At 42.0% G+C, this 110,805-nt stretch overlaps 4 protein-coding genes and 1 long non-coding RNA gene across 11 annotated transcripts; all 5 read left to right on the plus strand.

Moving 5' to 3' along the window:
• The first annotated feature begins 38,405 nt into the window (after positions 1-38,405).
• LOC115154095 (uncharacterized) lies at positions 38,406-45,636 on the plus strand. Of its 2 annotated transcripts, none has more exons than XM_029699970.1 (5): positions 38,406-38,911; positions 40,172-40,489; positions 40,643-40,918; positions 41,473-41,568; positions 45,338-45,636. In XM_029699970.1, the coding sequence occupies exons 1-5, from the start codon at positions 38,851-38,853 to the stop codon at positions 45,475-45,477; spliced, it is 891 nt and encodes a 296-aa protein (XP_029555830.1). In that variant the 5' UTR covers positions 38,406-38,850; the 3' UTR covers positions 45,478-45,636. The 2 variants fall into 2 exon arrangements, with proteins under 2 accessions (XP_029555830.1, XP_029555831.1); XM_029699971.1 differs by having other exon boundaries at positions 40,643-40,750.
• A 1,481-nt stretch (positions 45,637-47,117) lies between these two features.
• LOC115154096 (hereditary hemochromatosis protein) lies at positions 47,118-78,236 on the plus strand. 5 transcript variants are annotated; one of them, XM_029699974.1, is made up of 6 exons: positions 47,118-47,471; positions 73,253-73,310; positions 73,751-74,101; positions 74,282-74,581; positions 75,282-75,377; positions 77,885-78,236. In XM_029699974.1, exons 2-6 carry the CDS (start codon positions 73,253-73,255, stop codon positions 78,052-78,054), a joined length of 975 nt encoding a protein of 324 aa, XP_029555834.1. In that variant the 5' UTR covers positions 47,118-47,471; the 3' UTR covers positions 78,055-78,236. The 5 variants fall into 5 exon arrangements, with proteins under 5 accessions (XP_029555834.1, XP_029555832.1, XP_029555836.1 ...); XM_029699972.1 differs by lacking the exon at positions 47,118-47,471 and adding an exon at positions 71,575-71,888; XM_029699973.1 differs by lacking the exon at positions 47,118-47,471 and adding an exon at positions 71,895-72,712.
• A 399-nt stretch (positions 78,237-78,635) lies between these two features.
• On the plus strand, positions 78,636-84,308 carry LOC115154099 (TIP41-like protein). 2 transcript variants are annotated; one of them, XR_003867818.1, is made up of 8 exons: positions 78,636-78,846; positions 79,450-79,577; positions 79,808-79,987; positions 80,180-80,279; positions 82,353-82,484; positions 82,754-82,893; positions 83,024-83,086; positions 83,326-84,308. XR_003867818.1 is itself a non-coding variant. In XM_029699978.1 (8 exons), exons 2-8 carry the CDS (start codon positions 79,453-79,455, stop codon positions 83,455-83,457), a joined length of 828 nt encoding a protein of 275 aa, XP_029555838.1. In that variant the 5' UTR covers positions 78,638-78,846; positions 79,450-79,452; the 3' UTR covers positions 83,458-84,308. The 2 variants fall into 2 exon arrangements, 1 of the variants encoding a protein (XP_029555838.1); XM_029699978.1 differs by having other exon boundaries at positions 78,638-78,846; positions 82,754-82,849.
• Positions 84,309-84,407: 99 nt separating this feature from the next.
• Positions 84,408-96,950, plus strand: riox2 (ribosomal oxygenase 2). The gene is made up of 10 exons (XM_029699977.1): positions 84,408-84,527; positions 84,814-85,242; positions 85,764-85,883; positions 87,358-87,486; positions 91,514-91,617; positions 91,959-92,064; positions 92,408-92,579; positions 96,046-96,134; positions 96,215-96,370; positions 96,713-96,950. Exons 2-10 carry the CDS (start codon positions 84,820-84,822, stop codon positions 96,869-96,871), a joined length of 1,458 nt encoding a protein of 485 aa, XP_029555837.1. The 5' UTR covers positions 84,408-84,527; positions 84,814-84,819; the 3' UTR covers positions 96,872-96,950.
• An 11,152-nt stretch (positions 96,951-108,102) lies between these two features.
• On the plus strand, positions 108,103-108,735 carry LOC115153693 (uncharacterized). The gene is made up of 2 exons (XR_003867735.1): positions 108,103-108,137; positions 108,234-108,735. It is a non-coding gene; the product is annotated as an uncharacterized LOC115153693 (long non-coding RNA).
• Positions 108,736-110,805: the final 2,070 nt, after the last annotated feature.

The raw sequence follows: 110,805 nt of genomic DNA on the forward strand, positions 1-110,805 counted from the left end.
TAGGTAGAGTACATATGATAAGGGTTAGAACCCAGTATAGGTAGAGTACATATGATAAGGGTTAGAACACAGTATACAGTTGAAGTCGGAAGTTTACATACACTTAGGTTGGAGTCATTAAAACTCATTTTTCAACCACTCCACAAATTTCTTGTTAACAAACTATAATTTTGGCAAGTCGGTTAGGATAATTTTCCCAACAATTGCTTACAGACAGATTAATTCACTGTATCAATTCCAGCGGATCAGAAGTTAACATACACTAAATTGACTGTGCCTTTAAACAGCTTGGAAGTTCACAGAAAATTAGGTCATGGCTTTAGAAGCTTCTGATAAGCTAATTGACATCATTTGAGTCAATTGGAGGTGTACCTGTGGATGTATTTCAAGGCCTACCTTCAAACTCAGTTCCTCTTTGCTTGACATCATGGGAAAATCAAAATAAATCAGCCAAGACCTCAGAAACAAAATTATAGACCTCCACAAGTCTGGTTTATCCTTGGGAGCAATTTTCAAACGCCTGAAGGTTCCACGTTCATCTGTACAAACAATAGTATGCAAGTATAAACACCATGGGACCAAGCAGCTGTCATATTGCTCAGGAAGGAGATGCGTTCAGTCTCCTAGAGATGAGCATCCTTTGGTGCAAAAAGTGCAAATCAATCCCACAACAGCCAAGGACCTTGTGAAGATGCTGGAGGAAACAGGTACAAAAGTATCTATATTCACAGTAAAACGAGCCCTATATGTCGACATAACCTGAAAGGCCGCTCAGCAAGGAAGAATCCACTGCTCCAAAACCGGCGTAAAAAAAGCCAGAATACAGTTTGCAACTGCACATGGGGACAAAGATCGTACTTTTTGGAGAAATGTCCTCTGGTCTGATGAAACAAAAATAGAACTGTTTGGCCATAATGACCATCGTTTAGCACGGGAGTGACAGCATCATGTTGTGGGGGTGCTTTGCTGCAGAAGGGTCTGGTGCACTTCACAAAATAGATGGATTATTGAGGAAGGAAAATTGTGGATATATTGAAGCAACATCAAGACATCAGTTAGGAAGTTAAAGCTTGGTCGCAAATGGGTCTTCCAAATGGAAAATGACCCAAAGCATACTTCCAAAGTTGTGGCAAAATGGCTTAAGGACAACAAAGTCAAGGTATTGGAGTGACCATCACAAAGCCCTGACCTCAATCCTATAGAAAATTTGTGGGCAAAACTGAAAAAGCGTGTGCGAGCAAGGAGGCCTACAAACCTGACTCAGTTACACCAGCTGTCAGGAGGAAAGGGCCAAAATTCACCCAACTTATTGTGGGAAGCTTGTGGAAGGCTACCCGAAACGTTTGACCCAAGTTAAACAATTTAAAGACAATGCTTCCAAATACTAATTGAGTGTATGTAAATGTCTGACCCACTGGGAATGTGATGAAAGAAATAAAAGCTGAAATAATGTCACGGCTGTCAAAAGGATCGGTCCAAAATGCAGCATGGTTGTAATTCCACATATTTATTTATTCCGTGAAACGTTGCGATACACAACTAGAATAACAAAAACAACAAACTGTGACGCAGAGAGAAATAAACACTACTCAAAAGATAATCACCCACAAAAACAGGTGGGACAAACATCAGCTTAAATATGACCTCCAATTAGAGACAACGACAACCAGCTGCCTCTAATTGGAGATCATACCAAACAAAACCAACAGAAATACAAAACATAGACAAACACCCCCTGTCACACCCTGACCTACTCTACCATAGAAAATAACTTACTATGGTCAGGACGTGACAAATAAATCCTTCTCTCTACTATTATTCTGACATTTCACATTTATAAAATAAAGTGGTGATCCCAACTGACCTAAGACAGGGAATTTTTACTAGGATTAAATGTCAGGAATTGTAAAAAACTGAGTTTAAATGTATTTGGCTAAGGTGTATGTAAACTTCTGACTTCAACTGTAGGTATAGTACCAGTACATAGGCTACCACAGAGACCTGCTTATCCTTAAATGTTCAGTCTGCACATGTAAAATACGGGACAATCAACGTTAAACTATACCCTAATGAAAAAAATGTAAACATATAAGCAATTAATTTTTTCTAAGTCGATTTATCATTCTATACCAGTAACATTGGGCATTGTATTGTCATATCATTGCGGAGCAGATAAACAGACTCAGAGCGCATTGTTCACCTCTAAGGAATAGGCTAAGGAACAAAATCCCTTGTCAAAGAAAATAGCTTCCTGTGCTTTGTCTGTGCCTCTCCAGCCAGGTCCTATGGGGACTTGAGTTTCATCTGCACATCCATTTCTTCTTAGCTGTTAGGTGATGACTGTGTCCCAATTGCCATCCTATTTCGTGTACAGTGCACTACTTTGACCAGAGCCCCATTGGCCCTGGTCAAAAGTAATGCACTATATATGGAATAGGGTGACATTTTGGACACAGCTGATGTTTGTTATAGGTCAGAAGCCTTCCTTGTCTAATGAAGCTTGCTAGTATATGGTAGGTTAGTGAAATTAAAGCAAGATCCTCAGGTGAATTTCATGCCAAGGAATGTTATACAACAAGTGTGGCCTCGCAGTTATAAAATATTCCTGAGGCCTAAACTATCTGACTTTCACAGAGGTAAATCGATAGGCCACTTTAGTGGGTGATGTTTTTTTCCCATCTTTAGATAATGGCCTCCAACATTTTACCATTGTCTTACATCTGACAAGGTAAAAATCTGTCGTTCTACCCCTGAACAAGGCAGGTAACCCACTGTTCCTAGGCCGTCATTGAAATAAGAATTTGTTCTTAACTGACTTGCCTAGTTAAATAAAGAAAATGTTTTTTTTTAAAAACATTGGATTCTGCCTGCACGGATCGGTCTCGTATCTCACAAAGGGTAATGGGATAAATCAAAAGTAGTCTGGCTACAATGGGCTGCCATAACATTAGAAAGTATTACCATCAAATCTGAATAGGAGTTCCACAAGACAGATCAGTTTGACGGACGAGCATCACGGAGGAGTGACGCCATCTGACGTGAGACAATGAAACTTTACTTAAGGACAAAGGACAAAATTCATTATGATGCAGTAATGATGCATAATCATTATGCATTATTGACATAAGCACATATGACCCCGTATGATGTCTTACCATTATTCCTAATTCATCCTGAATAAATCAGCCCTAGGCATTAATGAGTGCATAATTAAACATGATAAGGGCTCATACCTACTTACAAGTTATAATGCATTATACCTGTTGACCTGAGTTATTTCAATGATGTGGTCACAAAACAAAAACGAGGAGTGGTTTGCGAGGTGGTTACCACTGAAATAACTTGGTGGCAGTTACATTTGCCAAGACCCATTGTTCAGCTACCAAACACATCTTAGGCAGTATACTATGAGCGGAAATTAGATTGAAGAGGGAATATTTAGGTCAAGTGGCACCCAATATCTTTTTAATATTCATATAGAATGCCATGTTGTTGGGCAGAAACATAACAGAAATGTACCCTAGCTCAAAATATCCAAGCTACATGTCAAGATATATACTTTATGTAATCATCAATCATTGACCAAGTCATCTCTGACATAACGGATCTTCAAATTAGGCAGGTCAAATGATTGATGAGAGTTAGTATACAAATTACCATCTGTCTACTCTATTCACAAGCACATGGTAGCAAGTCTTCAAATTATACACAGATAATGGAAGTTTCTTGAAAGTCTGGGGTCCTCCTTCAAACACAACTTTCAAGCCCACACAGTTCAGCAAGGATGAGTTGTGTAACGTACCAACTGCTTCTATCCCTACTGGGAAAAAATGAAAGCCAAACACTTTGCATGAAATCATCCACCCCAACTGAATACATCTCTCTTTGCTCAAATCCCAATAGAATAAGTTGTCAATGTCAGATTGCTTTTGAAGATCTCCTTTTCTAAAATGATTCACAGAGTGAAGTTCAGTGATTATGCTACACATTATACAGCTGCCATTGTAGCCCTTTCCTGCAGTCAAATGACCTAGTGACCTTATGGATGGAATGTTAATATTTTTCATAATTAATAAGAATTCTTTTGAGAAAAAACCCGACAAAAATATGGCGTTTCTATGTCAAACAGTATTGTTATATTTCAGTCTTCTATGATATAAAGTTTATAAAGTGTAATTATTGGGATGCAAACTCAATATGTAATACATTTCAACTCTATATCTGACAGGTTTCTTCTTTTTTTAAGCCCATAACCATATGTGTGAGGTGTATACTTTTGTTTCAAAGTAGATTTGTTTAAGACTACCAAGAAACCTGATGTGTGACCCTGATTTAGTCCACTGCAGTAAAAGGTTAAGATGTCATGTTACCATGCCATAGGAATCAAGAATCTACAACTGAACTGGTTACAGTACACAGGGCAGCCTTGCAGGTGAAGGCTTGTGCAGACACCAGGTTATGAACTTGGTAGTATTCAACTTAAATCCTGCAGGTATAGTGCTTTATAACTTTATAATGTCTTATAAACAAGGGATGTGTTAATTTGAACTGACTCAAAGTGGCTGGTATTTAGCCAGGGTCCTTGTGAGATAAGACATTATAAGGGGTTATACATGCTTATGATAAGTCTTACGATGCATTATACCTGTGTTACACACATACATACAAAAGTATGTGGACACCCCTTCAAATTATTGTCTTTGGCTATTTCAGCCACACCTGTTGCTGACAGGTATATAAAAAAAAAATCGAGCACACAGCAATGCAATCTACATTGGCAGTAGAATGGCCTTACTGAAGAGCTCAGTGACTTTCAACGTAGCACTGTCATAGGATGCCACCTTTCCAACAAGTCAGTTCATTAATTATTTTTTTTTGCATTGGATATATTTACCATATCATATGGAGACAGAAACAAACATTTTACCTTATCATAAGTAGATATAATTGCAAATTATTAAATCCTTCCAATAGAAATAAAAAAAACAATTTAGTTACAAATTGAAATTTAATTAAATGAGTTGACTCTTCACATGGGATGATTTCACTGAACAACAAAAGAACGGGAATATTGAATGATCTCCAATGATCCATCACATCTCCCAAAAACGTTTTGCTACATTCATCTGTAAAATTAAATTAAAGCTTTGGTTGTCTTCCTCTCAGGCTTCCATGTCTTCTCCCTGGACCTCCTCAATGTCCACCTCTTGAACATCAGACTCTGAGGCCTGATCTTCACTGTCACTTTCCAACGTTGTTGAGGATGGCTCATTGTCAGGCTCAAAAAGCTTCAAATTTGCCCAGATGGCCATCAATATTTCGACCCTTGTATTGGTCAGCCTGTTGTGTGCTTTTGTGTGTGTGTTCCCAAACAAGGACCAGTTGCGCTCTGAGGCGGCTGATGTTGGTGGGATTTGGAGGATGATGGAGGCAACAGGGGAAAGAGCCTCAGATCCACAAAGTCCCCTCGACCAGTTGGCTGATGAGATATGTTGGCACGACTGCCATATTGCATCTCCATCCCAAAGCCGTTGCTTGAAAGTGCACTTTGCCAGACTGCCAAGAACCTTGCCCTCATCCAGGCCAAGGTGGCGAGACACGGTAGTGATGACACCATAGGCCTTGTTGATCTCTGCACCAGACAGGATGCTCTTGCCAGCATACTTGGGGTCCAACATGTACGCTGCGGCGTGTATGGGCTTCAAGCAGAAGTCTTCACGCTTTTTGATGCATTTCAGAACTGCCGTTTCCTCTGCTTGGAGCAACAGTAAAGTGGGCATGGCAGTACGGATTTCTTCTCTTACATCTGCAAGCAGAGTCTGAAAATCAGACAGGATGGCATTGTCTCCCTCAATTCATGCAATGGCTACTGCTATAGGTTTCAGGAGTTTCAGGCTGCGTTCCACTCCCTCTCAAAATACATCATCCAGGAGGATCCTCTTGATGGGGCTGTCCATATCGGCAGACTGTGATATGGTCATTTCTTGGAGAGACTCCTTCCCCTCCAGGAGACTGTCAAACATGATGACAACACCACCCCAACAGTGTTGCTGTGCAGCTTCAATGTGGTGCTCTTATTCTTCTCACTTTGCTTGGTGAGGTAGATTGCTGCTATAACTTGATGACCCTTCACATACCTAACCATTTCCTTGGCTCTCTTGTAGAGTGTATCCTTTGTTTTCAGTGCCATGATGTCCTTGAGGAGCAGATTCAATGCATGATCAGCACATGCATTGAATCCACTTTAGACCAAGCAGCCTTCATGTTCGCAGCATTGTCTGTCACCAGTGCAAATACCTTCCGTGGTCCAAGGTCATTGATGACTGCCTTCAGCTCATCTGCAATGTAGAGACTGGTGTGTCTGTTGTCCCTTGTGTCTGTGCTCTTGTAGAATACTGGTTGAGGGGTGGAGATGTAGTTAATTATTCCTTGCCCACGAACATTCGACCACCCATCAGAGATGTTTTCAATACAGTCTGCTTTCTCTATGATTTGCTTGACCTTCACTTGAACTGTTGAACTCTGCATCCAGCAAATGAGAAGATAAAGCATGTCTGGTTGGAGGGGCGTATGCTGGGCGAAGAACATTCAGAAATCTCTTCCAATACACATTGCCTGTGAGCATCAGAGGTGAACCAGTTGCATACACAGCTTGAGCAAGACATTCATCAGCATTTCTCTGACTTACATTCCTCCATTGAGTAAAAAAAACTTCTGATTCCAGGAGGACCATGAGCTGGTGCTATCAATAAGGTGTCCAATTCATCATTTTCACCTCAAATAGAAGTAGAGGGACTTTTGTCAGAGGTTGCTTGTTGTGAGCTCTGAGGGAACTTTATGCACTTGGCCAGATGATTCTGCATCTTTGTTGCATTCTTCACATATTATTTGGCACAGTATTTGCAAATGTGCACAGATCTTTCTTCTACATTAGCGGCAATGAAATGTCTCCACACATCTGTGGCATTTTCCTGTAAAGATTAGGAAAAACATTTGTTAAAAAAAATTAAAATAAAATTCCATGTACAGATAAATAGTTAAGCAGTTAGATAAAACATCTGTTTTGTAAATGTTGTAAAATTAAACATGTATGGAAACAGGTGAATTAACACTCAGTTAGCAGCCTCAAGCAAGCTAAAACCCACATGGTAGCAAAAACAAACTAGCAGAAATTGTTAACAAGTTATAAATGATTTAAACACACTTTGCTGTAAGCTACTATTTACTAGTTAACAAAAAAAAGAATGTATGTCATAAAATATATTCACCCCACCCAGTATTGTAATAAAAACTTACCAGAAAGCATGTAGTCCTTGGCTCAGACAGTGTAGTAATGTGGGCTCAATATTATCTCATTAGTGTGTAAGATCTTGAGAATCAGCTGTACATGTGATGGAAGAGTGCACTGCACATATGATGGAAGCATGTACTGTGCAAGCAGAGGGTTGCAATAGTTTAACCAAAATATGCCACAAGACCTAGAATTGCCTTGTGTATCCCACAAAAAAGATTCACTGATATAAGCTAACTTTGATGAATTTAAGCAAAATTCCCCAAATTCCCGGGTTTAACTTCATGGAAAATATCCGGAAACATTCTGGAAATTTTGCAGAAAGTTGACACTTTGCAACCCTAGTGCCAACTGTAAAGTTTGGTGGAAGAGGAATAATGGTCTGGGGCTGTTTTTCATGGTTTGGGTTAGGGCCCTTAGTTCCAGTGAATGGGAAATCTTAAAGCTACAGCATTCAATGACATTCTAGACGATTTTGTGGCAGCAGTTTGGATAAGGCCCTATCCTGTTTCAGCATTACAACGCCCCCGTGCACAAAGCGAGGTCCATACAGAAATGCTTTGTCGAGATCAGTGTGGAAGAACTTGACTGGCCTGCACAGAGCCCTGACCTCAACCCCATCGAACACCTTTGGGATGAATTGGAACGCCGACTGCGAGCCAGGCCTAATCACCCAACATTAGTGCCCGACCTCACTATTGCGCTTGTGGCTGAATGGAAGCAAGTCCCCGCAGCAATGTTCCAACATCTAGTGGAAAGCCTTCCCAGAAGAGTGGAGGCTGTTACAGCAGCAAAGGGGGGGACCAACTCCATATTAATGCCCATGATTTTGGAATGAGATGTTCGACATGCAGGTGTCCACAGTTTTGGTCATGTGGTGTATAATGCATTATACCTGCATTACTGCACAAACCAGTCATTGGAGTACAGGTAATACAGTAGTTAACCAAATGTTTGTCCTCATTCTAGCCTGGATTTTCCTGAGTGATTTGCATGTGCTTATTATACCGAAGGTCAATAAGGTTAACGTTATCTGTTGGAACGAGTCAATCAACTGTTGGTACCATGGCAGTTTGGCAGTCTGGCAATGTTGGCAAATGCCAGAAGGGCCGGACCATCTTTTTTTGGGGTGGGCTGGTCGAAATATTAAATATTAAAAATATTAAATCATTATTAAAAAAAACAAAAAAAAAACATGACACTGCCGGCAGCCCATGGACCTGGTTTTTTATGACATTTGAGCAATTTGTCATGATAATCTACATTGAGCATTTGGCTGACCATTGGGGTACAGGCATTGGATTGCGAGTGGCACCAATCAGATGTGGGCTGGTGTAGCTGAATTTTTGTCCCAGTCTGCCCATGGTTGGCATTATCATCCTATGTTTTAGCATAGTTTTAAATCTTTCCAATAATTATTACGCAAATGAACATTGGACTGAAAATGACATACAGCCGAAAACACAGTTTACTAAAATTGAGCTAAATACACATTCTGTCAACAATTCTATGCACTACTGATTTGAAATCAATCAAATAATGCCAGTCTAAGCCTGCAGCTGCTGTCCCACCTCCATGATTAGAAGGCTAGCCGAACCAAATAATTACTTCATCTCATCTCTACATGGATCCAAATTCTTTGTGCAGTTTTGTGTTGAGTCTCTGGTCAGCTTTTGTTTCGGAGTAGTTTTCTTTTCATAAACGCACCAAAAACACATTGACTTTGGAACGTCAATTTTGTTGTACTAAAACGGTGCCTTCATGTCAATGTCTGAATGTCGTTTTATCAGATTGATTTAGCATATCCATTAGTTTAACCTGTCTCCCGTTATTTTCATTATGAAATACATCTAACAAAGTAGCCTAAAACGTAAGACTTCAAGTTCAACATTTCACTTTCACAAATGTAGCCTAGAGTTCGATTACTTACATTTCGACATTCCATTGCGAGAGAATGGAAAATAAAAATCCTATACTGAAACGTAACGTTCACTTCTCAGACTTTTTGTTTGATATTTTTTAACATTAACCTTCGTCCTCTTCGTCACGTCTTTCCCGTAACTATTTTACTCCTATATGGCAGTATGCATGCAAATCGGGATTCATTCTCCAATCAGCTGATAGCGCATGAACGAGCTCTGACGTTATTCCTTGCCCAGCTCTCCGAAATCACAAAACAAAACATTACAGAAGTGTACGAAAAGGTTGTGGCAATGACTCATGATAGCAATGACGGGTATATCTATTGTACAATGCATTTTCCCTCGTTATCTTCATAATATTACATACTGACAGCCTGTAAATTCCCCACTGGCCAAACCATGTCATTTCAACTTAGAAATGTGGTTAATATTTGGTTGAGATGTTGAACAATGAGATTTCAACCTTTATTCAACCACTGAAAAAGACCGCCAGTAGTTGAATTCCCGACTTGTTATCACTATACCATCTAGAAGCACAACCAAATTCCAATGGAAAACAATGTCAGATTATTGGTTTAGTTGTCATCAAAATGTCTTATCACTGCGCTTTCATCCATTTAAACAAAAATATCTTGTGGCGTTCTGCATTAGCATCGAACTGCCCCCGCGATATGCAACTTTTCAGAGAAGTTAGAAACCAATACACACAGGCAGTTAGAAACGCCAAGGCTAGCTTTTTCAAACAGAAATTTGCTTCCTGCAACTCAAACTCTAAAAAGTTCTGGGACACTGTAAAGTCCATGGAGAATAAGAACACCTCCTCCCAACTGCCCACTGCACTGAGGATAGGAAACTCTGTCACCACCGATAAGCCCACTATAATTGAGAATTTCAATAAGCATTTTTCTACGGCTGGCCATGCTTTCCACCTAACTACCCCTACTGCATTCAACAGCACTGCACCCCCCACAGCTACTCGCCCAAGCCTCCCCCATTTCTCCTTCTCCCAAATCCATTCAGCTGATGTTCTGAAAGAGCTGCAAAATCTGGACCCCTACAAATCAGCTGGGCTTGACAATCTGGACCCTTTCTTTCTAAAATTATCTGCCGAAATTATTGCAACCCCTATTACTAGCCTGTTCAACCTCTCTTTCGTGTCGTCTGAGATTCCCATAGATTGGAAAGCAGCTGCTATCATCCCCCTCTTCAAAGGAGGTGACACTCTTGACCCAAATTGCTACAGACCTATATCCATCCTACCCTGCCTTTCTAAGGTCTTCGAAAGCCAAGTCAACAAACAGATTACCGACCATTTTGAATCCCACCGCACCCTCTCCGCTATGCAATCTGGTTTCAGAGCTGGTCATGGGTGCACCTCAGCCACGCTCAAGGTCCTAAACAACATCGTAACCGCCATCGATAAGAAACAATACTGTGCTGCCGTATTCATTGACCTGGCCAAAGCTTTTGACTCTGTTAATCACCACATCCTCATCGGCAGACTCAGTAGCCTTGGTTTCTCAAACCTCTGGCAGTCTCTATGGGGGTACCACAGGGTTCAATTCTTGGGCCAACTCTTTTCTCTGTATACATCAATGATGTCGCTCTTGCTGCTGGTGAATCTCTGATCCACCTCTACGCAGACGACACCATTCTGTATACTTCTGGCCCTTCTTTGGACACTGTGTTAACAACCCTCCAGACGAGCTTCAATGCCATACAACTCTCCTTCCGTGGTCTCCAACTGCTCCTAAATACAAGTAAAACTAAATGCATGCTCTTCAACCGATCGCTGCCTGCACCTGCCCGCCTGTCCAGCATCACTTCTCTGGACGGTTCTGACTTAGAATTTGTGGACAATTACAAATACCTTGGTGTCTGGTTAGACTGTAAACTCTCCTTCCAGACTCACATCAATCATCTCCAATCCAAAGTTAAATCTAGAATTGGCTTCCTATTTCGCAACAAAGCATCCTTCACTCATGCTGCCAAACATACCCTCGTAAAACTGACCATCCTACCAATCCTCGACTTCGGCGATGTCATTTACAAAATAGCCTCCAATACCCTACTCAACAAGCTGGACGCAGTCTATCACAGTGCCATCCGTTTTGTCACCAAAGCCCCATATACTACCCACCGCTGCGACCTGTACGCTCTCGTTGGCTGGCCTTCGCTTCATAATCGTCGCCAAACACATTGGCTCCAGGTCATCTACAACCCTGCTAGGTAAAGTCCCCCCTTATCTCCGCTCACTGGTCACCATAGCAGCACCCACCTGTAGCACGCGCTCCAGCAGGTATATCTCTCTGGCCACCCCTAAAGCCAACTCCTCCTTTGGTCGTCTCTCCTTCCAGTTCTCTGCTGCCAATGACTGGAACAAACTACAAAAATCTCTGAAACTGGAAACACTTATCTCCCTCACTAGCTTTAAGCACCAGCTATCAGAGCAGCTCCCAGACCACTGCACCTGTACATAGCCCATCTATAATTTAGCCCAAACTACTACCTCTTCCCCTACTGTATTTATTTCTTTTATTTCTTATTTTGCTCCTTTGCACCATATTATTTATATTAACTTTGAACTTTCTTCAAATTATAATTCTACCATTCCAGTGTTTTACTTGCTATACTTTATTTACTTTGCCACCATGGCCTTTTTTTGCCTTTACCTCCCTTATCTCACATCATTTGCTCACATTGTATATAGTCTCATTTTTGTCTACTGTATCATTGATTGTATGTTGTTTTACTCCATGTGTAACTCTGTGTTTTTGTATGTTGTCGAACTGCTTTGCTTTATCTTGGCCAGGTCGCAATTGTAAATGAGAACTTGTTCTCAACTTGCCTACCTGGTTAAATAAAGGTGAAATAAATAAATAAATAAAAATGTAAATGCACAGCAAAGTTCAAATGGATATGCAATGTCAGATATTTTGTATTTTATTCCAACAACGTGTTTTCACTTACCTTCATTTAAAAGTGCAACCCATCTAGCACATTATGGTTCTTTGGAAGTTGTGTTTTTGGTTTGACATTGGTTGTGAGAACATTGCCATAAGTTTCCTGAATGGTGAAACTTAACGTGGTTTTTTTATGTTCTGAGGAGTAGAGGAGTAATGCAGGGAGTAGAGGTCTTCTCGAATCCAGAAATTGAGATCTGAACCGAATTGGATCCCCAATCGAGACCGACAAAAATCAATACCAGATCCGATTTGGATCCGAGGTGGACCAGATTCAGCCCAAAATATATCCCAGACGAGGGAGAATCGGATCCAAATTGGCAAATTGGGTCGAAAAAAAAATAAAAAAAATCTGCTTTATTGCCACGAAAACGAGTAAAATTGTTTTGACTTGTCTGGCAGTGACCGTCAACAACCACCAGACTGGAGCTAGCATGCCGTGTTTTTGTTACGCTTACAAAGCTGTTCATTTTAGGCTATTCAAACAGACCCCATTTAAAAGACAAGCACTCATTAAGATCAGGTGTGGCCAATTAGTGGGTGAGGCAAACACACATGAACACAATTAACAAGATAGAGGATAGAGAGTTTTTTTGATGCTATAAACAGAATGTATATGTTTTTAATTACACAACGGGTGGGTCTAATCCTGGATGCCGATTGGTTAAAACCGCATTCCAGCCGGTGTCTATTTCACAAGTTACCACCTGCTAAATCTATGAAGTTGAAATGCCTGTTTACTCTGTTCCATCTGACTGCACAATCTATTGTCTCATCAGCTCAGTCAGGCGATGTATATACTTGTCACGTCCTGACCAGTAAAGAGGTTATTTTGTTATTATAGTATGGTCAGGGCGTGGCAGGGGGGTGTTTGTTTTGTGTGTTTTGGGATTTTGGGTTTGATCTATGTTATCTATTTCTATGTTTTCCTTTCTAGTTTTTCTATTTCTATGTTGTGTATGTTTGGGTTGATCTCTAATTGGAGGCAGCTGATTCTCGTTGCCTCTGATTAGAGATCATATTTAAGTAGGGGTTTTTCTTCATGGGTTTTGTGGGTAGTTGTTTCTGTGTATAGTCTGAGCACCTTACAGGATTGTTTTCGTCGTTTGTTTTGTATGAGTATTTTTTTCCTTTCTTTAATAAATAAGAAGATGAGCAATTTAACCGCTGCATATTGGTCCGATGATTTCTCCTCCTCAGACGACGAAGTTTGTGACAGAACTACCCACCAACCAGGGGCCAAGCAGCGGAAGAGGGAGCAGCGAGAGAGGTATCTGGAGTCGTGGACATGGGAGGAAATATTGGACAGGAAAGGAACCTGGAAGCAGGCTGGGGAGTACCAGAGACCAAAGGTGGAACCGGAGGCAGCAAAAGCGGAGCGGTGCCATTACGAGGCGTTATACGAAGTGCAGGAGGCAGCCCCAAATCTTTTTTGGGGGGGCACACGGGGAGTGTGGCTAAGTCAGGTTGGAGTCCTGAGCCAACTTCCTGTGCTTATTATGGGGAGCGACGGATCAAGAAAGCACCGAGCTATGCGGAAATGCGCACTGTATTGCCCAGACGCATTCAAAGCCCGGTGCGATCGGTGAAAGCTCCTCAGCATTGCCAGGCTAGGTTGAGCACTCAGCCAGGAAGGGTTGTGCAGGCTGTACGCTCCAGACCTCCAGTGCGTCTCCAGGACCCAGTGTACCTTGTTCCTGCTTCCCGCACTAGCCCTGAGGTGCGTGTCACTAGTCTGGCGCCCCCAAAACCAGCCCCACGCATCAGGCCTCTAGTGCCTGTCCAGTACGTCCTGCTCCTCGCACTAGCCCTGAGGTGCATGTCACTAGTCTGGCGCCCCCAAAGCCAGCCCCACGCATCAGGCCTCTAGTGCACCTGCCCAGTCCAGTACGTCCTGTTCCTGCTCCTCGCACTAGCCCTGAGGTGCGTGTCACTAGTCTGGCGCCTCCAAAGCCAGCCCCACGCATCAGGCCTCTAGTGCACCTGCCCAGTCCAGTACGTCCTGTTCCTGCTCCTCGCACTAGCCCTGAGGTGCGTGTCACTAGTCTGGCGCCTCCAAAACCAGCCCCACGCATCAGGCCTCTAGTGCCTGTCCAGTACGTCCTGCTCCTCGCACTAGCCCTGAGGTGCATGTCACTAGTCTGGCGCCCCCAAAGCCAGCCCCACGCATCAGGCCTCTAGTGCACCTGCCCAGTCCAGTACGTCCTGTTCCTGCTCTGCGCACTCGCCCTCCAGTGCGCCTCCATAACCCGGTACAGCCAGTGCCTGCTGTGAGCACTCTGCCATTAGTACGTCCTGTTCGTGTTCCCCCGCACTCATCCTCCAGTGCACCTCCATAACCCGGTACAGCCAGTGCCTGCTGTGAGCACTCACCCTCCAGTCCGGCGCTGCCAGAGTCGCCCTCCAGTCCGGCGCTGCCAGAGTCACCTCTGATTAGAGATCATATTTAAGTAGGGGTTTTTCTTCATAGTTCTTTCCGTGTATAGTCTGAGCACCTTACAGGACTGTTTTCGTCGTTTGTTTTGTATGAGTATTTTGGCCAGGGCGTTACAGTTTGGCATTTCAAGAATCTGATTAAACAGAATGATCATTACACAGGTGCACCTTGTGCTGAGGAGAATAAGGCATCTCTAAAATGTGTAGTTTTGTTGCACAACACAATGCCACAGATGTCTCAAGTTTGAGGGAGTTTGCAGTTGGCATGCTGACTGCAGGAATGTCCACCAGAGCTGTTACCAGAGAATTGAATGTTAATTTCTCTACCACAAGTCGCTTCCAACATAATTTTTGACAATTTGACAGTACGTCCAACCGGCCTCACAACTACAGACCACATGTAACCACGCCAGCCCAAGATCTCCACGTCCGGCTTCTTCACCTGCGGGAAACCAGCCACCCGGACAGCTGATGTAACTGAGGAGCATTTCGGGCTGTAATAAACCCCTTATGTGGGGATTTTTTTTTCCTGATAGGCTGGGCCTGGCTAGCCAGTGGGTATGCCTGGCTCCCAAGTGGGTGGGCTTATACCCTCCCAGGCCCACCCATGGCTGTGCCCCTGCCCAGTCATGTGAAATCCATAGATTAGGGCCTAATTAATTAATTTAAATTGACTGATTCCTTATATGAACTGTAACTCAGTACATTTTTTGAAATTGTCACATGTAATATGTGATATTTGGCATTTCATTAGGATCCCCATTAGCTGTTGTGAAAGCAGCAGCTACTCATCCTGGGGTACACACAAAACATGAAACATGACATAATACAGAACATTAATAGAAAATAATAGCTCAAAGACAGAACTACATAAAGGTAAAAACGGCACACATAGTGTAACGGCTGTTGAAGGGAGTAGACCAAGGCGCAGCGTGGTTAATGCTCATCATAATATTTTAATGGAACACTTTAAACAAAACAAGAAACGAACGACAGCCAAAACAGTTCTGTTAGGCAACAACACTAAACAGAAATGAACCACCCACAAAACCCAAAGGAAACAGGCTACCTAAGTATGGCTCCCAATCAGCGACAACGAAGTACAGCTGTCCCTGATTGAGAGCCATACCAGGCCAAAACAAAGAAATACAAAACATAGAAAAAAGGACATAGAATATAACACCAAAACCCCAAAGCACACAGAAAAACACCCCCTGCCACGCCCTGACCAAACTACAATGACACATAGTCTACATATCAATACATACACACAAAATATCTAGGTCAAATAGGGGACAGGCATTGTGCCTGTTAGGTGCTGTTTTATCTGGGGGGTATTTAAAACCATCTTTGCTGTTCATTTGAGCAATATGAGATGGAAGGGAGTTCCATGCAATAATGGCTCTATATAACACTGTACACTTTCTTAAATTTGTTCTTGATTTGGGAACTATGAAAAGATCCTTGGTGGCATGTCTGGAGGGGTAAGTATGTGTGTCAGAGGTGTGTGTAAGTTGATTATGCAAACAATTTGGAATTTTAAAACATTAATGTTTCTTATAAAAAGAAGTGACGCAGTCAGTCTCTCCTCAACTCTTAGCCAAGGGAGACTGGCATGCATAGTATTTATATTAGCCCTCTTATTACAATGAAGAGAAAGGTGTGCCGTTCTGTTCTGGGCCAGCTGCAGCTTAACTAGGTCTTTCTTTGCAGTATTTGACCACATGACTGGAGAATAATCAAGGTATGACAAAACTAGAGCCTGCAGGACTTGCTTTTTGGAGTGTGGTGTCAAAAAAGCAGAGCATCTCTTTATTATGGACAGACCTCTCCCCATCTTTACAACCATTGAATCTATATGTTTTGACTATGACAGTTGACAATCTAAGGTAACTCCAAGTAATTTAGTTTCCTCAACTTGTTCAAGTCACACCATTCATTATCAGATTCAACTGAGGTCTAGAGTTAAGGGAACGATTTGTACCAAATACAATGCTCATGAAAAGAGGAATTTGTAGCGGTGTTGAAGTAGTACAATGTGATTGTTTCAAGCCCTCAGACAATCTGTTATCTGAACACTACTGCAGTATTGCAAACACACTGGCAAAAATGGATGTATGGCCACCTAGTGGTATTAAAATGCATATACTGTATTTAAATGTGCAAGAGAGGGCAAGACAATATCAGAGTAAAGTCCTTCTCAGCAGCGGCATATTTGTTCAAAATAAGTTAAATTTCATTATAATTAACCGGGAGAGAACAACACAAAACTATATTAGAAATTTGGTCCAAGGTAAACTACCGTTGAAAAGTTTGTGGTCACTTAGAAATGTCCTTGTTCTTGAAAGAAAAGCATTTTTTTGTCCATTAAAATAACATCAAATTGATAAAAAAAATACAGTGTAGACATTGTTAATGTTGAAATTGACTATTGAAGCTGGAAACGGCAGATTTTTAATAGAGTATCTACATAGGAGGCCCATTATCAGCAACCATCACTGCTGTGCTCCGATGGCACGTTGTGTTAACTAATCCAAGTTTATCATTTTAAAAGGCTTATTGATCATTAGAAAACCCTTTTGCAATTACGTTAGCACAGCTGAAAACTGTTGTTCTGATTAAAGGAGCAATAAAACTGGCCTTATTAGACGAGTTGAGGGTCTGGAGCATCAGCATTTGTGGGTTCGATTACAGGCTCAAAATGGCCAGAAACAAAGACTTTCTTCTGAAACTCGTCAGTCTATTCTTGTTCTGAGAAATTAAGGCTATTCCATGCGAGAAATTGCCAAGAAATTGAAGATCTCGTACAACGCTGTGTACTACTCCCTTCACAGAACAGCACAAACTGTCTTTAACCAGAATAGAAAGAGGAGTGGGATGCCCCGGTGCACTACTGAGCAAGAGGATAAGTACATTAGAGTGTCTAGTTTGAGAAACAGACACCTCACAAGTCCTCAACTGGCAGCTTCATTAAATAGTACCTGTAAAACCCCAGTCTCAATGTCAACAGTGAAGAGGCAACTCCGGGATGCTGGCCTGCCTGGCAGAGTTGCAAAGAAAAAGCCATATCTCAGACTGGCCAATAAAATGAAAGATTAGATGGGCAAAAGAACACAGCCACTGGACTGAGGAAGATTGGAAAAAGGTGTTATGGACAGACGAATCTAAGTTTGAGGTGTTCGAATCACAAAGAAAAACTATTGTGAGACGCAGAAAAAATGAAAAGATGCTAGAGGAGTGCTTGATGCCATCTGTCAAGCATGGTGGAGGCAATGTGATGGTCTGGGGGTGCTTTGGTGATGGTAAAGTGGGAGATTTGTACAGGGTAGAAGGGATCTTGAAGAAGGAAGGCTATCACTCCGTTTTGCATACCCTGTGGATGGCGATTAATTGGAGCCAATTTCCTCCTACAATAGGACAATGATCCAAAGCCCAGCTCCAAACTATGGCCAGCACAGTCACCGGATCTCAACCCTACTAAGCTGTTGTGGGAGCTGCTTGACCGTATGGTACGTAAGAAGTGCCCATCTGTCACAGTTTACGTCGGTGAAGGAGGACCAAAACGCAGCAGGTATGAGTAAGCTCATCTTGAGATTTATTAACTCCAAAATGAACTCAAAAATAACAAAAGAGAACGAACGATAAACTGACAGTCCTGTAATGTTGACACACACTAAACTAAACATAGAAATACATGAAAACCAAACAGTGCCCAAAAACTCCGGAATAGTTATTCAAACACCCTTTTAACAAACACACCACCCTGAACCACATAAAACAAATACCCTCTGCCACGTCCTGACCAAACTACAATACTAATTAACCCTTATACTGGCCAGGACGTGACAGTACCCCCCCCCCCCCCTTAAAGGTGCTAACCCCGAAAGCACCTTAAACAAAAACAAAAAAACAACAACCCCAAACAACAAAACAAATTTCCCCTCTACTAAAAGGGAGGGAAGGGAGGGTGGCTGCCGTCAATGACGGCACTGTGCTACACCCCCCCTCCCCAACCCACCTATATCAGTAGGTGGCTCCGGTTCTGGCCGTTCCGGGCAGTCGGGCCACTCTGGCAGTTCGGGGCAGTCTGGCCAGTCTGGCAGCTCGGGGCAGCCTGGCAGTCTGGCAGCTCGGGGCAGTCTGGCCAGTCTGGCAGCTCGGGGCAGTCTGGCAGCTCGGTGCAGTCTGGCAGCTCGGGGCAGTCTGGCAGCTCGGGACAGTCTGGGCAGTCTGGCAGTTCGGGACAGTCTGGGCAGTCTGGCAGCTCGGGGCAGCCTGGCAGCTCGGTGCAGTCTGGCAGCTCGGGGCAGTCTGGCAGCTCGGGACAGTCTGGGCAGTCTGGCAGTTCGGGACAGTCTGGGCAGTCTGGCAGTTCGGGACAGTCTGGGCAGTCTGGCAGTTCGGGACAGTCTGGGCAGTCCGGCAGTTCGGGACAGTCTGGGCAGTCCGGCAGTTCGGGACAGTCTGGGCAGTCCGGCAGTTCGGGACAGTCTGGGCAGTCCGGCAGTTCGGGACAGTCTGGGCAGTCCGGCAGTTCGGGACAGTCTGGGCAGTCCGGCAGTTCGGGACAGTCTGGGCAGTCCGGCAGTTCGGGGCAGTCTGGGCATTCCGGCAGTTCGGGGCAGTCTGGCCACTCCGGCAGTTCGGGGCAGTCTGGCCACTCCGGCAGTTCAGGGCAGTCTGGCCACTCCGGCAGTTCAGGGCAGTCTGGCCACTCCGGCAGTTCAGGGCAGTCTGGCCACTCCGGCAGTTCAGGGCAGTCTGGCCACTCCGGCAGTTCAGGTCAGTCTGGCCACTCCGGCAGTTCAGGGCAGTCTGGCCACTCCGGCAGTTCAGGGCAGTCTGGCCAATCCGGCAGTTCAGCGCAGTCTGGCCACTCCGGCAGTTCAGCGCAGTCTGGCCACTCCGGCAGTTCAGCGCAGTCTGGCCACTCCGGCAGTTCAGCGCAGTCTGGCCACTCCGGCAGTTCAGCGCAGTCTGGCAACTCCGGCAGTTCAGCGCAGTCTGGCCACTCCGACGACTATTGACTGGCGGGCAGCTCTGACGACTGTTGACTGGCGGGCAGCTCTGACGACTGTTGACTGGCGGGCAACTCCGACGACTGTTGACTGGCGGGCAGCTCTGACGACTTTTGACTGGCGGGCAGCTCTGACGACTGTTGACTGGCGGGCAGCTCTGGCGACTGTTGACTGGCGGGCAGCTCTGGTGACTGTTGACTGGCGGGCAGCTCCTGCCCCGTCAAACAGCCCTTGTGCCCCCCCTAAAAAATTCTTGGGGGTGCCTCTCGGTCTCCCTAAACTCCTCCATCGCCCTGGAAACGCTCCTCCTTAGCTCTGCCCACGTCCATCCTTCCTCCTCGTTCCTCTGCTGCTTGGTCCTGGTTTGGTGGGAGATTCTGTCACAGTTTACGTCGGCGAAGGAGGACCAAAACGCAGCAGGTATGAGTAAGCTCATCTTGAGATTTATTAACTCCAAAATGAACTCAAAAATAACAAAAGAGAACGAACGATAAACTGACAGTCCTGTAATGTTGACACACACTAAACTAAACATAGAAATACATGAAAACCAAACAGTGCCCAAAAACCCCGGAATACTTATTCAAACACCCTTTTAACAAACACACCACCCTGAACCACATAAAACAAATACCCTCTGCCACGTCCTGACCAAACTACAATACTAATTAACCCTTATACTGGCCAGGACGTGACACCATCAACCCAATCCAACTTGTGGGACATGCTCCAGCAAGCATGGGGTGAAATCTCTTCAGATTACCTCAACAAATTGACAACTAGAATGGCAAAGGTCCGCAAGGCTGTAATTTCTGCAAATGGAGGATTCTTTGACGAAAGCAAAGTTTGAAGGACAACATTTTTTTTTTCAATTAAAAATCATTATTTATAATCTTGTCAACATCTTGACTATATTTCCTATTCATTTTGCAACTCATTTCATGTGTTTTCATGGAAAACAAGGACATTTCTAAGTGACCCCAAACTTTTGAACAGTAGTGTATTTTTGATAAGTACATTGCAATAACACTTTTATTGCCTCTGACCATTGATCATCAACCTCCATTTTCTATTAATTTCCAGATGGTTGTACCTGTTGTCGACACCCAGCAGGTGATCTAATGCACGGACAGCATTCTGTCCTTTTAGGTAAGATTTCACATACCCATTTTACATTTTGTTTTTATAATTCACTTCATTTTTGAACTTCACATTAAGTGCAAACTAAATAGGGCCCTTAGCGAAAGTTTCGCATATGTACACATTTACATTGTGTTTTTCAAATGTACTTACTTCTACTATGGAACTTAGGCCTACATTAATTAAGGAAAGAATTACCGCTTCAATCAAACACCTTCCCCTGACCCAACTACAACTCTTAATGCCAAGAAACTCTCTTATTTCTAAGAAACTAAACATGTGATCTGCAGTTTCAACAGAATAGTTGAGTCTGCTCCTCATCCCCTTAATAACAGTAACTGGTGGAGTAAGTACTGTGACATCCCCAAATTCTGCTATACTAATGGTGAGTTGAAGATGAGATTCGGACTTGATCCCTGGTCATACAGTTTCCAGCATCCTCCACATTAAGTTACAAATCTGATCTTCTTTTAATTTGGGAATTGTCTGATCTGATAGGGGGTTTTAAGGGCGTTGTGAACCCCTGAATTGGTACCTTGAGACCATCTTGATATTCTACTGTTGCCCATTCATCATGGAGAGAAGAATCCTGCTATGTTGCTGCTTTAAATGGCCTTAATTTATATAGCATCGCCCTCAACTCCCGAGAAGACATTTGCAACTTTGAGTTTGGCATCAGCTTCCCACTTTACGGTCTGATGCTGTTCTATTTAATTGCTAACCATTTCCTCATTCAACAGAATAACGTGATCTCACCCCTTTTCGTGCCTTCCACTGCTGCTTATGTAACTGATGTCATGCTGCTGGGTTAGGGGCAGATTCAGATTTAGGAAATGTACGCCTTTCCTTACGCATGCTCTTACCTTGTGTGCTCTGAACACATTTCATTCAACTGCTGAAAAACCTCCCACTTACTGGCCAACAGATTTCCTCATGGAGTGTTCATTCAATAGGGTTTTCAGTACATTTATCTTAAGCCATCCCTTTAAATGCGGTGTATCTTTAAGTTTGAATTTTGTTGACAGACTCACTGGAATATATCGAGAGGCCGCCTCATTAGAATATTTCAGAATATTAGGGATCAATGAAAGAAAGCTATCTAAATATATGCATATTCGTCTCCATTTCAGCACCAATTGGTAGATTTAAAAATACTCTGATCTTGTAGATTATTTAGGTTTAGGAAAGTATTTATGAATTATAAAAAAAACAGGTTTGGAGAGCCTTTATGCATGAAAAAATAAATAAATGGTGGTTTGATTCATTCTGAAATTTGCCTCAGTTCTTCAACCCATGGTAACGTTGGAAGATTATTGTATGTAATACATAATATATAATAGGAAGAATAGTGTACAATAATAGGCAATAAATACCCTGTTGTCTATTGCCTGCAATAACCATGTGTCACGTCCTGACGTGTAAAGAGGTTATTTGTTATTGTAGTTTGGTCAGGACGTGGCAGGGGGTGTTTGTTTAATGTGTTTCGGGGTTTGTTGGGGTTTGTTGGTTTCTTTGCAGCAATTCGACTATGAAGGCCTGATTCACACAGTCTCCTCTGAACAGTTGATGTTGAGATGTGTCTGTTACGTGAACTCTGTGAAGCATTTATTTGGCCTGCAATTTCGGAGGCTGGTAACTCTAATGAACTTATCCAGAGTTACCTCTGCTGCAGAGGATCTTCCATTCCTGTGGTGGTCCTCATGAGAGCCAGTTCATCATAGCACTTTATGGTTTTTGCAACTGCATTGGAAGAAACTTTCCAAGTTTTAGAAATGTTCTGTAATGTCTGACCTTCATGCCTTAAAGTAATGATGGACTGTCGTTTCTTTTTGCTAATTTGAGTGGTTCTTGCCATAATATGGACTTGGTCTTTTACCAAATAGGGCTATCTTCTGTATACTCCCTACCTTGTCACAACACAACTGATTGGCTGAAACGCATTAAGAAGGAACAACAATTCCACAAATTAACTTTTAAGGCACATCTGTTAACTGAAATACATTCCAGGTGACTACCTCATGAATCTGGTTGAGAGAATGCCAAGAGTATGTGAAGTTGTCATAAAGGCAAAGGGTGGCTACTTTGAAGAATATAAAATATTACTCCAAATCTTAAAGACGTGTTCACTTAAAAGTATATGCCTTAGCTCTCTAAGATTAAACAGGACCTGATTAACTGGTCTACCCTACCAAACTCTCTTTTTGGCAGAATGAATGTCCTTCCTCTATTCCAAAATATCCCATGCCATCTATCTCAGTCCTTTTTTCAGAAAATGAATGCCAATATATCTAAATATATCTGGAACAATAAGAAACCTAGAACCAAATTTACCAAACTAATTAAGCCGAAGGATTTAGGAGGGGTCTCTTTGCCAAATCTGCAACTATATTACCGGTCTGCTCAGATCAAACACATGATTAGTTGGTGCCTAGACAGACGCCACTCACTTTGGGTTTGGATGTAATCAATAGCATGTCATCCAAGCGCATTAGCCTTATCTGACAATTATCTGACAGTACATAATACACTCTTAGCTTTGGAAAGATGCAAGGACATACTTGCAGATTCCAGACCATATATCACTCTGGTCACCGATTACCCTTAATCCAGATTTTCCCCCCCAAATAAGGAGTATTGGACTTCTGGACTGGAAGACGAAGGGTATGGCTGACCTTATGCCTTTATTTACGCAGGACACTCTTAAATCGTTCAAACAGATAAAAACTGAGTTTGACTTACCCAACAAATAGTTTTTTAGGTACCTACAACTTTGACACTTCATAGAGGGTCAGAAGAAAGTTGATGAACTATATTTTTTATCAAGGCACAAGGCGAGACCCAAATGCAGACACAGGAGGCAGATGGTTGGAGTCTTATAATGTTTATTAATCCAAAGGGGTAGGCAAGAGAATGGTCGTGGACAGGCAAAAAGGTCAAAACCAGATCAGAGTTCAGGAGGTACAGAGTGGCAGACAGGCTCGTGGTCAAGGCAGGCAGAATGGTCGTGGACAGGCAAAAAGGTCAAAACCAGATCAGAGTTCAGGAGGTACAGAGTGGCAGACAGGCTCGTGGTCAAGGCAGGCAGAATGTAGAAAACCTCCCATAAATGCCCCATGCTATAATTGTGATGTTTGTAAAAAAAAAAAAAAATCTCTCCATTTTATGACTGCCTTTTCATATAATCTTTTGCTGTATCCTTATTCCTTTATTCCTTTTATTGTACTCAGTCTGTGTGGTGCACTTTGTTTGATTGTCTATGTAACCCCTTTTAAAAGAAAATAACATTGTAATAAAAAGATAATTACAAAAAAAGCAATCTGAGATCTACCTTAATTATTTTTATTTAACAAGACTTAAATGTAACATTAACCTAATATAAACAGTTCTGTAGGAATGCAGTTTGTGCAGTATGCCTAAAATAACAACATAGATCAGTTGGTGTAGCACTTACGAGGCACAGCTCAGCATACATTTAAATAATTGGCAAATAATTGTATTTTTATTTTACTGGAGTGATGGCACAGTGCCTGCATCTGATGGTCATGGTGCTTTCAAGACCGTCACGCCTGCTCCCACTCCCCCTCTCTGGCGCCCGAGGGCACCAGGTTTCCCATCATTACGCACACCTGTCACCATCGTTACGTGCATCAGCGCTTCTTTGGACTCACCTGGACTCCTTCACGTTTTTGATTGCCTCCCCTATATCTGTCTATTCCTCAGTTTCATCCCCGTGTCAGTATTATTGTCGTTATGTTTCCCTTGTCCAGACGCTGTCCTTGTTTCGTTTCATGTCCATTATTCATTAAATGTTCACTCCCTGTCCTCACAAAGACAACTCGGAATAAAATGAGATCAAATCATGACATCAGTTATCTTCAAGTCGGAAAGTCGGAGCTCTAGAAAGATGCTCAAGTTTCCAACTCGGAATTCCGAGATGGTTGACCGTTGAAAATGATTTTTCCCAGTCGGATCAAATTTTTTCGGAGTTCCCAGTTGTCTTGAACTCACTGAAGTCAGCTATTTCTGAGTTCCCAGTTGTTTTGAACATGGCATTAGTCTCAGCTGTGAGACTGACCAGAGGGGACACCTTCTTCCACCTGATGGCGAAACTCAAGTCACACCGCATTTTCCTCATGCACAAATTCATGTTGTTCCTATGACCAGAGAAAGACAAATATGAATTGATAATTTATATGAAAATAGACATGACGAGCTGCTAATGATAATAAAACCAGAAGGCTTTCAATACACTTGTCTACTCATTCATTGCAGCTGTAGCGTGAGTGGAACTAGAAGCTAGTTCTGTTTTGTGATAGTGTTGAAAAAAAGTGTTGACAGTGCAGAATAAAAACTTAGGTATGAACTAATTCATAAAAACAGCAGCTCTGCAGTATTCTTTGACAGTCTCTCTCTGGTCGTTGTTTTAAAAGTTACAAAATCTCAGGCTAGTATTAAACTTTACTGTGGCTGTGGTCCCTGTAGGCACGGTGATTTGTGCAATCTGATTGGCCAGCGCAGTAGGCACACTCGATTTAGCCACAGATCTGTCAAATAGGCAGAGTTTGTCTTTCAGACAAATGAAATGGTTCAGAATGGGAACACTTTGCCTACCCTTAATTTTAGCATTAAAAGACTCCAAAAAACGGCCAATAATTTAATGTCCAGTACCATCGTTGGGCCGCGGGTGTGAAAGATTCAGCAGACTGCTGGCATTACACATCTGGCTAAAAGACTACTGTAGCTCTGCTGGAGTCACTTTTATTGATAACCTTGACACCTTCTGGAAACAGAAGATACTCTACGGGAATGACGGAGTCCATCCAAATCATCTTGGCTGTCACATCCTGACCAGTAATAGGGGTTATTTGTTATTGTAGTTTGGTCAGGACGTGGCAGGGGGTATTTGTTTTATGTGGTTCGGGGGTTATGTGTATGTAGAGGGGTGTTTTATTTATGTGTTCCAGGGTTTTGGTGTATGTTCTTGTTTTGGTATTCTAGGTTTTTCTAGTTTGTATATTTCTTTGTTGGTCTGTGTGGCTCTCGATCAGGAACAGCTGTACATCGTTCCTGATTGAGAGTCATATATAGTGAGCTTGTTTTCACCTGGTTGATTGTGGGTAGTTGTATTTGCACTGCTGTTGTTTTAGCCTGCAAATCTGTTAGCTGTCATTCTTTGTTTATTGTTTTTCCGTGTTCGCTATAATAAATATAATTATGAGCACGCGACCCGCTGAGCCTTGGTCTAATCACTTCGACAGCCGTGACATTGGCTCCTGGACTCTGTCCACACATTTCATGGCTGCGTTGAAACAATGACTGGTAAATGATCCAAGACCAGGGGCCTGTTGCACAAAAGTAGAATTAAGACATCCGGGATAAATGACTCAGCTGAGCTCAATGAAGCCAAAACATGCGCGTCCAGGCTTAATTGGTTGCACAAAGACCAAGCCAGGATGAGCAGACACGGATTCATTAAGCCAGGTGAAACCAATCCTGGATAGGTGCGCGCTCACGGCTCACTCAAATAGACCCCGCCACAGATCACAGATTAACTGATTTACCATGGCAACTAGAGCCGCGTACTTTTCCCCGTCGGAAGCACAAATCCTCATGGAGGCATACGAGGAGGTAAAAGATATAATTAAGAAGAAAGGCAACACCGCCACAGTGATAAAGCAAAGAGAAAAAGCGTGGCAAAGTATTGCAGACCGCCTGAATGCGTAAGTAGTGCACAATTACACAGTCACCGCTCCGCTGAAACATCACAATTACAATTCAAATATTTAATTCACATCTCCAAAAATGCAGTTGTACTGTAATTATGAAACGGTTAAATTTTTAATTGAAATGCACTGCAGATATGAGTGAAATTGTGTAAAGTAACTCCATCACACTGTATAAAGCTATGATAGATTTTTTGATATTTTTACTGAAAACAAGACAAAAATACCAAGTAATTTTTTGCAGTGTGACTCCATTAAATGTGTGTGTGTAGATTAAACATGAACGGGCCAAAACGGACATGGCAGCAGGTCAAAATCAAATACAAGAACATTCTGCAGAATGGTATGGTCCCTGACTAATATTTAACAAAGCACAAGCATATATTGTACCCAGAAGGTGCCTGCTCACACATTGTCTGTACTGTTTTAGCAGTGAAAAAGAATACCCACAGACAAGGCACGGGTGGTGGGTCACCAAAGGCTGACCTTACCCCAGCAGAGGACATGGCCTTGGAGCTAAATAAAGGCAGGCCCGTCTTAGAGGGGATCCCTGGGGGGAAAGAGACGAGCATAGGTTCCTCCCAAGATGCCACCCGCTTCATTCAAGGTATGTCCTTCCATCTCTACATGGGATACAACCACATTCATATTGAATCAATTTGGACTGTCTGACTTTGGTTTACCTATTGCCTTGCAGTGTCTGGCAGCACTGTGTTCCTGTTAGAGCCACCAGCACAAGCACCAGACGATGTTGATCCAGTGAGTACTCCATCAAAGGCATACTGTAGGCCTGGCATGTCTTGTCTACTAGCTTCAATATGAATCCGATTAAATGTGATAGGGTGAAGGCCCCAGTGCAGCAGCAACAGCACATGATGGAGACGATGATGATGAGGAGGAGACCATCTCTTTGGATTCCAGAAGGCATGAGGTATCATGTTAAGACTGTGAAAGTACTATTTACTCTACAATGGTGAGGAGTCCTCATCAAAATCAAAAAATCTAATTTCTTTTACAGGACCCAGATGCTATACAGTGGGAAAACCAGCCTGGCAACATAGTGCGTATTAATAAAAGGACACCACATCCTGCCAAATTCCAGCTGCGCTAATTGTATTGTGTTCACAGAGCTCACAAGCTATCAGAAAGTTGTATGGCAACCACCTCCGGCGCCAAATAGAACTGGCAGACATAGACATTCAGTACAAGAAGAAAAAGATGGAAAATCTTGCACTGGAGTCCGAAATAAAAAAGAGGACAATTAGGAAACTGGACCTTGAAATAAAAAAACTTGAGAGGGAGGTGAGATATGCCTTCAATGTACACTGTATGCTAACTGTAACACAAATGTATTAATCATTATTTTTCTTTCCTCCCCCAGCTCCAAGAAGATGGCACAGCTCAAAATAAAATTAGGTATATTCTCGTAAAGTCAAGTGAGCCATGACATATGAGCTCTTATTGTGAGCACACAGGACGGTGGCATCTTTCTAAGGTTTTTTTTATTTTCCCAGCAATCAGTACAACCAAGTCATCGTTATAAGGCATCGCCCTCTTTTGCCCACCCCCCCAGCACCAGGTGTGGCCACTAGCCTATATGAAGGCCCAAAATTGTGTGTTCCTTTCTGCTCTGACAATGGCATGCCCATTCGTGCGAGATGTGGTGGATGAAGAAGCACTTGTGCTGAGGAGAGCCTTCAGGCGAGAAAGGGTCTTCAGGGACCGGTTGGACCCACTGGCCTTCCCTGATGACCATCTATATGAAAGATACAGGTTTTCTGCAGATGGCATCAGGTATCTATGCAGACTACTGGGTCCCAGGATTAAGCACCGCACTGCACGGAGCCATGCACTGAGTGTGGAGCAAATGGTTTGTGTGGCCTTGCGCTTTTTTGCTAGTGGAGCCTTCCTGTACTCAGTGGGGGATGCAGAACAGCTGAACATGGCCACAATTTGCCGCACAATAAGGAGTGTGTGTCTGGCTATCAAAGCATTAGCAGATGTCTTCATCTCCTTCCCTGGCCACAGAAGACTCTGTGACATCAAAGAGGAGTTCTATAGGATTGCAGGTAAGAGGATCTACAAATTACAGGACAACTGTTAACACATAGTAGGATACTCATTACTTTGTGTGACAGGTTTCCCCAATGTCATTGGTGCAGTGGACTGCACACACATAAGGATAAAAGCCCCCTCAGGTGCCCATGAGGCCGATTTTGTGAATAGGAAATCCTTTCACAGCATTAATGTTCAGGTGAACATAACTTTTTGATATTGTCCATTGACGAACACTGCATTGCCAGTGATGTGCATTGATTGGTGTAATATTCCTCATCTTATGATTTCAGATGGTCTGCAATGCTGACTGTGTGATCAGCAATGTTGTGGCAAAATGGCCTGGCTCAGTCCATGACTCCAGAATCTTTCGGGCCTCTGAAATCTATCAGTGCCTATCACAAGGTAAGCCACACAACCCCTATTTATAACCATCATGGCTGTGTCAAGAATATCACTGTGTTTATGAGGTAGTAATGATGAGATTTTGTGTTGACAGGTGAATTCTCTGGTGTGTTGCTGGGAGACAGGGGGTATGGCTGCCAGCCTTTTCTCCTGACACCTTTCACAGACCCCCAGGAAGCACAGCAGGCCTACAACCATGCCCATGCCAGGACCAGGGCCAGAGTTGAAATGACCTTTGGCCTCCTGAAGGCACGCTTTCACTGCCTTCACAAATTAAGGGTCAGCCCTGTTAGGGCATGTGATATTACTGTGGCTTGTGCTGTCCTCCACAATGTGGCCTGCCTGAGGAAGGAGAGGGCCCCCAGAGTGCCACCAACCATGGACTGGGACAATCCGGCAATCTTCCCTGATGACGACAGTGGTCGGCTGCTGAGGGACCAATATGTGTTGAATTATTTTAGTTAGTATGTGTGCTTTCAATTTTGGTTAAATATGTCCTGCGGTGGCAGAGGAATTGGTTTTTTTTTGGGTTCGTTTTTTTACGAATTTGGCCTCTTATGATGTTTGTGCGGTATACTGTGTGTAATACAAGGCTGCAGGGAGGCTACTGCATCCATTCATTTGTCTGTTCAGTTGATGTGTATGGATTTGTCCAGCATTTATTTTAGTGTGCAGACATGCAGGGTGTGTTATATACAGACCTTTGAATGTGTATGTATCATTTTGTATAATATGCTTGGATTCTGTGCTTTCCATCTTGTAGTCACTGTGACTTCAGTTTCGAAAGGAGCTGATGGTTTACCTGCTTTGTTTTGTCCTTATTCAATAAAGGAACATAATGTTACACATTGTGTTTTTATATTCATATGGAATGTGTATTTGTTTATATGACAGAGTACTAGGGCCACACTGAAGAAAAAGGATAAAGTCATACATTTATGAGGCTGGTTCTTTCTGCAGAAAAGCTACATATTGTTTTTACAGTTTTGATACTTATGACAATGTGATACTTAATATTCTGGCACATCAGCATGTCTTTGTTTATGAAACCATACTGAAGTACAATTTCACGAAATGCCCCACATCTGTCATTTTAACAACTGTCCTCCTTTAAAACAACCGGTTACAATATTATTACTTGTGTTTTTTTCCCCTCTGTGGCCCTAATATTCTATCATTTTATATATAGCCTTATAGTCTATGGGAAACTGTAAATTATCTAATGATAGCAACATAATCTAAAAATTATTTTTTATCCAAAATCATTGAAATTAATGATCACAAACGTTTAAATAATGACAGTGGGTCTAGTTATATGTGATAACAATGTATAGTGAGCAGTGAAATAACTATTGGTTTCCATTTGTGGTGACTGCTGACTGACATTAGGGATGAGATTAAATAGATCCTGGAATTTAGCCTGGTCTGGAGCAGGCTAGCTCCACAGAATAAATCTCCATGGTAATTTATACCATAACATATCCTCCTGCCCCCTATCCATCTTTAGTGCAACCGGATTACGGATCAATTGAGCCAGGATCACCAAGATATCCTGGCTTAATCCCTTATCCTAGTTTTGTGCAACAGGCCCCAGCTCAGTTAATCACTACCCTTGTGACAATGAGTCGTCATAATGCTGCATCAAATGTACATGATCTTAGGGGCATTGGCAAACACAATGTAAGTAATTTAATTGATGTACCCCCAATTGCACCGAATACATCTGTTTATCCTACAGCTATTGTAAGCAGTAATCATGAGTCTATAAAACAGGGTTACACTGTTAGCACTGAGGCAGTGTGCAATAGTAGGAAGACCCCGTTATGCAACTCACCCTGCACTATCAGCTCCAATGTAAATAACATGAGTAAGTCTACCTCTGATTAGCTTCCCAGTAGAGCATTAAAAACAATCAAGCGACCCAGAAAAGTGCTAAAAACAGCCCATATTAACATATGTAGCCTAAGAAACAAGGTCCATGAAGTCAATAACTTGCTGGTAACAGATTCATATTCTGACTATCTCTGAAACTCACTTAGATAATACATTTGATGATACAGTGGTAGCAATACATGGTTAAAACATCTACCAAAAAGACAGAAATGCCAACGAAGGCGGTTTTCGCTGTCTATATTCAGAACCACATTCCTGTAAAGCTTAGAGACGATCTAATGTTAAATACTGTTGAAGTAATATGGCTACAGGTTCATCTGCCTCACCTAAAGCCCATTATTGTGGGAAGCTGCTATAGACCACCAAGTGCTAACAGTCAATATCTGAATAATATGTGTGAAATGCTTATATAAATCCTCTTAGGGATAGGGGGCAGTATTTTCACGGCCGGATGAAAAAACATACCCAAATTAAACTGCCTCCTACTCGGGCCCAGGAGGTAGGATATGCATATTATTAAAACTGTTTGAACTGTTTGAATGATGTTTGTGAGTATAACAGAACTCATATGGGAGGCAAAAATCTGAGAAAAATCCAACCAGGAAGTGGAAAATCTGAGGTTGTAGTTTTTTTTCAAGTGATTGCCTTGACTGTATACAGTGACTATGGGTTCATTTTGCACTTCCTAAAGCTTCCACTAGATGTCAACAGTCTTTAGAACGGTGTTTGAAGATTCTATGGTGAATTTGATGGGAATAACAGCCCAAGGAAGTAGGTGTCCCATTATAAGGCATGGGCTCAGTCACGCGCAAGGACTTGGGAGCGAGCTGAGTTCATATTCACTCCTAAAGAGAACGGATAGGTCCGGTTGGAATTTTATTGAAGATATATGTTAAAAACAACCTAAAGATTGATTCTATATATTGTTTAACATGTTTCTACAAACTGTAGTATAACTTTTTTGACTTTTCGTCTGGACTAAGTAAGCATGCGCGTTGTGGATTTGGATAGTGAACCTAACGCGCAAACAAAATGGATGTATTTGGACATAAATATGAACTTTATCGAACATTTATTGTGGAGCTGGGGTTCCTGGGAGTGCCTTCTGGTGAAGATAATCAAAGGTAAGTGAATATTTATAATGTAATTTCTTAGTGTTATTGACTCCAAGATGGCAGGTTTCTGTTTGCTAGTTGTTGGTGTCTTCTGGGCTGTACTCAGATTATTGCAAATTGTGCTTTTGCCGTGAATCTTTTTTGAAATCTGACAAAGCTTTTACATTTAGGAGAAGTGTATCTATAATTCTAAGCATAATACTTCCATATTGATCAAAGTTTATGAGTCATTCTGTAATATGTGTGCTCATTCACCGGCTGGTTTGGAGCAAAACATTTCTGAACATTATGTGCCATTGTAAAATGGGGTTTTTGGATATAAATATGAACTTTATCGAGCAAAACATACATGTATTGTGTAACATGAAGTCCTATGAGTGCCATCTGATGAAGATCATCAAAGTTTAGTGAATATTCTAGCTGTATTTCTGGTATTTGTGATGCATCTAGTTGCTTGGAAAATGGCTGTGTGGCTTTTCTTGTTTATGTGGTGTCCTAACATAATCTAATGTTTTGCTTTCGCCGTAAAGCCTTTTTGAAAACGGACAATGTGGTTAGATTAAGGAGAATCTTATCTTTAAAATGGTGTATAATACTTGTGTGTGTGAGAAATTTTAATTCTGAGATTTTTGCTCTTTTGAATTTGGCGCTCTGATTTTTCACTGGCTGTTGTCAAATCAATCCCGCTAACGGGATTCGCGTGTTAAGGGGTCACTAACCGGATAATGTATGTGATACCAACAGAGAAGTATATTTTCTGGGTGATTTAAATATTAACTGGCTATCATCAAGCTGCCCACTCAGGAAAAAAATTAAAACTGTAAGCAGTGCCTGCAACCTGGATCAGGTTGTCAGTTAACCTACCAGGGTAGTTACAAACAGCACAGGAATTAAATCATCATCATGTATTGATCACATTTTTACTAATGCTGCAGATATTTGCTTTAAAGCAGTATCCCAATCCATAGGATGTAGTGATCACAATATAATAGCCATATCTAGGAAAACCAAAGTTCCAAAGACTGGGCCTATATAGTGCATAAGAGGTCATACAATACATTTTGTAGTGATTCATATGTTGATGATGTAAAGAATATTTGCTGGTCTGTGGTGTGTAATGAGGAGCAACCAGACGCTGCACTTGACGCATTTATGAAACTACTTATTCCAGTTACTAATAAGCACGCACCCATTAAGAAAATGACTGTAAAAACAGTTAAATCCCCTTGGATTGATGAGGAATTGAAAAATTGCATGGTTGAGAGGGATGAGGCAAAAAGTATGGCAATTAAGTCTGGCAGCCCAACTGATTGGCAAACGTACTGCAAATTAAGAAATCAAGGGACTAAATAAAAATATAAATAAACTACACTATGAAACAAAGATAAATTATATAAAGAATGATAGTAAAAATCTTTGGGGAACCTTAAATACAATTTTGGGGAAAAAAGCCAACTCGGCTCCTTCATTTATTGAATAAAATGGCTCATTCATCACAAAGCCCACTGATATTGCAAACTACTGTAATGACTTTTTCATTGGCAAGATAAGCAAACTTAGGGATGACATGCCAGGAGCAAACCCTGACACTACACATTCAAGTATATCGGACCAAATGATGAAAGACAAGAATTGTACTTTTGAATTCCGTAAAGTCTGTGTGGAAGAGGTGAAAAAATAATTGTTGTCTATCAACAATGACAAGCCACCAGTGTCTGACAATCTCGATGTAAAATTACTGAGGATAATAGCAGACGATTTTGCCGCTCCTATTTGTCACATCTTCAATTCAAGCCTACTAGAGAGCGTGTGCCCCCAGAGCTGGAGGGAAGCTAAAGTCATTCCGCTACTCAAGAATAGTAAAGCCTCCTTTACTGGCTCAAATAGCCGACCAATCACTCTGTTACCAACCCCTAGTAAACTTCTGGGAAAAATTGTGTTTGACCAGATACAATACTATTTTACAGTAAACAAATTGACAACAGAATTTCAGCCTGCTTATAGGGAAGGACACTCAACAAGCACAGCTCCTACATAAATGACTGATGGTTGGCTGAGAGAAATTGATGATAAAATGATTGTGTGGCCTGTCTTGTTAGATTTCAGTACAGATTCTGACATTATTGACCATTGTCTGATCAATTATTGATCCTAACACGTATGTGTTATGGCTTTACACCCCCTGATATAATGTGGATAAAGAGTTACTTGTCAAACAGAACCCAGAGGGTGTTCTTTAATGGAAGTCTATGAAATATTGCCCAGTTAGAATCAGGAATTCCCCCGGGTAGCTGTTTAGGCCCCTTGCTTTTTTCAATTTTTACAGAGTTTCTATGTACGCGGATGACTCAATACTATACACGTCATCTACTACAGCGACTGAAATGACTGCAGCACTCAACAAAGAGTTGCAGTTAATTTCAGAGTGGATGGCAAGGAATAAGTTAGCCCTAAATATTTCTACAACTAAAAGCATTGTATTTGGAACAAAACACTCACTAAACCCTAAACCTCAACTAAGTCTTGTAATAAATAATGTGGAAATTGAGGAAGTTAAGATGACTAAACTGCTTGGAGTAACACTAGATGGTAAACTGTCATGGTCAAAACATATTGATGCAGTAGTTGCTAAGATGGGGAGAAGTCTGTCTATAATAAAGCGAAGCTCTGCCTTCTTAACACTATCAACAAGGCAGGTCCTACAGGCCCTAGTTTTGTCGCACCTTGACTACTGTTCAGTCGTGTGGTCAGGTACCACAAAAAGGACTTAGGATAGTTGCAATTGGCTCAGAACAGGGCAGCACGGCTGGCCCTACACAGAGAGTGAATATTAATATGCATGTCAATCTCTCCTGGCTGAAAGTGGAGGAGAGATTGACTTCATCACTACTTTTATTTATGAGAGGTATTGACATGTTGAATGCACTGAGCTGTCTGTCTAAACTACTGGCATACAGCTTGGACACCCATGCATACCCCACAACACATGCCACAAGAGGTCTCTTCACAGTCCCCAAGTCCAGAACAGACTATGGAAGGCACACAGTATTACATAGAGTCATGACTACCTGGAACTCTATTCCATATCAAGTAACTGACCCAAGCAGTAAAATTTGACTAAAAAACAGATAAAAAAACACCTTATGGAACAGCAGGACTGTGAAGCAACACAAACATTGGCACAGGCACATACACGATAACATACGCACTATACATACACATGGATTTTGTACTGTAGATATGTGGTAGTGATGGAATAGGGGCCTGAGGGCACACAGTGTGTTGTGAAATCTATGAATGTATTGTAATGTTTTAAAATTGTATAAACTGCCTTAATTTTGCTGGATCCCAGGGAGAGTAGCTGCTACTTTGGCAGCAGCTAATGGGGAACCATAATAAATACAAATACCCTGATGCACAGGGCTTCTGAATCAAGTGCCCCTATCGCCAACAGTGCAACAAAAAAAATACAAAAAAAGGAGCAGGCCTTTATCGTTGGTTTTTCAGAAATATTTGGTGATCGAAAAGGAATGACTGGATGGTGACCACTGCTGTAGAGCATTCCACAAGCAAGTGGAGATGGAAGGGATCTCCAGAGTTAGCCATCCCTGAGACAGTGTCTGATAGCTTGTAATTCTGTAGGTTATCAGAGAAGTGTTTTGTAAAACCCATGAATGTCAGGGCTGTCTGACCAGCTGCCTCTAATTGGAGATCATCCAACAAAAAAACATAGAAATACAACAACTAGAACCCCACATACAAATACATAAACTAGACAAAAACCCCAACATAGAAAAAAGAAACTAGAACCAACATAGACATAAATAAACTAGACAAAACCCTCTGTCACGCCCTGACCTACTCTACCATAGAAAAATAAAAGCTTTCTATGGTCAGGACGTGACAGTACCCCCCCCCCCCCCAAAGGTGCGGACTCCGAATGCACAACCCCAAACAACAACAAAAAAACAGGGATTGTTTGGGTGGGTGTCCAATGCCGGTGGCGGCTCTGGTGCAGGACGAAGAACCTTCACATCCCGCGGATCCTCCTGCATCGGAGGCGGTTCTGGTGCGGGACGAAGAACCCTCACATCCTGCTTATCCGCCAGCATAGGAGGTGGCTCCGCTATCCCTCCACTATCGTGTCACCGGACCGTGGATCATCGCCGGAGGCTCTGGACTGCAGACCGCCGCTGGAGGCTCTGGACAGCAGACCGCCGCTGGAGGCTCCGGACTGCGGGGCCGTCTCAGGAGGCTCCGGACTGCGGGGCCGTCTCAGGAGGCTCTGGACTGGGAATGCTCACTGGAGGCCTGATGTGTGGGGCTGGCACAGGTGGCGCCAGACTGGTAACATGCACCTCGGGGCGAGTGCGTGGAGCAGGAACAGGACACCCCGGACTGGGCAGGCGCACTGGAGGCCTGATGCGTGGGGCTGGCACAGGTGGTGCCAGACTGGTAACACGCACCTCAGGGCGAGTGCGGGGAGCAGGAACAGGAAATACTGGACTGGAGAGACTCACTGAAGGCCTAGTGCGTGGAGCCGGGACAGGTGGCTCCAGACTGGTGACATGCACTTCAGGGCGAGTGCGAGGAGCAAGAACAGGGCGTACTGGGCTGTGGAGGCACACTGGAGGTCTGGAGCGTAGGGCTGGCACAATCCGTCCTGGCTGGATGCTCACTTTAGCCCGGCAAGTGCGGGGCGCTGGCACAGGACGCACTGGGCTGTGACTGGAGACACCATGCGTATCACCGCAAAACATGGTGCCTGACAGGTCACACGCTTCCTCAAGCGAGTGTGTGAAGGAGACACAGAATGTACCAGACTGGGGAGGCGCACTGAAGGCCAGATGCGTGAAACTGGTGCATTTGACACCGGACTGGTGTCACGCTTCTCAGCACGCCTGCTCTGCAGCGCTCTCAATGCCACCACCTCTCTCCGGAATCTTGCGTCGAGTTCCTCACTCGTCTCCCTGACTGGCTCTGGTTCACCCCTCAGCTCTCCACGGTAAGCACGAGGAGTTGGCTCAGGTCCCAAACCTGACTCCACCAAACTCCCTGTGTGCTCATCCCCCAATTTTTTTTGGAGCTGCCTCTCGGGCTTCTGTCGTTGCCATGCTAGTTCCTCGTATTGTCGCCGTTCCTCTCTCGCTGTCTTCGCCTGCTTGCCTTGATGGTATAACGCCTCGTAATATCGCCGTTCCGCTCTCGCTGCTTCAATCTCCTCCTTTGGACGGCGATGCTCCCCGGGCCTTGTCCAGGGTCCTGCCCCATCCAGGATTTCCTCCCAGGTCCAGTCCTCCTGACCACGCTGCTTGGTCCTTTGGTGGTGGGAGATTCTGTCACGGCTGTCTGAAGAATGGGATCGTTCCACATTTTATTATAACTGTGAAACTATGCAAGACATACAAATAAACTAAAGAACAAAACAACAAACCGTGACGAAGAGGTGCAACATACACTTACTCAAAATAATCTCCCACAAACCCAGGTAGGAAAAACAACCACTTAAATATGATCCCCAATTAGAGACAACGATGACCAGCTGCCTCTAATTGGAGATCATCTAAAAAAAACATAGAAATACAACAACTAGAACCCCACATAGAAATACATAAACTAGACAAAAAACCCAACATAGAAAAAAGAAACTAGAACCAACATAGACATAAATAAACTAGACAAAACCCTCTGTCACGCCCTGACCTACTCTACCATAGAAAAATAAAAGCTTTCTATGGTCAGGACGTGACAATGAATAACTTCGTAAACCCACAACCTTTTGATTGGTGGTGTTAAAGTGATTTCCATTTTTCAGATTTTTAAGACCTGGAACATTCTAATCTTGTTGCTGGAAAATTTACTTTAGATTTTCATCTGTGTGTTGGTTGGTCTGTGAAGTGCCGCTTCTGCAGCTCAGGTGAGCACAATGTAGTGTACCCAAGCACTATAGGGTCTCTGTTTAGAGTCTTTAGATATCCTTTTATAGCATGATGTCACAACTTAATGGTACATTTCCACTCCCTGTAAGCACTCTATTGTTACCCTGGTGAAGTATAATCTTACACTCCAAATGTGCAATAAAGATATGTTGATGCATGACGCTGCAGTATGGCATGGTTCCACTTCCTGTGAGCAGTGTTTGTTTGTTGCCAACCTAGAACCGGTAACGAGCTCTAGCTCCAACAGATATCTAAACACTTTTGACAACTTCAGACACTGCTTTCTAAGTTTTGAGTTTGTGCAATAATCTACTTGAGGGAACTGCTACTTGTAGGAAACGTCTATCCACTAACTAACCACAGGTTGTTGTTTCACAGTGTTCCGTTATTTCCTTCATATACTTTGAGTTCCAACCAGTCTTTAGGTAGAGATTTCTTTGATCTCTCTGTGAAACTGCAAATGTGCAGACTGCTGACGAGCAGGTGGTATGGCCTCAACCAATCAAGAGCAAAATAATTCGGTCTCTGAGTGGTTCTTACTCTAGCACACTTTCTGTACCAACTGAGAACTTTAACGTAACTTTACATGTCTCTTAGGATTTTTGCCAAATTAAATACTAATTCAGAGAGTTGTGTGAGCATCATATTTTAGCTTTATTAGTTGTGGATCATGTAATTTAGAGTGATAGATGGATAAAAAATAATTACACTGTTGGGGGAAAATGGTCTCTTGTAGAAAGGAAAGAGTTGTGGTTTTGGCACTTGTGACCTGCTTAGTTCTGCAGTGGGTGTTTTCCTCCATCGGACAGGAAGACATGACAGGGAATGTGAGTGTTTGTGTGAGTGTGCATGCGTACTTGCATTCATGATCAGCTAGTGTGTCTGAAAGACATACAGACATACCGGTACACAGAGTCTTTGGCTAGAGGGTTTAGGTCTGCCTGTTCACAATGCTGTTGCCACAGGCTTTCTCTCTCCTAACCACCCTCACCCTCTCTGCCCCATTTACTGGTGAGTATTTCTGTCTTACTGTTGCATTTTGGTTGGTGTATCTATTAGTTGTACAGTTGTACACTGATTCATTGTAAAGAAAATTGTAAGCTACAGTAGTATTTCAGGGTGATTAGTCCATTCAGTGGTTTAGTTGTCTGAATCAACATACTGTAACAGTTGAAAACCAGTTATTGATTGACCAGTCAATGTAGATATGAATATTATATTGTAACAGCTATTTGGGTTTGCTTCGTTTCAGTAGCGGTCGGTGCTGTTTTTTATGAGGATGGCCTTATTTCTATTACAGCATATTGGATGACTGTCATTCATATTCCATTCACCCAGCTCAATGTAACACCGATAGGTTTATGCTACTACATCATACAAAAATGTTCCCTATGCCCATCATGAGGTTGCTTCCATCTAGCCAATGAATTCAAGTTTACAACGTAGGTGCACAGGTCGTGAGACAAATGTGAGTAATGAAGGTAACCGACAATTCAATACCGCTTTGCACACTCTTGCCTGCATCTAGGTGTTATCTACGGTGTAATCAATAGTACAAATAGTTGTAAACAAGAGTTGGTATTGGACAAATTGAGGTACTGTATGTTTATCCCAATTCCGTTTGCTTCCGTTTAAGAAACGTTTTTCAACAGAATCGGCGGAATGAATACACCCCTGTTCACCTGCACACACAGTTCACTTTCAATACAGCGACATACAAACAGCATGATCACTTTTCTCATTGTATAATTTCTTCTCGCATGTACGCGCTCTCCTCTTCTCACCTTTTCCCTTCGCTTGTGGACTTCAGTGCACAACAAAACAGCTCTTTGTGAGCAGGCCAAAAAACCTTTCCAATCCAAACCTTCATACCATAAGCGCTAAACTCTACACATAGCCTACTTCATTGTCACCATATTAGCTAATGCCATAGTCAACATAGCTTAAAGAACTAATGTGTTAGTAAACCCCTTCCTCTGAGGGGCCTCCACTGCTTTGGTTGCATTAATCTGGAACATCAATTTTTAACCATTTCCTATAGCGATTTTCAGTACTGGAAGTACGTAAATAGTATGGCCTAATATGGCATGATCTTAATATGGGATGAACTCGAGTTGTAATTACCATTATTTGTATTTTTGTTCATTTCCTTTACTCTCACGTAGTATCATGAGTGTACAGTATCCTGAATATGAGTGAGCACATAACCTGTGTCCTATTTTATTGTGTTAACTTTGGATTGAACAAAAAAAATCCTGTTTGGTTCCGCAGGTGCTAAGGAGATCGTTAGAGCATCCAAAGGCAGTCCTTCCCACCTTCCTTGTCCCTCACCCTTTGGATTTGATGGCAAAGTTGTTTTTAAATGGACGAAAGAGGGAAGTCCTGGCATTATTTGTGAATACAATGTGAATAGAGAAATCACTTCAGTCGTATCCTGTAAATCTCAATTCAAGGTAACCGGACAACCTCCTAAGCTGTATGTTACAGAGCCAAAGAGCACTGACTCTGGTCAATATACCTGCTTAATATCAAGAGTCATACCACCACCAACCATTGAGAAATCCTCCGTAGTCGATCTTCAAGTTACAGGTAATTTATCTTGTTGAAGATATCACTTTATAAACACGTGTCTACTCGTTTTTGTGTCTCTAAATCAAAGCATACAGTGGGATATTAGAATGGCATTTACAGTCTTTTCACTGTCGTTCTAGTTCTAGTTCCAATGCTATTCTCTCCCTCCAGGTCTAGTCCTAGAGAGGCAGAACAGCAGTGATCCTGACTGCATCCAGCTTCTCTGTACTTTGGAGGACCTTGACCCCCAGGATGTCAACTTCACTTGGACCCGACAAGGTCAGGCTTCACCGGAGACACTGTTGACCAATCACAGCCCCTCTAAACAGAGCAGTGTTCTGACCCTGTGCCAATCAGTGTGGAGAGAGGGCGACACGATCACCTGCAATGTCAGACTCTTAGCCAATAACACTGACCTGAGCATCAGACTTCCCTTCAGTGAACTAGGTGGGTGACATTCAGACATAATCAATGTACACGGTCCCGTGTGGCTCAGTTGGTAGCGCATGGTGTTTGCAACGCCAGGGTTGTGGGTTCGATTCCCATGGGGGACCAGTACAGGGAGAAAAAAATGTATGAAATGTATGCATTCACTACTGTAAGTCGCTCTGGATAAGAGCGTTTGCTAAATGACTAAAATGTAAATATACTGTTAAGTAGTGACAAGGTTGACAAGATGTCCCGTTGCTTTTTGTGTCGAGTGCGGTACCCCATTGACTATTCTGTGCAGTGCAGTCTACTTTTAATAGCAATTAACTTCTGCTTTTGTTATTGTTCTCCCTCTAATTCATTGGTTGACTGTTAAGTGTAACCTGATAAGATTCTTGAGACACAAGATCATAGAAAAGCTGTGATAAACAGATACTGAACAGTGGGGTTAGCTCCATCAGGTTGTTATTTTGCCCGAAGTTTCACAATCACATATGGCAGGCTGGACACTTTGATTGATGACACTATCTATAACGGTAAATCTCTGACCCTTGATGGTCTTGTTGTTTCAGAGACCTACCATGAGAACAACCTTCTGACTATTTTCTGTGCCAGCACATCCATCGGGGTTGTGGCCATCGCAGCTGTCACCATAAGTATTTACAAATGTAAGTCTTGTAGTCTATAGTGATTTTTTGGGTCAGTGCTTGTCACGTCCTGACCCTAGTAAGATGTCATTTTCTATAGTCGTGTAGGGCAGGGCGTGACAGGGGGTGTTTTGGGTTTATCTGTGTTTTCTATTTCTATGTTTAGGTTCTAGTTTGTCTATTTCTATGTTGGGATTGTTTGGGGTTGATCTCTAATTGGAGGCAGCTGATCCTCATTGTCTCTGATTAGAGATCATATTTAAGTAGGGGCTTTTCTCTTTGTGGTTTGTGGGTTATTATCTTTTGTGAGTGTGTTTGTTCCTCCTGCGTCAAGGTTTGTTGTTTTCCTAGTTTTAAAGTTATTTATGTATCGCATTAAGTTTCACGTTTAAATAAATATGTGGAACTACGAAAACGCTGCATCTTGGTCCTCTCCTTCAAACAGCCGAGACAGTGCTTTCCTAAGCTTACACAATTGATACATATTTTTCTATTTAAACAAAAGGCCATGTAAGTTCCGTGGTCAATGACTTCATTCACAGGCTTGAACATTTGAGGTAACTCTCAAGTCACTCTGGTCTTGTAACCAGTTCACTTTAAATTGTGGTTTGTTTGGATTCACTGGAATCCTGAACAAAGAAAGCAGAAGTGGACCATTACTTACAGACAAAATCTTGGCCACAGCGTCACAACACATTTCAAAGTGATATTTACTCTCATTGGAGAAAAATTCAGCCCCCTCATACTCAAAGAGGAAATGACTACCTTCCCACCACCCATGCTGTTGACGCCTTTGCCTGCTATCTTGTGTTGACATCCTGGCTTGTAGGCTACCAATTTATGGACTAAACCACGCATTACATCAGCTTCCATTTTAGGACTCGGTGTGTTATTACATGATATTATAATTTGATGCTATAGTTGTCTTTCTTTTACCACCACACAATGATAAGCCAGTGTGAATTTTGCACAGCTTAGTTTACAACTGTTTCAGCATATCGAACACAAATCTTGAAGGTTTAAGACTATATAGTCTAAACTGTCTTTTGTGTTTGTGATTTAACGAGGATTTTATGCAGGGCATGCAACTACAGGTGTGTCATTTTCATTTCCACTAGTCAGCATATGGACTCTGTGAGGTCTGTGCATAGACCTACATACAGTTCCTTCAGAAAGTATTCATACTCCTTGACTTTTTCCACATTTTGTTGTATTACAGCCTGAATTTAAAATGGATTAAATTGAGATTGTGTGTCACTCATCTACACACAATACCTCATAATGTAAAAGTGGAATTATGTTTCCAGACATTTTTACAAATTAATAAAAAATGAAAAGCTGAAAGGTCTTGAGTCAAGTGTTCAACTCGTTTGTTATGGAGTAAAAATGTGCTTAACAAGTCACATAATAAGTTGCATGGACTCACTCTGTATGCAATATTAGTGTTTACCATGATACACACATACAATTATTTGTAAGATCCCTCAGTCGAGCAGTGAATTTCAAGCACAGATTCAACCACAAAGACCAGGGAGGTTTTCCAATGGTTCGCAAAGAAGGGCACCTATTGGTAGATGTGTAAAACAAAAAAAAGACATTGACTATCCCTTTGAGCATACACTTTGGATGGTGAATCAATACACAGTCATTACAAATATACAGCGACCCTTCCTAAGTTGTCAGAGAGGAAAGAAATCACTCAAGGATTTCACCATGATTTTAAAACAGTTACAGAAATGAATGGCTGTTAGAGGACAAAACTAAGAATGCATCAACAACACTGTAGTTACTCCACAATATTAACATAAATTAATAAAAAAGAAGGAAGCCTATATAGAATACAAATATTGAAAAAAGTAATACTGCCAAAGAAAATTGCTAAGAAATAAACTTTTGGTCCTGAATACAAAGCGTTATGTTTGTGGCAAATCCAACACATCACTGAGTACAACTCTTCATATTTTCAAGCATGGTGGTGGCTGCATCATGTATGTGTATGCCTGTCATCGGCAAGGACTAGGACGTTTTTTAGAATAAAATGAAAGGGAATAGAGCTAAGCACAGGCAAAATCATAGAGGAAACTTGGTTCAGTCTGCTTTCCAACAGACACTGGGAGACAAATTCACCTTTCAGCAGGACAATAACCTAAAACACAAGACCAAATCTACACTGGAGTTGCTTACCAAGAAGAATGTGAATGTTCCTGAGTGGCTGAGCTATAGTATTGACTTAAATCTACATGAACATCAGGGGAGGCTGCTGTGGGGAGGATGGCTCATAATAATGGCTGGAACAGAGCGAATGGAATGGGACCAAACCATGTTTTTGATGTGTTTGATACTATTCCACTCATTCTGCTCCAGCCATTACCACAAGCCCGTCCTCCCCAATTAAGGTGCCACCAACCTCCTGTGTTGAACATCTATGTCAAGACCTAAAAATGGTTGTCTAGCAATGATCAACAACCAATTTGAAAATAATAATGGGCAAATATTGTACAATCCAGGTGTGCAAAGCTCTTAGAGACTTACCCAGATTGACTGAGCTGTAATCGCTGCCAAAGGTGATTCTAACATGTATTGACTCAGGGGGATGAAAACTTATCTAGTCAAGATATGCAGTGTTAGCGTTTTATTTTCCATAAATAAAAATGTATATTTTTTCTTCCACTTTGACATTAAAGAGTACTTTGTGTTGACAAAAAATGACAATGAAATCTATTTTAGTCCCAATTTGTAACACAACAAAATGTGGAAAAAGGCAAGGGGTGTGAATACTTTCTGAACGCACTGTACAGTACATACAGTATTTCCATACTATGAGGTTGGAATAATACTGTGAAATTGTGAAAATTATTATAATGCCCTTTTAGTGCAAGAGCTGAAATATCGGCCTGTTTTGGTGGAATGGAGTTTTGGCCTGACTGGTGACATCACCAGGCGTTAAATTTATTAATAGGCCAATAAGAAAGGGAGTTTCAAACCTCTCTGACAAAAACAGCTAATTTTCAGTTTTCCCTTCAGACCACTCCCAGACAGTCTTAGCAAAATTGTTGCTTGAGAAATTGCTCTTTGCTAGGAAGCTATTTTTTGTTTATTTTTGACCATTTTAATGTAAAACAATCACAGTAAGGTTCTTAATTTTTACCCAGAAATTATTTGATATTGGACCTTTAACCCTAAACATGACAACATTTTATTTTCCATTCACCACATATCAAAATGATGAATCACTTCTAGACTTTGCGCATTGAAGCTGCTGTGTGTCACACCGGCACTATTTTTGGCAAAATGTTTTGATTTAAGAGGGTTTTAATTCGCCTTTCATGTCCCCGGAACACCAGTTGCCCAATCCTTCTCTAGAAACAAAAATGGGTGGACCTGAGCTCAGCACAGCTCAGTTCAAATCTCAATATGCCGTTATAGTTCCCACAAACTTGTCATACAACACAACAGAGGGGTGAAAATGAAGCTAAATTGAGTCACCCATTTTTTCAGGGGTAGTAAGGTATTAATCAGCCCACATGCAAAATGCTATTTTAGTATGTGCTTTATTTAATATGTTGCATGATCGTCTAAAAAAATATTGGATACAAATACATTTATGGTGTTACAGCTCTGTTTATAAACTGTAATTTAATTTGATTAATCTGTGCTATTTTGCGCCACAAAAATGTTGCCTCTGATGCCAAACACCTCAGTAAGTATTTTGGAACTTAGTAGTAGGCAACTATTCAGCAGAAGAGTCAACACAACATGTGATTAGTTGATTGGCCTTCTCCCCATGCAGGTCGGCAGAGGACCAATGATGAAGGCGATTCTGTCTCATATAACAACAAGGTGTACGAGAACTTCAGTTTCAGCACACAAACCCAACAGAGACAGACGACCACTGCATCCATCCAGGAACAATGCATTTATGAGAACTAGACAATCTTAATCTCACTATGACATCTTTGTTCCTCTTTTCATGACTACTGGTAATGAATGTAATGTCCTCAACACCTGCTTGGGACTTATTTTGTTTGAGATTTGCATGTTCTGAATTTTCTAACCTGGAGATGAATAAAGTCAAACCTAATATATCAATCCTGTGGAAATTCAATGCTAAATTAACATGTATGTAAATTGTTTAATGTACTGATTATCTGCGTTGCTCCTGCAGATTCATAACTTTTCTTGACTTGTTCTGTTACTACGAGTACAAGTTGGTTGTTCCAGAAAAGGTTGAACAACTCTGAGTTCCTGTTTTAGTGACAACATCGGTGTCAATGCTATGGTCTGCTTTCATGTGACTGGAAACAATTATGGTGCAGTCTATCACGTTCACCACTCAGCAATGTTGCTGTCCACTTCTGCAGGCCCCTCAGCCATTTTTGCCATCATTGACTGCAGTATTCTTTTTGATGTGGAGTTTTTTTTCTCACAGTTTTATGACTTTCGCCACATTATTCAGAGTGAACAATGCATAACTTCTAAAGGTCTCTTTTTGCTCACCAAAGCCACAGAGTATATACAGTACCAGTCAAAAGTTTGGACACAGCTACTCATTCAAGGGTTTTTCTTTATTTTTACTATTTTCTACATTGTAGAATAATACTGAAGACATCAAAACTATGAAATAACACATATGGAATCATGTAGTAACCAAAAGATGTGAAACAAATCAAAATCAAAATATATTTTAGATTATTCAAAGTAGCCACACTTTGCCTTGATGACAGCTTTGCACACTCTAGGCATTCTCTCAACCAACTTCACCTGGAATGCTTTTTCCAACAGTCTTGAAGGAGTTCCCAGTTAGCTTGGGTGCTTGACTGCCGTTGAACGCTGGATCAACCCTACTCCTCGGCCAAAGCATCCAGTGTGTACACTGAACGCTCCGAGAGCGAAACGCTCAAAATTTACGAACGGACAATCTGACAACACTATGGATTTACGAACGCCCAGAGTGCACTCTGGTACTCCAGATTGAATTCACGAACACACCCAAAATCGTAAAATGTCTAGCTAGTCATTTACTATGCTAACAAGCTAGCAAGAGGTTGAATATCAACAGCATCAACTTCCAGTAGACAGGCGAAGCACTAGTACGCTCAACTGAAACGATACTGTTCGTTTACAGTATATAGTATGTAGTATACAGTATGTTAGTATGGGTATTTGAACACAGCTGAGGTGATGTATGTGGGTATTTTTCACATTTTGTTTTGCTTAAAAACTTTAACATACCAAAAAAGTGCCGGAAAAATCTTGACTAACCTTTAACCTGACACTAAAAGGTCTATAGACTTTCTTGGCCTAGTCCTAATCTGAAAAGTATTTTTAGCACCTAGCTCACTATTGCTAAATTACCTGCCTTGATTCTAAATGTATGTTTGTATTGTATATTTTTTGCCTAAGTAGAGCTTTAAGATAACTCTGTAATGTTATTATTTAAGTCACATAAACTGTACTCGGTTTCAATTCAACCTATAACCTGAGTACCTGCATACTGTTTCACTGTTTTATTATAGTATGTGAACAATATTTCTAAAGCTAATATGGATGTTTGTGTATTTTAGAATACAACTTAGACTGGTGAATCCAGAATGAATGCTACATTCACTAATGTTGATTGAAAAATAGTGAAAATAGCTAATTCTGGATTCACCATGCTAACTACAACTAGGGTTACAAGTCAAAACATTATCAGTAGTCAGACAAATGGTGAACAAAATCACATGAGATGAACTGTGCAGTTGGGTCTGTAAATGTCACTGTTGTGTGGTAGACGGTGGCTAGCACCCACCTTCGCGCTAACCTGAGATGTTGAGCACAGAAGCACTAGACTCACACTCATTGAACCTGCGCTGTGAAGAAATTGACACGAGAGATGCAATGGTGATATAAATGATAGTGGTTCACACAGCAACACAAAGGACGTAAGTACAGTGCATAGCTTGAGGATTTGGATGCAGATGTCTTTAACTAATAGATATGGTGAGTATTCTAAGATGTTTTTTTTCCGTCTGGTTAAAATGTTTATATTTTATTTGAACTGCATTATGGCACAAGTAGTCAAAGATGAGAGAGAACTGAATGCTTCTTGAATGGGGGAGATTTTGTATTCAACTTACGTTAAATCTACACCCTGAGAGACGTGCATATGCTTTAGGTCCACAGGACTACACACTTGTGTCAGAATCTTGCAACAAAACTGCGATAGAACTGCAATATTCAACATACTTTAATGTCTAGCATTCAAAGTAAAATGTATTTGTTATTTTGGAAACTTCAATAACATTTGTCTTTCCATGCATGTTTTTTTATACAAGTCACACTTTACGTGCTGTACCTCTTGTAATCACAGGATGTGTAGCTTGAAATTTAGTGTCGAAGTAACTCTTTTCTTTGTGTCATTGCTCTTTTTAGACCAGATGTCGGTGTCCTACTCTTCTGCTCTGCATTTGGCAATGCTTCAGAGTCTCCACTCAGGTAATTTGAAATGCTTTGACCAAATCTCTTCATACATGATACATTTAGAAACTGCACTTACTATGAAAACTGTGGACACTTAAGGTACAGTTTTGTTCTAAGGGGGAGGGATGGGGGGTGGAGTATCGTAGGTCAAATTATAAGTTATGATTGCATAAGACAGAATCAGTGCCTTTACAACTGAAATATGAAAATTACAGAACTGAAATGAAAAGTGATTGCTGAGAGACTTGCTGTTTGGTTTTACACTTGTGGTAAATATAGTAGACAGACCCTACATTTATTGACTTAATACATTTGTCCCTGCCAGTATGGAGCTGGGAAGTGATGTGGCTTAAAATAGTTTTACAATTGTCATGAGGTGTATCACCAGCTGAACCAGTTCATCACCTCTTTTCTCAGACTGATCAACATTGGTCTCTTTTTCTACAGGTTTACAGAACCTAACTACACTGTCAAATCCAACAGCAGTCATTGTACACAAAGGAAATTCAGTGAAGATCCACTGTACCCACAATTTACCCAATGACATTGAAATATTTACAGTAACTATAAAAGGAACAGAGGTGCTATGCTTTTGTCAGGTTAACAGACGAGTGGCTGATGTGGAAGAATTGTAAAGAAAACGTACAAATTATTTGGAATAATGAGACTGAAGAGATGTCCTTTTTAAAAACTTGATTGCATTTGCTGTTTGTTTTGGTTGCATTTCACATTATGTTGCGCCCAATATGAATGGTAAATAATGTATGGTGTTATTTTGGAGCCACTTTTGTAAATAAGAATACATTTCTAAACACTTCTACATTAATGTGAATACTACCATGATTATGGTTAGTCCTGAATAATGATGAGTGACAAAGTTCACCACAAATATCAAGTGCTATAATTTCTAAACAGTTCACCCAATATGGATGAAGATACCCTCAAATTGAAGCTGACTGTCTGCACTTTGTATCATTGCAAATCCAAAGTGCTGGAGTACGGAGCCAAAATATCAGTGCTGTGAGTCAGGAAGCAGGTGCAACGTTTAATAAAACCATTCCATAAGGCTACACACCAGTAAACAATAACAATACCAACTGGTGAGAGAACATGAGGGAGTGACATATAAAGGGGAGAAAATGATGAAGGTAATGAAGTCCAGGTGTGAATCATGATTAACAGCTGCGCGTAATGATGAATTCCAGGACCAGTGGTTAGTATTCTGGCGATGTTGTATGCCAGAGGGGGTGGAGCAGGAGAAGATGTGACAGTACCCACCCTCTGACGCGCGGCTCCAGCCACAGGACGACGCCGACCAGAGGAATGACCCCGAGGAGCAGGTCGGTCCGGGCGGTGAAGGTGGAAATCATGGATGATGTTGAGGGTCCAGATTGTCCTCCACCGGAACCCAACACCCCTCCTCTGGGCCAAACCCCTCCCAGTCCACCAGATACTGGAGCCGGCCCCCCAATACATAGAAAGTCCAGTAGGGATCTGACAGCGTAGGCCGGGCCCCACTCAATGTCCGGGGGGAGGTGGGGGGGTGTAGTGGGGGACAGTATCAGCAAGGGACCAGCAATCACTGGCCTGAGAAGAGAGACGCGATAGTGACTGGGTAGTTGTAACCTTCATGTCACCTCGCCGACCCTCCATAGAACCTTGAACAGCCCCACAAACCGGGGGCTCAGTTTCTTGCAGGGCAGGCAGAGTGTGAGGTTCCTGGTAGAGAGGGGGCGTGGGGAAATCGGTTACACAGTCAATGGATCGATATGACCAGAAGTTGACATAACGAGTGACATCCTGCACCAAGGTGGGCCACCAGTACTTCTCAGCGATGGAGTGGATGGTGCAAGAAATACCTGGATGTCCAGCGACGACAGCTGTGTGCCCAGGTCAGCAGCCGATCCCTTATCTCTGTGGGAATGTAGATGCGCTTGGGAGGACAATTCCGGGGTGCAGGCTCCTTCTCTAGAGCCTGGCGGATGTCCACATCTATGTCCCAAACCACTGGACCCACGACTTGGGAGGATGGGATTATGGGTGCCCTCTGGACAGGAAGCTCTCCCAAATTGTAGTTACGGGACAGAGCATTGGCCTTCAGTTCTTAGAACCTGGGCAATAGGTCAGCATGAAGTCGAACCTGGTGAAGGTGCCCATCTGGCTTGGCACGGATTCAGTCTCCTCACTGTCCGTATGTACTCTAGGTTCCGATGGTCGGTAAGGATGACGAACGGTTCCTTGGCACCCTCCAGCCAGTGTCTCCACTCCTTTAATACCAACTTCAACGCCAGGAGCTTCTGATCGCCAATGTCGTATTTACTCTCTGCGGAGGAGAGTTTCTTGGAGAAAGAAAGCACACAATCTCAAAGTTACCCTGTCTTAGGCAAAACTTCCCTCACCTCAGATGTGTCTACCTCAACCACAAAAAATAGAGTGGGGTCTGGGTGTTTTAGCAAGGAGGTGGAGGTGAAACACCCCTTGAGACGAAAGGCCTCGTCGACTGCTGGAGACCACACCAACCTACGAGGCCCACCCTTGAGAACGGAGGTGAGAGCGCTGAAGTTCCTGATGAAGTGGCGGTAGAAGTTGGCAAACCCCAGAAACCGTTGTAACCCCTTGATGGTGGTTGGGACTGGCCATGACCTTAACGCATCTACCTTCTTGTCCTCCATCCTCCCTCCCTGCAGGTGATTTGGTAACCCAGGAAGGATACAGCCCGCTGGTGGAATTAGCACTTCACCTTGATGAACAGGTGATTGACCAAGAGGCATTCCAGGACTGCTCGAACGTGGGTGACGTGATCTTTCAGGTTGGTCGAGAAGATCAGGATGTCAATGTATACAATCACCTGCTGTCCGAGCAGGACCCTGAACCTCTCATTGACGAATGCCTGGAACACTGACAGAGCATTGGCCAAGCCAAAGGGCATAACCAAATGCTTGTAGTGACCAGACATCGTGCTGAACACAGTCTTCCACTCATCTCCCTCCCGGACGAGATTGTAGGCACTACGCAGGTCCAGTTTGGTGAAGAACTGAGCCCGTGGAGCTGCTTTATGGCTGACGGCACCAACGAGAGGGTACCAATACTTCCTGGGGATGTCATTGAGTCCTCGGTAATCGTTACATGGACATAATCCTCCCGCCTTCTTGGTCATGAAGAAGAAACCAGCCGACGCAGGGGGCGGGGATGTGCGGATGAAACCCTGTTGGAGCGCCTCTTGAATGTAATCCTCCATGGCCTGGGTCTCAGCCACAGAGGGTAGATGCATCTAAGCAGAGGTGTAGCACTGGAAAACAGGTCAATGGCACAGTCCCAGGGGCAATGAGGAGGGAGACAATTTGCGCGGGTCTTGGAGAAGTCCTCCTTAAGGTCCTGGTATTCCTCCGGAATGTTGGGCAACCATGGGACTCTCAACCGATGTGGAACCACAGGGGACAGGAAAGCAGGTCTTCCGGCATTCAGGTGATCAGTGTGATTTTTTTATCCCCAACCATGAGATAGGGTTATGGCGTTGGAGCCAAGGGAAGCCGATTTTGTGACCTGGTGCACTTGTGATGAAGAAAGATGCTCTCCTGGTGAATGGACTCCATGGTGAGGGTGAGTGATGTGTGTGATAGACCCAGATCCTAATGGCCGACAGTCGAGTCCTTGAACCGGAAAAGGAGAGGAGAGCAGATAGATGGTAATGTTGAGGGAGGAGGCAAGGGTCTGATCCATAAAGTTTCCGGTGGTGCCAGAATCCACTAAAGCTGTAGACAAAGTACATGAGGGACAGTCAGCCAGAGTGATGGACACCAAAAAGAGTCTAGCAGGAAGAGCTGAATATGGAATACTCACTCCTGGTCCAGGGGATGGAACATCACATGACTGTCCCTCTGCTTTAGTGAATCCCAGATTCTGAAGTACCTGACACCACTGGAGCTTGTGCCCTCCTTGCCCACAATACAGACATAGCCCCAGCTGTATCCGTCTGCATTCTGCTGCAGAAAAGCGTGTGACCTCTACCTCCATGGGTTCAGGCTTTGATCCCGAGTAATCGCCGAAGGAGGGAGAGAAGCGGTGAGAATGCCGACGCTCCTGGAGAAGGTTATCCAGGTGGATGGTCATCGCAATGAGTGCGTCCAGGGTGAGGTTGTCATCCTGACAGGGCAGTTACGTCTGGACCTCCTCGAGCAGACCTCATCTGAATAGCGTGTGAAGCGCCGGCTCATTCCATCCACTGGAAGCTGCTACTGTCTGGAAGGTGAGTGCATACTCAGCAGCCGTCTGATTCCCCTGCTGTAGCAGAAGCAGATGCTCACATCCCGCTCTGATCGAAAACGCCATCGCTGACCTGAGCAGGTTGCTGAATGGGCCATTGCGCTGGCTCGTTGGGTAGACTGGCTCTAAAGTATCCTCCGATACTGGGCTGCAACGTCTCTCGGGGGTGTTCGAGACGCTGCTGACTACGGAGGACCTCTTCCATGACCAACCCCAGTTGAGCCAGCTGGTCATGGTGTACCCTTGTTGGTCGACCGTCTGAGAGATTTCCGACTTTCCTGCTGCTTCCATAGTTGGAGTTGGTATTCTGTACTAACAGAGCTATGAGTCGGGAAGCAGGTGCAATGCTTAATAAAACAGCAAAACCAGTAACAAGACAATTCTATAAGGCTACACGCCGGCAAACAAGAACAATACCAACTGGTGAGAAAACATAAGGGATTGACATATAAAGGAGAGGAAATGATGAAGGTAATGAAGTCCAGGTGTGAATCATAATGATTAACAGGTGTGCGTAATGATGAATCCCAGGACCAGTGGGTCGTATCCTGGTGACGTCGTACGCCGGAGGGGAGGAGCAGGAGAAGATGTGACCATAAAAAATATGTCACTGTCCCAATACTTTTGTAGCTCACTGTATCTTTAACTAGCACAAATCTTGTATTTTCAGCTGTTTTAAGCTGGTGTACAAAACTGAAACTAAAAGATGAAATAACAAAACTTAAAACGGGAAGCATAGAAATAGCGCACATAGGACAGATCTACTGCTTCTAAGACTTGCTTTCAATGAGAATCACAGATCTATAACTCACATTTCTATGTGAATTTCGTAGTAGGCAACTATTGAGGAGTACACTACATCAGTCATTGGCTTCATCAATAAGTGCATCGATGAGGTTGTTCCCACAGTGACCGTATGTACATACCCCAACCAGAAGCCATGGACTACAGGCGGCATCCACACTGAGCTAAAGGCTAGAGCTGCCGATTTCAAGGAGCGGGACTCTAACCCGGAAGCTGATAAGAAATCCAGCTATGCGCTCCGACGACCCATTAAACAGGCAAAACATCAATACAGGACTAAGATCAAATCGTACTACACCGGCTCTGACGCTCGTCGGATGTGGCAGGGCTTGCAAACCATTACAGACTACAAAGGGAAGCACAGCCGAGAGTTGCCCAGTGACACAATCCTACCAGACGAGCTAAACTACTTCTATGCTCGCTTCGAGGCAAATAACACTGAAACATGCATGAGAGCACCAGCTGTTCCGGAAGACTGTGTGATCACGCTCTCCGCAGCCGATGTGAGTAAGACCTTTAGACAGGTCAACATTCACAAGGCCGCAGGGCCAGACGGATTACCAGGACGTGTACTGCGAGCATGCGAAGCAAGTGTCTTCACTGACATTTTCAACCTCTCCCTGTCCGAGTCTGTAAAACCAACATGTTTTAAGCAGACCACCATAGTGCCTGTGCCCAAGAACACTAAGGTAACCTGACGAAATGACTACCGACCTGTAGCCTTCACATTTGTAGCCATGAAGTGCTTTGAAAGGCTGGTCAGAGTGAACACCATCATCCCAAAAACCCTAGACCCACTCCAATTTGCATACCACCCCAACAGATCCACAGATGATGCAATCTCTATAGCACTCCACACTGCCCTTTCCCAACACCTCCCTTTGTAACTGGATGCTGGACTTCCTGACAGGCTTCCCCCAGGTGGTAACGGTAGGTAACAACACATCGCCACACTGATCCTCAATACAGGGGCCCCTCAGGGGTGTGTGCTCAGTCCCCTCCTGTACTCCCTGTTCACTCATGACTGCACGGCCAGGCACGACTCCAACACCATCATTAAATTTGCCGATGACACAACAGTGGTTGACCTGATCACGGACAACGTTGAGACAACCTATAGGGAGAAGTTCAGAGACCTGGCCGTGTGGTGCCAAGACAACAACCTCTCCCTCAACGTGATCAAGACAAAGGAGATGATTGTGGACTACAGGAAAAAGAGGACCGAGCACGCCCCCATTCTCATCGATGGGGCTGCAGTGGAGCAGGTTGGGAGCTTCAATTTTCTTGGTGTCCACATCACCAACAAACTAACATGGTCCAAGCACACCAAGACAGTCGTGAAGTGGGCAAGACAAAACCTATTCCCCCTCAGGAGACTGAAAAGATTTGGCATGGGTCCTCAGATCCTCAAAAGGTTCTACAGCTGCACTATTGAGAGCATCCTGACTGGTTGCATCACTGCCTGGTATGGCAACTGCATGGACTCCGACCGCAAGGCACTACAGAGGGTAGTGTGAAAGGCCCAATACATCACTGCAGCCAAGCTTCCTGCCATCCAGGACCTCTATACCAGGCGGTGTCAGAGGAAGGCCCTAAAAAATGTTCAACGACTCCAGCCCCCCTAGTCATAGACTGTTCTCTCTGTTACCGCATGGCAAGCGGTACCGGAGCGCCAAGTCTAGGTCCAAGAGGCTTCTAAACAGCTTCTACTCCCAAGCCATAAGACTCCTGAACATCTAGTCAAATGGCTACCCAGACCATTTTCATTGCCCCCCCCCTTTACACCATTGCTACTCTCTGTTGTCTTCTATGCATTGTCACTTTAATAACTCTATCTACATGTACATACTACCTCAACTAACCGGTGCCCCCGCACATTGACTCTGTATCGGTACCCCCCTGTATATAGTGTCACAGGCTGGCTCATAGCCTGTGGCAAAAATGAGGGGACATCAACAACCGGTATAGGCCAATCAAAAGGTTCTTTATTGTAAACAAAAACTTTTAACTTTAAACAAAGAAAAAGGAATGCGGTGTGGAAATGTCATAATGTAGGGTGTATGTAAGGTGCATGGATGCATGAATCTGTGTGTGGAAACATGACTGAGTGGAAACTAACTAAACCTACAAAGGAACAAACAAACAAAACAGGATCATACCTGGAGGAGCAGGGTGAGAGAGAGGTTAGTGAAGCAGTTTTAAATACCCTGAGCCCAGGTGGCTCCAATCACGCCAGCTCCAATCACTAACGACCCTCCTCTGCCTGCAGGAGGAACCGCCCCTGCACTGCAGAGGGGCCGTTACCTCAACTAACCGGTGCCCCCGCACATTGACTCTGTATCGGTACCCCCCTGTATATAGTCTCACTATTGTTATTTTATTGCTGCTCATTAATTACTTGTTACTTTTATCTCTTATTCTTATCCATATTTTCTTTAAATAGCATTGTTGGCTCGTAAGTAAGTAATCCAATTTGATTTGATTTGATTCTAGGCAGAGTTCCTCTGTCCAGTGTCTGTTCTTTTGCCCATCTTAATCTGTTATTTTTATTGGCCAGTCTGAGATATGGCTTTTTCTTTGCAACTCTGCCTGGAAGGCCAGCATCCCAGAGTCACCTTTTCACTGTTGACGTTGAGTCTGGGGTTTTGCGGGTACTATTTAATGAAGCTGCCAGTTGAGGACTTGTGAGGCGTCTGTTTCTCAAACTAGACACTCTAATGTATTTGTCCACTTGCTCAGTTGTGCTCCGGGGCCTCCCACGCTGTTCTGTGAAGGAAGTAGTACACAGCATTGTACAAGATCATCAATTTCTTGGCAATTTCTCACATGAATAGCTCTCATTTTATTAGCCTTCAAGAATAGACTGACGAGTTTCAGAAGAATGTTCTTTGTTTCTGGCCATTTTGAGCCTGTAATCAAACCCACAAATGCTGACGCTCCAGATACTCAACTAATCTAAAGGCCAGTTTTAGTGCTTCTTTAATGAGCACAACAGTTTTTAGCTGTGCTAACACAATTGCAAAAGGGTTTTCTAACGCTCAATTAGCCTTTTAAAATGATAAACTTGGATTAGCTAACACAATGTGCCATTGGAACACAGGAGTGATGGTTGCTGATAATGGGCCTCTGTACGCCTATGTAGATTTTCCATTAAAAATCAGCCGTTTCCAGCTACAATAGTCATTTACAACATTAACAATATCTACACTGTATTTCTGATCAATTTGATGTTATTTTAATGGGCCAAAAAATGTGCATTGCTTTCAAAAACAAGGACATTTCTAAGTGACCCCAAACTTTTGGACGGTAGTGTACATACGAGGAAAGCTGAAGTCTCTACCTTTCTATTGATGTCTGATTCCCAGTTCATCCAACAGATAGCAGTAGTACATCACATGACGTCTCTTGCCCCCTTGAAATCAGTTGCATCTGGTTTGGGTAGTGAGTCACTGTTCCAAAATGGAGGAAAAGATTTTCAAGCCTGACATCTTAAAATGACCTTAGCAATCAGGGCTTTCAAGTTATGTTGTTAAACAATTACAAATAAGACACAGACAGGTAAAGGAACTTAAAACCTCTTTTCCCATTCACTTTCCTATTGTAAACAATGAGCTAACTCAACAGTGCATGTGGAGGATACATACAAGGTAATGTGGAGAAGGAAATGCATTGCTTTACATTGACCATCAGGGTGTACAGTTTCCATGCATACTACATGTTGGCACTTTTGGTGACTTGACCTAAATAGGTCCATAGCGCATCCGGGCACCTGCCCGCCCATCCAGCATCACTACTCTGGATGGCTCTGACTTGGGTGTCTGGCTAGATGGGTGTCTGGCTAGACTGGGTGTCTGGCTAGACTGTAAACTCTCCTTCCAGACTCATATTAACCATCTCCAATCCAAAATTAAATCTAGAATCGGCTTCCTATTTCGCAACAAAGCATCCTTCACTCATGCTGCCAAACATACCCTCGTAAAACTGACCATCCTACCGATCCTCGACTTCGGCGATGTTATCTATAAAATAGCCTCCAACACTCTCCTCAACAAACTGGATGCAGTCTATCACAGTGCCATCCGTTTTGTCACCAAAGCCCCATACACTACCCACCATTGCGACCTACGCACTCGTTGGCTGGCCCTCACTTAATACTCGTCAATTTTTAGGGCCTTCCTCTGACACCGCCTGTATAGAGGTCCTGGATGGCAGGAAGCTTGGCCCCAGGGATGTACTGGACCGTGCTACCCTCTGTAGTGCCTTGCGGTTGGAGGCCATGCAATTGCCATACCAGACAGTGATGCAACCAGTCAGGATGCTCTCGATGGTGCAGCTGTAGAACCTTTTGAGGATCTGAGGACCCATGCCAAGTCTTTTCAGTCTCCTCAGGGGGAATAGGTTTTGTCGTGCCTACTTCACGACTGTCATGGTGTTCTTCGACCATGTTAGTTTGTTGGTGATGTGGACACAAAGGAACTTGAAGCTCTCAACCTGCTCCACTGCAGCCCCGTCGATGAGAATGGGGGTGTGCTCATTCCTCTTTTTCCTGTAGTCCACAATCATCTCCTTTGTCTTGATCACATTGAGGGAGAGGTTGTTGTCCTGGCACCACACAGCCAGGTATCTGACCTCCTCCCTATGTCGTTGTTGTCGGTGATCAGGCCTACCACTGTTGTGTCATCAGCAAATTTAATGATGGTGTTGGAGTCGTGCCGTGCAGTCATGAGTGAACAGGGAGTACAGGAGGGGGCTGAGCACACACCCCTGAGGGGCCCCTGTGTTGAGGATCAGCGTGGCGGATATGGTGTTACCTCCCCTTACCACCTGGGGGCGGCCTGTCAGGAAGTCCAGGATCCAGTTGCAGAGGGAGGTGTTTAGTCCCAGGGTCCTTAGCTTACTGATGAGCTTTGAGGTGTTGAACACTGAGCTGTAGTCAATGAATAGGTGTTCCTCACATAGGTGTTCCTTTTGTCCTGGTGGGAAAGGGCAGTGTGGAGTGCAATAGAGACTGCATCTGTGGCTCTGTTGGAGCGGTATGCAAATTGGAGTGGGTCTAGGGTTTCTGGGATGATGGTGTTGATGTGAGCCATGACCAACCTTTCAAAGCACTTCATGGCTACAGTTGAGTGCTATGGGTCGGTAGTCATTTAGGCAGGTTACCTTACTTTTACATTTTACATTTTAGTCATTTAGCAGACGCTCTTATCCAGAGCGACTTACAGTAGTGAATGCATACATTTCATACATTTTTTTCTCCGCACACCTTGGTGTTCTTGGGCACAGGCACTATGGTGGTCTGCTTAAAACATGTTGGTATTACAGACTCGGACAGGGAGAGGTGAAAATGTTAGTGGCGACACTTGCTAGTTGGTCAGCGCATGCTCGTAGTACACGTCCTGGTAATCCGTCTGGCCCTGCGGCCTTGTGAATGTTGACCTGTCTAAAGGTCTTATTCACATCGGCTGCGGAGAGCGTGATCACAGTCTTCCGGTACCGCTGGTGCTCTCATGCATGTTTCAGTATTTGCCTCGAAGCGAGCATAGAAGTAGTTTAGCTCGTCCGGTAGACTCGTGTTACTGGGCAGCTCTCGGCTGTGCGTCCCTTTGTAGTCTGTAATGGTTTGCAGGCCCTGCCACATGGGGCGGCAGGTAGCCTCGTGGTTAGAGCGTTGGACTAGTAACCTAATGGTTGCAAGATCGATTCCCCGAGCTTACAAGGTAAAAATCTGTCTTTCTGCCCCTGAACAAGGCAGTTAACCCACTGTTCCTAGGCTGTCATTGAAAATAAGAATTTGTTCTTAACTGACTTGCCTAGTTAAAGGTAAAATAAACAAGCGTCAGAGCCGGTGTAGTACGACTCAATCTTAGTCCTGTGTTGAAGCTTTGATGGTTTGTCGGCGGGCATTGCAGAATTTCTTATAAGCTTCCGGGTTAGAGTCCCGCTCCTTGAAAGCGGCAGTGCTAGCCTTTAGCTCAGTGCGGATGCTGGTTGGGGTACGTACAGTTACTGTGGGGACGACATCATCGATGCACTTATTGATAAAGCCAATGACAGATGTGGTGTACTCCCCAATGCCAGTGGAGGAATCCCGGAACTTATTCCAGTCTGTGCTAGCAAAACAGTCCTGTAGCTTAGCATCTGCTTCATCTGATCACTTTTTTATTAATCTAGTCACTGGTGCTTCCTGCTTACATTTTTGCTTGTAAGCAGGAGTCGGGAGGATAGAGTTATTCTCAGATTTGCCAAATGGAGGGCGAGGGAGAGCTTTGTATGCATCTCTGTGTGTGGAGTATAGGTGGTACAGAGTTATTTTCCCTCTGATGGCACATTTAACATGTTGATAGAAATTAGGTTAAATTGATTTCAATTTCCCTGCATAAAAGTCCCCGGCTACTAGGAGCGCTGCATCTGTGAGCGTTTCTTGTTTGCTTATGGTGGAATACAGCTCATTCCATCTTAGTACCAGCCTCTGACTGTCACGGTATGTAAATAGCTACAAAGAATATAGATGACAACTCTCTCGGTAGGTAATGTGGTCAGCAGCTTATCATGAGAAACTCTACCTGAGGCGAGCAATAGCTCAAGACTTCCTTAGATATCGTGCACCAGCCGTTGTTTAAAAAATACATAGACCGTCGCCCCTTGTCTTACCAGACGCCGCTGTTCTATCCTGCTGGTACGTCGTATAACCAGCTAGCTGTATGTTGATATTGTCATCGTTCAGCCACGACTCTGTGAAGCATAAGATGTTAGTTTTTAATGTCCCGTTGGTAGCTTAATCTTCCCAATAACTCGTCCATTTTATTGTCCAAAGATTGCATGTTTGCGAGCAGAACTGAGGGAAGTGTGGATTTATTAGATCGCCTCCTACTCCTCAGAAGGCAGCCCGCCATCTGCAGTTAAACCCAATGGTGGAATAAAATCACATGAGATGAACTGGGAGGTTGGGTTTGTAAATGTACATGGTGTCACTGTTGTGTGGTAGACGGTAGCTAGCACCCACCTTCGCGCTAACCTGAGATTTTGAGCAAAGATCTACTAGATTCACACACATTGAACCTGCTCTGTAAGGAAATGGACAGCACAGACTCAATCGGCTTAAAAATAGGGGACACACATCCCACAGGAGCTCTGTGATTTTGTTAAATTTGTATAATTTTCTGATTTTATCCCTCAGTCACACTATGCTGCGTTTTGTGCTGTCTGAAAAATAAAGTATTTTATTGCTCAGTCCCACTGCATAGCATTGTGTGCGGTCTGTTGTGTCTGCAGTGCACTGCCACTAAACTGCTACTACTTGTCTTCTCCTTCCCCTCCTCCATGCCTACCACTTGTTTCTCTGACATCACTCACAACCCTGTCACTCACCGCTCCCCCATGCATGCAACCATGTAAACTGACACTTGCACCAGAATAATCCCATACCACCGTCAGCTCAGTCAAAACTCCTTGCTCCTTTCTGAGTGTTGTTGTACGTAGCTATCTAGTCTCTTGCCAACATTGAACAGATGTGAATAACAAAAAATATATAACAATGTAAATTACAAGTTTAGTATTTTGTAAAGATAAGACTATTTACTATTTACCCTCCCTCGTACATGGAGGAAAATTCCCAATGTGATTTGATGTCGGCCATGTGGGAGCTAGCTCAAGAAAACTCTAGGGAACATTCTGCCTTCTCCCTACAGTTTTCAGTGGTTAGCTTAGCCCACGACTGGCTCATGTGAACTACATTCCCGACGCTGTGTTTTAACATTTAGAAATTTCATTAATCATCGCTTGTGATATGACTTTCTAAACATATGGCCCTAGTTGGTGTTCGGAACATGCTAGATGGCTAATTAGCAAAAGTATTTGTCTCTGTCTTCTGTCTGTTTTCCATAAACAAGTGAGAACATGGAGATAAGGCCGTGTGGGAACACTAACCCTTAAAAGGTGTATCAATTAAACCTTTAAAAAAATTAAAATATTTTAAAAATATCGCCGTTATGAAAAATATGGTCCTTATGCTTCCAAAAATGTCCTGCAAGCGATGCGTGTTTATGTTCAGACCAAGCGTCAGGGCTCTTAACAAAACTGCCCCGTACAGAAGACGTCTTCGTCCGATAACTCTTATGTGTAATGGAACTGAGAGATGATCAAGGGCTATGTGGGCACTAGCTAGCTGGCTTTAGCTATTTAGCAAGTGTAGAGCATTAAGAAGTCACCAGACATCATAGAATGTTCATGTAGCTAATCAGAAGAATACAACTGGACAATTTAGAATGTATGCGTTCTAAATGCATATGCAAAACTTCTTGACACGAGTCTCACGTTAGCTAACTAGCCGGTTAGCTTAGCTAAAGTTAGTTAGCACTTAACATGTTTGAAGTTGTATTTTTCCTTGCTGATAAATGTTACTGGACATGAATAGCAACAGGCATTGTACACTTGTCATTGTTATGTTTTTTTTGGGGGGGGGGGTTCACCTTTATCTAAGTCATCCCCCTGGATGTTCTTGACAAATCACAAATGAGAGAATTCATACAAAGGTACATTTTGCTCTCATGCAACAGACATCAAGATTTACATGGCGCCAAATATCTGTCTCTAGTTAATTTACTGCTTGCTTATACAAAAATACTAATGCAACCTAGAATAGTTAATCCTTTCCTTAAATAAACTGAAGATTGGTTCTCCCTGTTACCGACAGACAGACACTAATCATGGAATGTTGTCTTATCACCAAGCCATCGTAAATCTACTGTCAGTGTTAAATCTGAAGCTTCTCTCTCTTCACACACACATGAGAGTTCTAAACTCTATTCTGTTGCCTCTAAGAAAAATAGACTGTGAGTACAAATATAGGCTTACATTACTTTTATATTATAATGTGATTAACATAATGTTGTAATTCTACGACAGTGTTAATGCCCGAGAAGCCGGTGTTTGGAGGATATATTGGCATTGGGGTTTTTACTCGTGCCGGCAAACCATCTTCCAAACTCTGACTTGGAGGGCATCGCTAGGCGGTATAAATGAATAGACCAATAACAGAGTTCCACCTTTGCCAATAACAGCTAGTTTTCAGGTTACATATCCCTCCCATTAGGCCCATCCACTCTGGTGGATTGATACACACTGGCACACAGGAGGCTGCTGAGGGGAGGACGGCTCATAATATTGTCCGGAACGGAGCAAAAGGAATAGCATTAAACACCTGGAAACCATGTGTTTCATGTATTTGATACAATTCCACCAATTCTTCTCTAACTATTACCATAAGTCTGTCCTCCCCAATTAATGTGCCACAAACCTCCTGTGCGCTGTTGCCCTTCCCCTCACTCAGACCACTCCTAGCAAAATTCTTGCTAGAGAAATAGTTTTTTGCTAAGAAAAGCTATTTTTGTTTATTTTTTCACAAATATATTGGAAAACTATTTCACTAAGTTATTTATTTGTTACCCAGAATTATTTAAAGTTGAGTTCATATGTAATTTGTTAAGCCAAATTTTACTCCAGAACTAATTTAGGCTTGCCTAAACAAAGGGCTGAATACTTATGCAGCAACTATATTTTAGTTAATTTATATTAATTTGAAAAATGAGTAGATTTGTCACGACTTCCACCAACGTCGGCTCCTCTCCTTGTTCGTTCGGCGATCGACGTCACCGGCTTTCTTGCCATCACCGCTCCATTTCTCATATTCCATTGGTTTTGTCTTGTTCCCTTACACACCTGGTTTTCATTCCCATAATTACTGCATGTATTTAGTCCTCTGTTCCCCTCCATGTCTTTGTGTAATTGTTTGTTTATGTGGATATTGTCGGGCGCTTTACTTTTGCTATGTTACGTGTTTTTGGCACGTTATTGTTTTTATGTGCTGTCATTTTTGGAACGGAATTAAAGTGCGCCTGTCAACTACTCTGCTCTGCTGCACCTGACTTCGCCTCCCATACACACCCTTGACAAGATTGTCTTTTCACTTTGTCATTATGGAGTATTTTGTGTAGATCAAAGACAATTACATCTATTTCAATCCCACATTGTAATGCAACAAAATGTGAAAAAATCCAAGGGGGTGAATACTTGTGATACCCACTGTAGTTCAGTAGTGGACTTCCCATATTGCTGTGCTCCTCTCAGGTTTTTTACCCTGTGACCATAGAGCAGGTGTGGTTTAGAGAAGGTCAGCTCCTCAACGCCACACTTCCAGACAGGCAGAGAGGGGTCAACCCAGACGGTTCCTTCACACTCCACTCCTACCTGCCTCTGTCCTCAGGAGCCAGCCAGGCTGTCCTCTACCTCTGCTTGGTCAACCACTCTGCCTTCAGCCATCCCATCACTCAATCACAGTCATGTCCAACTGAGAGTTAAGTGTTAAGTCAATTGTACTATAGTTAACAATGTAATATGTTAGAACACCAGTAGTCAATTTAACGTTAATGTTAACACTGATTTCAAATCTTCTTGATTTATTGTGTACTTAGTTCTCTTTGCGGGACATAAGAGGAGGCTCAAACAAATAAACCACAAATTACATCACCCAGCCATGAACAGTTCTAGTATTCTATAATGGTACATTTCTGACCCTTACTGGTCTTATTGTTTCAGAGACATACCATGGGAACAACCTTCTGACCATAATCTGTCAGCACTTCCATCGAGGTTGTGGCCAGCTTTCACCATAAGTATTTACAAATGGGAGTCTTAGTCTGATCATCTGTTTGGACAATGCTTTCTTCAACGAGGCTTGCACAATTTACATGTTTTTCCACTTCCAGAAAAGGCAATGCAAATTCTATGGTCAATGACTTTGTTCACAGGCACAACAGCTTGAACATTTGAGGCAGCTTTCAAGTAACTATAGCCTTGTAACCAATTCAGTTTCAAAATTACTTTAGGAAATTACTAAAAATACAATTTTAATAAATGTTCTTGGTCGCATACACATCAGTAGCAGATGTTATTGCGGGTGTAACATAATGCTTGTGTTCCTAGCTCCAACAGTGCAGTAATATCTAACAGACAACAGTACACACATCTAAAAAGTAAAAGAATGGAATTAAGAAATATAGAATTATCAGGACGAGCAAAATCTTGAGTATAAATATATACATACATACTGAACAAAAATAACTTAACATGTAAAGTGTGGGTCCCATGTTTCATGAGCTGAACTAAAACATTACTGACATTTTCCACAAAAACAAAAAGCTTATTGCTCTCAACTTTCATGCACAAATTTGTTTGCCAAGATAATCCATCCACCTGACGGTGAGGTATTTCCAGAAGCTGATTAAACAGCATGATCATTACACAGGTGCACCTTGTGCTTGTGACAAATGGTCACTCTAAAATGTCCAGCTTTGTCACACAACACAATGCCACAGATGTCTCAAGTTTTGAGGGATTGTGCAATTGGATTTTTTAAAATTATTTTTATTTAACTAGGGAAGTCAGTTGAGAACAAATTCTTATTTACAATGATGGCCTGCCAAAAGGCAAAAGGCCTTCTGCAGGATGGGGGCTGGGATTAAAAATGTAGGACAAAACACACATCACGACGAGAGACACCAACACTACATAAGGAGAGACTTAAGACAACACAGCATGGTAGCAACACAACATGGTAGCAGCACAAAACATGGTACAAACATTATTGGGCACAGACAACCGCACAAAGGCAAAAAGGTAGAGAGAACAATACATCATGCATAGCAGCCACAACTGTCAGTAAGAGTGTCCATGATTGAGTCTTTGAATGAAGAGAGAGATAAAACTGTCCAGTTTGAGTGTTTCTTTGCAGCAAGTTTGTCGCTAGCTGCAGCAAAATGAAAACGGGAGTGACCCAAGGATGTGTGTGCTAACATCTAGCCGCTCGAGAGCAGCCTTACCTGCCAATCTATAAATTATGTCTCCGCAATCTAGCATGGGTAGGATGGTCATCTGAGAAGGACAGTGTACCGTCTAGCTATACTCCCAAGTACTTGTATGAGGTGACCCTGTGCCAGGGTGTACATGCACATTTCCAGATATCATCAGCAGTAATACAATCAGGGCACGGCAGAGGACAGGGAGAGCTCTGCAGTGCTGATTTGTGACAGTTGAATGTGCATCAGATGGCAACAAGGTCATATTGTACAGAAATGTCATCAGTTAACATGAATACAAAGCCGGCGAGAGGTGGTTTGAATAGGATGGCAGGCCGTGTAACCCAGGCCAGGGCAAAGGCCGGCCCAGGGGCCATATGCGGCCCGCGACCTGATTCAATACGGTCAGCGGAATCCTCCTCAGATCACATAAAGAATTTGTGATAGTAACATTTTGAAAAATGTATTTGTTATTCAAATGAAAAGCCCAATGAATTTTCGCCTTTGTGTAATGATTTAACTCCCACCTCTTGTGGGACATTTATTTTGAAGGCACGTTTAAATAACAACTTCACGAGGACAGACAGTGACTGACAGGCTGACACACACGTCACAGTTCCAAATAGTAGCTAGCTAGAAAAAAAATTAGTTTTTCAAAGATTTCAAATGAAAGGAAAGTAGACAATGAATGTAGGGTGTTCCAGCAAGAGTGAACATTGAAATATTTATTGAGGTATCAGGGAAAGCTGTGTGCTTAGGGTGCAAAGACAGCATCACTGTATTGAAAGACTACAACTTGTCCCAACCCTTCCAGACAAAGCATGCAGAGAAATCTAGAAATATGTCTTCTGAGCAGAGGGCAAGTGCATCGAAAGAGTTGCTTTCTCAGCTGCAAAAGCAGCAAGGACTTTTCACAAAACTGCATTCAGCAAATGACGGAATTGCGAGAACTAGCAATTTAGTCCCGCAAAATTGCTAAACATAGCAAGCCATTTACTGAGGGTGAATTCATTAAAGAATGTTTAATTGACTGCAGCAATACTTTGCCCCGACAAGAAAGATCTGTTTGAAAATGTTTCTCTGTCAAGATGAACAGTGACACAACGTGTTGAGGACATCGCAGAGAATGTGGAACAACAGTTGAAAGACAAGGTAAAGGATTTCACCTATTTCTCCTTGGCCCTGGATGATAGCAGTGATGCACGTGACATGACGCAGTTGTTGATATTCTTACGAGGCATAACCGCAGACTTTGACATTACAGAGGAGCTTGCTTCAGTGCAGTCAATGAAGAGCACAACCACAGGGAGGAGGTTAATAAGTGTGTGGCAAAGCTGGGACGGAGTTGAAAAATTATCCAGTGTGACCACTGATGGGTGCCCAAACTTGGCCTTTTGATAAAGATACAAGATCAAGTAGCTGAGTTGAACCCAGATCAGAAAATGATTTTCCTGCATTGCATTATTCATCAGGAGGTTCTCTGTAAATGTGTTCTGAAAATGAGCCATGTTGTGGATACAGTCACTAAAGTGGTCAATTTCATAAGAGCAAAATCGTTAAACCACAGGCAGTTTGTCTCACTGTTGGAAGAGACTGAGTCGGGCCATGCATATCTCCCCTACCACACAAACATGAGATGGCTGAGTCTGGGGAAGGTGCTTAAAAGGGTGTGGGACCTGAAGTTGGAGATTGCTGAGTTTGTTGAAATGAAAGGAAAATATGTGGATTTCCCTCAACTGCAAGATAAAGAATGGTTGGCTGATTTTGCCTTCACCGTGGACATCATGGCCCTCATGAATAAACTAAATTCCAATCTACAAGGGAAGGGCCTTTTTGCACATCAGATGTACGGCCTTGTCAAGGCATTCAAGGGAAAATTACTCCTCCTGACCCGCCAAGTAGAAGCCAACAATCTCACCCACCTTCCGACACTACTAGTCTGTTCCCTATCAGATAACCAGCAGGAGAAGTATACATCGCTGCTGTGTGCTGTGAACAGTGAGTTTTCTCATCGTTTTGAGGATTTCAAAGTGTTGGAAAATGACATGCTGTTGGTTTCCTCTCCTTTCATCTTCAATGTGGATAACGCTCCCACTGACCTGCAACTTGAGCTTATCGATCTTCAGTCTAATGCAGTGTTCGGAGAACTATTCAAAACAATGTCACTGACGAGGTTCTATGCATGTCTTGATGAACAAAACTTTACAAAGATTAGGAGTCATGCTCAGAAGATGTTTTTACTGTTTGGGTCAACCTATGTATGTGAACAGACATTTTCAGTTATGAAATATAACAAGTCAAGGCAAAGATCATCTCTTACTGATTGTCACCTCTCAGCAATCCTGCACACAGCGACGTCAGAAACTATACCTGACTTCACTGCTCTAGTCAATGCCCATCAGAGACTTCATTCCTCACACTGATTAAGTAGTTTAAATGTAATGTTGAGCTCGCTCTCTTTCTTGTGTTTTTGTGCATACCTGTTAACAAGAGTTCTGTCCATGGTGCTGAATGCACAGTGTACTTTTCCCTCCATGTAGTTCATTGCATGTTTAATAATGAAAATACCTACCAAAAGGAGAACATGTGGTTTAATTCTGTGCATGTTAAAAAAGTAAAATAAGTAGCATATCTGGAGGTGATTTACAGTAGATATATCTGTCAACACAGTCATACACACAATGTATAATCCTGTAATTGTCACACCCTGATCTGTTTCACCTGTCTTTGTGCTTGGCTCCACCCCCCTCCAGGTGTCGCCCATTATCCCCAATGTATTTATACCTGGGTTCTCTGTTTGTCTGTTGCCAGTTCGTTTTCTCTGTCAAGCCTACCAGCGGTTTTCCCCTTGCACCTGTCTTTTTCTATAGTTCCTGTTTTCTAGTTTTTCCCGGTTTTGACCATTCTACCTGCCCTGGGCCTGCCTCCCGTTCTGTACCTTGTCACACCGCCCTGGATTATTGACCTCTGCCTGCCCTGACCCTGAGACTGCCTGCTGTTCTGTACCTTTTCACACCGCCCTGGATTATTGACCTCTGCCTGCCCTGACCCTGAGACTGCCTGCTGTTCTGTACCTTTTCACTCTGATCTGGATTACTGACCTATGCCTGCCCTTGACCTGTTGCTTTGCCTGCCCCTGTTCTATTAATAAACTTTTGTTACTTCGACACTGTCTGCATCTGGGTCTTCCCTAAAATGTGAAAGTAATATGATTCTGGCCCACAATGGCAAAAATATATTCTAATGTGGCCCTCCATGGAAAATATTTGCCCAGGCCTGGTGTAACCAATAGAGATTCAGAGTCCCCAGTGTGGGAACAAACAGTCTGTCCCTCGGTTGGGTAACAAGCAAGTTCATAGTCAACAAAGCACACAGGAGTCATGAGACAAATAGCATAAAGCACAAGAACAAAATATAACGACTTGGGGCTAGCCATTGTAAGTTCAAAGAGTCACTGCCCCAACAAGATAACTTGAGAGAGTAGCTCTCTATGAGTCCAGTAGGCTATAAAAAGTATGAGAGAAAAGCTTACATAATAAGCTTCACTGCTGGAATGACTGCAGAAATGTCCATCAGAGCTCTTACCTGAGAATGTTATGATAATTTCTCTACCATAAGCCGCCTCCATCGTTTTAGACAATTTGGCAGTAGGTCTAACCAGCCTCAAAACCGCAGATCACGTGTATGGTGTCGTGTGGGGAAGCGGTTTGCTGATGTCAACGCTGTGAACAGAGTGCCCTATGGTGGGGTTAGGGTATGGTCATGCATAAGCTATCAACAACGAACACAATTGCATTTTGTCAATGGCAATTTGAATGCACAAAGATACCGTGACAAGATCCTGAGGTCCATTGTCGTGCCATTCATCAGCCACCATCACCCCATGTTTCAGCATGATAATACATGGCCCCATGTCGCAAGGATCTGTACCCAATTCCTGGAAGCTGAAAATGTCCCAGTTCTTCCATGGCCTGCATACCCACCAGACATGTCACCTACTGAGTATTTTGGGATGCTCTGGATCGGCGTGTACGACAGCATGTTCCAGTTCCCGCCAATAGCCAGCAACTTCGCACAGCCATTGAAAAGGAGTGGGACAACATTGCACAAGCCACAATCAACAGCCTGATTAGCCCTATGCGAAGGAGATGTGTTGCTCTGCATGAGGCAAATGGTGGTCACACCAGATACTGACTGGTTTTCATATCTGGTCAAAGATACCTTTTTTTAAAGGTATCTGTAACCATCAGATGCATATATGTATTCCCAGTCATGTGAAATCCATAGATTAGGGCCTAATGAATTTATTTAAATGGACTAATTTCCTTATAGGAACTGTAACTCAGTAAAATCCTTGAAATTGTTGCATGTTGCATTTATATTTTTGTTCAGTAATACTTTGGATTCACTGGAATCTGGAACAGAGAAAGCAGAAGTAAACCCTTAACCCAGAGACTGATATCTTGGCTACAGAATGTACTTATATTTCCAAGTGATATTTACTGTCATCGGAGCAAGATCTAGCCCCCTCATGAAGTCAGAGGAAATGACTACCTTCCCACCACCCCTGCTTTTGACGCCTTTGCCTGCTGTCTTGTGTTGACATCCTGTTTTATAGGCTACCTATTTAGGGCACTAAACCACAAGTCACATCAGCTTCCATTTTAGGACTTAGTGTGTTATGTTACATGATGTTATTTGAATCACAACTGTTTCAGAACTGATTGGATATTCTAAACTGCCTTTTGAGTGTGATATAATGGGTTCAATGAAGGCCATGCAACTACGTCCTTAATTTTTATTTCCACTAGAGGTCAGCAGATGGACTCTGTGAGGTCTATGCATAGACCTGTGTGTGAGTCTGTATTTCAGGACATAATTGTATTTTCCATCACCAATTGACATTTTGAATCAGGACTTTTTAAATTTATTTTAGCGCAGCAAATATGCAGTATGTCACACCGGCACCATTTTTGCCACCATATTAGATTTGTGAGTGTTTTAATGATCCTATATAAAAATGTAAAGGTGCAAAATGCAGAATTTGCTCTGTCATTTCCTGGTCGTCAAAACAATTAGCCTAATTTCGGGTTTATGTGACAAAACAAGCACTCAGAGTTTAGAGAACCATTGTACCATCTATACCGCTGTGAAATATATTTTAAATAACCATATTAAACATTGTATTTCCAGCTGTTTTGAACATAAAACGTGAAGCATAGAAATAGTGCACATAGAACAGATCTACCGCTTCTTAGACTTGCTTTCAATGAGAATGACAGATCTATAACTCACATTTCAGTCCAAATACAAGGCAAGGTTGGGTTGTTTCCGGCACCTGGGCTGCCAGTTGTCCAACAAAAAATGGGTGGCCCTTGAGCTCAGCACAGCTTACCTCAGACCTTAATATGGCATTATAGTTTCCACAACCTTGTCATGCAACACAACAGAGGTGTAAAATGTAAAGCTAAGAGACACTAATGTTTTTCAAGGTATCAGCCCACAAGCAAAATGCACTTTCAGTATGAGCTTTATTTAACATGTATGATAGTCTACCAAACACTTGGATACAACAAAACGTATTCACTTATGGTGGTACAAAATGGTCAGATCTGTTCAAAAACTGTCATTTGATTTAAATTGATACTTTTCTGCACATATCTGTGTTATTTTGTACTACAAAAATCTTGCCTGTAATACCAAACACCATAACAAGTCTTTTGACACTTAGCAGTAGGTAAGTATTCAGCATGAGCTTCAACCCTAAATGTGATTAGTTGATTGGCCTTCTCCCCAAGCAGGTCGAAAGAGGACCAATGATAAAGGTGATTCCATCTCATACAACAACAAGGTGTTTGAAAACATCAGTTTAAGTACGCAAACCCAACAGAGACAGGCAACCACTGCATCCATCCAGGAACAATGCATTTATGAGAACAAAACCATTTTAATCTCACTCTGACATCCTTTTTCCTCTTTTTATTTGAGTTCATAGATATTTGTAGCCTTTAGCCAATTTTCAAATGTGGTAGTATTGTTGTATGATGCTTTACTATCCCAGATCAAGGTATTGTTGAATCCATCAAACATTGGACCAGTGTGTCTTGAATACTAGCTCAGTTGAACATGTCCAAGCTACAGAAATAGTTATTTAGTATATCTGACAATCACCCATAAACTCCTACCATATTCACTCTGGACATATGGTTACCAGTTATATAATTACATTGTATATAACGTTTTCCTCTTGCTGTCCTTTTTAATGTGACATAAAACCTTAATGTGCATGTGTGAATCACTCTAGATAAGAGTGTTTGGGCCAATGAATGTAACATTCTCAACTGCTGCTTAGGACTTATTTTGTATGTACTGTTCATCTGCATAACACATGCAGATTCATGACTTTTCTGTTATTTATAAGTACGCATTCTGGCACAACCAATGCGTACTTAGAAATGCGTACTTATAAATAACTGAAAAGTCATGAATCTGCATGTGTAACGCAGATGAACGGTACATTAAACACGTTTTCTGATGATTTTTTAGCAGTACATGTTTACAGGATTGATATATTAGGTTTGTCTTTTTCATCTCCAAGTCAGAAAATGTATATAATGCAAAGCTCATACAAAATAAGTCCTAAGCAGCAGTTAAGGATGTTACATTAATTGGCCAAAAAACTCTTATCTAGAGTGATTAGAGTGATACAACTCTGACTTCCTGTTTGTGTCGACATTGCTGTCAATGCTGTGATCTACTTTCACTTAACTGAAAACAACTATGGTGCAGCCTCTCACAACCACCACCACTCAGTAATGTTGTGGCCACTTCTGCAGTTTTCTCCATCGTTGATTGCAGTATGCTTTTTGATTAGGAGTTTTTTTCACAGTTTCATGAAATTAGCCATAGTCTTCATAAATTCTCAAGTCCCCTTTGTTCACCAGAGAAAGTATCTAAAAGGTAGGTTAAGAGAGTTTGAGAATTGGAGGAGATGTGGTGATGCATGTGGGTATTTTTCACATTTAGTTTTGCTGGACAAAATCTTTAAACTAATCTTAAAACCTAGCTGCCCATTATAACCTGATACTCTTTCTTGGTCTAGTTCTAATCTGAAAATAATTTTTAACACCTAGCTAACTATTGCTATTTTACTTGCCTTGATTCTAAATACATTTTTATTGTATGTTTCTTGACAAAGTAGAGCTTTAAAATAACTCTGTAATGAAAAGTGTTAAACCATAGTATTATTAAGTGTGTAAAAAAAAAAAAAACAGATTCACATGAGCTGTGAACTCTGTTTTAATTCAACCTATGACCATGGGCTGAGTATCTGCATGCTGTTGCAAACTGTTTCAATGTTTTATTATAGTATGTGAACAATATTTCTAAAGCTAATATGGATGTTAGTGTGTTTTAGAATACAACTACAACTTAGATTGGTGAATCCAGAATGAAAGCTACATTCACTAATGTTGATTGAAAAATAGTGAAAATAGCTAATTCTGGATTCACCATGCTAACTACAACTAGGACTACAAGTCAAAACATTATCAGTAGTTAAACCTAATGGTGAACAAAATCACATGAGATGAACTGAGCAGTTGGGTCTGTAAATGTCACTGTTGTGTGGTAGACGGTGGCTAGCACCCACCTTCGCGCTAACCTGAGATGTTGAGCACAGAAGCACTAGACTCACACTCATTGAACCTGCGCTGTGAAGAAATTGACACGAGAGATGCAATGGTGATATAAATGATAGTAGTTCACACAGCAACACAGAGGACGTAAGTACAGTGCATAGCTTGAGGATTTGGATGCAGGTGTCTTTAACTAATAGATATGGTGTATTCAAACAGATTTGTTCATTCCATCTTAATAAAAAAATGTATATTTGAATGTTAAAAATGTTATTATTTTAACTGCACTATGGAAAAATCTGTCGAATATGAGAGTAAGCGGAACGCTTCTTGAACGGGGCAGATTTTGTATTCAACTTCTGTTAAATCTACACCCTGAGAGACGTGCATATGCTTTAGGTCCACAAGACTCCACACTTCTGTGTCAGAATCTTGCAACAAAAACTGCGATAGAACTGCAATATTCAACATACTTTAATGTCTATCATTCAAAATAAAATGTATTTGTTATTTTGGAAACTTCACAAAAAACATTTCTGTCATTCCATGCATGTTTTCAGTGTATGATACAAGCCACACTTCACGTACTGAACCTCTTGTAAATCACAGGATGTGAAGGTTGAAAAACCAGTTAAATGTAGTGTTTAAGTAACTATCTTATCTTTGTCGTTGCTCTTTTTGGAACAGATGTCGGTGCTCTATTCTTCTGTTCTGCATTTGGCAATGCTTCTGAGTCTCCACTCAGGTAATGTGAAATGCTTTGACAAAACCTCTTCATACTTTATACATGATGCATTTAGAGACTGAACTTACTATGAAAACTGTGGACACTTAAGGTACAGTTTTGTTCCAAGGGGGGAGGGGTGGGGGGTGGAGTATCGTAGGTCAAATTATAAGTTATGATTGCATAAGACAGAATCAGTGCCTTTGCAACTGAAATATGAAAATTACAGAACTGAAATGAAAAGTGATTGCTGAGAGACTTGCTGTTTGGTTTTACACTTGTGGTAAATATAGTAGACAGACCCTACATTTATTGACTTAATACATTTGTCCCAGCCAGTATGGAGCTGGGAAGTGAAGTGGCTTAAAATAGTTTTACAATTGTCATGAGGTGTATCACCACCTGAACCAGTTCATCACCTGTTTTCTCAGACTGATCAACATTGGTCTCTTTTTCTACAGGTTTACAGAACCTAACTACACTGTCAAATCCAACAGCAGTCATTGTACACAAAGGAAATTCAGTGACGATCCACTGCACCCACAATTTACCCAATGACATTGACATATTTACAGTGACTATAAAAGGAACAGAGGAGCTGTGCTTTTCTCAGTTTAACAGACACGAGTGGCTGGTGTCGAAGACATGTAAAGAAAGAATACAAATTAATTGGAATAGTGAGACCAGAGAGATCTTCTTTTCACTGATGAAGCTACAGATAAATGATTCTGGACTTTACTCTTGTGAAGTGAAAAGAGCTGCACCTCCACCTGCACAAGTTTTCTCAAAAAACATAACTATTTGTGTAACAGGTTAATGATCTCTGAAAATACTTGATAGAACTACAATCTACATGTAAAACCATTATGACCCTGTGATCACATGATATGTGAATGCTACTTGCCTCCAAATTGAAAATAATTTGTCTACAGTTTAAACTCTTTGTTTACACTATTATTTCTGCATCTGCAACTTTCTGTTTGTGCATCCAGCCCCTCCTGCAGTGTCTGTGTCTGATGTAAAGGAGTCCAGTAGTGGACTTCCCATGTTGCTGTGCTCCTCTCGGGGGTTTTACCCAGAGACCATAGAGCAGGTGTGGTTTAGAGATGGTCAGCTCCTCAACACCAGACTTTCAGACAGGCAGAGAGAGGTCAACCCAGATGGTTCCATCACCGTCCACTCCTACCTGCCTCTGTCCTCGGGACCCAGCCAGGCTGGCCTCTATCTCTGCTGGGTCAACCACTCTTCCCTCAGCCATCCCATCACTGTCGATCACACAGTCATGTCCAATGGTGAGAGCTAAGTGTTAATAAATCAGGATTACTAGTTGACAATGTAATCGGTTGACTTCTATATCTATGTAATATAATGTTGGTGCTCTACATAATTTTTCCATAATATCTTATGATACAGTGTACTCCAAAAGTAATGGGACAGTGACATATTTTTGTGGTTTTGGCTCTGTACTCTAGCACTTTGGATTTGAAATCAACTGTTTAGAAATTACAGCACTTTTTGTACATTGTCCCCCTATTTTACAGGACAAAAAATATTGGGACAAATTCACTTACATGTGTATTCAAGTAGTAAAAAGTATTTGGTCCCATATTCATATCACACAACGACTACATCAAATTTGTGACTCTCCAAATTTGTTGGATGCATTTGCTATTTGTTTTGGTTCACCCGATATGGATGAAAATACCCTCAGATTAAATTTGACAGTCTGCACTTTAACCTCATATTCACTGTGTAATTTCAAATTCAAAGTGCTGGAGTACAGAGACAAAACAACGACAAATGTGTTACTGTCCCAATACTTTTGGAACTCACCACCATTCAATCCTCATTCTAAGAGGATGGTGGATCCATTTTTCAATATACTGATCTAACTTATATTCTTTCTGACAATTATGTTTTGGGGTACTGTATGTCAATTATTTTTTTCTCATTATTTAATGAACATCACACACTTTTCCTGATGTTTTTTAGGTTTCCCAGTGAGTTGGCTATTAATTGTGGTCAGCATTGGAGCAGTCTTGATTGTAGTGGTCCTTATCATCATGATCATCAAGTGTACACATTTCAGTGAGTAATTAGCTTTTCTGTTTCGCATGCTTGACATCGTGATAGCATGATATGATATATTAAAGATGCACTCTGGGATCTTAAACTCAACAAATTCATAACATATTGCACGTATGAGGTTTGTAACATCACACAAATTGCTAAATTCATATGATATAATAGGAATTGCAAAATTCGTAACATGACACAAAATGTATGATGTAGTACACAATTGGATGACGTAGTACACAAAAAACAGGGACCCGTTTTGGCTCGTGAGCACCACTTTCAAAACTACTGGCTGAAATTATACAAGAGTGTCACGTCCTGACCAGTAAAGGGGTTATTTGTCATTGTAGTTTGGTCAGGGCATGGCAGGGGGTGTTTGTTTCGTGTGTTTCGGTGTTTTTGGTTTATGTTCTATATTTTCTATGTGTATATCTAGTTTTCTATTTCTATGTTGGGTTTTTGGCAATGACCTCCAATTAGAGACAGCTGGTTGTCGTTGTCTCTAATTGGAGGCCATATTTAGTTGGGTTTTCTTTTCACTTGTGTTTTGTGGGTGGTTATTTTCTGTATAGCATGTGTGCCTTATGGAACTGTTTCGTCGTTTGTTAGTATTTTTATTTAAGTGTTCACTTTAATGAGCACTATACCCGCTGCGCCTTGGTCCAATCCTTACGACGCCCATGACAAAGAGTTTGAGAGTGCATCTTTAAGTATCAAGCACTAGATGTGTAATGAATTAGAATGTTAACTATTAGCGCACATTTCCAATTACAGTACAAGTCATAAACATACAGTAATGTTTGGGAGTCAGGCTTTTTCTAGGGGAATTATTTGTGACATACAGTGGGGAGAACAAGTATTTGATACACTGCCGATTTTGCAGGTTTTCCTACTTACAAAGCATGTAGAGGTCTGTAATTTTTATCATAGGTACACTTCAACTGTGAGACGGAATCTAAAACAAAAATCCAGAAAATCACATTGTATGATTTTTAAGTAATTAATTTGCATTTTATTGCATGACATAAGTATTTGATCACCTACCACCCAGTAAGAATTCCGGCTCTCACAGACCTGTTAGTTTTTCTTTAAGAAGCCCTCCTGTTCTCCACTCATTACCTGTATTAACTGCACCTGTTTGAACTCGTTACCTGTATAAAAGACACCTGTCCACACACTCAATCAAACAGACTCCAACCTCTCCACAATGGCCAAGACCAGAGAGCTGTGTAAGGACATCAGGAATAAAATTTTAGACCTGCACAAGGCTGGGATGGGCTACAGGACAACAGGCAAGCAGCTTGGTGAGAAAGTAACAACTGTTGGGGCAATTATTAGAAAATGGAAGAAGTTCAAGATGACTGTCAATCACCCTCGGTCTGGGGCTCCATGCAAGATCTCACCTTGTGGGGCATCAATGATCATGAGGAAGGTGAGGGATCAGCCCAGAACCACACGGCAGGACCTGGTCAATGACCTGAAGAGAACTGGGACCACAGTCTCAAAGAAAACCATTAGTAACACACTACGCCGTCATGGATTAAAATCCTGCTGCACACGCAAGGTCCCTCTGCTCAAGCCAGCGCATGTCCAGGCCCATTTGAAGTTTGCCAATGACCATCTGGATGATCCAGAGGAGGAATGGGAGAAGGTCATGTGGTCTGATGAGACAAAAATAGCTTTTTGGCCTAAACTCCACTCGCCGTGTTTGGAGGAAGAAGAAGAATGAGTACAACCCCAAGAACACCATCCCAACCGTGAAGCATGGAGGTGGAAACATCATTCTTTGGGGATGCTTTTCTGCAAAGGGGACAGGACGACTGCACCGTATTGAGGGGAGGATGGATGGGGCCATGTATCGTGAGATCTTGGCCAACAACCTCCTTCCCTCAGTAAGAGCATTGAAGATGGGTCGTGGCTGGGTCTTCCAGCATGACAACGACCCAAAACACACAGCCAGGGCAACTAAGGAGTGGCTCCGTAAGAAGCATCTCAAGGTCCTGGAGTGGCCTAGCCAGTCTCCAGACCTGAACCCAATAGAAAATCTTTGGAGGGAGTTGAAAGTCCGTATTGCCCAGCGACAGCCCCGAAACCTGAAGGATCTGGAGAAGGTCTGTATGGAGGAGTGGGCCAAAATCCCTGCTGCAGTGTGTGCAAACCTGGTCAAGAACTACAGGAAATGTATGATCTCTGTAATTGCAAACAAAGGTTTCTGGACCAAATATTAAGTTCTGCTTTTCTGATGTATCAAATACTTATGTCATGCAATAAAATGCAAATTATTTACTTAAAAATCATACAATGTAATTTTCTGGATTTTTGTTTTAGATTCCGTCTCTCACAGTTGAAGTGTACCTATGATAAAAATGACAGACCTCTACATGCTTTGTAAGTAGGAAACCTGCAAAATCGGCAGTGTATCAAATACTTGTTCTCCCCACTGTATTTCCCAATCGAACATATTTTGTTACAGTGCATTTGGTCCAGTTTATCAATGTCACATTGATTTTTTTATCCAGAGAGAGTCAAACACCTTTCTCCTCTTGGAACATCCCAAGAACCTGTCCACACTGTCTCCTCCATGACTGAGAACATTGTCTACTCAACACTGGGAGAGCATCATCCAATCACTCTCTCCACTGCTATACCAACATTGACAAGGGATCAACAAGCAGTACTGTACCAATAGGGCCATAGACAGTACCACCCGATGAACCAAATCCTTGGATGGGATCCTAGCTGCAGATAAATCATGTAGGACTTTATCAGAACCACCATGTTTGGGACACTTGACTGGGGAATAAAAAAAAGATGAATTTGCTTGTAGGCTGTCCATTCTAATGATGTGTATAAAAACAATTTGATTTTGAATGGTTGTCCATACTGCAATGCCTCTGATTATGTTAATCTCAGATAATCCAGTGACGACTGTCATTGATACCAGTAATAGTCTCTCTATGTCTGGGTAGTACAATTCCTACTCCCAGCTGCCCACTGCACTGAGGCTAGGAAACACTGTCACCACTGATAAATCCATGATAATTCAGAATTTCAATAAGCATTTTTCTACAGCTGGCCATGCTTTCCACCTGGCCACCCGTACCCGTGCTTTATCTTGGCCAGGTCGCAATTGTAAATGATAACTTGTTCTCAACTAGCCTACCTGGTTAAATAAAAGGTGAAATAAAATAAATACAAAAATACAATTTTAAAAATTATTTTCCATTAAAAAACATATTACATTTTATTTCTGTGAAATGTATTTTTGATGGAGACCTCCCTTAGAGAGCAACTTGTATAAACACAGCATACTATCATACATTTAGGACATGTAGCAACAAAGCAATATATATTTTTTGTGTGCAAATGTACAGTATTTACTGGATGCGGAACAATATAATAGTAGAATGAAAAGTACGTCGGAAGCATTTTTGTGAAGTTCTCTCTTTCATGGACGTTAGCTGACAATCAAAATACCCGAGTGAGTGGATTAACTTTTACATTTCTTTTGAATTGAATCTTTGATTTCTATTTCCATGAAGTCTCATGTCAGTAGGGTATTGATGTTGGATGTATATCCATTAGTAATGAAGTTAAGATGACAAGTTAGTGTGATGATGATTGAAGGGATGCTGAACCAGCTAGCTTGTCACCAACATCCGGAGGCTAGGTTAGTTACGTTAGCAAGATAAATACGGTTGTGGAATGCATACTCTAGTTATTGCATTGTCGACACCTTTTCCATAAGCACGTTTGGCTGTTTTGTCAGCTACCAGCTTCGTATTTTATATAACGTTGATTTTTGCAATAGCTAGTTAGGTAGGCTAGCAAAGTTACTAGCTAGCAAGCCTGTACAGCGGGTATAATTATCTTGTAATAGCTAACCATATATATCCTAGCTAGCTAGATAACTACTTTTACAACTCGCCAATAAAGACATTGGATTGCTAGGTCATTTCTGAGGGCTGAACGTACTCCACTATCTACAGTTCTGCAATGGTCGACATGCAATGTGCTCTGTACTTGCATGTACTGTTTATTTACTTATGTCTCTGATGGGTTTGGTGTTTGACCGTATTTACAGTTGATGTTGGCCAATTTGTCAGCCATGATGACCCATGGGTTTAAGAGCAGTAAGCAAGACTTCATATTCGGACCATGGAAAGTGACTGCAGCAAAAACCCACATTATGAAGTCTAAGGACATTGAACGGTAAACTGTTCCAAGTATTTTGCCGATTTTTGTGTCAGACTAAACTTTTTCTTTAATGTTGTCTGTTTAGTATTCTTAAGGTTTAGTCTACATTGGGGAGCTTGTTTATCGACTTGGTCGAACTTTAAATATTTGCACACCAACATTAATCATTCAGATCTTGTCAACTTACTTGGCTAGCTACATTGAGGTTAGTTGTTCAGGTTTCAATCTTGACAGTTTTGTCCCAGGTTAGGGGAGGAGATGCACATGCCCTCACTCCCAGAGATGCTGTTTGGGGACAACGTTCTACGCATTCAGCACACAGACGGCTATGGCATCGAGTTTAATGCCATCGATGCACTCAAGAGGGTCAACAACATGCAGGACTCTGTGAAAGTGGCCTGTGCACAGGAATGGCAAGAGAGCAGGTACAACCACTATCATAATACCACTGTGATAACACTATCCACCTTCATTGTCTATATGCTTGTGAAATAATTTGAACAACAAAAAATTGCATTTTTAAATTATTTCGATAAAAAGTGTTGAATAATCAGTCAATTACCAGTCCCGTTATGGAGAATGGATCTGAGACCGTTGTCATGTGGTTGTATTCCCAGGGCCGATTCTGAACACTCCAAAGAGGCTGTGAAACACTACGACTGGACATATACCACAGACTACAGAGGCACTTTGTTAGGAGAGGACCAGCAGATGAGGGTGAAAGGCCTTTCAGTTCACACTGTGGTTACAATACAATATCCCAAACAAACACATTACAAAATAAGGGGCAAATCTTAATTTGAATTTAAGTCAAAATTGAACTTAGTCTCACATTGATACATGACTAAATGTATATTTGACATACAGTACCGGTCAAAGGTTTGGACACACTTACTCATTACAGGGCTTTTCTTTATTTGTACTATTTTCTACATTGTAGAATAATAGTGAAGACATCAAAACTATGAAATAACACATGGTATCATGTAGTAACCAAAATTGTTAAAGAAATCAAAATATTTTATTTGAGATGCTTCAAAGTAGCCACCCTTTGCTTCATGAGGTAGTCACCTGGAATGCATTTCAATTAACAGGTGTGCCTTGTTAAAAGTTTGTAGAATTTCTTTCCTTAATGCGTTTGAGCCAATCAGTTGTGTTGTGACAAGGTAGGGGTGGTATACAGAAGATAGCCTTATTTGGTAAAACACCAAGTCCATATTATGGCAAGAACACCTCAAAAAAACAAAGAGAAACGACAGTCCATCATTACTTTAAGACATGAAGGTCAGTTAATGCGGAAAATGTCAATGCGGAAAATGTCAATAACTTTGAACGTTTCTTCAAGTGCAGTCGCAAAAACCAAGTGCTATGATGAAATTGTCTCTCATGAGGACAGCCACAGGAAAGGAAGACCCAGAGTTACCTCTGCTGCAGAGGATAAGTTCATTAGAGTTACAAGCCTTAGAAAATGCAGCCCAAATAAATGCTTCACAGAGCTCAAGTAACAGACGCATCTCAGAGGAAACTGCGTGAATCAGGCCTTCATGGTCAAATTGCTGCAAAGAAACCACTACTAAAGGACACCAATAAGAAGAAGAGACTTGCTTGGGCCCAAAAAATGTGCGCAATGGACATTCGTCCGGTGGAAATCTGTCCTTTAGTCTGATGAATCCAAATTTGAGATTTTTGGTTCCAACCGCCATGTCTTTGTGAGACGCGGAGTAGGTGAATGGATGATCTCTGTATGTGTGGTTCCCACCGTGAAGCATGGAGGAGGAGGTGTGGGGGTGCTTTGCTTTGCTGGTGACACTGTCAGTGATTTATTTAGAATTCAAGGCACACTTAACCAGCATGGCTACCACAGCATTCTTCAGCGATGCGCCATCCCATCTGGTTTGTGCTTAGTGGGACTATAATTTGTTTTTTTAACAGTAAGATGACCCAGCACACCTCCAGGCTGTGTAAGGGCTTTTTGACCAAGAAGGAGAGTGATGGAGTGCTGCATCAGATGATCTGGTGTCCACAATCACCCGACCTCAACCCAATTGAGATGGTTTGGGATGAGTTGAACCGCAGAGTGAAGGAAAAGCAGCCAACAAGTGCTCAGCATATGTGGGAACACCTTCAAGACTGTTGGAAAAGCATTCCAGGTGAACCTGGTTGAGAGAATGCCAAGTGTGTGCAAAGTTGTCATCACGGCAAAGAGTGGTTCCTTTGAAGAATCTCAAATATAAAATATATATTTTTTACATGATTCCATGTGTGTTATTTCATAGTTTTGATGTCTTCACTATTAATCTACAATGTAGAAAATTGCAAACAAAAAATTAAAATAATCTTGAATGAGTATGTGTGTCCAAACTGTTGGCTGGTACTGTAAGTGGAAGACAGGATTCACCCCCAAGTCATTGGCTGCGTTTCAGGTCGTCTATATTGCAAACGCCTGCCAGATCTCTCTGTGATTAACATATCAACTAACCACACCATATGGTATGTCAGTCTGACGCCTGACTGCACCGTCAATGATGTGGAACACAACCTTCGGCTGATGCAATGCAACAACTGCAATGTAGTCCGCCTGGAATGCAATTTTTCTTTCGCAAAGGCATAATATTCATTAACTTATCTCAAGCTGTCAATTGCCTTATTCATTAGGAATCAAATTGAGGCAAACATGCCGAAACAACGAGAGCTGAATGTGTCCAATAATAAACATTTTTTTCAGTTGCAAAACGTTTTGTTTTTTTGCTACGGTTTGCACTAATAAATACACCTCTGCTATTCCATCAGGCGACAGAAACATTGGAGCGCATCGACATGGAGAAGCTGAAGGCGCGAGAACAAATCATGTTTTTCGATGACGTGCTGCTGTTTGAGGACGAGCTTCACGACCATGGCGTGTCCATGATCAGCGTCAAAATAGTGAGTGCCACTTTCAGACTGGAACTGACACTTTATGATGAAGCACATTCACCACATATGTCTGTGGCTGTGTGACAAGCACCAAAGGACAAGTCCTTTGCGGGGGCTGTAAGACCAGGAATAAAAAAAGCCTTTTTATATTCACCTATAGTAATTATGTTTAATGGATTTTCTTAAACGCTTGCATCTTTGAGAGACAGATTTCATTTGTTCTGAGGAGATTTTGAAGAAATACTTACTCTCTTGTTACCCACTTGTGTGTGATACAGAGAGTGATGCCCACCAGTTTCTTCCTGCTTCTGCGGTTCTTCCTGCGAGTGGATGGAGTTCTGATCCGGATAAATGACACACGGCTCTATCACGAGGCAAGTGTGACTGGGCTTTCCTGGGAAATGGCAATCGATTAACGGTAACCACCAGAATGGATGTGCATTGGAATCAAATTCTGTGGATAACTTTAGACGGAAATGGACATCACTATGCAACTTCAACTACATAATGGCTATGCCTACTTATGAAATGACTCATTTTCTTTACAGACTGGAAAGAATTACATGATCAGAGAGTTTAGCACTCGGGAAAGCAAAATTTCAGAATTGAAGGTGAGATTTTTCTTCTCTGTTTGAAAAGTGCATGTGTAGCGGAAGTCCGCTGGCAAGTCAGAGCAAGCTCAGCATCATGCAGTGACATCACTAAAATATTGTCCAAAACATTCATGCTACATGCGTATATGTCACTGCAGCTGATGCAATCATACCACTCTTGTAAATGGAGAACAATTAGTCAATGGCAATATCTAGAAAAGGCAACGGCATTTAGATTCTCTCTCTTTGCCTTCCAGAACGTCCCTGCTGCTCTGTATACTGACCCCAATGAGATCGCCCAGCACTTAACTCTGAAGCTGACCGAGTGCGAGAAGTTGGAGCTACCTGAGACAGGCCCCCATCCAGGGGACACAGAGGCCCCCCAGTGATGGAGAGCAGGCTGGGTTGATTGGACATCAAATTCTCTCCTTTCTGGACTTAAGATGAGCGTCGGCCAACCGAGGCAGAGTTCATCCTCCCTCCACTCTACAAAAAATACATTGTTTTTGTTTTTTTAAACCGAAACACTGCACCTGCCTCCCTCCATACACAGGAAAAACAACACTTAATGGAACTTCATTTTGGCATTTTCAAGTGGCCTCTTATTTTGAGCGTTATTTCACATTTCCTCAACGTAAATATTTTGGCCGGAAAATGGTGATAATTGCGTCTTTTCTATTAGAACTCCACATAATGGGTTTGTTGAATTCCACATAACGTAGTCTGATATTTGAATGTTGTGCTACGTTAAATACACCCAGATTTGGTTTGGCTATCACAGAGAGAGCCATTATTGAGTTCCATTCCTCGTGTTATCAAAATGTTGAAAGAGCCAATGTGTAAATAAATTAACTTTTTGTATGCGTTTAATCTTTTACTGGACATTGGATCTTGATAAGAGGAGAGCTCACTGCTGACGTCGAGGAGCCCCTCTGTTGTGCATCTCACTTTAATGACATCTCACTACCTTTCCCCTTTTTCAAACTAAGATTTTGATCTACATTTTACATTTACATTTTAGTCATTAGCAGACGCTCTTATTCAGAGCGACTTACAGTAGTGAATGCATACATTTCATTTCATGCATTTTTTTTTGTACTGGCCCCGTGGGAATCGAACCCACAACCCTAGCTAGCTGTTGTAATAGAACGGTCTCCTTACAGAACCTGCTCTGCTTGTTTTATTGTATTCAAGATAAATGTAAACTAATAAAAGTCTTTAGCCTTAACATGCCAACATTTATTGTAGTGGTTGCGTATCATTTCTGTTCGAATACAATTTGGAAATAATCCACACTAGAGACATGAATCACCAGAGCGGAATGGAAAGTACTTGTTTACCTTCGGACATTTTATGCTGCAGGACAGAACACCATTCTCACGTGTGTAGCTATCAAACCAAACTGATTTGGGCAAAGGGCGAGTTTATAGCTAATATGTGTTAAAACCGAGGAAAACAGGTAACGTTGGCTTTGTCCTAGCATTATATAACGTTAGCTACAGTTTGCAAGCTAGCTAACGCTAATTAACGTTAGCCCATAAGCTATGTTATTTGCTAGCTAACAATTGTATCTAAAGTTTGCTACAGTAGCTACATAACACCAAGTATTTGCTATCGAACGGGCTATTCCAACTGCATAACTTCACCAAGGGCACTGTTAAGCTTAATTTGATAGCAATGCTAAATTGAAACTGCTAACTAGCTATCTTCTAATCTAATGCCACTGATGTAACGTTCTCTATCAGCTAAAGATGCCCAGGAACGGAAGAAGAGCAGCAGCCGGAGATGAAGAGGTCGCTCCCAAACATAGGAAAACGGACTCCAATGGCGTCCCCTCTCCTTTCTGCTTCGACACCCCAGACACTGTCTTCCAGAGCCTAATTTCCCCTATGGGACAGGAGGAATTTTTCACTGACTACTGGGAGAAGAAGCCCCTCCACATCCAGAGGACTGACCCAGGCCTGGCCTCCTACTACAAGTCTCTGTTCCAGCTCTCAGACCTGAAGGGGCTGTGCGCCCAGGGCCTGACGTATGCCAGAGACCTCAATGTGTGCCGCAGCGTCCAGGGCAACAAGACTGTGTTGAACAAGGAAGGCCGTGTCAACTACAGCCAGCTCAAGAAGGACTTCAACCAGAAGGCCACCATCCAGTTCCACCAGCCTCAGAGGTTTAAGGTGAGAGTAGTGGACATGTGTTTATCCACAGTGTTTTGTACTCCTGAGTCGTGGGTTCTGGTTCTGTGATAGTATGAAACAGGAGAACATGTTTTTTGCCCAGCCTAGGGTTTTGTCCCAGCCTAGCATTATTACCTTCACACCTGATTCAGCTTGATTGTATTAATTATGACTGTTGATAAGTTGAATAAGGTATTATTAGATCTTGGCCTGCCAAAACTGTATCCCTGTAGAAAAAGGAGTGAAGGTCCAAGTTAATGCAGCACTGTGGCAGTGGCTCTCTGGTAGTGACAGATATCCTTTAGCTAAGATGTTGTTTAGCTCAGATTCAGATTTGCCTATTTTAAATTTGAAAGCCTTGAACTAGGATATGTTGGTGAACACAACAGGAATTAAAATCTATTGCACAGATATATCTGAACATCTTGATCATTCCATATTTGTGCAGAGCTGAACCCAATTGTATTCTATTTGGAGATTCTAAGATGTCTGATCCCCTCTAACTAACCGTGTGTCTCTAGGACGAGTTGTGGCGGATTCAGGAGAAGTTGGAGTGTTTCTTCGGCGCTCTTGTGGGCTCCAACGTCTACATCACCCCACAGGATTCCCAAGGGCTACCCCCACACTACGACGACGTGGAGGTACAACACTGAACTGGCCCCAAAATGGTCCACATCAGCGTAGTGTTCAGTGGGAACCAAAACATGTCATAGCTACCCATAAGAAACAAACATTTTTAACTTCACGTTTCAAAACATTTTGCTACGGTGTTCCCTACTGAACATAACCCTGGCTGCAACATTTGTAGTATGGTTTGAGGGTTAGACAATATTTAATAATGTTTACATACTCTTTTACCCACTTCATATGTATATGCTGTATTCTAGTAATCCAATATAACTACTGCTGTACACACCTTTCCTATTCATATACTGTCCATACAATCTACACACCATCATATATATATATATATATATACTGAACAAAAATATAAACACCTCATGTAACGTTTTGGTTTCATGAGCTGAAATAAAACATCCCTGAAGTTTTCCATATGCACAAAAAGCTTATTTCTCTCATTTTGTGCACATCTGTTTACATCCCTGTTAGTGAGCATTTCTCCTTTGCCAATATAATCCTTCCACTTGACAGATCTGGCATATCAAGAAGCTGATTAAACAGTATGATCATTACACAGGTGCACCTTGTGCTGGGGACAATAAAAGGCCACTTTCAAATGTGCAATTTTGTCACAACAAAATGCCACAGATGTCTCAAGTTTTGAGGGAGCGTGCATTTGGCATGCTGACTACAGGAATGTCCACCAGAGCTGTTGCCAGAGAATTTAATGTTAATTTCTCTACCAGAAGTGTAGTTTTGGAGAATTTGGCAGTAGGTCCAACAAACCTCACAACCGCAGTCAAGTGTATCCACGCCAGCCCGGGACCTCCACATCCAGCTTCTACACCTGCGGGATGGTCTGAGACGAGCCACCCGGACAACTGATGAAGCTGTGGGTTTGCACAACCGAAGAATTTCAGCACAAACACACAGACCATCTCAGGAAAGCTCATCTGCGTGCTCGTCATGCTCTGGATCAACGTGTACAACGGCGTGTTCCAGTATCAAGCAACTTCACACAGCCATTGAAAAGGAGTGGGACAACATTCCACTGCCCTCAAACAACAGTCTGATTAACTCTATGCAAAGGAGATGTCACTCTACGTGAGGCAAATGCTGGTCACAGCAGATACTGACTGGTTTTCTGACCCATGCCCCTACCTTTTTTTTTCTGACCAACAGATGCATATCTGTATTCCCAGTCATGTAAAATCAATAGATTATGGCTCTAAAGAATGTATTTCAATTGACTGATTTCCTTATATGAACTGTAAATCTTTGAAATTGTTACATGTTTCTTTTATTTTTGTTCAGTGTATATATTTATATTCTGCACACAGACATTGCTCATTATGCTGTCTTCATATTTTTCTTAGAATTATTGGGATTTGTGTGTATTGTTTTGTAATGTTCGGTATTACTGTTTGAGCTAGAAACAAGTATTTTGCTGCACCTGCGATAACATCTGCTAAATATGTGTACGCCTTTCCCCAGGTGTTTATCCTCCAGTTGGAGGGCGAGAAACATTGGCGTCTGTACAGCCCCACGGTGCCCCTGGCCAGAGAGTACTGCGTGGTGCTTGAGGAGCGCATCGGCAGCCCCACACACGACATCATACTGAAGGTACGTTAGGAGCAGGGTGAAGTTGCCCGTAATCTGTGGTCAGTTTGCATTTATTGGGGGCAATTGCGACATACATTTTGGGACTTTTAAATTAATGATATACAGTCATGGCCAAAGGTTTTGAGAATGACACAAATATACATTTTCACAAAGTCTGCTGCCTCAGTGTTGTTAGATATTTTTGTCAGATGTTATTATGGCATACTGAAGTATAATTACAAGCATTTCATAAGTGTCAAAGGCTTTTATTGACAATTACATGAAGTTTATGCAAAGAGTCAATATTTGCGGTGTTGACCCTTCTTTTTCAAGACCTCAGCAATCCGCCCTGGCATGCTGTAAATGAACTTCTGGGCCACATCCTGACTGATGGCAGCCCATTCTTGCATAATCAGTGCTTGGAGTTTGTCAGAATTTGTGTTTTTTTTTGTTTGTCCACCCGCCTCTTGAGGATTAACCACACGTTCTCAATGGGATTAAGGTCGGGGGAGTTTCCTGGCCTTGGACCCGAAATATTGATGTTTTGTTCCCCAAGCCACTTAGCTATCACTTTTGCCTTATGGCAAGGTGCTCCATCATGCTTGAAAAGGCATTGTTCGTCACCAAATTGTTCCTGGATGGTTGGGAGAAGTTGCTCTCGGAGGATGTGTTGGTACCATTCTTTATTCATGGCTGTGTTCTTAGGCAAAATTGTGAGTGAGCCCACTCCCTTGGCTGAGAAGCAACCCCACACATGAATGGTTTCAGGATGCTTTACTGTTGGCGTGACACAGGACTGATGGTAGCGCTCACCTTGTCTTCTCCGGACAAGCTTTTTTCCGGATGCCCCAAACAATTGGAAAGGGGATTCATCAGAGAAAATTATTTTACCCCAGTCCTCAGCAGTCCAATCCCTGTACCTTTTGCAGAATATCAGTCTGTCCCTGATGTTTTTCCTGGAGAGAAGTGGCTTCTTTGCTGCCCTTCTTGACACCAGGCCATCCTCCAAACGTCTTCGCCTCACTGTGCGTGCAGATGCACTCACACCTGCCTGCTGCCATTCCTGAGCAAGCTCTGTACTGGTGGTACCCCAATCCCGCAGCTGAATCAACTTTAGGAGACGGTCCTGGCGCTTGCTGGACTTTCTTGGGCGCCCTGAAGCCTTCTTCTTCACAACAATTTAACTGCTCTCTTTGAAGTTCTTGATGATCCGATAAATGGTTAATTTAGGTGCAATCTTACTGGCAGCCCTTTTTGTGCAAAGCAATGATGACGGCACATGTTTCCTTGCAGGTAACCATGGTTGACAGAGGAAGAACAATGATTCCAAGCACCACCCTCCTTTTGAAGCTTCCAGTCTGTTATTCCAACTCAATCAGCATGACGGAGTGATCTCCAGATATGTCCTCGTCAAAACTCACACCTGTGTTAACGAGAGAATCACTGACATTATGTCAGCTGGTCCTTTTGTGGCAGGGCTGAAATGCAGTGGAAATGTTTTGGGGGGGATTCAGTTCATTTGCATGGCAAAGAAGGACATTGCAATTAATTGCAATTCATCTGATCACTCTTCATAACATTCTGGAGTATATGCAAATTGCCCTCATACAAACTGAGGCAGCAGACTTTGGAAATTAATATTTGTGTCATTCTCAACTTTTGGCCACAACTTTTTTTTTAAATTTACCTTTATTTAACTAGGCAAGTCAGTTAAGAACAAATTATTATTTTCAATGACAGCCTAGGACTGTACAGTGCCTTCAGAAAGTATTCAGACCCTATGACTTTTTCCACATTGTGTTACGTTACAGCCTTATTCTAAAATTTATTAAATGAAGTGTTTTCCTCATCAATCTTCACACAGTACCCCAGAATGACAAAGTGAAAACAGATTTTTTGAAAATGTTATTTACATAAGTATTCAGACCCTTTGCTATGAGACTTGAAATTGAGCTCAGGTGCATCCTACTTCCATTGAACATCCTTGAGATGTTTTTACAACTTGATTGGAGTCCACCTGTGGTAAATTCAAATGATTGGACATGATTTGGAAAGGCACACAACTGTCTATATAAAGATCCCACAGTTGACAGTGCATGTCAGAGCAAAAACCAGGCCTTAAGGTCGAAGTAATGGTCCATAGAGCTCAGAGACAGGATTGTGTCGAGGCACAGATCTGCATGGCCAGGCACGACTCCAACACCATTAAGTTTGCAGACAACACAACAGTGGTAGGCCTGATCAACGACGAGACAGCCTATAGGGCCTTGGTCAGAGACCTGGTCGGGTGTTTCCAGTATAACAACCTATCCCTCAACGTAATCAAGACATAGGAGATGATTGTGCATTACATGAAAAGGAGGACCGAGCACGCCCCCATTCTCATCGACGGAGCTGTTGTGGAGCAGGTTGAGAGCTTCAAGTTCCACATCACCAACGAACTAGAATGGTCCAAACACACCAAGACAGTCGTGAAGAGGGCACGACAAAACCTATTTCCCTCAGGAGACTGAAAAGATTTGGCATGGGTCCTCAGATCCTCAAAAGGTTCTACAGCTGCCACATCGAAAGCATCTTGACTGGTTGGCAACTGCTCGGCCTCTGACCGCAAGGCACTACAGAGGGTAGTGTGTACAGCCCAGTACATCACTGGGGCCAAGCTGCCTGCCATCCAGGACCTCTACACCAGGCGGTGTCAGAGGAAGGCCCTAAAAATTGTCAGACTTCAGCCACCCTAGTCATAGACTGTTCTCTCTGCTACCGCATGGCAAGCATTACCGGAGCACCAAGTGTAGGACCAAAACGCTTCTCAACAGCTTTTACCCCCAAGCCATAAGACTCCTGAACAGGTAATCAAATGGGTACCCGCACTATTTGCATTGTGTCCCGCCTTTGTGGTAGAGTGGCCAGGCGAAAGCTACTGCTCAGTACAAGGCACATGACAGCCCGCTTGGAGTTTGCCAAAAGGCACCTAAATATTCTCTGGTCTGATGAAACCAAGATTTAACTAGTTGGCCTGAATGCCAAGCATCACGTCTGGAGGAAACCTGACCATCCCTACGGTTGAGCATGGTGGTAGCAGCATCATGCTGTGGGGATGTTTTTCAGCGGCAGGGACTGGGAAACTAGTCAGGATCGAGGCAAAGATGAACGGAGCAAAGTACAGAGATCCTTGATAAAAACCTGCTCCAGAGATCTCAGGACCTCCGACTGGGGTGAACGTACACCTTCCAACAGGACAATGACCCTAAGAACACAGCCAAGACAATGTAGAAGTGGCTTCGGGACAAGTCAATGTTCTTGAGTGGCCCAACCAGAGCCTGGACTTGAACCCAATCGAACATCTCTGGAGAGACATGAAAATAGCTGTGCAGCGACGCTCCCCATCCAACCTGACAGAGCTTGAGAGGATCTGCAGAGAAGAATGGGAGAAACTCCCCAAATACAGGTGTGCCAAGCTTGTAGCATCATACCCAAGAAGACTTGAGGCTGCTAAAGGTGCTTCAACAAAGTACTGAGTAAAGGGTCTGAATACTTACGTAAATGTGATATTTAATTTGTTTTTATTTTCTTTACCAGTATCGCAGACTAAACTCTTTGGTCCTGTAAAAATGTGCTATATGTCAGATATTGTGTGCTATAGCTTGGAAAATAAAGAAATGTGACTCTGGATGACAACATGATGATGTTTGTTTCCAATAGTAGGGCTATTTTCCTAAAGAAGTTTAACCGGCTTTGTGTTTTGTTTCCTTCCTTGATGTTGTCCCGGCCCAACTATAAATGCCTCATGAGCTTAGTTTAACTGTCATACACTATCAGAACCCAACATTTTAAGCCTGTTTTACTTCAATGTTTGCAAACAATGTAATTGTAATCAAACACTGTGTAGCCTCAAAACAAGTTTAAACCATTTTAATACCATGGACGGTCAGTCCTTGCATCCATAGCTTTGTCTATGAATTTTACCAGTATTTTGCAACGTAGTGTGACTTGTGGCCTGAGCTATTTGAGGTTAAGTGAGGGGGGTGTTTGTCCTTTCTTTCCATAGGCAGGTGATCTGCTCTACTTCCCCAGAGGAACCATCCATCAGGCGGACACCCCCGTGGGAGTGGATCATTCTACCCACCTGACCCTCAGTACCTACCAGAACACGTACGTGAGACTCACTGTGGCACCTAAGAAATTGATACCAGCGACCGACCCTCTGGTTGCGAACTCATTCCTTGAAAAGTAATACGCGCAACGCTCGCACACTATTAAAAACCTGATATTTTATTTATACAGCTATTAATATCATGATGTTTCAGCCATCAATGGCCTTAGTCAGAATTTGCCAACTCGTAGCCTGACAGCTCTTCCCCTGGGTTTCGAACTGGCTATACCTCTCTAACCTCAACGCTATCTCAGCCCCACCACTTCTTCATTCTCTCATTTGAAACCATGGAAATTCATAATCTTGATGTGTAAAGTTACTTCAACTTTTTTCACCTCAGGTCATGGGGAGACTATCTGGCCAACGTGTTTCCCAATTTCTTGTATGATTCCCTTAAGACCAGTGACATCACCAGGAGGGTTGGCATGCCCAGGAGAATCTTGATGGTGAGGTCCACTTCTGTACTCTGTTCCAACACTTAAACATTTCATCCTTCCTTCTGTCCTTCCTTGAGGGAAACACTCATCTGCCATGGTCAGATTGGTGATTGTGAGTGATAACTTACAGTTCAGTGATTTACCTAAAGGAGGAATAAGGAATTTGCACTGAACGATGAGTTTAATGTCTAAACTTTAGTTGTCACTATGGTTGCATGTTCTGCTAAATTCTGCAATTTCGTTTCATAATAGAAATAACAATGTATGCCTATTGAAAATAATAGTGGCCTATCTGCGTAGTTCAGTCTTATCTACTGCTATCTATTAAGCACTAACATTGTGTGTGTACCAGGGAGCCAACGCAGCCCCAGACACAAGCAGGCAGCTGGCCTCATTACTGAGGAGCGTGGCAGACCAGATGGAGAGGGGCGAACACGAACTCCGTGCCGGGGACATGAAGAGGGACTTTGCCCTCCACAGACTGCCACCTTACACACCAGAGCAAGATGACATCTCATCGTCAGGTGTGTGTCTTGCTGAATAATATTTAAAAGTCCAATGAGTAGAATGTTTATTACAGACAGTGTGTGTTGCCCATAGAATGTGAAACAGTAACTGGACACAGCCATATTCTGAGATATGAATGAGAAATGGACAGTGGCATTTTTCTACTAAGAAGTGATGTTTCTGTACAGGCTACAGATAGCATTTAAATAGTCATGTGCATTGATACTTTAGAATGCGCCTCTAAGTTTTTCTGACAGACTTAACATATTTGTTAACATCTGTCCGGACGCTTGCAGAATCTGAGCTAAGCAGGGAGAGTAACATTTATAGTAAGGTCTGGAAAATAGTGTTGGGGCATTGAATATGGATAGGTACAGTATCGCTAGCCACTTTGTTCTGGATCGGGGTCTTTCTATAAATAATGGGGCCAATGTGTGACATTGGGATCAAATTTTTAAACTGGTTTGAAACAAAAATGATTTTCCATGCAGTTCCTCATGTGTACTTAGAGGAATAAATGCAAATTGATCCACAACTCCACCTTTACAACATAGGACTGACTATACATCTTTTAAGCAGGGTTCATACAGACATTGGCAAGTCAAATTCATGGACTTTTTCAAGCACTTAATTGTACTTTTCAAGGACATCAATGTTATACAATTGTGCTGCAGGTAGCCTAGCGGTTAAGAGCATTGGGCCAATAACCGAAAGGTTGCCGGTTTGAATCCCCGAGCCGACTGTGAAAAATATGCCTGTGCCTTTGAGCAAGACACTTAACCCTAATTGCTCCTGTAAGTCGCTCTGGATAAGGGTGTCTGCTAAATGACTAAGATGTAATAATTTAGATTTATGTACAGTTGAAGTCGAAAGTTTACATACACTTAGGTTAGAGTCATTAAAACTTGTTTTTCAACCACTCCACAAATTTCTTGTTAACAAACTATAGTTTTGGGAAGTCGGTTAGGACATCTACTTTGCATGACACAAGTCATTTTTCCAACAATTGTTTACAGACAGATTATTTCACTTATAATTCATTGTATCACAATTCCAGTGGGTCAGAAGTTTACATACACTAAATTGACTGTGCCTTTAAACAGCTTGGACAATTCCAGAAAATTATGTCATGGCTTTAGAAGCTTCTGATAGGCTAATTGACATCATTTGAGTCAATTGGAGGTGTACCTGTGGATGCCTACCTTCAAACTCAGTGCCACTTTGCTTGACATCATCGGAAAATCAAAAGAAATCAGCTAAGACCTCAGGGGGAAAAAATTGTAGACCTCCACAAGTCTGGTCCATCCTTGGGAGCAATTTCCAAACGGCTGAAGGCACCACGTTCATCTGTACAAACACTAGTACGCAAGTATTAACACCATGGGACCACGTAGCCATCATGCCGCTCAGGAAGGAGACGCGTTCTGTCTCCTAGAGATGAACGTACTTTGGTGCGAATCAATCCCAGAACAACAGCAAAGGACCTTGTGAAGATGCTGGAGGAAACGGGTACAAAAGTATCTATATCCACAGTAAAACGAGTCCTATATCGACATAACCTGAAAGGCCGCTCAGCAAGGAAGAAGCCACTGCTCCAAATCCGCCATAAAAAAGCCAGACTACGTTTTGCAACTGCACATGGGGACAAAGATTGTACTTTTTGGAGAAATGTCCTCTGGTCTGATGAAACAAAAATAGAACTGTTTGGCCATAATGACCATCATTATGTTTGGAGGAAAAACGGTGAGGCTTGCAAGCCGAAGAACACCATCCCAACCGTGAAGCACGGGGTGGCATCATCTTGTTGTGGGGGTGCTTTGCTGCAGGAGGGACCGGTGCACTTCACAAAATAGATGATATCATGAGGCAGGAAAATTATCTGGATATATTGAAGCAACATCTCAAGATATCAGTCAGGAAGTTAAAGCTTGGTTGCAAATGGACAATGACCCCAAGCATACTTCCAAAGTTGTGGCAAAATGGCTTCAGGACAACAAAGTCAAGGTATTGGAGTGGCCATCACAAAGCCCTGACCTCAATCATATAGAAAATCAACAGAACTGAAAAAGCGTTTGCGAGCAAGGAGGCCTACAAACCTGACTCAGTTACACCTGCTCTGTCAGGAGGAATGGGCCAAAATTCACAAAATTTACTAATTGAGTGTATGTAAACTTCTGACCCACTGGAAATGTGATGAAAGAAATAAATGCTGAGATAAATCGTTCTCTCAACTATTATTCTGACATTTCACATTCTTAAAATAAAGTGGTGGTCCTAACTTACCTATGACAGGGAATTTTTACTAGGATTAAATGTCGGGAATTGTTAACTGAGTTTAAAAGTATTTGGCTAAGGTGTATGTAAACTTGCGACTTCAACTGTACATATGGCTCTGGGAAAAATTAAGACCACTGCAAAATTATCAGTTTTTCTGGTTTTGCTATTTATGGGTAAAATTAACATTTTTGTTTTATTATATTAACTTCTGACAACATTTCTCCCAAATTACAAATAAAAAATATTGTCATTTAGAGCATTTATTTGCAGTAAATGACAACTGGTCAAAATAAAAAGAAGGGTGCAGTGATGTCAGACCTCGAATAATGCAAGACAACACAATACTAATGTTTTTAGGAAGAGTTCAGAAATCAATATTTGGTGGAATAACCCTGATTTTTCAATCACAGCTTTCATGCATCTTGGCATGCTCTCCACCAGTCTTTCACATTGATGTTCGGTGACTTTATGCCATTCCTGGTGCAAAAATTCAAGCAGCTCGGCTTTGTTTGATGGCTTGTGACCATCCATCTTCCTCTTGATCACATTCCAGAAGTTTTCAACAACTGTAATAAGTTGTCCAGCGTAGGAAATCCTCACTGGTATCCTAGTTTATAGAATGACCAGTCACCATCTTGCTGAAACCAAGCCTTTTGGAACCATGGTCAAAGCCTGCCTCTTGTAGATCTGAAAGACTTAGTAGCATGGTACCTGTCATGGCCAAAGGTGAAGAAAGCAGCACAAAACTTTAGTACCTTCCTTCAGAACCAAGAGTATTACGTTTCAACTCCCGAGTGGCGCAGCGGTCTAAGGCACTGCATCTCAGTACTAGGGGCGTCATTATAGACCCTGGTTCGATCCTGGGCTGTATCACAACCGGCCGTGATCGGGAGTCCCATAGGGCGGCGCACAATTGACACAGCTTCGTCCGGGTTAAGGGAGGGTTTGGCCGGGGTAGGCCGCCATTGTAAAATAAGAACTTGTTCTTAACTGATAGTTAAATTTAAAGGTTTAAAAATATAAGTAACAAGAGTATTAAGTAACTAATATGGTACAACTTGTAGCTCTGAAAGGATTGGATAGCTATAAGAAGTTCTCAGGAGGAGTTTAATGTGCAATTGGGCATGAGTGTACATGTATTAGCCTAGGTCCTTCTCTCTAGACCTAATCTGTGTGTGTCTGTTTCTGTGTGTGTGTTCTTCACAGCTGGAAAGATGCCTGCTTTAGAAGATACGGTGTGTCTGAGGTTTAAAGACCACATCCTGGTGTCTTTAGAGACGTGTCAAAGCCCATCAGTAAGTGCCTTCAGTTGTAACAGTTTACATATTTTACCTAGCTGCTCTTGGACTAAAGTGTGTATTTGTGTGTGTTTTAGGATGGGTCGGTATCGTTGGTGGTTGATGTGATGCACTCTCTGAGGAACAGAAGGGAGAAACACATGATGGGACAGAGTGATGATGATGATGATGATGATGGTGGGGGTGATGATGATGATGATAGTGGTGAAGAGGAGGAAGATGCACCCTCTGAGGTAACCTGGCACATTTTGCATAGACAATGTATTTAGTTGACAATACAATATCATGTCTGGATATAGGATTTGAGTTAAAGTACCTCTACCATTTGGATATTATATAGGATTCTTAAAGTAGATTATACACTGCCAGTCAGCCAGGATTTGAATGGTTTATGAATGAAGATGTTTGTGTTACTGTAATTCATATTGACCCTCATCAAAGTATCGAATCAGAAGCTATATCTCTGTAGATAAGGCCCAATTCCTGATATTTTGTTTACACAGGCAAAATGCACTGTCATGTCTGAAGCTGTCTGTAAAGTTCTGTCTGTCGTCATCTCTCCGCCTATCTCCTAGACCCCCGGCATGACCTTCCCCTTCGAAGACCTCCCGGCCATCAGGCAGCTGCAGGCAGGACAGCCCATCCCTGTGTCTCAGCTAAAAAGGCAATTGGACAATGACAAAGTCCAGATGGCCCTGGTGCTCTGGTCGGAGGGCCTGCTGGAGGTGTGCTAATACCCCAACAGCATACTCTGACACCAACAACCACTGCTTTCCATTTGGTCACACAATAAATCAAGAGTCCTTTACTCTACGTTTTATTTCATCTCATTTAAACGTGTGTGTGGTGCGCGTGTGGTGTGTGTGTCTGTTTACAGATCGGAAACAACTAAATAATATTGTAACACACACACTTTATCGACTGGAAACACATCAAATACATCAACATTGCTTGGGCAAAGCGGGGGAGTAGACACGGGGATGTGGTTGGCTCGGTCTGAGTCTGCTCACAGGCTCTTAACACCCCCAGAGCTTCCAATGCAAAGTGTCTGTATGCAAACAAACTTTCTTGGTTCCACAGGTACACTGTAGTTGAAGAGATCTGTGAACTTAGGCTGGATGATGTGTGCTCTGAGGAGAGCAGCAGTTATCAGACCTGGCCTTTCTGCCACCCTAGGCATGACAAAAAACATTGCCCCCCTTCCCAAAAAAATAGAATAGTCCCAGTAAGCAAAATTAGTTTGAAAATATTTATTTTCCAGAAGTTGAAGTTAGGTTCAATTTAGGTTCTGAATGAAAGTTGAAACCTGAACCAAACATAGAAGTATATAGCCCAAATCAAGGCTGGTCCAGACTGGACAAAATCTGGACCAAACATAGACGTCTATGATTGGTTCAGATTTGGTCAGGACTAAAAACCAATGTGGAAGTCTAGGCCGGTCTGGACAGGACCAAAAACATATGTCCCAAAGGCATCGGTCTGTGTGTACTGGGGTGTAGCCTTCAGTGTCTGCCTGCAATGGAATTTTATGAATGCCCATCAATGTGGTAGGCATAATGTTTGTAAAACACCAAAAGCCTGCTGGTCCAGATGGGACCAAAAAAAATATGCCTAAAAGACGTCTGCGTCGGTCCTTGCTTACACTAGGGTTTAGGCTACATGTCTGGTTGCAGTGGAATTGTATGAATGCCCATCTGCGGCAGGCCCACCATTTGTAAAACAGGCAGTTAGTCCTGATTCCTGTGATGAATGAATGTGGCTATTTATAAGTTCAATATCAGCAGCCACCCAACGTTATCAGGAGTTATCCTGGGCCTATTTGAAATGAGAATCAATGTGTGTACACAGCAGGAAATGCAGATGTATTTTATTTTTTCGCTATGATCATAAAAATTGATGGATACAAACTTGAAACCATCACGACTACTTAGCCCACGGGGTGAACCCTTACAAAGAAAATATGTTTTGAAACTGCAGTAAAACTCCAGTAACTGCAGTCGACTGGTATTTTGGACGCAGTGATTGCAGAATAACTGCAGTTACACTGCAAAATTACTGCAGCAAAACATTATTTTGGACGCAGTATTTGCAGCATACTACAGTTAGTCATACTGCACTCTGACTGCAATCTTGGACCGCAGATGTCAGTAGCCTGATTTGTTTTCCATATTGTCCATTTTACTTTGACCTGTCCTGTTTTTGGGGGATGTTTGTTAATATTTTTTTTGATTGGGTGCCATTTAGGTTAGGCTATTTGATCGGAGAAACCTGCATTATATAGGCTAAACCTGCATTATGTAGTCTATATCTGCTACATGATATATGTTCAAATATTTTGGGGGGACGGAAAGTTGGTGTAGCCTCGCGTCTCTCCAACAGCACCCTGGAGAGGCGTGCTCGGAATGGACAAGCGAAATATTTAGCGCTATTGACAAAGTGACCACTGCTTATAACAGGACGGCATCAGCGCTCACCTAACAAGCCCATGTGCCACTGGTTGAGCTAAATCGTCTTTGTTTTTTGGCAAAATAATGTGAGGTTTTATTTGTTGTTTGAGGTGCGTCTTGTTCAGTTCAGAAATGTCCGCCCTCATCAATCTGCGCTGCAAAGGCTATGCTTCGACCAGAAGGGGGGAGCTTGACAACTCTTCGCTCTGAAAGATTGGCCTCTTCATGGGCGTAGACGTGAACCTATTCAAGTAAGTAAATACATTTTGAAAATGTTTATTTAAAAAAAAGTATTATTAGCTAGCTACAGCAGGCCACTGTGTATGCTATTGAGCTGCTTGTTAGTTCTGTAAAGTTGGCTAGCTAGCTAAGTGAAATATCACCAACTAATGTTAACCTCATATTAGCTTGTTATCTTGACGTTTGCCTATTTATCATTGTAAATTAAAAATTCATGCTCCAAATGCATTTGTACTGAACAAAAATATAAATGCAGTGTTGGTACCATGTTTCATGAGCTGAATTAAAACGTTCCAGAAATATTCCATATGCACAAAAATATTATTTCTCTAAAATGTGCACAAATTGGTTTACATCTCTGTTAGTGAGTTTTTCTCTTTTGTCAAGATCATCCATCCACCTGACAGGTGTGGCATTTTTGATAAAAAAAAGCTGATTTAAATAGCTGGATCATTACACAGGTGCACCTTGTGCTGGGGACAATAAAAGGCCTCTCTAAAATGTGCAGTTTTGTCAACCAACACTGCCACAGATGTCTCAAGTTTTGAGGGAGCGTGCAATTGGCTTGCTGACTGCAGGAATGTCCACCAGAGATGTTGCCAAGTAATTGAATGTTAATTTCTCAACTATAAGCCTCCTCTGTTGTTTTAGAGAATTTGGCAGTACGTCCAAGCGGCCTCACAACCACAGACCCTGTGTGAACTCCACATCCGGCTTCTTCACCTGCGGGATCGTTTGAGACCAACTACCCGGACAGCTGATGAAACTGAGGAGTATTTCTGTCTGAAATAAAGCCCTTTTGTGGGGAAAAACTAATTCTGATTGGCTGGGCATGGCTCCCAAGGGGGTGAGACTACGCCTTCCCAGGCCCACCCATGACTGCGTCCCTGCCCAGTTGTGAAAGCCATAGATTAGGGCCTAATTTATTTATTTCAATTGACTGATTAAGTAAAAAAAATTGAATTGCTGCATGTTGTGTTTATTTTTGTTCAGTATAGATAACAGCAATGGAAGAGGGTGAAAGGATTCCCTGCTCCAGCTGTCTTAAAAGGGTCTAGGTGGACTAGTTAATATAGGGCAGGTTGTGGGATGACAATATGAAAATATTCTCCAGTTTTAGTCCCTAGAGAGGAAAACTGAAGACAGATATAGAGATAATAGTCAGGGCTGTCTAATTGTAATAAAGTGAAGCCTGTTTCTTTGTGATGTCTGTCCTCAGATATGGAGAGCTGTGAAAGCATGTCTGCAGATGAAGAGGGCCCAGTGAATGTCCCAAGAGACTTCTGGCACATCGTTGTATGCCATGGGTTGTATGTGCACTTATGGTAGCAAATGTTTTATTCAACAATACATTTAAAAGTCACAAACATTTAGGCTACAAACGTATTACAACTGTAGCAGGACAATCCTCCTCCTGTAGGTGTGCAGGCTTCTGTTCCAGCCCAGCACTAACACACCTGATTCAACTTATCAAACCTAATGAGTTTATGATAATGTGTATTATTGCTGGGCTGGAATAGAAGTCTGCTCACCCAGTAGATCAGGGAATGGAGCAAGGTTGGTCACCTCTGGTATGGACCTTTTTATTCAGCTGAAATGATGTTCACTAAAATGTTGAACATTTACAAACAAGTTAGATTATTTGTACATTTTTAAATTAGATTTTGATTCATTCAATGTTGTTTGATTGAAGTGTTTAAACTTGTTTTAATTCTTAACATAAAATCATTATTCAAAATAAACTAGTGTCAATGTTCATTCATCACAGATCACAATTCTGCAATGAAAAGGTGTGAAGGGAATCAGTCTCTAATTTGTCTGTTTGTTGCTTTCTCAAATTACATTACCTTTTTGTCCAGTTGTGAGCTCTCCAATTGGTTTTATTTGATTTTCACTCTGTCTCAGGATATCAGCCATGTGAACTAATTTTGCAGCTTATTATAATGGCATGCATCACCAATGCAGCCATAGGCCTACAGTGTGATGGCATAACTGGCCTAATGGGCATGTGCAATCAATGTGCCCCTTGTCATTGTAGATCTGAAGCAGAGAATAGCTAGACTCACAACATTTGCATATTGACATTGAATTGTTTAGTGCAAATTTAACCCTTGTATAGTGAAAATGAAACCCTTGTATTCTAGGTACAGAACTGCAAATGAAAATAAGGAGATGGCAATTTGTAGGCTAATTAAAAATGTCAAAAGGAAAATAATGTGGCATGGGGAGCGTTGTAATTCTATCTTGTTTATTTGCTGAGAATGATTGTAGAATACAGATACCAAATCAGAAGGTCAATGGCATGGAGGATTGCAGAAATGTTGATGGTGGGTAAAGAGAGATTTGCACAACGTTTGCAAGTCAAAGCCACTATCCTTTACCCAAAACCCATTCATGTATGTAGGCCTATGTGTTTTACAGGAAGTTGGCTATAATCGTCAATGTCATGACACCAGTATGTTGAAAGAGCGATAAGCTATAATATGAGAATCAAGATACCATAATACCATTGGTAGAGTATTACATGGACAATTCATGCTTAGTGTATTATTTACAATGTTTTTAATGCATGCTACTGGTGATTTCTATCACAATTTCAGTTTTGAGGTTTAGGTTGCTCGATGTTCATAACTAGCTAGCAGCACAAGCATTGTTGTGCAAATCTCTCTTCGCTCACCATCAACACCAACAATCTCTGCAATCATGTTTTGACCTTATGATTTTGTCTCTGTATTCTAGCAAAGCAAAACCATATAGAATTGGAAAACCAGACACAGCGAGGATTGGCTTTCCTCCATCTCTTTTGGTCGTGATTGCCTGGAACTATGATAGAAAACCCTACGTAATGAGCGGGCAGGCCCTGGCAGTTATGCATGGACAGTCCCATAACTATACAGCGAAAGGCTCTTTAGGGACCACGGGATGTTTAGCAGTAGAAACTTGAGTTAGGGTCTTATCACTGAGTCAATTTATTATGGCTGCTACCGATTCTCTACCCTTCTCCAGAGGTGTGCACTCGTTCACTCCCCCTTATGCGTTGTCAACCTTGTAGTGAAATGGCTAGCTGCTATACAGCTGCAACGGCGCCATCTAACGGAGAAGTAGCAACCACACAGCTTGGCAGTGCGCCACAAAACGTGTGTCTGTCTCATTTATCTTATTGGCCAGAAATAGCATGCATTTCGTAGTGTTGTGTAAGGGGTTTGAAACTCTTCACGATTGACTACAAAACAAATTGTCAATATTTTCTACCGGTGCAGGCAAGACAGTGTGAAGGTAAGTCTAGTTTTGAAAATAAGTTTCAAAGATAGTTATTTGTAAATGGGCTGTTGTGCCATTTGTTTACATGAGAAAATTTCAATTTGAATTTAAAACGGATACAATTGTAACTCAATTAGTTTACAATAGAAACTCTTATGAGACTACGTAGGCCTAATTTAACTCATACAGAGACATTCATTATGAAATAGGAAGTAGGCTACTTTTGTTATATAAAAAAAGTAAAGCCCATTTAGGTAACCTATGCTGGTCACAGTGTTTATTTGTGAAGTCAATTACATCCCATCAAGATTTTGAAAGTAACAGAATTATAGGGAAACCAATCATCCACTACCAATTGCCATGAATGTCCAGCTAGGCTACTATTCCCCCTCACTTGAAAAGTGACCCATGTTCAAACCTCAATGCAACCAGAGGCAGACTTTAGGCTTACTTCTGACAGCAATGTATGGACTGAGAGGCAACCACTGGAGTGGAGCTTGAACTAACAATCCTGCAGGGCAAGCGTACATTCCTCAGTGCTGTAAAGGTCCACTCCAGACATCTTGGCAAAGGACTAATAATGCACAGACTGGTTATCATGACATCATGTACAGTGCATTCGGTAAGTATTCAGACCTTTCCCTTTTTCCACATTTTGTTACTAAAATGGATAAAATCTTTTTTTCCTCATCAATCAACACACAATACCCCATATTGACAAAGCGAAAACAGTTATTTTTCAAAATTTTTGCAAATGTATTAAAAATAAAATAAAAATATACCTTATTTACATAAGTATTCAGACCCTTTGCTATGAGATTTGCAATTGAGCTCAGGTGCGTCCTGTTTCCATTGATCATCCTTGAGCTGTTTCTACAACTTGATTGAAGTCCACCTGTGGTAAATTCAATTGATTGGACATGATTTGGAAAGGAAAACACCTGTCTATACAAGGTCCCACAGTTGGTAGTGCATGTCAGAGCAACAACCAAGCCATGAGGTCGAAGGAATTGTCCGTAGAGCTCCGAGACAGGATTGTATGGAGGCACAGATCTGGGGAAGTGTACCAAAAAAGGTCTGCAGCATTGAAGGTCCCCAAGAACACAGTGGCCCCCATCATTCATAAATAGAAGAAGTTTGAAACCACCAAGACTCTTCCTAGATCTGGCCGCCTAGCCAAACTGAGCAATTGGGGTGAAGGGCCTTGGTCAGGTAGGTGACCAAGAACCCGATGGTCACTCTGACAGAGCTCCAGAGTTCCTCTGTGGAGATGGGAGAACCTTCCAGAAGGACAAACTTCTCTGCAGCACTCCACCAATCAGGCTTTTATGGTAGAGTGGACAGACGGAATCCACTCCTCAGTAAAAGGCACATGACAGCCAGCTTGGAGTTTGCCAAAAGGCACCTAAAGGAATCTCAGACCATGAGAAACAAGATTCTCTGGTCTGATGAAACCATGATTGAACAGCCTGGAGAGTGGAGACCCCACCAACACTTTTTAGTTCACTCACTGTCGATTTTTGAGAAGCACACACAACAATAGAATACCAGGCATCCATCTGGGATCTCCACACTACAAATGGACAAGAAGAGACAAAACATTTAATTTAACCAACACAATAATACATGGATCTTTATTGATCCATTTACCCCCCCCCCCCCCAAAAAAAACCCCAAACTAGGCTGTTTTCATGTTATCTAGAGCGTTGGTGACTGTAACCGTTGCCACGTTTACTGACACCTGCCATATTCAATGCGTGTTGAGCGTTCGTAAATTCATCAGTTATTCTGCGCTCTGGCACGCTCAGACGAGAGTGCTCTGAAATCAGAGTAGATAGCCAGAGTGCATTTACGAACGGACCCTTAGTATTGATGGGAAACCGAGGCTTTCTTTTAAAGCTCCGATCCCTTTCACCAAATTGTTGCTGAAAAAACGGTTCATTACTCAGAGCATTATTATCTGTTCATAATATTCATTAGTGACATTGCTGGTCAGCAATAAATAGCAGATATACGTCTTCATACATACTCCGTAGTTTATTTTGGAATAGTAGGTTCACATCATGCCTCCCCTTTTTTCCCTTGAAGTTGGCTATTTTTCAAAAACTGAATCTATGGCATTATTTAGGATGCTTAAGACAGAAGCTTTTACTATACTAAATAAAACAAATTATTTAAACATTTGCATAAACATATTGTTCTCTAACATAAACATAAATATATAGCCAATTATATATAAAATCATGAAAACAGTAATAATGCAATTTAGAAAGTAATATTTCATGATCAACCGTGTCCAACGCTTTGGATACATCTGAAAAAGATGCCTAGAGCGTATTCATTGTTCAGGGCTGTAAAGATTTGATCCACAGGTTGCAAAAGAGCCATATCTGTGGAGTAGTTTTTACGAAAACCATATTGGTGCTCATATAGAATACAGTGTCGATTTAAATGTTTCAACATTCTCTTATACACCAATTTTTCAAGGATTTTAGAAAAACATGCTAGTACAGATATTGAGCGATAATTTGTAAAATATCTGGGATCGCAAGATTTATAGAGGTGAATAACTTTGGCAATTTTCAAATCTTTAGGAACAATACCAGTTTGCATTGATTTGGTGATGATATACACTGCTCAGAAAAATAAAGGGAACACTAAAATAACACATCCTAGATCTGAATGAATGAAATAATCTTATTAAATACTTTTTTCTTTACATAGTTGAATGTGCTGACAACAAAATCACACAAAAATAATCAATGGAAATCCAATTTATCAACCCATGGAGGTCTGGATTTGTAGTCACACTCAAAATTAAAGTGGAAAACCACACTACAGGCTGATCCAACTTTGATGTAATGTCTTTAAAACAAGTCAAAATGAGGCTCAGTAGTGTGTGTGGCCTCCATGTGCCTGTATGACCTCCCTACAACGCCTGGGCATGCTCCTGATGAGGTGGCGGATGGTCTCCTGAGGGATCTCCTCCCAGACCTGGACTAAAGCATCCGCCAACTCCTGGACAGTCTGTGGTGCAACGTGGCGTTGGTGGATGGAGCGAGACATGATGTCCCAGATGTGCTCAATTGGATTCAGGTCTGGGGAACGGTCGGGCCAGTCCATAGCATCAATGCCTTCCTCTTGCAGGAACTGCTGACACACTCCAGCCACATGAGGTCTAGCATTGTCTTGCGTTAGGAGGAACCCAGGGCCAACCGCACCAGCATATGGTCTCACAAGGGGTCTGAGGATCTCATCTCGGTACCTAATGGCAGTCAGGCTACCTCTGGCGAGCACATGGAGGGCTGTGCGGCCCCCCAAAGAAATGCCACCCCACACCATGACTGACCCACCGCCAAACCGGTCATGCTGGAGGATGTTGCAGGCAGCAGAACGTTCTCCACGGCGTCTCCAGACTGTCACGTCTGTCACATGTGCTCAGTGTGAACCTGCTTTCATCTGTGAAGAGCACAGGGCGCCAGTGGAGAATTTGCCAATCTTGGTGTTCTCTGGCAAATGCCAAACGTCCTGCACGGTGTTGGGCTGTAAGCACAACCCCCACCTGTGGACGTCGGGCCCTCATACCACCCTCATGGAATCTGTTTCTGACCGTTTGAGCAGACACATGCACATTTGTGGCCTGCTGGAGGTCATTTTGCAGGGCTCTGGCAGTGCTCCTCCTGCTCCTCCTTGCACAAAGGCGGAGGTAGCGGTCCTGCTGCTGGGTTGTTGCCCTCCTACGGCCTCCTCCACGTCTCCTGATGTACTGGCCTGTCTCCTGGTAGCGCCTCCATGCTCTGGACACTACGCTGACAGACACAGCAAACCTTCTTGCCACAGCTCGCATTGATGTGCCATCCTGGATGAGCTGCACTACCTGAGCCACTTGTGTGGGTTGTAGACTCCGTCTCATGCTACCACTAGAGTGAAAGCACCGCCAGCATTCAAAAGTGACCAAAACATCAGCCAGGAAGCATAGGAACTGAGACGTGGTCTGTGGTTACCACCTGCAGAACCACTCCTTTATTGGGGGTGTCTTGCTAATTGCCTATAATTTCCACCTGTTGTCTATTCCATTTGCACAACAGCATGTGACATTTATTGTCAATCAGTGTTGCTTCCTAAGTGGACAGTTTGATTTCACAGAATTGTGATTGACTTGGAGTTACATTGTGTTGTTTAAGTGTTCCCTTTATTTTTTTGAGCAGTATATTTTAGAGGCTCAGTAATCGAGGAAGACACTGATTTTCCCAAAGAGGAACCAATCTCATTATGACCTGCTGCTGATATCTTTAAGTTAACAATTATCTCCATCACCTCCATTACATCAGGAGGATCAAACTGAAGCAGAGAAGGGAAATGTCCCTTAATGTAATCCAAAGGATTTCCATCAGTTTTTTGTTTGACAGAGAGGAACCTACATTCACAAAAATGTTATACAATTAACATGAAATAACATCAGGATCACTGTAGGTCCTCTTTTCAACAATAAATTGAGATGGAATAGTTGTAGATGTCTTTTTATTCAACAGTTGATTGATGATTTTCCAAGTTGACTTTATTATTTAAGGATTTTTGGAATTTGTTTGTAAAATAATTTTGGGGGGCTATCCAAAGTAGATGATTAAATTTGTTCTTATACTTTTTGATTTTAACTGAGGATTTTTTTGTCCCATTGTGCTCTAGTGACTCCTTGTGGCGGCTGGGCGCATGAACGCTGGCTTCGGTCGCCAACTGTACGGTGTTTCCTCCGACACATTGGTGCGGCTGGCTTCCGGGTTAAGCGAGCAGTGTGTCAAGAAGCAGTGCGGCTTGGCGGGGTCGTGTTTCGGAGGACACATGGCTCTCGACCTTCGCCTCTCCCGAGTCCGCACGGGAGTTGCAGCGATGGGAAAAGACTGTAACAACCAATTGGGAAGAAAAAGGGCAAAAAATATATATCATAATAATAAAAAAAAGGATATCAATGAAACCACCAATGTCAGAATCGGGTGGCCGATAGACGCATCCATTACCACTTTTTTACCAGGGAATTTCTACAAAATCAATATCATCTGTAAGTGCGAGGTCCTCTCTTACAAAGAATTTAAAACATTTATGAACAAAAATGGACACCTCTCTACAGTGGTGAACAGCATTATAAGGAGATATGTCATAAAGCAAGGTTGTCTCTTCAAGAGTATCCCAAAGTATTTTGCTCTCATTGTTAAAAACACAATATGGTCGACATCCCTCATTTGCCATCATTACTGATTGATGGGCATGATTTCACAAGTGATAAATGGCCAAACAAATTAATCCATCAACTTTAAACCAACAATTTATTTCCTATGCAATTCAGCAAAAATTCCTTATCTCTAATTTATTCTAAGCCCATTATTAGGAAATGTATTAATTACTTGTCTTTTCCTGTACCGCCTAAAGTGAAGGAATTGCACTTCAAAATATTTTAGGATATATCCCTCAAGAGAATTCCTTAAGCATAGATTCAATTTTGGTCACAATAACTGCATATTTTGTGTCTCAGAATTTGCGACAACAGACCATTTGTGTTCACAGCAACACATCCTGAAGTGATATGTATGACTGGTTAGAAGAAAAAAATCTTTCCAATAACCCAGTTTACTAGAGATAATGTAACTTTCGGTATAACATTTGGAAGATAAGAACATAGAATTTCTATTGAATCTTTTACTTATTTTTGGTAAATGTTATATTCATGAAAAGTAAATACAGCCTTTGCTGTATAATATGTTAATTACTTCGATTCATTGAAATGTGTATGGGGAAAAAAAAGTTGTCAAAAGACTCTTGAAATGTCACATCTGCTCCTGCTAAGCCCTTTGGTGTTCATCCGGTGTCTTCTTGACCTGCAGTTGCTCCCCCTGTACACTCTCTCTCTCCCGCTCCCTCTCTGTGTGATTGTGTGGTTGGAGACAGGTGTGCTGGAGTCAGAGCAGATCCCTACCAGCTGCAACTCGTTGCATAATCAAGACCTCTACAAATTCTCAGTCCTGCCACTTCCACTCTGCCAGATCATAATATCTGCTCAGTCAGTTCATGATTCTAGCCATTAATGATTATTCAAGATCCTGTTACTCTGCTGCGCCTGTTGCCCTGCCTGATACCGTTTATCCTCTCATTGCAGTTACCTCTCTGTCTCCTGTTCCACGTCTCACCACCCAACTCCATTGCTCTGGATTTTACTCACCACCACTACCTTGGATTCCCCTCAGGACCTGTTTACCTTGTTCTACTCAGCCAACTCCAACCTCAGTCTCCACATGTTTTTTCTGCAACTCATCCGAGCTTCACCGGATCTGCACTCCATATCTCCCTGTGTAACAATTAATATTTTTGTTCATTCATCCCAGTTTCCTCATCTGAGTCTGCTCTTGGGTTCCCCTGTCTCACTCCGCTTAACATGAAATTGAATAATAAATTTGATTTATTAGATGACCCCATAGCTTAAGTTATGCCTAATGTGTAGCCCTTATTTTATTATGGTTTATTTATTTGCTTTTGTGTTTTGGTTTGTTTATTTAGCTATGGTGTAACCCTTGTGCTCTGATTCACACTGACTATTTGAATGTATGTTATGCCTTATTATATTTGTTCATTGGCAATAAAATACATGTATACAAAAACGTTATCAGAAGCACGTGATAAATTACGTCCGAAGCTTCATTTTGTTGAACAACCACCTGATTGGTTTGGTAGTGAATTGGTAGAAGACAAAAAGCCTTCGATGCACACGAGCTACGGAGTGTGGGACATCATCTATAATAATTTGGCTACTCTAAATTCTTTTGACCAGCAGGTGACAATACTGAACACTGTTGATCAAAGCCATGACTAATGAACCTATTTTAGACAAAATAGAGCTCGCCAGCTTGTAGTGCTAAAATCCGGGTTCATTCAGCCATCCCTATGGGAAAATGAATTGGGAATGAACAGGGTTTTAGAATAAACCCTGAAAATGAGATCTGAGGTTAACACAGGCTTAGGAGATCTTATACGTTTGGTTCTATGTGATAATAGCAGTCAGTTAACATGACCTTTTATGAATTATGTGCTTAAAATGTTATGAATTACATAAATGCTTAAAAATTCACAAAAAGTTACATTAGCTGATGAAGGTAATCTCATAGAACAAAACGTATAAAATCTCCTAAACCTGTGTATAACACATAACTTATTTTCAGCGTTTATCCAAAAACAATACAAGAATGGCATTCATTTTCTCCATTGGCTTTGTCCAACGAACCATGGTAGAGTTAAAAAATATATATATATATTAATTGCAACAATAATAACAATATTGCACTTCAATACAGGCACATTCCTTGAATACAATTTAAAAAATGTAACAAAACACCAGGCGAACACCCCCCCCCAGAAGAAAAAAAATTATAATAATTCAGGACATCATTTATATGTGACAAGGCATTGAGACATTAACAGACGTTCAGAGACATGACTTCTAATAATTTTTCCAACATTTCAAGTTTCACAAATTTGAGGGGTTTATAAAATTGTAACAGTTCAATGAAAAGAACAATAAAATAGGAATTTTTCCACCCCATTTACATTTGTGAATATAATATTTGGCCAAGAGAATCATAATGTTAATAAATAGTTATGATCGGAATTACAAGGATAAGCATAATGCCATTTAACATCATCAAAGATAATTCTGGAGAATTTATACACAACCATTCATGAATTTCAATCCATAGTTTACTAGAATGGCTGCATGAAAAAAATAAATGCTTTATAGATTCTGAATCAGAGGAACAAAAAACACAAGGCATTTTGCCAAAATGTAATATTTTGTGCAAGAACTCCTTAACAGGGTAAATGGAAGAAAATATTTTAAAATTAGTTTCAATAACTTTTGACATAAGTGGATAATTAAGGTAAAAGGTAGTCATTTTTGACTATAGCATGGGTTGGTCACTTCCATAGCAATATATTGAATTATAATCAACAAAAAATACTTCATTAACTGCCAATCGTATCCACTTATTGTAGATTTGTATTAATTTGTCATTCATTTGTAAACTTGGAAAAGAGGGAACAACCTCATAATATAACAGTGTTCTGTTATAAGTAAAGGAAGTGTAATTGCTTTGCAAACCTTCATATATTCTCTCTGAGTAATATTAACATGAAATGTACCAATTAATTCATAAAACTGAAGAAACTCCACAGTGTTGTCGAACAAATTACATACAAAATTAATACCCTTGTCAAACCATAGGCCATTGAAAATGGATTTCCTATTCATTTGAATAACTCTATTATTCCAAATCAATGTTTTGTGCTTGAATATCATTTACCAGAAAAATAAAATTAGCTGGTGAAACATAAACAATGTTACAGGTAATTTTGGAGGGTCGAGATCACATTTCGTTAGGAATTTAAGTCCACCAAGTTTATAAAACAGACTGTTAGGGATATGATACCACCTAGAGGTAGGATTAGACAGACCATTTCAGCCATTTAATTCTAAAAGCACCACTAACGACTCAAAATCAATAGCCTGTAAACCTCCACGATCATAGTCTTTCACTAATTGAGATTCACAAATATAATGTGTTTTATTCCTCCAAACAAATCTAAGTATAACAGAATTGACTGTTTTCAATGTTTTTAGAAGAAAGAAAAAGGGACGGACTTGGGTAAATTATTCTAGATAAACCATCAGTCTTGGACAA

The sequence above is a fragment of the Salmo trutta genome, chromosome 19 (assembly GCF_901001165.1).
Source record: "Salmo trutta chromosome 19, fSalTru1.1, whole genome shotgun sequence".
In the NCBI taxonomy this organism is placed as follows: Eukaryota; Metazoa; Chordata; class Actinopteri; order Salmoniformes; family Salmonidae; genus Salmo; species Salmo trutta.

What these genes read in the sequence shown, in the direction of transcription:
- LOC115154095 (XM_029699970.1), top strand. Translation starts at nt 38,851, where the DNA reads ATGCTGTTGCCACAGGCTTTCTCTCTCCTAACCACCCTCACCCTCTCT. An exon ending in CCTCTCTGCCCCATTTACTG is followed by an intron (nt 38,912 to 40,171) that starts GTGAGTATTTCT and finishes TTGGTTCCGCAG; the next exon opens with GTGCTAAGGAGATCGTTAGA. An exon ending in CACCATAAGTATTTACAAAT is followed by an intron (nt 41,569 to 45,337) that starts GTAAGTCTTGTA and finishes CTCCCCATGCAG; the next exon opens with GTCGGCAGAGGACCAATGAT.
- LOC115154096 (XM_029699974.1), top strand. Translation starts at nt 73,253, where the DNA reads ATGTCGGTGCTCTATTCTTCTGTTCTGCATTTGGCAATGCTTCTGAGT. An exon ending in GCTTCTGAGTCTCCACTCAG is followed by an intron (nt 73,311 to 73,750) that starts GTAATGTGAAAT and finishes CTTTTTCTACAG; the next exon opens with GTTTACAGAACCTAACTACA. An exon ending in CATAACTATTTGTGTAACAG is followed by an intron (nt 74,102 to 74,281) that starts GTTAATGATCTC and finishes TTGTGCATCCAG; the next exon opens with CCCCTCCTGCAGTGTCTGTG.
- LOC115154099 (XM_029699978.1), top strand. Translation starts at nt 79,453, where the DNA reads ATGTTGGCCAATTTGTCAGCCATGATGACCCATGGGTTTAAGAGCAGT. An exon ending in AAGTCTAAGGACATTGAACG is followed by an intron (nt 79,578 to 79,807) that starts GTAAACTGTTCC and finishes GTTTTGTCCCAG; the next exon opens with GTTAGGGGAGGAGATGCACA. An exon ending in GAGAGGACCAGCAGATGAGG is followed by an intron (nt 80,280 to 82,352) that starts GTGAAAGGCCTT and finishes CTATTCCATCAG; the next exon opens with GCGACAGAAACATTGGAGCG.
- riox2 (XM_029699977.1), top strand. Translation starts at nt 84,820, where the DNA reads ATGCCCAGGAACGGAAGAAGAGCAGCAGCCGGAGATGAAGAGGTCGCT. An exon ending in CTCAGTACCTACCAGAACAC is followed by an intron (nt 91,618 to 91,958) that starts GTACGTGAGACT and finishes TTTTCACCTCAG; the next exon opens with GTCATGGGGAGACTATCTGG. An exon ending in TGCCCAGGAGAATCTTGATG is followed by an intron (nt 92,065 to 92,407) that starts GTGAGGTCCACT and finishes TGTGTGTACCAG; the next exon opens with GGAGCCAACGCAGCCCCAGA.